Consider the following 144,179-nt stretch of genomic DNA (forward strand, 5'->3'; position numbering starts at 1 on the left):
TACATCTTAACCATACTGGCGCTTCTCACCCCTGGTTCTGATAACGTCACATCCACATCTGAGGTGAGCAAGGAGTGTTGTAGTTCACTGTCCCTATTCAAAGCCAAGCCAATTACAAGATAGATTTCCAAAGAAAAGGTTACATATCCTGACATAATGAATAACATAGGTCTGGTGTCGGTACATCTGCTAATTGGAAGGAGGAGGAGACACCAACTCTGCTGTCAAATGGGCCATCAAAGTTTGCCGTTCTCTCTGCAGCTCTACCGTAGGGGAAATGCAGATGTCTCCTCTGTACTTGTTCCACTTCCCCCATTTATGGTCCCACTTCCTGGGGCAACCTTGTCCCTTGAACACCGTCTTCTCGGCAATCATAGCTGTGTCCATGTCTTTTGCCCACTCACCCACAAGCGGGACCATGTCCACCCCCCATTTCTGCGCTATGTAGCGCTTCGCGATGATAAAGCCCATCGAGTCCCAGTTCTGTTCTGCCTGGGAGAGGTCAGTCGCTCCCAAATATTAAGAAGACAGAGCTGGGGAGACAACTTTAGGGGCTTGTCACACATCCTCTCAAGTTGGCGGGTAATCTTTTCCCAATAATACTGGATTTGTGGATACTCCCATATTATGTGTACGAAGGTACCCACTTGGTTACAATGCCGGAGACAGAGCGGGTCAGGGCGTCTACCCAGTCTAAATAGGAGCTTAGCGTCAAAGTAGACCCGAGGGAGAACTTTCAGCTAAATGACCCGTAGGCTCATGGGAATGGCCACTTCCCTGGGGGAGGCCTGTGCGTCTCGCCAGTCGTCATCTTCTATGCTTCCCAGGTCTGTCTCCCAGCTAACCCTCACTTTCAGCATCAGATCTGCACGGTTATTTACCAGTTTCTTATAAGTGAGTGATATGGCCTTGTGATTTATGGGGTCCCCTTCTGAGTATTCTTAATCAAGCTCCTATTGATCAGAAAGAAATCTATTCTGGAGGCATGGCCATGTTTCTTATTTTGGAAAGTGTATCGGAGGGCCCTATCTCCCTTTTTCTTCCAGATATCAGTTAGCCCCAAGTCTTTAATATACAGTCTGATGCATTCCCTCATTCTAGGTAGATTAGAAGTCTTTCTAGTTGGAAGTCGATCCTCTCTAGGGTTTATCATTATGTTGAAATCCCCCCCCCCATGATTATGGGGGCCAAGACATCCAGTAGCTGTGAGTAGACCTTCTGTGTTGGTACAGGGTCATCTGTATTGGGGCCATAGTATCCCACTATTGTATACAGTTTATTACGTATTTGTGCTTTTGTGTTGTCCTTCTCCCTTTCGTGACCATGTCTACTGCTCTTACCCTTGCTTTGATCGATTTTTTAATGGAGATCTCCACCCCCTTGATGCAGCAGTCTTGATTCGTGCACAAATAAGCATCCACCCATCTCTGGTTTTTGATAATGTCAACCCATTCATCCTTTAAGAGATGAGTTTCCTGCAATATTATTATTTCGCTGTCTATTGTTTTTAGGTATTCCATATTTTTCTGCCAACGGCTTTTGATTCTGAGGCTGTTGACATTCCATGAAAGGATGTTAACTGGCATTGAGTTTAAAAAAACATGTTTTTGGTGTGGACCTCAACATTTCCTGCCACTCCCAGGTTTTCCACCTCCTCAATTTTGCACCGCCAGGACTCTTTTTTGTAGTTTTGTCCCCTCTTATGCTCCACCACCCAGTGTACATATTTTATCGATTTTATTTGCGAACTACATCTTCCTCTTACTCTCCTCTCCCACCCTTGAGAAGCCTCCCTTTTACCTTCTCTGGGCAGCACATTCCGCCCTTTTGAGCTCCTTGCTCCCCAGACTTCACCTATGCTCACTCTGTTGTGCTTTCATTTGCTCAATGAAGCACTCCACTTCTTTGGGTTCTCTTATGTTGTACATTTTCTTCTTTCACATGAAGCACATCTGGACATTTGCTCCTAGGGACCTTAGGTGTTGCATCTGCTGACCTAGCTCCCACTGCCTATCTTGTGTTGCCTTAGAGATGTCTGATCGGATTCTGAATATCCAATCATCCCTAGTGTGAGTTCCAGCCTTGAGTGCTTCATTCAGGATTTTTTCCTTGAGAACATACGTTTTAAAGTTTATCAGGATTTGCCTCGGATTCTTTCTCAGTTTCCCTTTTTTGAATGGATCTCAATGTATCTTTTGTATATCCTCGGAGAAGGCAACTGAGTTTAGCTAGGGGAAACTTTCATCTAGTAACGTGATCATAAACTTTTTAATATCGTCCCCCTCCAAGCCTTCGGGAACATTCAGGACTCTTAGGTTATTCCTTCTAGCTTGGTTTTCAAGGGATTCTATTTTATCCCTGAGGTCTCCTTTGCTTGACTTAGCAATTTAATTTCTTTTTGATTTGCCTCTACTTTCTTACTTAGGACTTCTAATGAGGTTTATACTGTGGTTATTCGTTCCACCAGTGTGTTTATTTTGGTGTATAGCACCTCACAGGTCCCTTGTATTTTTAGTTGGTTCTTTTCAGAGGTAGCAAAGTTTGCCCTCATTTCCGATATCATGCTTCCAATAATTTTTCCGTGCTGTTTTGTACACCCTGGGGGATTTGCCCTTCTCGCTGCGAGCTGCATAGGTTAGGGGTTTGGTTCCCACCACTTACCTCCGCCGTAGTCGCTTTCTTCATCAGGACCTGAAACCTGTTGCTGCCCATGTTTCCAGGGATTTCCTCCCCTTTTCCTGTACTTTTTGAGCTTTCTTTCTGTTCTGAGCCCACAGGGTTAAGGGTGCTCTGTTTCTCCTTTACTTTGAAAAAGGACCTCAGGGAGGGGGTAATTTTTATTTTGAATCCTGCTCCTCCAGCTTTCTTTGTCATATCCTGGACAGGGGGGCTAGCGATTGTACTGAAGTACGTACTTTCCCCTTTTCCTGTTGCTTACCGGGCTATGTTGTTTTCCTTTTTTGAAAGATCCTGCAGAGCGTTAATCACCAGATGCCTATTCCTTAGGCAGTAGCTATTTCCTTTATTGAGAGCCCGGACCAGCTCACTTATTTTAATGGGGCAGGTTGAATTTGATTCCACCCTTTCTCTCCCTTCACTATCTTTGCTGATTTCCAATGCGCCTGTGAACGTGCCAGTGCCCTGGGGAGATTGTACTGGTGCTGTGCCCCCTGCAACAACACTTACCCTCTTCATTCGGCCATTCCGTTTTACCGTTGCTGCTATGCCGACCTCCACGCTACCTCTCTGTGTTTCGGGGGAAGTTGGTGATTCTCTACCCAGCGCAGTTGCAGCCGATGCCTGCCCCAGAAGGGGATCCTGGCAGCGGTCCTCAGGTTGCTGCGACAAGCTGCTGCCGCTTCTGCCCACACGCCGGGCAAGCCGACCGATCGGTGCCGAGTCTCGCAGACACCTTGTCCTGCCTGCTCGTAGCTGCTGCTCTGTTCGCTGCGTCCTGCTCCCAGTAAGCACCTCTGCCTCATTTAATTTTTTCCTTACTATTTAGGTGGTGTGCTTCTTTTTAAGTTTGGCTCATGGTATTCTCAATGATTTTGTGAAGGTCGTTTGTCTGGAGAGCTCAGAGCTACCGACCAGGCTCTTCAGCTGGCAGCCATCTTCTCACCTTCTGCACAGTTCATTTAACAAATCTATTGGAAGATTGCACACTAACCGTTTTTATTTCCTGGAAAATTTTAAGAATGGACAAAGATTCCAGGAAATCAGAACGGCACAATCAGTTAGCCTGAACCCTTGTGAGCCAAAAAAAAAAAAAAAAAGTAATATCTGAGAGACTATTGGCAAAAATCAATCAATTTCTGTTGGAAATGGCCCTTTTTGCAGGGTTATCCCCAAACGTTTTGCTTCTTCCTCCTTTATTTTTCCTGACCTGTGTTTGTTGGCTATAGGACTCTGGGCACTTTACCACTGCTGATCAGTGCTAAAGTGCATATGCTCTCTGTGTAAATTGTTATTGTAATTGGTTATCCATGATTGGCATATTTGTTTTACCAGTAGGTCCCTAGTAAAGTGCACAGAGTGTGCCAGGGCTGGTGATTCAAATGCTACTAGTGGGCCTGCAGCACTGATTGTGCCACCCACAGGAGTAGCCCTAAGATGGTGTCTCAGGCCTGCCACCGCAGTTCCTGTGCGCAGTTTGTTAACTGCCATGTTGACCTGACCAGTGTCCACACTTGCCAGGCCTTACCCTTCCCTTTTCTTACACATAGGACACCTCTATGGTAGGCCCAAGGTACCCCCCGGGCAGGGTGGAGTGTATGTGAAAGGTAGGACATGTACTAGTGTGGGTAACATGTCCTGATAGTGAAATACTGCCAATTTCTTTTTTCACTATTGAAAGGCTATCTTGCCCATAGGACAGAATGGGGAATGCTGTGTAACATGCTCACCTGCATATCTTCCCACTGCAGCAAGATAGAAATTTGGAATGTGGTATCCCTGAACTCAGCATTTAATATCACATCTTTTAGGGAGGATGGTTTTTAAATTCAGTGTTTGGAAATAGCACCTTTAGAAAGTGGCTATTTTCTTGTTCAACCTTTCTGTGTGCCTCTGCCTGTTTGTGAATTGACTCTCTGGTTTGTGAGTGACAGGGGCTGGGGTGGCTCCAGGAGGTTGTGTGAGTTAGCACTAGGCTGAATAGACCTATCTGCATTTGGAGTGGTGGGAGGAGTAGCACCTGGGTCTGAATAGGGCTGTGCCTGCCTTCCACAATGCTGGCTCCACCTCCTGCGGTGCGTCTGATGGCCCGGGCCCACACTCACAAAGGAAGAAGATGTGCACTGGCAGAGTGCACTCAGAACTGGTTTAGACTGGGTCCAGGACCCCTCACACATGAAGATCAAATAATTTTTGGGTATAAATATCAGAGCTGAAACCCCTAAACTTCAGGCTAGGAAACTTCGTGATCAAGAAGGAATCCCTGCCAAAGAGAACAGCTGAAGAAGACTGAGGAAAAGTGCTGCAATTGCTGTGTGTCTGGGGGCTGACCTGCAGTTGCTGTATCTGCTGAGGAAGAGGACTAAAGGACTTTCTGCTGTGTGCTGTGTCTCCCCTACTTGAAGAGGAACTGTGCTGTGTGCTTTGTCCCTCTGAAGTGAAAAGGTCTCCAAGGGCCTGAGGAGAGCTGGCCTCCTGTTACTGGAACACAGGGCTATGAAATTTCCCGAAGTGTATGGGACTCGCACTTGCTGAATAGTGCTTCGTTTTATACTACTTCCTAAAGATCGCTACGAGTGGCTGGGCACCCTTCCTAAGGCTTGCCGTGCTGAAGAATCCCTTTCACCTCCTAAACAGAACCCCTCCACACCGTGGTGTGCATGTGCTCGTGCCTGGGGAGCTGCTCATACGCAACTGCGAGGCCATCACTGCCGCTGGCCCGAGCCATCCGCGAGATCGTGATCAGCAGGGAAAGCCGTGCAGTAATCGTTGGTTGCAGGACGTTGCCTGGCAACCAGGAAGCATTCACGGGGCAGCGTTGCTGTAGAGGGAGCCGCCCAGCAGGGCGTCATCACTGCGCTGAGAACAGGAAGTGCGAGGAGTCACCGAGCAACCCGACTCTGCCATGAGAGAACATCTGTTGGTGATGAAGCCAGCCCGTGAGACGCCCAGCGGGAGGAGCAGAGATGACGAGGCAACCCACCCAGGTAACCACTCGGACTCCGGTCCAGCACCGCTGTGTGCCATTACCTGGGCGGGGTGGGAGAGAGGCAGTGTCCTTGTCAGGCCTCGCCAAGTAGAGCCTCCACGCCAGGTACCTTCCGACGGCCCGTACCAGCACAGCTGACGTGCTGTGGTTCTGGGGCCCACCCTAAGGAGCTGGTCGCTTCTCCACCATTCCGGGGGCAGCATTTCGGCTTTCAGACCAGCAGAGGCATATTGTTGTTAGACGCCAATCTTTGAGGCAGCATTTTGGCTACAAGTTTAGCGGGGGCATATTGTTGTTAAACGCCAATCTTTGAGGCAGCATTTTGGCTACAAGTGCAGCGGAGGCATATTGTTGTTAGATGCCAATCTAGTTTGGCTGTGAACGCCGTAATTGACCTAAACCCGATCGAAGGGTGAGAGGGGCCCCGCGCACAAGGGACAAATGCCCAATATTGATAGGAGCACATTTTTAAAGTGACTTTCCACATGTTGGAAACAGAGTTTACACCCATACTGACTCTACAAGTTCATTTACGTTTACAAGAGCATTCCAAAGAACACGTCTAAAGGAAGGATTAATTATGTATTTCAGATTTATGTCGTTTTGATCTTACCTAATCAGATAAAGATATTTATATTTTTATAAATAACCTGTGTGGTGTCCTTTTGTGGTATTTCACTGTGTTACTGTGGGTGTTGGTGCAAATACTTTACACATTGCCTTGGGGATAAGCCTGTCTGCTTGTGCCAAGCTACCAAGAGGGTGAGCAGGGGTTATCAACAGTGTGTTTCCCCCTTACCCTCACTAGAAGCAAGGGTCCCTACTTTGTCAAAGGTACCTACCTCTGTCAACTAGAGACCCCCATTTCTAACAATTTCCTTTAACCCCTTCAGTGCCCATGACGAGATAGTCTCGTCATGGAGCGCGGTTGCGCTGTGCCCATGACAAGACTATCTCGTCATGAACCCCGCCCGCTAATTCAACGCCGGCACAGGGCGGGGAAAGGGCGGGGCACACAAGGGGTTAATGGAAGCTTCAGACTACCTAGATGATATTGCATGCATCTTATACTTCTAACATAAACTAACAACCTGTAGAATAAATTGCCTGTTTTATCAACAATTACAAATTCGATTTCCATTTTTGAACTTTTTTTAACAAAATTAAACAAACGTTTGTGTTCCTATCTGTAGTTGTCTTCTTTCTTCGACTCTTGTTGATATTTCTACCACCTGTCACCAAGAGTCTTGAGTAGTCTAATATTTCAAAGAGCGAAATTAACATCCACTGAATTTTTTTTAAAATAATCTTCTGCACTCCAATAATTGGCAATTCACAAAAAGTAAAAGCAATCCCAAAAATAATTTCCCGATGAAAAAAGCAATTATTTAAAACTTGCAAAAACAACATCCAATATCGAAAACAAAATTCCTAGAAAATACCAAATAGTAATCTATTCACAAATCCAATGTTTCCCCATCAACAACGTGGTCTTTGTCTTGACCAGTAAGGAATTGTTAAAAAACCACAATGCAAAACATTGTAATGTTGCTTTCATTCCATATAGATTAAAAAAAATTGTAACATTTTTTTCCCCAACAATTTTTAAACCTAATTTTGAAAAAAACAACTGTTCTGATGTACTATACAACAGCCATCTACCTCCCCCTTCTCTCCTTACAATAAACTTAGCCACCTATATGTTTAAAAAAGTAAAGGAAATTATTCTTACCTGCCAACAGCTCTTACTTGCATCCGATCTTGACTGTGACACTCCACTGACTCTCGAAATAAACTCAAAAATGCGTACGTCAAGCCTAAAAGTAAAAAGAAAAATGGACCATTTTCCCCATTAAAGCCAATGGAAAAAATGTGGGAAAATACTTACAAAATTATAAAAATATATTATACTGTGCGTAAAAAATATGTTATATTTTTGTATATTAACTATTGTTTTTTACCATTTATTAAATGTTTTGTAGATTACAAAATAATTCTATATGTTAATAATGCTTTTAAAATAAATATGTTGTGGTTATTTACCTTTGAAAATAAAATTAATGAAAATGTTTCACTGTTTGTCAATTTTATGTTAAATGTTGTTTTATTGTTTAAAACTATTTTACATATTTTACAAATTAACTCTACTCATATTATCATTAGCTATTGCAGCAAATAGATAGGAAATTAATGGTGAAACATTATAACGCGGGTATTAAAATTAATACCTGAGTATTAATACACTTCCCCGCAGAAAACCCTGAAATCCCTTGCATCCCATCCCTAAAGAATTATATTTTAGTCTTTTTTTATTTCAAACGTATTTTTATTGACGTCATATCCAAAACATTGCATAACATTACAGAGAATGAGTACAGAACTGGCAAGAAAAATAGCAGTATGTCAGCGCTTACTTAGGGCTATTTTGTAGCACAGCGGCAATCTTCTAAGCCTTCATCACAGTGGCACCTAGGAGTAGGGTACAGTTGTCCGTAGTGTGAAAGCCCGGAGTATTGCAATTGAATAGTATGTGCATTTAGCCCGTCGTTCTTTTGTGACGAGTTTTAAGCTTGGCGCTCTCCAACAAGGATGGCGCTAAACAGAAAAACTATGAAACCCAGGACAAAACCAAATGAGTCCCCAGAATAAAATTAGGAAAAAGAAAAACCCACCCACAAACCCTCCCACGCTAAGGGGTGGCGGTAACCGATTGTCAAAGTAGCACAGGAACTAGTTAGTTATGTACTACGCTAGAACTGAAAGAGATGCATGCTTCTGAGGGAGGGAGGGCACACAGCCTGCGGCAGACCCCGTGTCAGGAATGCGACTAAGGGGTCCCACTTGTACTCAAAGTTTTTGTAGTTGTCTCGAAAGATATCTGAGATCCTCTCTAGACTCAAAAGTCTCCAGAGCCAAGAGTGCCACAGCGAGATCGCAGGTGCCTCCCTCCTCTTCCAGGCGGCCGCTATCACAGTTTTCGCCCACCGAGACATGTCCACATAATGGCCTTGTCAGCTTTTGTCTGGTGTGGGTGGGGTCATGGAGGCCCAGTAGAATCTCTGCCATAGTGGTCAGAATGGGGTAGACCAGGATATCCTTAATGTGAGCGAGGATTTCTTCCCAGAAGGGTCGGATAGAGGGACAGTCTCACCAAATGTGGCGGAAGTCACTCACCAGGCCACATCCCCTCCTGCATAGGTCGGACATGTCAGGAAATATGCGCTTAAGCTTAGAGGGGTACAGGTACCAGTCCATCATTGTTTTAAGGTGTGCCTACCACAATTCTATTGAATGGTTGAATTTAGTAATGTCGGCCCACAGTCTTCCCCACTCCTTATCAGAAATTGCTCACTGGAGGAGTTCCTCCCACATGTGTGTGTAACATGGTCGCGAGGAGTGCAGGGTACTGAGTAGGTGCTTGTAGAGGAAGGAGATCACCCCTTTCATGGAACTGGCAGTCTGGACATATATTTAGAAATTTGTGAGGGGTCGGGTGGCTGCATCTCGGATGTGAGGTGTGGTGACCCAGTGTTTAAGCTGAAGGTAGTGGAAGTGTTCTGTCGCTTCCAGGCCATAATCCTGTCTACAATTCTCAAAAGTAAGTATATCATAGTTATGGAAAAGATGCGTTAATGCTCGACATCTGCCTTCTTTCCAGGCCTCGAAGGGGCCTTCCCGAAGGGCTGGTGGGAAGTCCGAATTAAAGTGGATAGGGGTATAAGGCGACGGAAAGGTGGTCCACCGGTCGTTTTTAGAAATGGTGTCCCAAACTTTCAAAGTGGTGTGGGTGGGGGTACTTATGTAGGCGTTTTCAGGTCTGTCTTTCCAGGGGCACCATATGAGATCCCAAATATATCGTCCGATGACGGAGCGGTCCATATGAGGCCAGTGTTTTTCAGACTCGCGTTTAGACCATTCAGTTACCACTCGTAGCTGTGCCGCCTTGTAATAAAGGGCAAAGTCAGGTAGGGCTATCCCACCTTCTGTTCGTAAGCCCCGTAGTATCGGGTAGGAGAAGCGTGCTCGACCTCTCTGCCAAACAAATTTTAGAACCATAGATTTAACTTTGGATAGGAAATCTTTATTGAGTTCTATGGGCAGGGCCTGGAACAGATAAAGGAGTTTAGGAAGTACGGTCATTTTAGCCACATGGACGCGTCCGAGCCAGGAGATAAAAAGCGGTTTCAATCTATCGAGATCAGTTTGGAGTTTGCAGAGGGCGGGCGGGAAATTGGCTTTAAAGAGCACTTCAACGCGCGGTGTCAGTTGTACCCCCAAGTATTGCAGGGACCGGGAAGTCCATTGTAGCGAAGTATGATGTCGGAGCTCTCTCACTTCATTCTCCAAGATGGTTAGGTTAAGTATAAGTGATTTGTCTAGATTGATTTTGAAACCTGCCTCAAAGCACGCTGACTCTGTCTGAAGCGAGGGGAGAGAGCAGGTTGGCTCACTGAGGGACAAGAGTATGCCATCCGCAAAAAGCGAGATTTTGTGGCTCTCCCCGCTGAAGGGAATTCCCTTGATCCCCGGTGATTCCTATATGGCCATCGCCAGTGGCTCAATGCTGAGGGCAAATAATAGCGGGGAAAGTGGGCATCCCTGGCGCGTTCCTCTAGTATGGGAGAAGGGGGCTGAGGTGATCCCGTTCACCTGAACTCTAGAGCACGGCTGACCATAATTAGCTCGAAGCATGGTAAGAAAGCCATCTGTGAAGCCAAAGTGGGTAACCGTTTTAGAAAGAAAGGGCCAATCCACCCTGTCGAACGCCTTCTCGGCGTCCAGACCCACGAGCACCGCCGGTATTTTCCGTTTGGAGGCCTTTTCTATCAAATGCTCTATACGTCTGGTATTATCATGGGTCTGGCGGCCTTTAATGAATCCGGACTGATCAAGGTGGATAAGGTCTGGCATAAGATCGTTTAACAGAGCAGCTAGAATGGCCAAGTATATCTTCGCATCTAAATTTAAAAGGGCTATGGGGCGGTATGAGGAGAAGAGTTGCGGGTCCTTCCCAGGCTTGTGGATAACAGAGATAAGTGCTTCGATGGGAGGGCCACAACTTCTGTCACCATTTTGTTAAAAAGCCGCATGAGATGGGGGACAATATCTGGAGCAAATGTTTTATAAAAGTGGGCCGTAAGCCCGTCGGGCCCGGGAGCCATATGTATTTTGAGGGGAGTTTTATGACTGAAGTCACTTCGTCGGAAGTTATGGGTGCTGTTAAGTTGTCGTTCTGTACCTGTGAGACCTGGGGAAGTTGTATTGTTTGGAGATAGCCCTCCTGTGTTTCTACGTCTCTTGATTCTCCCTGTTATAATGTCTTATAAAAGGATCCAAAGGTTTCTGCTTTTTCCGTGTCCTTATGTGTCAGAGCGCCTTTCTCAGTTAATATCCCTCCTATATATTCCCGCTCGCGCTTTTCCTTTAATTGATATTTTAGTCTTTTAACTAATTAAAAAAATAATATTGTTACTAAATATCCCCTATTATAATGTTTAAACATTATTACTCAAGTAATAGAAGCAATACCTGAGTATTAATACACTTTAACACTCAATACCCCTATATCCCTTTCATTCCGTCCCTAAAGAATTGTGTTCCAATGTTTTAAATAATTAAAAATATATGTTATTGCTAAATATCACACATTATAATGTTCAAACACTAATATTCAGGTATTAAAATGAATACCTGAGTATTAATGCACTTTCCCACCCAATAACCCTATATCTTTTGTCACCCTTGCCAAAAATTTATAATTAAAAAATTATTATTCTATAAATAAATATACCATATACTTACCTTTACACTTACCTATTTACTTACCCAATAATGCATATACCAAAAATGTGTGGTAATGACATGCATGGTAATGGTATATGCACGGTAATGATGTGTGGTAAAGACATATGCATGGTAATGACTTTGTAGTAAATGTATTACGTGGTAAAGACTGCGATGCAATGGATGTTCCCTCATGGACATTTATGGCCTCATTACGATAGCCCATCACTGCGGGATGGAGACCGACTCGCATGTACTTGGAGGTTCCACCCGCCATATTATGATACGACCGCCGTGTAGGTGGTCGGAAACATGCAGTTTTCCATTGTGGCTTGTGCTGCGGCCTGGGAAAGGGCCGCAGCACAAGCCGCATTATAAAAATCTGTGCCTGCAAACATCCATGCACCGTGTGCATGCCACCATGTGGTGCCTGGCACACAATGCATGGATGTTTGGGGCCACTTGTGCCCCATTTGCCACTTAGTGGTGGCGCACAGACCAAAGTCCCTTTCCGACAACCTTTGTTTGCATTGCGACAGGACCACCATGAAAAGGCTGTTGGAAATGGACATCCTACTCCCTATGGTGGTGCCTGCACAGGCACCCCCTTAACTGTAGGGATTACTGTCTGACCGACGCCTGGCCGTGCTCCTTTAGCGATCTTTCCCCCTGCCAGCTGTGCTCCAACCACCGGTATCTTAATCCGGTGATCGGACCATTGCCCTGGATGTTGAGCGGACCCCCAGCGACTGTCTGTTGGTGAAGGTCCGCCCGACATCATAATGAGGGCCTTACTGTGCTAAAAAATAATCCCAGTTCTGAGTTTTGCAGATCCAGATGAGGGAAAACATGCAAATCTACAAATAACCATGTGATCACTTCTTCAGACTCGACATTAGGAGGTAAAAGGGCAAAAAGGTAAACCTGGACCACGAATCAACACCACTTTTCTGAGTTGTTTATCTTCGTGAAATGCCAGGCCATTCAGAGTGAGGTTCCCACAGCTGCTTTCATGAACCCTGATCCTGGGGTCTCAAGGGTAAGTCAGGGGTCATCACTGCTACCTCGGGATACCCATAAGTCAAGTCCATGAGTATCAAAAATGAAGAACACACGAAATTCAATGAATTACAGTGCCTATCAAGTTTCTTTCATTTAAAAAGAAACTACGAAATTATTTTCCCTGCAAAACCTTTACTCCGAGGGTCAATCACAGACACATCAACACTGATGCCAAAATGTCACTAACATAGCAGCACCAGGCTGACCGGACACGTATAGAAACCAGAGTGATAGAAAAAGAATGAAATGGCCTAGAAGACAAAGGTTCTGTATGTTTCAGTAAAGCAGCGCTAGTGAGATGGTGCTGTAAAGCTGACAGAGGCTTAGTAATTGTCCCTGTGGGAAAATGCTACTTTACTCTCTAATCTACCAAGAGGGACACATTGGCAGGCAAGATGTTGCTGTGTCCTCAGTTTTTTTCCTGTTTGTTTGAGGTTTAATTTAACGTTACACTATGATCAGATTTCGAAAATTGAGCTAAGGCAGTGGGGCGCAGAAATCCCATCACACTACTCCTCATGCAGGTTATACATGCGCTGCCTACGCGGGCAATTTACCACCAGACAGTAAACCCTTTCATTTGATTAGTATCTGCAGGGGATTGTCGGTTGCCCTCTTGCTTCCTTAACAGTCATTGATAAAGGTTATTTTCTCGCTAGGTTGCTGTGCATCAGAGGCAACACACAAGTGGCAAAACTGAAGCAAAACCAGTTATTTCAAAAGAAAATCTAGTATATGTTCATCATAGTTGTGAATTTAGTATTCAAGCTACATAGTTTGCAGTGTTTAGACATTTAACAAGCATTGTCAAAGATAATAGATATGGCTTTTGAATTGTGCACATAGGATCACATGCATCAAGCCATTTTACGTGCGCAAACGTGCTGATTCGCTTAATCGGACCGTTTGCGAACAGAAGAAGGCCATTTCTAATGCATTAAAGGCTTGACATTTGCAATTCAGAAAATCACAATTATTTGCGATTACCTAAATTGCAAATGAATTTTGGGAATCGCAATTCCCTAATGCCGATGCATGTAGCCTTTTCCTAAATGCGAACTGTGCATTTAGGAAACTCTAATTACCATCAACTTCAAGTTGCTGGTAATAAGAGCATGCTTTGCAAAATGCACAAAAATGCATTATACAAAGTGCTATGTAGCCCACACATGCCTTTAGGTCATGTGTTTGTTTTACATGTGCACACTTACCTGTTTTTGTGGGGTGCTTCGGGGGGGCTCCCTTGGATTTGTATTCACTATTTACGATTACCAATTTGGTAATCGCAATTAGCGAATGCAATGCCATTCATTCCTAGGGGACTGTTGGCCCATAGGAATGAATGGAGTCACATTAGCTAATAGTGATTCACAATTTTTGAATCGCTATTAGCTAATGTTAAGGAATCACAATTTTGTTTGTGATTGCTACATGTATAGGCATTTGCGATGACCAAATCACGATTTCTTAAAAATCGATATTTGGTAATCGCAACATGTAACTTTGATGCATGTGCCCCATAGAGTGGCACTCAGCACACGTACACAGACACGTATACTTATAGAACATAATCACACCGAAATCAGCACAAGTACAAATGTCCATTCACAACGACCGACAGACATACCTGAATTTATAAATAAAGATCAGCAACCAGGCAACCATGCACGCAGATAAACAGTCATAACTTGTGCAGCACGGGCCACAGGTGAGTATTGATATTCATGCAAAAAGCAACCAAAGGTCATGACCGTCAGAGAAGCAAAGAGTAATTGCACCAGGAAACACGTGTTCATACACACATTGGGGTATTTATTTTTCAGGGGAGCAGTGGGTGCTGTGTCTCAGGAGAACAATGTGGGCTGTGTGGTCCATCAGAGGGACACCCTCGTTTTTGAACATCAGATGGGTATTGTCTGATGTACCGTCATGAGGCACAAGGACGTGTACATTTGGTGGCCCTCGGCGATGAACTCTAGTGAGCATTTGATGTAATACAAAGGATTCATAGGTAGAGGTTAGTACATGTCACAGTATGATGCTCACTAGGACACAGAGGTTATTGAGAAGAAAGCGAACTCTGAGTGATATGAGAGTGAGCTCTTCATCTAGTTCTCATTTTCTGTGCTTTCTAGTAACTGGAGTACTTTTTCATTATTAAATTAGGGAAAGCAGGATTTATAGTATCAATAAGACAAAGAAAAAAAAATCAAATCACATAGGCTTCTCTCTATGGGGGAACTTGATTCGAATTTAGAAAATAAAGAAGGGCAAGTGTGGCCTTTGTTCCTAATTCTTTTGAGTGACTCTGAAGAGCTATAGTCAGTAATTTACGGATAATCGCATATTTAACATTAGGGTTTTTTAACAGCCACAAATGTACACAGACTAGATGGCATACAGACACCTTTGCAGAAAGACCTGTAGATCTATAAACATCCATGCTTACGGAGTATCCGACTTGTAATCTACCATTCACAAAGCACAAGGAGCAATAAACATACATGGACGACATAGACCAATGCACACAGACTTAGAGCCTTAGTTAGATCTTGGCTGTCTTACTGCTGTCCCACCGCGGCGGCGCTCCCATGTACACCATCGAGTTGACCTCAGTCCGCCTGCTGTTTTTAGATGTTGCGGCAATAGGCAAAACACCACCCGGGCCGCACTCTTTGCTTCTGGCTGACAGTGCTCTGTCACTGCCACGCCGGCGGGATTGCGCCAAGCTAAGTAAGATGTTCCCGTTTTGGTGGCGGTCTGTGAGTGGCGGTTTCTCTGCAGAGTGAGGTCCCCGGGCAGTGAAGACAGGTAAGTACAACTTATTTATGGGTCTAACAACATATGTGTCATGTTAGCATGCAATGCATACGTAGATAATGTGTATTATCCCTTTGTGTCACTTTTTGTATGTCGTTTGTGCAAAATGTATTCACCATTGATTGACCTCCCGTTTGATACATAGGAGTAATGTAAGAGTGGCTTACCTTCTGCACCAGTGACAACAGACTCGTTTGGCATCATGGTGGTGTCTGTTCAGCAAAGGGGGGACATGGACGAAGGCGTAGCAGAAGGAAATTTAAACAGGATGCAGGAAATAGGTAAGTTATTGCCTCATTTCATTCCATTCCGCCACCTCAAAGTAGAAGGTCTTCCCACCACAGTTCGGCTGGTGGGAAGGCACATCGTTATCAGCACACTGGAAATCTTGCCTAGAGTTCTGCCACCAGCTGTTTCAGCCTCTGATGCTGTTGACGCAGTCCAGAAATACTGGCAGAGTCGGTGGGACTGCAGCGGTCTTTTGTCTATGGAATAGCCAACATCCAAATAAGGTGGACAGACCACCAAGCCGGCAGGGGGAAGACCACCAAACAAGCAACGGCAGGCCAAGTCCTGTCAAGATCAAAATCAGGTCCATAGACACAAAGGTACACAACCACACATGCAAATGGACTGCACACAGGCACCAATAAAGCCTTGCACATCATACATGGTATCTGAAGCCCAAAAATCCATCATCAACGTAGTAATTTTACCCTGAGCTATCTTAGTGCCTGATTCCGAGTGATAGAGGTCAGATAAAGGGATGCATGTAGAATGTCAGTTAGCACTGACAACTGATTTCCATATATTTTCCCTCTTCTTGACCTATTGTGCCAAGTATTACCTAATGAAATATGCACAGCAAAACATTGCCTCAGTTTGCTAAAGGTATTGAAGATTTGCTGTGCAGGCACAATATTGGAACACCCACTGGTCAAAGTTTTTTGTTTTTCAAAACCAAACTCCCAAAATGAGTGATTTTATTGAAAATCTTAATTAAAAGTACACAAACGGCCTTGATGCCTGAGATATGTCTTTGGTTTCTTGTTCCAACTGCCAAGCTTTCCCTGGCAGTGCCAAACAGGAAAAATGTGCATTAGATGGCCTGTCCTCAATGAAAGGTACATTGACCGACGGCCAAATCACAAAAGGACCATCAGTCAAAGGTCTTTGCCATTGGAGCCAGGAGTGGCTCTGCCCAAGGAATTATGCCTCTCCCCTTACTCTAAATAGAGCGGGAGAACCATACGCTTTTACGGGCAGGCTATCCGTTGCCTTTTGATAGATATCTCATATCCGTGAAGCCCCACCTCAGGGCCGGAAGCTCCGCCTCCGGGCCAGAATTTCCGGCCCGAGTGCGGACGTAAAGTTAGTAGTCGTAAATCCATTCTGTGAATACCAAAAGTAGTAAGTGCATTCTGTGAATTCCAAAAGTAGTAAGTGTATTCTGTGAATACCAAATGTAGTAAGTTTAGGATTTTGTCTTAAGTTAATTCTGTGAATCGGGCCCTAAATGAAAACCTAAAGTTTATCCAGCTATGCATGCGGCCTACATGTGTCATTTGTTGTTCATGCCACTCTTACATTTCTTATGCTAACTTCTCGTAGCCTTACCTATATGTGAAATACACCCATTAGGCTTTGCCAATTTTACCTTATGTTTAGGGGTCAATTGAATACATGCACGAGAGGACTGGATGGCATTTTCAAAGTGTAATAATTACAATATGAGTGTGTTAAGGATGTTGTCAAAGGACTATATGTCCTAAAAATACCATCATATACTTTGGATATCACTATGCAGTGCCTATGGCTGATTTCATTCTGCACAAATAAGAAGGATGTTACTTTTTTGACTCCTTTCTTTTAATTTTTCTTTTATATTTTCAGCAGTCCTGCCTGTAATGCAAGTACGGGGCAAATAAGAATAGAGCAACGTTGCATATTCTCTTAACACCCTTGTAGAAAGCAGGTTCTACCTGGGAAAACCCTCAGTTTATTCACTTTTGGAGCTCTGCTCTGGCATGGAACTCCCAATTAAGTCTCACCCATTGTAATGCTTTTAGTAAACGGCTTGGAACTGTAACCTCCTATGCTCATGCTTTAAATTAAGGTAAATTATTGTGGAAAGCAGAGTAAGGGGCTCTGAGTGTGTTGCACCTGACACATGCACACATTTTCAGGTCAGAAAGGAAGAATTGTCTTACTCAGCATGGCTTCTGCACACAGGTAGCAATGGAAATGATGGTGCGTACACTGAGAGCCTGATTTCGAGTTTGGTGGACAGAGTATTTGATTGCAAATGTAACAGAGTACGCTGTCTGCAAAACGCTTGGTTACCCCGCCTCATGCAGAGTTGGGGAGGACATAAGCTTTCCTTTGGTGGAGCACCTTTGATTCTATGGACAGAAAGATTCCTCCAATGGCCTGATGGAGGAGGAGCCATTCAATAAAGGACAGTACACCACCCAGAAGGGCACAGCCTCCTTTTTTCTGTCCCTCACCACCAGGTTTAAAAAAACAAATAATGACCAGCACACAGTGGGAGAAAACTCCCAGAGTGCTATGGACATTATTTTTTTCCAGAAAGAAACTTCCACTTTGGGTGTGTGTTTCTGAAAATCAAAAACTTTGTAAAAGTTTGGTAGACTGCGAACAAAACTAGTGGCAGCCAGTCACAAAACATTTTGCACCTTGAAGGCGACTGCAATTGCTGCCATCCCTTTCGAGGTACCAAGATTACCTGTGGGAGGCGGTCATCTCTAAATTTGGTAGACAGTAGGTTGTTACTGTGGCAGAGGTACTGTCCTCTGCCGCCCTGACGGACAGCCTGCCATCAGCCATACTCTGATATGGGCACAAATTGTTATGATTTAATTGGCAATTGGAATAATTTGCACCATTCCTTCTGAGGAAGGTGTTTCATGTGCAATGTTTTTACTGTAAATGTGATAGATTATGATGAAAGTGTAACTTCAGATTGGAACATGATGTAAGGGTCAGTGAGGCTGCCTTGTGTCTAAATTGTTGGGGCTGTAATTCATATATCAGATCAATTTTGACATGCCTGGATACCCCAACATCCTTGATAATTTGATATATTTTTCTAAGACAGTCTTTTAATTAGACATGTCCTTTTAGCTGCCTGGCTATGTGAGTTAATTACTCTGCTGCGCCTGCTGCCAGGAAATAATACGCCATCCCAGAAGGTTTAAGCTACTCCTGTTGGAAGAAGGAGGTGTCATTGGAATCTCAGTAGCCGTCACCCTGCACTTGCTTGCTTACCCAGGGAGGGATTTTACTATGGCTTTACAATAGAAAGACCCAGACATATGCCTCTGCGTTCCATCAGTGGGCCACTCTGAAGGGAGCAGACATACCGGGATAAGCGGAGACTGGCTAAAAAGGAAAGGTGCCTCAGATTTGGTTTAATCTCCCCTACCCAGAATGAAAAATTAGGTATGGAAAAGGCTGTGACCTGATTTTTCTTTGAAACAAGAAAGGGTACAGAGATGATATACCACTATTAGTTTGAGTGGGAGCCCCACAAATCATAGGGAACTCCACCAAGTCTCTGCACTGGCTCATCAAGCTCATAAGGAGTCAGCAAGAAAATAGGAAGAATCAGTTTCACTGATGACCCTCTGTCAATAGTCTGGGGGCTCCTAGCTGGGAATTTATGGACTCTTCAAGAGCTGGTCACTCCACCTCCTTCACTCCCCCCCAGTTCCAGTGGTGTGTGGACTTGTTGGGGACCCTCAAAGAAGGGGTACCCTATACTTCTATCGAAATGGCTCTGTTATAAGTACCCTATGAGTGGGCACTGCAAACGTTTATTGATGCATACAGTAATCCTGTAGTGGCATAATGCCTGGAAGACTGAGGAGAGTCATCTTCCCTGGAAGACATTGGGGCTTCTGCCAGGAACACCCGAGGCCCGGTGGCACCCAGGACTGGACATAAGGAAAAGTCCCTTGTCAGAGCCACCTACTGTATGCACAGTATGCCAGCAGTTCAGTTTATCTATCACACGAATGAACAGGTGAAGCCCGATGTTTAAGAGCAACATGTATAGTTACAGAGTTTGTTTGGCAACCATACAATACAAAAAACAAAGAATACATTTGCCCCATAATCACATGCAGACAGGAAGTAAATAAATGTGAATATTTAAAGGTGGGTGCCCTGAGGGTCAAGGGCATCCTCACGTAAACAATGCTTTTTAGGGCACTTGCCTTTACTTAGCAGTGTACTTTGTTTGGGGATCTCAGTGTTGGGGGAACATTAGCAGTCTAAGGCCCCAATTATAATAAGCTCAGTTAATTCCCATAAGTGTGATAACTCCTGTTACAAAACATAGTGAAATTACCGTTTTGCGGCAAGCAATGCACTCTCACAATTTTCCTGAGGTCAAAGCTGCCAATATTGACTGTGGGTAAAATTCCCAGTATGTATGTAACATGTATATTTTTGGGTTAAAATGGACTAAAATCTGCATGTTCTGCCTCTTTTTCTAGGTAAAACTGGTAAATTGTGCCATTTATTGAAAAAAAGATGCATCCTTTGTTTGATTTTGTTGGTTGTAATACGTTTCACTCCCTGCTTGGGCCAATCCAAATCAGGGTCGAAGTCTTTGAGGAGGGAAAGGTGGGTGACCAGGATGAACAAGGCACCCATAACAAGCAAGGCACTTGAAAGGCTCTGAGACTGCAAATTGCTTGTGTTCTTGGCTCTGGATTGTTGTTATGCAAACTGGAAACAAAAGTGACACACACAAACACACTCACATACACACGCACACACACATACACTTCTATGTACATATACTCACTGAAAAACAATAGTGAAAATTAGGTTTGAGTTAGCTGTTGGAATGAGACACGAGCTAGCATTAAACTCAAAGAACACTGAAATGCACCAGTCAAAAAGTACTCAGATACCCCAGTTGTAGTGTAATGAACTAACTATAACTTTTGTACCCATCATGAATCGCCTATAACCTCACATTCTACTTCAGTCATGATAGGTTAAATGACATAGATTTTTCTCCTTTGTGACAGAACAGTACCACACTTTTGAATGGAGTAGGAAGGCATGGAAGACAAGGCAAAAGAAAGCAAATATATTCCTTCTTCATGTTAAACTAAAGAAATTAAAGATTCTTCTTTTTAGAAAGATAAGAATATTTGAAATAGTCATACCATCCAAAGGGCAACAACTAATCTCTCAAGAAATAGATATCTTCAATTTGTAAATTATTAAATAATGCATACCTTGTTGAAGAGTTACCCTTTTTCACATGCCTCCTCTGTCTTTCTTTCTATCCAACAGGAAAACCCTGGTTTAAAAAAATCCTGGCTGTTTATGTGTACCTTCCCTCTTCCCAACAGTTCTCCTAACTATTGTTCAACAAACAGACTTTGTTCTTGGAAAAATATAATCGGAGGTGGAAATGTATTTTGAAATAGGGTGGGGGACAAACACTCTATATGAAACTGATGTATAGCCATCATAAATAACAACCACCCTCTAGATTGTATCTTGTGCCGCTTGACTAAACAAGAGAAATTAACAAAGAATACTTGTTATCAGACCAGGAAGAACTCCTGTCCTTTTCCTAGATTTGCACTTTCACTTCCTCATCTAGCTCTTGAAGGGTAAAATAGCTGCTGCTGAGCTGAAGATTGTATGAAGGTATTGCATGAATGTATGGTAAACAGTGACATATAGCACAAGGTGTGGAAGGCACTTTTCCTTCATACCTAGCTTTTTGCAGCTTTTCCAGGCAACCCTTTAGGCTCAGGAAAAGACAGGCATGTAGATTTAGGAAGAAGAAATGACTGTAGAGGGTAATTTATTTTTAACATGTGGGGTAGACTTCCAGAACATGAAGGAAAGTGGCATTACATTTTTTTTGCTTGCACAGAAACTCAGGTAGCTGGCAACATCCCTTCTTATTTTGGCTTTTTAGCTACTGTTAATTGCAGCCTTTCCATACCTTCATATTTGTTGTGTTTTGTCCATTTTTGGACCCCACCCTTTACCATTAATCTTACCTGTTTTGACCACCGTTGGAGTGGTCTGCTAATGTACTTCTTACTTTCTACTCCATTGTGGTTCCTAGAAAAAATATTTCTTTTTCCTGCCTTCTACTTGGTATTCTGAGTCTCCATTTGTGATTCCAGTGCAGATCTGAAGCTTACCAGATTCTCCCCGTGCCAGCATAAGCATATGCTCATTACTGATATTAAATACATACTACATTTGTTATAGTCATGTTCTGTATATTCAATATGTTTATTGTTTTCTCTTGCTACCAGTCCCGAGTGATGGTTCTGTAAAGGTCTTGAATAGAAATCCAGTGCCTATCCTTATCTGATGTCTTTTAGATATCCTTCCCCCTGGATCTTGATACACATATCTTGGCGGTAATGGGAGGATGAGTGGAATTATTTGCATGCCTATTTGTGGCATTATTTGAGCTTTTGACCCAAACCTGACAGCAGCTTCCTAATCTAGAAATTCAGCTCCTTACTCACTCCACATATTAGTAAGAAAAACACGCCTTCTCCCAGCCCTTATAAACTCTTGAGAATCAGAAATTGCTCTCACTGCAGCGTGAGCTTTCTGCAAAGATGTGAATTTGCTCACAAAATTATTCATTCTTTCATACACCATCAGGCTCTGTCAGTAACTTATTGACCATTATAGTATCTTTGTTAAGGTATGGACCTATTTGCACATCTAAAAATGCAGAAATTGCATTTCCAAGCAGGCAAAAGTTCTTTTGCATCCATTCGTGTGAAGGAAAGCTATCAATGGGAATCACCTTCGAGGCTGCCACTGTTGCATATCACAAAATATCAGCTAGATTTCCTGCTACTGGAACATCTTCTAAACCCCACCAGAGACCTTCTGCTGGTCATTTTTCACGCTAAAAAAGAATTACATTAACTCAGGATCAATATCTCTGGTTTAAGAGTATTATGTTCTTCAAATAGTTCTGTTCCTTTTCTCAAAGGTCTTGCATTTCCATTCCCTCAAATACATAGAAACATAATCCATAGGCCATCAGTGTTTCAAATGTGGAAATGATTGCTTGTAGATAAAACATCCCACTGTGAAGTGATTTGATATCGTTATTTAGATAGGAGGGGCATTAGCTTGACGATATCTTGATCTCCCACTAATCTTCCTCAGCAACATAGTAATTCTCGTTATGTATGTTATGAGTGTCATTGTACTTGGGTCAATCTATTCTAGTAGTGCATCATCCATAACACTTTCACCAGGAGGAGATGGTCTGTGCTGAGAACACTTTTGTACAAATGGAGACCTTTGTTTGCTTTTAAGGAGAAATCATGCTTTTCAACTCTTATAAAAATGCACCTCATATGTTCTTTTTTATGATTTCATATTTGTATTACATTGTTATTGTTTGGTTTGCCTTATTGCTAGAATAATTTAGTTCTCATAATGCTTCCTCACCATCTTTCTTCACATTGTGGAAGTTGGCGGAGCTCAGTGTTCTCACTCTCTCTTTGTCTCTTTCACTTTTATCCACTCTTTTGTCATCCATTTGTACTGTAATATTGTTGTTTCCCCATTTTTAGTGTGGTTTCACCCTTACAGTTTGATGTCTTTTTACAAGATTTTCCTTGAACAAAACCAGCTACTTTATCCTCCATTTATCTACAACATTTCAGTTTATAATATAATCTTCTGTACCTAACAATTTGCTCATCTGTACTAAACAGAGTCTTAGAAAAAAGAAGTGGACTCCAAGGGTCAATTGGTTGACCTCCTGTTTAAGCTACAGGGCCACGAAAATCTGCAGGATTCCTTTTCCCTGAAGAGCCCAGCTGATATGGTACCAACTGGATATGACCTGAACCCTACTCGTGGCCTCTGGTGGATCAAGTCTTGACCCGTGAGTGCTGTTCTTGAGGTGCTGGCACCCTTAGCTGTGTCAGTGTTCTTCTTCTAACATCCCTGAAAAACATGGGCTCTAAAATGATTTGGCCTAAAGACCTCTGGAGGGCCAGGAAGATCTGACCATGGTGTGTTGCTAATGGGCTGAAGATTCAGTTTTACTCTGCTTGGAGCTATCTGCCCTTATGGAGGCCTCTGCAGCTTTGCCCCACTGGTGGAATCTGAGCTCTGAAAAGGAGACAACAGCAATGGAGTACCTTTCCCACAAACACAATGGTCTCCCCACCACATTTAAAAGTGGGAGGACCATAGTTTGGCTACGATTAATGCTACTTTGTCTCTGCCTTGACCAAATTTCTCCAACGGCCCGACGGAGTAAGGGCTGTTGTAAAATGGACTATATGTCCACCTGCTCAATTTAGAAGGACTGACATATAGCCATTTTTACTGCCATCACCGACAGGAAAACACTGGTGATAGAGGACAGTAAAAACATAAACATGTCCCCTCGCCATGAGAGATGACTCCCATGACGAGAGGCATATTTTCTTTATTTTTCAAAAACAAAAATCCAGATTGGGGTTTAGTTTAAAACAAATAAAAATAAAATGTTCTAAATTGTCATGTTTACAATGTATTTACATGAACTCCATTGACGGTGGTTCCTCTGAATTCTAGAAATATTTGTCAGTTGGGACCCCGATGATCAAGCATGCCACCAACTAGGTTGGTGGGTGAGGGGTCTTTTTATAAACCTGATGGGTTTCTGGCACTCATATAACTACTATTGAGCCGACTTTACTTGTGGGTTCGTCCACTATGTTTTCTGTAGTATATCCCAGGGATAGGGACGTGCCCCATCATAATCCTCGCTCTCTCCATTGTTTACGTACATTCCACAAGTGCCAGTACAGTGTCATAGTACCACTTCCAAAATGGCTGAAGCCTATATTAACTTGATTGTGAAGTCCAGTATAGCTGCCGCTATATCAGTGGAACAAATAATTGCAGGCATGAGCACAGACAGTAATATGATCATACTCAAAGACATTATTGCACATCAATCCTGGAAACAGCACACTCGACCTCTTGCAAATTACAGTGAATATCAGAAATTCATAAATTTGAAAGATTAACTTTCTGTTACCCAAGAAGGTATCATCTTATGAGATTCGAGAATTGTAATAACGGTGAGTCTGAGACAGCAAGTCATTAAAGAGGCACATGAGGAATACCATGGCATTGTAGCCACTATGCGAGCTCTCCGAGATCAAGTTTGGTTTCCTCATCTTGATGAATGAGTTGAAAGGGAATTAAAGGCCTGTCATTTGTGTAACTGTTTATCTCCCAAAACAACCCAGCATCCATTGAACATGTCTGATCTTTCAAAGCATGTGTGGGAGAGAATCACTGTTGACTTCTTTGGATCCCTTGACAATGGACATATCTAATGGTAGTCATTAATGAGTATTCTTGTTTTCTGTTGGTAGAAGACCTCTCGTCGATCACTCAGGAAAAAGTAATCACAAGGCTAGATGATATTTTTGCATGGAACATTCGTTCAATTCTGAAGTCTGACAATGGTCCACCTTTCAACAGTCGAGAATTCAAAGACATTCTTACTCATCTGAATATAAAGCATCAGAAAAGCACACCTTTTAGCCACAGGCAAGCAGCACTGTTGAGCTTTTTATGAGCACCATAAAAGACCATTCAGCATGCTGCGCTGGAAAAGCTTGAGCTCAAATCAGCTTTTCATACTACTCTTCGTGCATACTGTTCAACTCCGCATTCAACTACAGGTGAAAGTCTTGCAACCCTAATGTTTGGGAGAGCCATGAAGACCAAGTTGCCACAATGGACCGCTGAAAGAGTGATTGATGATGATGAGCTTCGTCAAACAGATTCATGTCAAAATGAAGACCTATGCAGACAAACTCCGATGTGCAAGGAAAACTGTCTTTACAGAAGGAGACCAAGTTTTTGTCAGACTAAAACGCAAGCCTGATGCTCCTTTTGATGCTGACCCACTGAGGCCTGTGACTAGTAAAGAAGATATGGTGACTGCTCATTGTCCTGGCAAGTTCATTACGCAAGATTCTTCTCATTGCAGGCACCTACCTCGATATACACCAACTCCAGATGTCGGAATTGAGACTTCTCCACCTGAGAATCCTGAGATCCCAGTTGACTGCACCTGTATCTCTGTCACCAGTGCCAGTCATGATCTCCGTAGTCTCACGTGACAAGATCTGGGAGATTGATTTGAGCACCAAGATGACTTTTTGAAGAGTTATGATCTATATATGTATTATTTGTACTTTTTATTTAACAAAGGTGGAGATGTAGTGTCCTGTTTGTTCAAGATGACGGGACCCTTTTGGTTTCTGACGGACTCCGTAGACCAGTGACGTACATGCTTGGATGAGGTTGATAGAATTCATGCTGTAGAATGTTCAGTTAATGGTAACATGCTGCGGAATAAAGCTGTGTAAAACCAAGCTCCGTGAGTCGCTTAATCATTTTCATAATCCGAGGCTGGGGAGGATGCTACAGGCCTGATTTATAGTTCAGCGGAGGTGGTACTCCAGCCCAACGGCAATGGAGGGCCCTCACCAACAAACTGAAGGTCTGCCCGCCTCATTTAGAGTTGGCTGTACCTTCAGAAAAGAAATCTAGTTTTAGGATTTAAAAATTAAAAAAAACATTGAAAATTTGCTGTTCAACTCCATCTTGTCGATGGAGCCATCCATCAAACTTTCAATGCATCTACAGGAACCACCGGACTACTCAAAATATGGAGAGCGGGTTTGTCCTCAGAGCGATGTAGTGTTTTACTCTGTCACCCAGATGGAGTAAATACCTGTCCGCCAAACTCTACATCTAGCCCTATGAACCAAAGTAAAACTTCTGGCGGGGATGAACCTAGCTAGTTTATCCATCATGGTTAGCCTGAAATCACACCTGGGTCATGGTCTACGGAGACCATTGACTCTATTAACGCTTTGTGCTTTTTGGTACTAGTTTTACTTAATACGTAAAATACTAATACCTCCAGTTCTCCTAATACATTTTTGTCATTTTGACATCATTTAGTTTATTGAATAATTTATTATTTTGCTTAATTGAAGTAGGATTTTTATGGTACTGTGTATTTGACTTTTTGACTTTTTAACTGTTCTAGTACTTCTAAATGGTTTACACAATTTCTTAAGTTGAGTCTGTCTGCTATGTGCCATAGAAACCAAGGGGTTAGCTCAGGTGTAAACTACTGAAACATTTACCAAGACCTAACAAGGTAGTGATCCTATTACTTGTGGCGGACTATCATTCATCCCAATATGAATTCACTTTCTCATAAATACTTTAACCTATTTAAATGCACGCTTGGAAGTAATGATGAAAATGTCCCCAGGGCAGAGTTAAAAAATCAAAACTTTTTTGATAAACATAATCTGCAATCTTGATGTGCAATAAATATAATTAGCGACAATACGTTTTTTATAAATACTACTTGGCTAGTTTTGAATAAGCTTGTTTTTTATGCACAAGCCTTACAATTGCAATGTCTAGAAATAACACTTCTTTGTCTTGTTAGCTTGAAACAGCTCTTCAATGATATGTCAATCTCTGATAGAATAATGAATTTGAATCTGACTACCGATGGCCTTTGGCAGAACCACGATTTAGCAATGCTTTTAATAAATGTGCGCAGATTCTAAATATGGATGGCACCATGTTCGTGCATTGTGTCACAAAGTATTAGCACGAGTGACCTATGCACAGTCATACAAAGTGAGCTTAGTAAAAGTAGCTCAAATATGAAAAGAAAGGTTCTTACAAGACAACTTGATATTCGCTTCTTGTATTTGTATAAAATGTTAATGTTACACAACTGCAATTTAACAATAATCGTATATTCCATTACAGTTAATACAATGATTTAAGGCCTTATTTAGATCCTGAAGGACAGAGATCTATTCGTCAGGATGGTGGAAGACTTAACATCTGCCACCCTGACAAAAGGTAGTCTGTCCTATTTAGAGATGACCCCATGCCCAGCCATCATTTCTGAATGTTGAAAACAACCGCCACCACGCTTGTTGTCTTCAAGGTACAAAATGTTTGGCAGGTGCCACCATTAGTTTTCATGGCCTTCTACCAAACTTTTAACATTTCCTTTTTTTTTCAAAAACTCCCAAAGTTGGAGTTTGTTTTTAAAAAACAAACAAAAAAGCTATTGACTCCCAAGGAGTTTTTTCCCTAGGGGTAGCAGTGAGTATATGCTTTTTATTTGGCCCTCAACAACAGGTTTTACCTGGTGGTGACAGAGATTAAAAAAAGGACATCACACCGTCCACCATAAATAGGGCAAGCAGTGTTATGCCCTTTCTCCTCTGGCAACTACCCCATCAAACATGAGAAGAAGCTTTCTGTTGACAGAAAGCTGGCAGTCTCCCAACTCTAAATAGGGCTGGAAGATGATCAGTTTGGTAGACATGGTACTCCATCATGTTTGCGATCGTGTAACCTGCCTGCCAAACTCTAGATCACCCTCTTGGCTTTAGAGAAGGCTCCTGGGTTAAGTTGTGATAAGGAAACCATATCTTTTAAGTGTGTGTTTCAGGCTTATGTTTAGCTCAGTGTTTATTAGGGGAACATTACTCTCTACAAATACAAAGCACTGCCCTCTACATAGGGTCAGCGGTTGACATGCCCAATCAGTAAGTGCAGTAATCTCATGCAATATACAGAATGTGAGTTGGATCACTGGTAGTCAGTGCAATGTTCTCTATCCACATTCCCTGAGCGTAGTGCCATTGAGTACACTGCCAGTCAGAGCTATGTTTTTTTCATTCAGCTACTAGTGAGTGGTGATCAGTTCAATGTGCAAGTGGATTCTATTAGAGATCAAATCCATTCAGCAAGATCGGGCAGTAGACCTAAGGAAAGTGACAATCAATAATTTTCCCATGATCCCATTGCAGTGCACGTTAGTGTTCCTAGAGAGGTCACAAGAGATTGGCAATAATGAGGCTTTCAACAAAATTTTGCAATCTGCCCGTTCTGAGACATCTCAGTAAAGTGTAGTGCACAGAAGGATTGATGATACAATTTGTTCCAAGACATCTCTCAAAAGTGGTCAATGACTTGAACTTAGCACCTCATCTGAGGAAAACTAAAAATTAACCCGGAGAATATACAAATATGCATATCTAAAACATACTGAAACCTTAAAATACAAAGTCTAATTTACACTTCGGCCAGAAGAAATGCTATATCCAAATGTGGTGAAATTTACACCTTCCCCATGCCGGTGAAAGGAAATTTTCCATATTTATATATGTTTGCCAGAGTCGATCAGTATAAATTTCAGGTGAGATTCCTGGCAAGAGGGACAATTTTGCCAGAATTCCATTGATATGTGCAAGCACTGCAAATACATCTCTAAAGAAGTGAGCACATCCCAAATTTTCCATCCAGTGGAACTAACAAAAGAGTTTCTCTGAACGGAAATAAATGTTTCTAAATGTTATGTTGAATATCAGCCATATTTTGATAGTATAGAATGGCCCAGCAAGCACATTTGTTAGGCGATTTGAGACAGAGCTCAGTGAACTTTCTTAGCTGGCCTTAAGAGTTAAAGCAGAAACTGAGCCATCAATGTTATTCTCAATATGGGATACATGAAGAAAGTTGTCCTGATGCCTATGATTGTTTGTTTATGTCCTAATATTATCCCCTGTACCTTCAGACGTATTACTGTTTTGCATTTATAATAAAAAATATAGTTGCATTGTGAACATTGTTCATCATTCTCTTTAAGCCAATAACATCATATGAGTATGCAGTATTATGCCTACTTTTCAATTACCCTTGTGGTTTCTGCCCATTTACAATTTGTTTCTGTCAGTCATATCTGAGATCAAAGTAGGGGCAAGGAAATAAAAAATATCCTTCAGATCTGTATGTCACACTGCAAGAGACCCTTAGTGAAACTGAAGCCTGGACTTTCCTTCTGAAACCCACAATGTGGAAGAAAACAACTCTGAGAGTGTAGCAACCCTTAGAATCATCTAAGAGGCAACTATGATCACATGACTACATTTCATTTTCACCTTCAACATATCACTTTTCATTTTCACCTCTCATTACCTTAATCTTTTCCCAGACACTTCGCAGGTGCTCTCCTGTGTACACTGGAGCCTCATTAGTGTACTGATCATATATTGAAGCATGAGGTTGGACGCACAATCGCATCACTTATCTATGCTCTTAAATTTACATTGAACCTGATATGTGTCTTTTTCACTCTAGATATTTGCACCTTAGTGTAACATTTCACATCCTTCAATAGACTGATTCCCTCATAGTCATATTCAGAAAAATTCATAATAAAATGGACTCCTTTAACTGTGTTTGGCAAAACCAAAATATTATTTACTCAGTAGAGTACTAATAAATTTGTCATTTAATTGAAACAAATTTTAATTTGAAAATCGAGGAATAAACATTGATGTTTCCTTCATTCCACAATCAATTGTTCTGCAGTGTCTGTAAACATAGAAATGGCAATGTTTTCATTGTCATGAATGAGCAGGGATTTCACACAGAGTGGGTGCCAACAGACACCCCCAATCAGGTACCATGCTCTTGATAGTGGTCATTTCAGGCTGAAAAGCACTTAGCCAGCTATAGTTATTTTATGACATAGGTTCTTGGATAGACAATATTGTTTTAGTGTATCTTTCTCCATTGACATTTCTTACCAATATGACCGGAAAATGAACTGAAATACAACAATGTCCTATACAGCGGTGTTTGGTTCTGTGAGCTATGTTTTTCCAGTATGTGGAGCAATATGACAATGTGATCAATAGTCGCCAGGGCCAGGCTCACCTCAGCTTCCCACACTGCACTCACATCACACCACACCTCAAAGAGCTCCACTGTCTCCCAATCCACAAATGAGCAGTCTTTAAACTCCTCACACAAATCCTTACACAACATTGGCCCCACGTACCTCAACAACCGTATAAACTTCCACAACCCTCCCAGACACCTCCACTCAGCCAGAATGCTACTTGCACACACACTCTGCCTTCTCCTACCTTGCTCCAAACATCAGAACGACCTGCCCCTGCATATCAGAGTCCTCAGTTCCTTAATTCCACATGAAGCTGAATAACTGACCCTTCACCCAGCCATGACCTTAACTTGGCACACACAGCACTTGCTTCAAGGGCAGGATACCCTCCCGGGTGAGTTATGCGCTACACAAATACACATATTGCATAACATAAGTCATCCTGCACTGGATAAAAAGAATTCCCTTGCAATTTTAAGAATGTTTTTTATAATTATATTGGTTTCTACATGATTGAAGTTGAGGGGCCTGCATTTTGCCTGTCCATTTGTTTTTCACTTTCCCTTTGTTTTAGTGGGTGGTGACACTTATTTCTATGAAGAACTTTGATGTAACACTCTGTAGAACCTATCTTGTGCATGGGACCATCACACTTTGGAGGACTTTAATAGCCCTGCTGTAAAAATTGTCTCCTATTTGATCAAAGATTATTTTTAAGGTAATGGTAAATTTTCTGAAAGTAATCTATACCAGAACACCAGCTTTCCTAGTACAAACATTCACCCTGTCTCTTATGGCTTGTACTCTTAGATCTGCTAGTCATGCACTTCTAGAAATTCCAGGAATGTGCTCTGTTATTCTTGGTCAAAGCGCCTTTTCAGTTGTAGTCACTATAGAGTGGAATAGACTGCATCAAGCACGTCACATGGTCAAAATTCCTGTAATTTCAGATGATTACTAAAAACATGTCTTATGTAATCTGTAATTCTCTTGCTAGGTCTCGCCGAGTCTTCACCTTTTACCGATTCAATGTTTTTTCTTAGGTTTCAGTGTACATTTTTATAACGTAACATGACAGAAAAGGTTGTCTTTTTCCGGCTAATCTTGGCCTGATCCACATACTTAGCTGCAGATCCTCACTCTATCACCTCCTTCAATTGTAGAAAATATGACACTTCCTTTGCTGTGTGTCGATACCATCTTTCTGCAATACAGCCAAAGTTGCCTGTATTTGGCTACAGCAACAATCCAAGAAGAAAATGAAATGTTTTAATGAAAGAATTAATTAATAAGAAATCTCTTTTTAATAAGAAAAAGATTCTGGAAGTCTGTGCATTTTGCTGTGAAATTACTGCTGTTATTAACTAAGTTGTTATTAACTAGAAAATTGTTGGGATGTGGGTGCTAAGTCACATTTTCCTTGAATTTGATGGAGATTTTTCTCCTGGTTTTGAAGACTGAGATGGTTGATCCCTAAGACTTGAGCACCACATTGCTTTGAATAATAGCAACCATTGTATGTATCGTTTGCGGTATCCTTGTGCCTCAGCCTCTTCTTTGTTAATCGCTTGTTGGATTAGATACATTGTATAGTTATTCAGGTCAAGAAGAGAGGCTTGCCTAGACTAGGCTAAGAAGGATAAAAGTATTGCCAATCAGATAGTTCGAGCAGCCCTCCCAAAATCTCAAAATATGACGATGAGAAGTTTTCTAAATCTGCCACCTATACAAGGTCACCACAAATGTGGTTTATGCGTGTGCTGTGAATCAACTATGGAAGGAGCACTCTTCACACACAAAGAAATCCATTGGAAACACGACAAATTTACAAACTGTAAATCCAAGTATGTTGTGTATGGAATAGTCTGCCCATGCGACAAGCTATATATTGGCAAAACCAATCAAGAAATCAGATTAAGAATCCAACAGCACAAATCGAGAGTACGTAAAAAAGTCCAGAATGCACCATTGGTCAACCATTGGCTGGCCCATAATCATACGGATAAAGACATCAGATGGACCGTGATTTCAAAAGTCGAACAAGACATGAGAGGAGGCGACTTAGATTCCAAACTACTAAGACGTGAGGCGATGCTCATTGTCAAATTTAACACATCCATTGAAGGGCTGAATGAATTATCTGAAATCTACAACCTGTAACGATCTTTCTTATATATAATTGGAAGAGTTGAAGACTGCGTCACAGTCATATTCAGCACCAAATGGTACATAACCTGCACCCTCCTCCTATATCTTGAGTTTTTGCCACTATGCTGGCTACTATGTCTGTCCGAACATTACCAGCGTATACATGAATATACATCTAATCAGTGTATTGTGTTGTCTTAAGAAGCAGCGTACAGATCTCAACCCATCGAACCAATGAGGGCTAAAGTGCAATACCACAAAGATCCTTTCTATGGAGGGGGCCACCTTTTTAATACCAGATATATGGCTTCCATAACAAGGACCGATATCTATTCAATCACCATAACTGAGTCAATTCAGCTTACTCATACGCGTATCCGCGCGTCATCGAACCGCAGTCTCCAGAGGCAGTTGAAGACCGCTATAATTAGACGATATAGACAAAGTCTAACATCAGGCTTAATGTCAAAGGCTCCAAGGGTATGAGCAGGACATCATTTCATCAATACAATATAATACAATAAGAGATCAGCACTCGGTCAACTCCCATCTCATTAAGGCATCTATGTAGCAATTAGGCATCCACACAAAGAAGATAGTGTTGTTCATTAAAGCACCAGTATCGAATAAAGTTTGTTTACATATACGCGAACATAGCACGATTCTGAACTACATTTCCCAGAGGCAGTAAAAAGATCGCGAGATCTGAACGGCACATAGGAAGTTCAACACCAGGAAGACGCCAATGCGTTGAAGGCAGCGAGTAATACAACACGCCGGAAACCGTTGCAATTGAAGGTAAGATCTGCGCGAGTAAAGAAAAGAAGGCTTTCACCTTAGACGTGAGTTGATTAGACTTACGTAGTCAGCCGTGCGACGGTACCCTAATCGGTCCGCTTCTGTTCCTCACAGAGAGAAGTAAATGCCAAGGACTTAGAAATACCGATCGTCCTCTGTTTGCTCGACCAAACGCTACGATTCAAGGTATGTTTTCAATAAAAGGAGTTCCAGAGTTTCTGAATAAGACTATGTTAACCCTTGTACTCACAGTAACACGCCCATTTTTTCATATAACAGAATCCTCAACCTCCCGCCCACAGTTGGGTCCACATACTGCCAAGACATCACAAGTAAGAAACTATGATTAAACACTGACTACAATGTACGGTTTAGGAGGCTGTCAATGACTTTTAATCAAGTACGGTAGCACTAAGAGACCTTGTTGTTACCCCCCCTTTCAGGTCCATATCAGAATCAATTCCGTGTAGGATTTTTACTGCAGCAGTACAGGTATGAGTTAAACTTAGCGGCTTGGAAGCTTAGACATGCAATGCATTGGGTCATTTAGTAAACGCAGTTTTTTGTTTCAGTTTGTTTCAGTCGCACATTGGTCCTGATGAGGATCTCTCCAAGAAAAGGGATCTGAAACGTGTCGACCTTTAGTCTGAGGCTAATCCTCGAGCTAAATCAAAATAGAGTTCTTTGTGAATGACATATAATTTGTGCTGATGGCCTCTATAATTCATTATGAAATATTTTGGTGTGTTTAGATATGATTGGTATGAATGAGTATGAGTGACGTATTTAATGTGGGTTCTGTATAGAAAAAAGTTTTTTGTTGTGTCTTTTCAAAAAAGTCAAATATGTATACAAAAAATTATGTCCATCACTTTAAGATGAGTCTTTTGGTTTGGGGTACAATGTAGTGTTATGTGTCTTTTATAATTCAAGTCATTCAAGATTAAATCTGACAGAAAAAGAAGTCATCAGTGTTAATTTTTCAATGATTACACTTTGAATGTGAATATGTGTCAAATAATTGGCAGCATTGGCAGCTCTTCTGTTTTTTGATATTACCAGGCTAAGCCTTGCTGCTGTTATAGCCTAGACCCTAGATTGTTTTTTCAGGTTTGCTAGCGGGCACCGGTCCGCGAGGTCACTAGGTGTTTTAAGTGATCACCTTGTAAAGCAAAGTTCTACGAGTTGTTTCGGCAGGAAACAGGTTCGGCATCCTGCCGCCACCAACCCAGTAGATATCTCAATCGAATTTGGTTTATTTGTTGTTAGTCATTTTTTGTTGACTTTGTTGTGTAGTTGGACGCGACCATGACTGACCGAGACACATTTGCATTTGCATACACTGAGGAACACATAACTAAATTGATCAATGACCCTCCATTGTTTGCCTCAGTTTCTTTAAGCGCAACAGCGAAAATCACGAATGAATCCGACAAATTGATTCGACTTAAGAAAAAACAAATTAGAACTGATCTTCATGGCCAGTTTTTTAGTAGAACATCTCAGAGCCGGAACTATCCCAGGCGGACTACAGATACGCAATGTACCTGTGATTTTCACAGAAGACCCTACTTACAAAAAAGGTTATAGTCAGATTGAAACCAAATGCAGCAGAGACCTCATGGTTCTCACTGTTCTGACGGCGCAGCGTCTGTCCAAACAACAACTGGATGAGATTGCCGCTTTGGAAATGGACATCAAAACAAATCAATTAATCACAGACGCCAAGTCACTTCTGGAAAAAGTGGATAAGGAAATCCTAGAATTTAAAGATTTTTCAATCAATCAGAAGGGCAATAAATTCGAAAAGGATAAGAAAAACTTTTCTCTAGAAAAAGTATATCCATATCTCCAGACTGATTTTTACTCCAGACCAGAAGCACGCAAGTTTCTACCGGAATATCAAGGTAGATCCAGAAACAAATTTATAACTTTTTCTGAAACATCATCGTCAAGCGGCAGCAATATAGATACCTCGGATGGCCGCCCAGAGTTTAATAGACGTGGCAACTACCAACAAAACTATCAACAACAACCGTCTTTTTTAGGAAGAGGCCAACAGAAACCACGAGGCAGAGTGAGATTCAACAACCAGCCATGGGAAATATCAACAAGACGGCACAACTACAAGAACTAAATGTATCACCAATTTACAGTCTTTCAGACAAAATATTGACTGACGCGCAAACAAGTGTACTTGAAAAAGGTTTGTCATTTGTTCCCGCAAGAGACACCAACTTCATTCAAATAAAAACAGAAGTGATAGAATTCTGCAGAAAAGTTTGTTTGATTACATTTTTTAAAGACAACCTAGCAACGATCCAGTCAGAAACAACAGGACTGAGAAAGAAATCTTTTTTCTGCCCACCATCAAGCAAAGTTCCTAAGGAAGTCATCTTGTTCGAAAAAGTAATTCTATCAGCTATTTCGGAAGTTGAAAAAAAGCAAAAAAGATGTAGGAAAGTCAACTTCACAAAAGTTCAAAAAGAAGCACTTCAAGAGCTAAAAAATGATCAATCCATAACAATAAAGCAAGCCGATAAAGGCGGATCAATTGTTATTTGGGGGTACAGATCGGTATATAGCAGAAGCAAACAAGCAACTTAGCAATGACCGTTGCTACAGAAAAATAACATGTGACCCTACAATAGAACTTAAGGGCAAATTGTTTAACATCTTACAAATAGGTTTTGATCAAGGCTTTTTGGGCAAAAAAGAGTATGACTACTTAAGAAACAAACATCCTCGTATCCCCATTTTTTATGTACTTCCAAAAGTTCATAAAGACCAATCGTGCCCCCCGGGAAGACCAATAGTCTCGGGCTGTGAATCTCTGTTGAAACCAATTTCCAAGTTCGTTGACTTCTTCTTAAAACCATTCATTCAGGAGGTCAAATCTTTTCTACAAGATACAACAGATTTCCTCAATAAATTAGAGCAAATGGAGTTTGAAGAAGGTAACAACCTCCTAGTGACACTAGACGTAATGTCATTATATACAGAGATCCCACAGGATGAAGGCCTAGCTGTTCTGGAAAGCCTACTCAATAAAAGACCCAAACCGGAAAAAGTGCCCACACAATTCATCATGGAACTACCCACCTTTGCCTTAAAAAATAACTACTTCAGCTTCAACAACGAATTCTTTCTCCAAATAAAGGGCGTGGCAATGGGTTGTCCCTTTGCCCCTGAATTGGCAGTGCTCTTTATGTCAAAATATGAAGAGTCCTTTATTTTCAACAACAATCCTTTTGCAGACAGTATCAAGACTTGGGTCCGTTATATTGACGACGTTTTTATGATCTGGCGTGGTGAAGAAGACCAACTACAGTCCTTCGTCAATTGGCTCAACAACAGAACAGCGGACATTAAATTTTGTATGAACCATTCAAGAACAAAAATGCAATTTTTGGACGTGGAAGTCTATGCCACAGATGGAAAGCTGGCCACAACACTCTTCAAGAAGAAGATAGACAGGAACAAAGCCTTACACTTCTCAAGCAGTCACCCAAGAAGTCTCAAAGAGAACCTGCCCTACGGGCAATTCTTGCGTATAAGAAAAAACTGCACATTCAAAGATGAATATTTTGCTCATGCAGAGGTGCTTAAGAACAACCTCCTAGCCCGAGGATACCCTAAAAAACTTCTCAAAAGAGCAATTAAGCGAGCATGGTGGACCCCACGTGATTCACTACTCCAAAGAAAAGATAAAACTGAAACAGACAGAATTGTCTGTGTATCAACCTTTTGCCCGTCTTCTAACTGGCTCAAAATAACTATAAACCAAAACTGGCACTTAGTAAAAAATCTGGATCCAACACTCAAAGAGGTTCCCCTCTTTGCGTTTCAGAAGGATAAGTATTGCCAATCAGATAGTTCGAGCAGCCCTCCCAAAATCTCAAAATATGACGATGAGAAGTTTTCTAAATCTGCCACCTATACAAGGTCACCACAAATATGGTTTATGCATGTGCTGTGAATCAACTATGGAAGGAGCACTCGTCACACACAAAGAAATCCATTGGAAACACGACAAATTTACAAACTGTAAATCCAAGTATGTTGTGTATGGAATAGTCTGCCCATGCGACAAGCTATATATTGGCAAAACCAATCAAGAAATCAGATTAAGAATCCAACAGCACAAATCGAGAGTACGTAAAAAAGTCCAGAATGCACCATTGGTCAACCATTGGCTGGCCCATAATCATACGGATAAAGACATCAGAAGGACCGTGATTTCAAAAGTCGAACAAGACATGAGAGGAGGCGACTTAGATTCCGAACTACTAAGACGCGAGGCGATGCTCATTGTCAAATTTAACACATCCATTGAAGGGCTGAATGAATTATCTGAAATCTACAACCTGTAACGATCTTTCTTATATATAATTGGAAGAGTTGAAGACTGCGTCACAGTCATATTCAGCACCAAATGGTACATAACCTGCACCCTCCTCCTATATCTTGAGTTTTTGCCACTATGCTGGCTACTATGTCTGTCCGAACATTACCAGCGTATACATGAATATACATCTAATCAGTGTATTGTGCTGTCTTAAGAAGCAGCGTACAGATATTACCCATCGAACCAATGAGGGCTAAAGTGCAATACCACAAAGATCCTTTCTATGGAGGGGGCCACCTTTTTAATACCAGCTATATGGCTTCCATAACAAGGACCGATATCTATTCAATCACCATAACTGAGTCAATTCAGCTTACTCATACGCGTATCCGCTCGTCATCGAACCGCAGTCTCCAGAGGCAGTTGAAGACCGCTATAATTAGACGATATAGACAAAGTCTAACATCAGGCTTAATGCCAAATGCTCCAAGGGTATGAGCAGGACATCATTTCATCAATACAATATAATACAATAAGAGATCAGCACTCGGTCAACTCCCATCTCATTAAGGCATCTATGTAGCAATTAGGCATCCACACAAAGAAGATAGTGTTGTTCATTAAAGCACCAGTATCGAATAAAGTTTGTTTACATATACGCGAACATAGCACGATTCCGAACTACATTTCCCAGAGGCAGTAAAAAGATCGCGAGATCTGAACGGCACATAGGAAGTTCAACACCAGGAAGACGCCAATGCGTTGAAGGCAGCGAGTAATACAACACGCCGGAAACCATTGCAATTGAAGGTAAGATCTGCGCGAGTAAAGAAAAGAAGGCTTTCACCTTGGACGTGAGTTGATTAGACTTGCGTAGTCAGCCGTGTGACGGTACCCTAATCGGTCCGCTTCTGTTCCTCACAGAGAGAAGTAAATGCCAAGGACTTAGAAATACCGATCGTCCTCTGTTTGCTCGACCAAACGCTACGATTCAAGGTATGTTTTCAATAAAAGGAGTTCCAGAGTTTCTGAATAAGACTATGTTAACCCTTGTACTCACAGTAACACGCCCATTTTTTCATATAACAGAATCCTCAACCTCCCACCCACAGTTGGGTCCACATACTGCCAAGACATCACAAGTAAGAAACTATGATTAAACACTGACTACAATGTACGGTTTAGGAGGCTGTCAATGACTTTTAATCAAGTACGGTAGCACTAAGAGACCTTGTTGTTACCCCCCCTTTCAGGTCCATATCGGAATCAATTCCGTTTAGGATTTTTACTGCAGCAGTGCAGGTAAGAGTTAAACTTAGCGGCTTGGAAGCTTAGACATGCAATGCATTGGGTCATTTAGTAAACGCAGTTTTTTGTTTCTGTTTGTTTCAGTCGCACATTGGTCCTGATGAGGATCTCTCCAAGAAAAGGGATCTGAAACGCGTCGACCTTTAGTCTGAGGCTAATCCTCGAGCTAAATCAAAATAGAGTTCTTTGTGAATGACATATAATTTGTGCTGATGGCCTCTATAATTCATTATGAAATATTTTGGTGTGTTTAGATATGATTGGTATGAATGGGTATGAGTGACGTATTTAATGTGGGTTCTGTATAGAAAAAAGTTTTTTGTTGTGTCTGTTCCAAAAAGTCAAATATGTATACAAAAAATTATGTACATCACTTTAAGATGAGTCTTTTGGTTTGGGGTACAATGTAGTGTTATGTGTCTTTTATAATTCAAGTCATTCAAGATTAAATCTGACAGAAAAATAAGTCATCAGTGTTAATTTTTCAATGATTACACTTTGAATGTGAATATGTGTCAAATAATGGGCAGCATTGGCAGCTCTTCTGTTTTTTGATATTACCAGGCTAAGCCTTGCTGCTGTTATAGCCTAGACCCTAGATCGTTTTTTCAGGTAGACTAGGCTAGTACACTGGACTGAAGTATATGGGCAGCACCCATGTCCCACCACACACAAAGGGGTATATATACTCTAAATACAGTCATCAAATTGTATTGCTACACAATTGGGTAGATTCTGAAAACATTAGCCTTCAAGGCTGATTTTATATCTCTATTTCTATTTCTATTTGTCTATTTATAAGAAAGGAACAATTATGATCCATAATTTAGATATTACATTATTTTATCTGAACTTTCATACCTGTCTATCTAACATAGCTTCACCTCATGCTGATGATGCTGCTAACCCTTCTAATTCAGACTACTTGACCTCATCTCTTCTCTCATGGCTTATCTTTTACCCTCTAGTCACTTCACCGCGAAGAATGTGGTGAAGTAAATAGAGGGTAGAAACTACACAGTGAGAGAAGAGATAGAATCCAGTAGTCTGAATTAGATTCCCACCCACTCACATCCTATATCCCTACTTCTTGCCAAACTCAGAGACTGTGCTTCACTCAGTTCATTTACTCAGTTCCTTTGATGAGTGCTTATGAGCCTCATCATGACTCTCCTGTCCAAGAGACATTGGTTCTCCATTGTATAATGTTTCTAACCAAACAATCTCTATCCCTTGCCTTACCCATATTTTATACCACTGACCTCTTTTGATTCCCCGCACAAACAACTCATGCTCATAATGATCAGGAGAGTTCCAAAAGACAGAGATTTCATACAAACTGGATTGTCTATGTTTTCTCTAACGACCTTCTTCCAAACTCAAAAACGTATGGCCTCATTTACAAGAGGCCTGCACCAACGGATTGTCAATTGTTATGACACTCCAGTGGCGCAGGCCTCTCAATAATATCTATGAGGCAATGCAAAGCCACCCTGATTGCCTTTGCATGGCCTCATAGATATGGAGTAAAGCGAAGCATTGCCATACTCTACATCAAGTTTGTGTTTCATGGACACTGCTGTGTGTTTTCCCACGCAACACCCATGGGGTTTGACACATTCACAGATGTACCAGAGTCGGTAAACCTGGGCATGTGTCAAAACTGTGCCCCCCCATCCCCGGAGGTATAACGAGGAGAAATAACTTTATTTCTCCTCTTTTTTTCCTCTTTATATGTGTGCTGCATTATAGAGCACACATAGAAAGAGGAAAATGCCTCCATTGATTGAATTTGTGCAGGCAGGTGTCCCAGAGAGGACAGGAATGTGACATATTTCATTAATATAGTGCATTCCTGCCCTTTCCTTTTGTAACGCAGAGGACCACCGCAAGGAGATTTGCGACACTGCCCAATGCCAAACAGTTGTAAATGAGGCCCCAATTGTCTCCACAAGTTCTTCTCCCTGTTGCCATTGTCAAACTATTTTCTGAAATAATAAATACCTGTTCATATTGAGAAATTCTCTGGAAATTTTAAATCTTTGACTTGCTGAATTACTTGGGTCTCAACAGGCCACTTTACTCTCCGTTTTGTAGCACGCTTCAGACACCTCACACCACTATGCTGCAGAATGTTTCAGAACTCTAACAATCTCAATCTTTTTCCACAGCAGTGTCTTCTGTCAAATGTGCTCATATCTCACTCCTGTGAAATGAATAACATAGTGAGGATAAAGGTACATAGAGAAGTAGAGATAAAGAGAGAGGTTAAGAGAGAGGCTTCAGGTAGAAGAGGTGAGGTGAAGTAAAGACAGACGAATGACACAGAAATATTATTTTTCAGTTTAATTGCCACCAAATGCCTTCAAATGGGAGGGTTAAGGCTAGGCAGGCAAGGCATTTACCAATAAAGGGGCAGATTATTATGTTTTAGCCCAATGCAGCTCATCAACCAAAGCTACTCTAGTGCATTCTGTAAGGATGAGAAAGCAGCACAGCACTGGCTCTGCTCATTACCCCAGCACTTTTACACAAACAGGCTGCCTAGGACCACGCACAACCTTTACACCATGGTATGCATTCTGTCTATCATAGGATTTGTACTGGAAGCATACTCTTGCAGTGCAAACTCTTATTGTCTAGATTATTCTTAAACATTCCACAGTGTACAGTGCAGCACACATGCAATGTGTAAAATGATTGGAGAAATTAAAATGTTTCTTTAAGTTAAAATCTGCTTCCGGGAGGAGTTATTGTTTGTTATGCAATGCCCAGCTTGGCTATCATAGTAGATTGGGCTTTGTGCCACAAACTATGGCTGGATGAGTTAATCTGTCAAAGAGACACCAAAGTAACATCCCTTTATGTATCCAAATGTGAGATTTACTATTTACAAAGCAAGAGGTTGTTCTGATTGCGTCATTTCATGAACTTTCGCCCCACAGCAAACTCTTAGTAACTCTGGCCCTAAATTTCTATTAACCCCTTCGCTGCCAGGCCTTTTCCCCTCCTGTGCCACGCCCTTTTTTTGGCTATTTAGGGTAGTGCGCGCTGAGGCCCCTGTAACTTTTTGACCACATAAGGTATCCACGCCAAATTTGCGTCCTTTTCTTCCAACATCATGGGGATTTTGAGGGTACTCAGGGTTCGTGGATTCCCCTGGAGGGGTCACAGAAATGAGGCAAAATACAGCTAAATTTAGTTTTTTGGGGGGGAAATGGGAAAAACAGGCTGAAAATGAAAGCATCTGGGTTTTTCCCTGCAAGTGTTATCAAAAAAGGGTTTGTGGGGCTGAAATCACCATTTTCCCAGCTTTTAGGGGATACCAGACTTTTGTCAGAAACCCAACATTTTTTACACAGTTTTTGCATTTTTCTGGGACATAGCCTGTTTTTGCTAATTTTTGTGCTTTTGACCTCCTTCCAGTTAATGGTAGAAATGGGTACAAAAGCAATAAGGGATCCTGGAAAGCTATACATTTTAGAGAAGTAGACAAAATTCTGAATTCAGCAAGGGGTCATTTGTGTAGATCCATCAAGGTTTCTTCATAGAAACTAACAGTTAAATATAGGATAAATTGAAAATTTGTTGAAAAAAGCGCCTTTTATATCGTTACATCCGCTGGACATTACTGGTTGTGGGGATATATAGGACTTGTAGGTTCACCAAGAACCCGACGAACCCAGAGCCAAAAACTGAGCATCAACTTGCAATGGTTTTTTATTATGTACCGGGTATATAGCAATTATTGTGTAAAAATGTGTACATGGAAAAATCGGTATGAAAGACACCTATGTATTTCTGAAATGGGAACAAAATATAGAGTTTAGAAACAGTAGATATTTGCACCTTTCCGAATTTGGGAATACTCATACTAGCATGAGAATTATCAGTCATTTTTTAGAATGACTTCTTTTTTACACAATGTCTTTCATTTGGAAGGCAGAAATGCATCGAAAGTCAATAGGTAATAACAGTTCCTTTACAAATCTGAATTACCATAAGTCTCCCGATAAAAATGGTACCTCACTTGTAGGGGTAGGCATAGTGCCCACGACAGGAAATGGCTCAAAACCCAACGTGAACACACCACATTTTCACAATGCAAAACTACCCTTTTTTAGCAAAGTGCCTAGCTGTAGTTTTTTAACCCTAGCTCTGCCGGCACCTAGGGAAACCTAGCAAACCTATACATTTTTTAAAACTAGACACCCAGGGGAATCCAGGATGGGGTGACTGGACTGACTCCCACCAGGTTCTGTTACCCAGAATCCCATTGCCCAAAAAAACACTTTTCCCCCACATTTCTCTGGTGGAAAGTTCTGAAATCTGCATGGATCCACAAATTTCCACCCACCCCGTGTTCCCCAAATTCTTCCGATAAAAATGGTACCTCACTTGTGTGGGTCGGCCTAGTGCCCGCGACAGGAAACGGCGCAAAACGCATCATGGACACACCTCAATTTCGCAGTGAAAAATGAACCTTTTTTGGCAAAGTGCCTAGCTGTAGTTTTTGAACCCAAGCTCTGCCGGCACCTAGGGAAACCTACCAAACCCACACATTTCTGAAAACTAGACACCCGGGGGATTCCAGGGAGGCATGGCTTGCTTGGATCCCCCAAAATTTCCTTACCCAGAATGCCCTGCAAACCTCAAATTTAGCTGAAAAAATCACCTTTTTCACACATTTTTGTGTGGAAAAGTTGTGGCATCACCGGGCTGACACAAATTTCCTACCACCCAGCGTTCCCCCGGGTCTCCCAATAAAAACGGTGCCTCACTCGTGTGGGAGGCCCAAGTACCCGCGACAGGCAAGGGCCCAAAACGTATTGAGGCGACATGAAAATTGCCTACCTCAAAATGACCTGGTTTTGCAAGGGGGGTCACCTAGGTTTTTGGCCCGGTGCTCGGCGGCCACCTAGGGGAACCTACCAAACCCACACATTTCTGAAAACTAGACACCCGGGGGATTCCAGGGAGGTATGGCTTGCGTGGATCCCCCAACGTTTCCTTACCCAGAATGCCCTGCAAACCTCAAATTTAGCTGAAAAATTCACCTTTTTCACACATTTTTGTGTGGGAAAGTTGTGGCATCACCGGGCTGACACAAATTTCCTACCACCCAGCATTCCCCCGGGTCTCCTGATAAAAACTGTGCCTCACTCGTGTGGGAGGCCCAAGTACCCGCGACAGGCAAGGGCCCAAAACGTATTGAGGCGACATGAAAATTGTCTACCTCAAAATGACCTGGTTTTGCAAGGGGAGTCACCTGGGTTTTTGGCCCGGTGCTCGGTGGCCACCTAGGGGAACCTACCAAACCCACACATTTCTGAAAACTAGACATCCGGGGGATTCCAGGGAGGTATGGCTTGCATAGATCCCCCAACGTTTCTTTACCCAGAATGCCCTGCAAACCTCAAATTTAGCTGATAAATTCACCTTTTTCACACATATTTGTGTGGGAAAGTTGTGGCATCACCGGGCTGACACAAATTTCCTACCACCCAGCATTCACCCGGGTCTCCCGATAAAAACTGTGCCTCACTCGTGTGGGAGGCCCAAGTACCCGCAACAGGCAAGGGCCCACAACGTAGTGAGGCGACATGAAAATTGCCGACCTCAAAACGACCTGATTTTGCAAGGGGGTCACCTAGGTTTTTGGCCCGGTGCTTGGTGGCCACCTAGGGGCACCTACCAAACCCACACATTTCTGAAAACTAGACATCCGGGGGATTCCAGGGAGGTATGGCTTGCATGGATCCCCCAACGTTTCCTTACCCAGAATTCCCTGCAAACCTCAAATTTAGCTGAAAAAATCACCTTTTTCCCACATTTTTGTCTGGGAAATTTGTGTCATCACCGGGCTGACACAAATTTCCTACCACCCAGCGTTCCCCCGGGTCTCCCGATAAAAACGGTGCCTCACTCGTGTGGGAGGCCCAAGTACCCGCGACAGGCAAGGGCCCAAAACGTATTGAGGCGACATGAAAATTGCCTACCTCAAAACGACATGGTTTTGCAAGGGGGGTCACCTGGGTTTTTGGCCCGGTGCTCGGCAGCCACCTAGGGTAACCTACCAAACCCACACATTTCTGAAAACTAGACACCCGGGGGATTCCAGGGAGGTATGGCTTGCATGGATCCCCCAACGTTTCCTTACCCAGAATGCCCTGCAAACCTCAAATTTAGCTGATAAATTCACCTTTTTCACACATTTTTGCGTGGGAAAGTTGTGGCATCACCGGGCTGACACAAATTTCCTACCACCCAGCATTCCCCCGGGTCTCCTGATAAAAACTGTGCCTCACTCGTGTGGAAGGCCCAAGTACAATTCCCTGGTGTCTAGTGGTCTTTTTGCCCCCCGGGGGGGCAGATTGGGGGCCAATGCTGTAATGGTGTAGAAAGGCTGTAATGGTGGTGAACTGAAAAGAAATCCCTAGTGTATAGTGGGCTTTCTGCCCCCCCGGGGGGGCAGATTGGGGTCTATTGCCCCCATCTGCCCCCCAGGGGGGCAAAAAGACTAAATAATGCCCAAATTATTTGGGGGAGCAAAGGTTCTTGCCCAAGGGGCCGCTCCCCCCTCCCTGGTGTCTAGTGGGTGGATCTCTGCTTGGGGATCGCCCTCCTATGGCGATCCCCAAGCAGGGATCCATTGGAAAGGGGAGATTCTCCCCTTTCCAACGATACCTCTCCCGTCTTTCTACGTGCTCATGGGGCTGAGATAGCCCCCTGAGCACGTAGAAAGTGAAACTGAAATGAGCCATTACATTACAGTGAAAGGGGGGGGGTGGCCTCGGGAGCTGGGGAAGCTCTTCCCCAGCTCCCAAGGCTATTTTGGCAGAAAGGGAATCCCTCTGGTGCCCGCACCAGAGGGATTCCCCAGGGAATGCCTCATGACGTGCTGGACACGTCATGGGCACAGCGCAACTGTGCTCCATGACGTGTCCAGCACGTCATGGGCACACAAGGGGTTAAGCATGCTTGGCTGTCAAATAAGAAAAAATAAGTTGTTTTTTAAGAGCGATGTGATTACAGAAGGAATTTCAACTGTCCATTAACTTTACTGGGGGCCCCTTGGTAAGTGAGGATCGCGAGCAATAACCCACTTTGTCCATGCCTTAAAACTTCTCTGAGGAGAGTAAGTAGTGTCCAGGGGCCCATTGATCAATCTAATTGATGTTTTTCCAAAACGGAAAATGTTTTTTTAACCCATCCCATGTTTGGGCAAAAGAGCAAGTATATCTGAGTGAAGTATCAATCCATCCATGATGAGTAGAAGCCACAAAGGAACAAATAACAAACAACATAGCTCCAGGTCACTCTTCACTTGGAACCAAGTAGCAATTGACCTATGACTAAGTAGCAGGTCGCCATGGACATAGCAGCAAGGCAATTAGAACCTCGCAGCAAGTCACATGGTACCAGGCAGTCAGCTATTTACGGCCAAGTAGCAATCTACCCCGAACAAAGCAGCTACACACATGTGGTATTTAGCTACTGAAAACATATCAGAAAATATGCTTAGATTAGGCAGCAAGTTATCCACTTCCAATCAACAGGCTGCCTATGACCAAGAAGCAATCTCCTCTGGTAGCAAACAGCTACCAACCTCAAATGAAGCATCAATGCACTTAGGTGTAAGCAGTAAGCTGCTTGGGACCACCTATCACATTACTAAGGCCACAAATAAGCTGCAGAACTATGGAATCTCTCTTAGGACCATCAAGTAAGCCAATTTGAACAAAGTAGGAAGCCACCTAATGCCAGGTAGAAAGCTATGCAAGATAAAAAGGAAAACACATATGGTCAAGAAAAGCTCTACCCAGAACCATGCAGCAAGTCACCTGGGGCCAAATAGTTATACACAGAGAACCAAACAGCCAACTGACAAGGCCTAATAGCCAGCTACTTAGAGCTGAGCTGCAAGTCAGCTAGGGCAAGCAACAATTGTCTCACACCAAGCCCCTTTTCACCCACCACCAAATAGCTAGCCATCTATGATCAAGCACCTTGCTCCTCACAGTCATGCTGCAACACACATGGGACCCAAGAGTTTACTACATAGTACCAAAAAGAAAGCCAACTAGGACAGTGCAGCAAACCAAGCAGAAAACCACATAAGACTTGGAAGCAGACCACCTACATCTAAGCAGCAAACCCCCTCCTATGAAACATCAAGCCATTTATTGTGAGAGCATCAAGCTACATAGAACATAGCAAAACCAAAGGGGATGATGGACGGAGTGTTGAACATTGCAAGCACTCACCCCCAGTCAACTGATCTGGGTTTAATCCATCATCAATCTTTAGCTCACTCCACCACCCCAGTTCAGACATGGCCATATGCAAATCAGTCTGACCCTGTGCCTCATGGGAACAGTCCCACCCGAACTACCAAGCCATGTCTACCCCAGACCGGAAACAAGCATCCTGGGACCGGTTTCAAGTTCATAACCCTCATCAGCCAGTCTATCTTGAATCCAGTGGCAAAGTGAGCAAGGGACCCACGTCTGGGCATACCCTGCCAACTTAGGGCGAACAAAGCAAAACCAAAGGGGATGATGGACGGAGTGTTGAACATTACAAGCACTCACCCCCAGTCAACTGACCTGGGTTTATTCCATCATAATTCTTTAGCTCACTCCGCCACCCCAGTTCAGACATGGCCATATGCAAATCAGTCTGACAATGTACCTCATGGGAACACTCCAGCCCGAACTGCCAAGGCATGTCTTCTCCAGACCGGAAACAAGCATCCTGGGACCAGTTTCGGGATCATAACCCTCAGCACCCAGGCTATCTTAAATCTTGACTGGGGGTGAAGGTTTGATTTGTTCTGCATTCCGTCCATCAATTGTGTGTCTTTTGCTTTCTCGCCCTAAGTGCGCCGTGTATGCCCAGACATGGGTCCTGGGCTCACTGTGCCACTGGAATCAAGCTATCCTGGCTGAAGAGGGGTGACCCCGAAACCGGTCCTAGGATGCTTCTTTCCGGTCCAGGGAGGACCTGGCTTGGCAGTTCGGGCTGGACTGTTCCCATGAGGCACAGGGTCAAGACTGTTTTGCATATGGCCTGGTCTAAACTGGGGTGGCATGGTGAGCAAAAGAAAGATGCATTTAACCCAGATTTCTTGACTGTGGGTGAATGTTTTGATTTGATCTGCATTCTGTCCATCAATTGTGTGTCTTTTGCTTTCAAGCCCTAAGTGTGCTGGGTATGCCCAGACGTGGGTCCTGGGCCCACTGTGCCACTGGAATCAAGCTATCCTGGCTGAAGAGGGGTGAAACCCAGACACCGGTCTTAGGATGCTTGTTTCCAGTCCAGGAAGGACCTGGCTTGGCAGTTCGGGCTGGACTGTTCCCATGAGGCACAGGGTCAAGACTGGTTTGCATATGGCCAGGTCTAAACTGGGGAGGCATGGTGAGCAAAAGAAAGATGGATTTAACCCAGATCTCTTGACTGGGGGTGAATGTTTTGATTTGTTCTGCATCCGTCCGTCAATTGTGTGTCTTTTACATAGAACATAGCAGCAAGCCACAAGTATCAGCAGAACTCCATCTTGCACTAAACAGCAAATCCCTTAAGGTCAAGCTGGCAATCACCTTGAACCAAACACAAGGCCAGCGAAAACCAAGCAGGAAGCCTCTAAAGATCAAACATCAATCCACCAAGGAAAAAGCAGGAAGACATGCAGAACCAATGAGCAAAACATCTACAAGGAAGAATACATCCAAGGACTAAGCAGCTGTCAGGCTAGGAAAAAGCAGTTAGAAGTTTTGAAACAAGGGCCAAAAACAAGTCACACATGACCAGGCACAAATCTACGCAGCACCTATAAAAACTTCTTAGAGTAAGTTGCGCTAAGCAATAAGGAACACAGGAACTTGCTGCCGGCTGTCCTGGGTGAAGGTGCAAACCACTGATGATCAATAAGAAAGCAACCCAGATGAATTCAATGATCAACTTCATAGGACAAAACCGTAAATAATATAGTCCTAAGCTGCGGTCTATGAAGGGTGAAGCAGCTACCTATCTAGGAATAAACAGCCAAAAGAAAAACCTGCACATTTTCACCACCACGCAAGTTCTAAATTCAAGTTTTCTATGTGTTTGATTTGCACTTTGAAACATTTACAGAAGTATATCCAATACATCTTGCTCAAGAATTACAATTAATATTTAAATGGGCACACAACTCTAAACAAAGGGAAAAGGTTGGGATAGGGATTTATCCTTTTTGACTTCTGAATCCTGTTACTTATCAAACAAAATATGACACTGTTCAAACAAGTAGCTGCAAAAGAACTGCATATATCGTTACGATAAGGCATTGTATCAGACTGTTCCACTAATACGTGACTTCCCAGTATTTATGCAGAAGGGAAGATGTCTGTGCGAGAAAGTGGATTATAGTTGGGGTGGATAGTGGACCCCACAAGTAATACTCTCACTATTGTTGTTAGGTCCAGTAAAGGTTTCAGTAATATAAACCTGAGCTCAATTCTTTGTAGCTATGGCACAGAGCAACCAGACCTAACTTAAGAAACTGTGTTAAGCATTTAGATGTGCCAAAGCAGTTTAACAGTCAAAAGCATAATACAAAAAGATCACACGCCAAATAATAAAAATAGAGAATGTTTTAAGGAACAAAATAACTAAAATCCAAAAAGGCGGACCAGACATACACATTTTTAAAGTTTTCGATAAGAATAGCATCAAAAAGCGTCAGCCACGTACAACTGGTCATGCAAGTTGAGATCTAACACTGTTGTTTGCCGGTGAGATGCAGGGACCAGGTAACATCACAGTCACAGAATTGCCTTCTTCTCTTAGAAAAAGTTCTAGACATTGAAAGTCTTTGTCTGTGTTGAAGGCAGCAGGCTGAAGTCAAAGAAGGGATCTATGGCAACAGGTTGAGGACAGGGTCTTGAGCCAATCATTTATTACGGTGGGAAAAATTTGATTGTTTGCACTTAGCAGTCTTCAGTGTTTTTTCAGGTCCCCTTCTGCAGCAGCATTGAGGGAGCAGCGGGATTGAGAAGAAGCAGCTTTGGCGCCGATGGATTCCGAATTGAGCCGAGAACGTAGCGGAAGCTACAGTGCAGTCAAGCCCACTGGTGTTGCTTCCTCAGCGGATTGGCTGGCAGATTGGTTCTGGTCCCTTGATGATTCTCCAGACAAAAAGTTTGTGGAAAGTTTCTAAGATCCCCGTTTTAGGGTAATGCAAGAAGCGTACACTTCAACACCAACAGAGGGTTCCAGGACCTCAGGAACAGCACTTGGGCATCAGAACTCACTCCACAGAATCGTCCAGGGTAGGTCCATTTGGAACTGGTCAGCTGGGCTCTTCAAGAAGGATGGCCTTTTTGCACCTTTTGTGTCCTTGACGCTTAACAGAATTTCAGTCAGCTGACCATCTGAGTCCACTTCTTCATCCTGGTTACAAGTGGTAGCAGATCCAGTCCTTAGGGTTCTCCTCACAGGACTCAGCAGCAGGTGCAGCCCTTCTTCTTTCTTCCACAGGGCATATAGTGTTCTGAAGATGGTGCCCAGAGTTGCCACATTAATGCCTGGCAGTATCCTATGGATGGGGATGGCCCCTTCCTGACCAATAAAGCAAACATTCCCAGTCGTAACCCTACCCACTTTTGCAGACGTTCCTGTGTGCCCTATTGCAAACAATCCCACACTGCCCTTCTGTACGGAAAACCAAGATGGCAGAACCTTTCCTCCCTTTTGAAGAGCTCCTGTGCCCACCCAAGGGGTGTGCCAGGGAAATGAGCCACTCCTCCTCTATGGTCACTCAAAAACAGATCTAGGAGCAGCTGGCTGGCAAGGATGACAAAAGGGAGGAATCACTGTGAGTGACAGGATAGGTATCATTTGAGGATATGCAAGGGACTGAGCACAGACCCACAAGCCTTCCTGTCAAGGAAAGATCATCCTCTACCCAAACTTAAGGCCTATTATCTCAGCTCTAGGAGCCAATTGACATAAAAGAGCTATTCAGATTTTGGGGGATAGTTGGAAGATCAGGCAAATGGGCTTCTAGAGGCTTTAGGCAGGTTAATGGTGACTTTAAAAAAATATACTTTGTAAAACATTTGTTCCAAATCCAACTTTATGAATCAATTGAATTTGTAACAAATATTTTAAAAAGTGAGAATACATTTTTTTATCTGGTTCCTAGATGGAGATAGCATTACTGGCTTTATTAATGCAGCCCTATGCTTTTCTGTGGAACAGCTAGCCCTGATACAGTGAAATAGCTTTTTGGGAATTCTCACAGTGAGGACATGTTTAACATTGCATTTTACATGTCCTACTTTTAAATTCCATGAACCCTGCCTTATGGGCATTTAAGGCCTACTGAAGGGTGACTCATTGGTATGTAAAAGGAGGGGTTAGACCTGTCAAAATGGGTAATGTTGACAGGTCGAATTTGCAGTTTAAACCTGCACAGTCACATTACTGGTGGCAGGCCTGTTTTCATGTTTTGCATTGCCACTTTAGTGGTGGCACAATATGTGTAGCATTCCACTGGTGACATTTAACTTACAGGTCCAGGGTACATTTTACATGACATACTAGGAAGTTGTGTCTAAGCAAAATATATGTCAATCATGAGTACGACCAATTTTGACACATTTAGGGGTCAGAGCACATGCACTCTCAATGTGAAGAGTGAAAATACTAGCAGCGTCAGTCAAAAAATAAATGTCGGTGATCATGCAAAATGAGGCATTTTCTTCCATTCTGTTAATCTGGTAACACACCACTTTTAACCCTTAGTAACATTAAATACATTTCTGTAAATTAAGTGTAATGTGTCAGTATCACCACACACCCTTTGTCTTTGCTGGCTATGTCCCTAAACTCCTTGACAAGTTTAATATATATGTATATGAACTGGCTGCCAGTAGTGCTATTAATGGATTACCTACTTAAAACATAGTTTATGCAAAGTCCTAAACCAGAGCCTATGAATTTAAGGTTGAGTAATTTACAACTCAGTTCATAATCTGCTTTTCTGATGGCAAAGCAGCAGGTTCTCTTTTACCCCAGGAGAAAGTCGTCCATCCTCATCTTCCATAGAGTTTCACAGCAGCAGCACCAGCAGCTCCTGAGAAACTTTCAGCCAAGGGGGGAAATGATGTGCATGGCTCATTATGCCTATTTTATTTACTTGAGTTACAGTTACAATCTGATATAATTATGTTTTAAATGTAAACTGCTCATGTTTACACTTTCCCTTGTCTATTCCTATTTACTAGAATTTTCAATATTTCGATTGGATCATGTATGCAATTATATCAGTATGTGTAGGAAAAGAAAATATGTGAATGTGATTGTTTATTAAGTTGCTGTAGGTAGCATTTAAGAATTAATTTGCATGTAAGAAATAATCAAAATTCCATAATAAATGGAATCCTCTTCCTTGTTGGTTGTGATACTTAATTAATTGCTACATTGAAATAATTGATTGAAAGTCACATATTCCAATTTATTACTCTTCTCTGATGTGCCCTAATGTAGGTTAACAGAAGCATCCAAATCATTGTGCTTGCTGTGCATTGTTTTCAAAAGAACATCCAGCATGCTTGTGTAATGACAGGGGGATATACGTGTGAACCTATAATTGAAGGTCTGCTGATAAAAAATATTTTACATATGGGGAAATTAAAACATTGTGCATACATTTTAGATTTGACTGACAGCATGTCATGTGCTGTTTGTGGTACTGTGTGAGAAAAACATTTTGGGCCAGTATTGCTTACTTCTCCCAGAACGCAGCACAGCCTCCACGTTTTCTGTGCTGTGTTGCGAAAGGGAGGAAGCACAGCACAGAGCCTCTGAGCCATATCTATTAGGATTGGCTTGCTGCGGCAGACATCTTCTGCAATGTTACTCTACAAGGCTGCCTTGCCTGGCGCACAGCCTTTCAAAGATCATTGTGCACTGTCTAGCGCACGATTAGTACTGAAATCACAACGTTCAGTACACATTCCTATGTGTACTGGAAGGATCCAACAGTCTTGATGTCTGCTGTTGACACCTATACTGCGAGTGATATTTGGGAAATGAACATATTTCTCCTCGTTAGCACATTCCTCAAAGGGGTGTTATTTTTTTTATGAAAAGTCTGATCTGGCTGTCTTAGTAGATCGAGTATTGTGTCAAAATCTGTGTGTACTTGCACTGATTCACACAAGAAAAGCTCCACCGGGTGCAGGGATCAACAGGGGGGCACCTATGGCCACCATCCGGAGCCCCCAAAGTCATATTCCCACAGCCTTTCTGAGATGGAAAGGCTGGCACAGAAAGGCTGTGGGAATCTGCCATCGTAAACCCTCAGGTGGAGAGAGCCGCCCTTGGGATTAGAGGACCCTTTCTGAATTGTTGACGGGAAAGCCCGTTCGGATTCCTTTTCGACTGACCACATTATAATTGGTCAGTCGGAAAGGAATCCAAACTTGACATTTCGATATGGTCGGAACGGCATCGAAATCGGCCCCTATATGTTCTCTGTCTATCTGTGTGTGAATTAAGAATTCCTGTCACCAAAAAAGTTTTAGAAAAGGCACTCAGGTCAAATTAACAGATATTTAGTGCCCCTGTCTTTGGAACTAAATTATAACTTTACAAAATTCTAAACAAAAATGGCTTCGTTAAAAAGAAAATTATGCCAGGCTCATCAATCTCTTCCAGGTTATGAAATGATGCAGCATTTGGGTGGGAGAGAACTGTCCATATCATGGTTACAGAAAAGAACTGACTCCATGGTCTGTAGAGTACTGTGGAAAAATTAACCCATGCATTTCTGAGTGCGATGGTTCACCCAGTCATGTGGCGTAATCGATAGCCATGCTAAGTACAGCGAGATGTATATTGAATGGAATGGGCACGAAAGAAAGTCTGCTCACAAAGAAGCTCATCTCACTGCAGATCCTGGTGCAAGGTTGTAGGGGCAGGCAATGTGTGCCTGAGGACATTCAACACAGATTCTCCTAATAGGCAATCACTGCAGAGATTCAAATGAACAACTACAGTCAGGATCAAAAGCAACCAACATACAACAAAGATTACGAGGGGTATGCATAAAAATACCTGTACAGCTTGAGGAATTCACAATGAAGTATACTTCTTTTGGAAATAGACATGGTGTGCATGTGCCAGTGAAATTAGCGCTTGAGGGACCTTCAGTGTCTCTATCAAACACCTCTGCAACTAGGAACTACATTAAAAGTGGACACTGAGCTCCCCCTATCATCATGGCCCCAGCCGGCAGGGATGTATCGTGAGTTCCTCAGTTGCTCCTCAGTGAGACAACATACCACTAACAAGACCGATCTTAAGAGCAGGTGGTACTCTAGTACAAACAATGAAAAGCGCTTTTTACTATGCAAATCAACCTCTTCAGTGACCATAGTACTGAATAACATACCAAGAGTGAAAAATAAATGACAAAATATTTGGACATTTGTACTTTTCATTTCCACACACCAACATGAGAAAAATAAATATATGTGTTTTACGATTTTTTTCCATTGTTGTCACAGTATTTATAGAATCTGATTTTTTTTTTCTGTAACAAATTCAATTGATGCGGCAATGAAATGTATTTATCACTATTATCAATAATGGAAATGTATTAATTGTAAGTTTAATATTTTATCAAATTAAACTGAAGCTGCCTTTATTGAACTGAGGATAATTATTTTTTTTACCATACTGGAGCAGTGCTTAATTTGAAAAAAACATAAGTGACAGTGTCCTGGTCAGGAGGCTAGGGCGGCAAATATTAGTAATTTTAAATGTATGTTGAATTAATAAACAACTGTTGCTGCGCTCATCTCCAAAGAAAACAAACAGTGCCTCCATGTGGCAGCTGCCATAAGTGCTGGTGTTGGCAATTAAGTGCTGGTGACTACTTGCACAAATTAAGCCCTGTACTGGAGTAGGAGTATAGATGAAAAGTATTTTCTAACATAATTTTCAGCATTTGAGATTGTGTCACTTGACTTGACTTGTTTTTCTATTTAGTCCAAGGATTGCTTGTAAGTTATTTGTTTGTAAGTTTGTGTTTGCACTGTTTAATTGTTGTGCATTTCTTTCAGTCTATCTGATAACATTTTCTTTGTTTTGAACTGTTCTTAAGATTATGTTTAGATTATTTTGTTTTTATTGACAGCTCTGAAAAAGGCTGTTTTTGTGTGAAATACTTGTTTGGTGACCTTAATTGTGCTAGTAGAGAATTAGGCATTTAAAAGGGTGAGTACATTTGTATTTTTACAAATGTCGTTGTCTCTATCCCCACCTTAATGGGCCAGTACTTTTAGTAAGGACATTGTCAATTAATAAAAGGAAGCACTGAAATAATGCAGCCATATACAGAAGTAAATACAATTTCCTATTTACCTATTGTCAGTGCTTGGTGTCTCCTAATACAAACATTGATTCTTGACCTAATTAGAAGACATAAACATAAACCCTGGCTGTCCAACATCTGATCATGACAGTGCTGAAGCAAACTTTATGTCACAATACGCTTATTGATAATGTGCTCCAGTTTATGTTTAAATAAAACATATGCTAAATGCAAACATTTATAGTAGGTAACCATACTTAAATGTTGAAGGCCTGCACATGATAAAGTGCTGAATTAAATTAGGGAACTGTTGATGACATTAAATGAAAAATAATGCATTAACACTGAAAGGCTTGTATTTCACATTGGATAGTTGTTTGTGCAAGATGTGTCTCTTTACTGCATATGTTGCTACTTCAGAAGCCTACTGTTAGCCAGTGAAAAGGTGTCTGTTATGGATTAGACAACTGATAGTGAGTTCTCACAAGTGCAGAGCAGTTGTGTGGAAGAATGATTTGTGGGAAGACTACTATACAGTAAGACATCAACAGGGTAACTTTTCAAGCTTTAATGTCTGAAAGCTTATTGTACCAGCCTGAGAAAATGGGAGTCCTTTATGTAACATACTTGCTGTATTATTACTATATTTACTGAGATTCTGACGAAAATATTGTTCTATTTTATAATCATATATCAAATAAATGTATTATATTAACTTTTAATACTGAATTTTAAAGACTGAAGCCTAATGAATAACAAGATAAAGACTAAACAAATTGGAAAATAAAACCCTTTTAAATCATACTAATTCTCTTTATTGACTAAAACTGAAAGACTTCAATGATTTATTGTTATGTAGATGTTTGCTCCTCGTTTCTCTTTGTCGGCCATTTCCATGTAAATATGCCCCAAAGTTTAGGTAAGGGTGTAATTTGTGCCACGCAGAATTCTGAAATGCTGTAATGTAAGGGAGCCCTTTTTCAAAATTTGTTTTCGAGAATACTCACTAACAATTTTATACAGAAAGTGTAAGTAAATCAAATTATAATAGCAAATAACCTCCCATTCCATATTCACACTCTTCATCCGAAAAGATGTTGCTGACATGTTCGGGCCTAAGGTCCAAGACAGGAAATGCTAAACCCTTCTCCTTTCCTAGTATAATTTGATGAATCTAAAGTGCCATTAGGGAAAAACTCTCATACCCATTCCTGATTTCCCATATCATATTTGGAAGCTAGCTCTTAAGGCTAGTTAACTAGAGAAAGGCAGGGGTGTGTAGCTCTTGTGGGTCTCATCACGTAACCTTAGCCACAATGTCCAGCAAATGTTTACCTATGGTTATAAAAATCACAACTTTCTCATAAGTATGTATCAGAAAGCAGCAGCATTTTTGGCTAGGGGTAAAAAGATCTACTGTTGGATCTGACTCTATTTGCAGGGTCACCCTCGAATGTTTTACCTTCCTCCTCCTACTTTTTTCTGAATTCGTTTTTTTGGCTTAAGGACTCTGTACACTCCACCACTGCTAACCAGTGGTAAAGTGCTTGTGCTCTCTCCTTGAAACATTGTAAAATTGGCCTATACCCAATTATCATATTTATTTTACTTGGTAGTCCCTAGTAAAGTGTCACCACATGTGCCAGGGCCTGTAAATTAAATGTTACTAGTGGGCATGCAGCACCGATTGTGCCACCCACTTAAGTATCCACTTCAACATGTCTCACGCCTGCCATTGCAGAACCTTTGTGTGCAGTTTTAAACTGCCTTTATGTCCTGGCAAAGTAAACATATTGCCAGGCCCAAAACTTCAATTTTAATAGATATGTCACCCCTAGGGTTGGCCCTGGACAGCCCAAAATGCAGGGTGAAGTGTATTTAAAAAGTTGGACATGTACTTTTAAGTTTTACATGTACGAGTTGCGAAAAACTCCTACATTAGTTTTTCAGTACTGCAAGACCTATCTCTCCCTTAGGATAACATTGGTGTTGCCTTACTACATTGTATAAGTGTAATTTCCAAATGGGAAGAGATAATCGGTTCATTTTGGTGTCTTTGGAATCATAATTTAACATCATAACTTTCGGAGTTGGATTTTAAATTACAATTGTGAAAATGCCACTTTAGGAAAGTTGAGTGAGAAAATATACGACAAAAGACAATGTTTAGCAAGGGGTCGTACAATAGTCAAAACAGTGAATGTGTATTGGAAAAAGTGAACTTAGCGACAAGGTGCACGTCTGCAACTTTTGTATTGAAGATCAATTTACAAACATAAATGTCAGTTGCATTCCCCAGACTCTTCTGGGTGAATAGATATATAGCTTTTGAAGTTTGTACAAAAAACAATGTTACACACAACCGATACCTGATGCATGAACTGCAGTGATTTTTCATTGTGAGCTAACTATTAATCACTTGATAATGAAATATAAAATTAATTGAAATTGCATTTCAAGGAAAGCTATGCAGTTCTTAACTGTAGCTAAGAATCTAAGCATGTTTACAAGGGGATTGCCCCACTGGAATGTCACTTTTATCAACGTTCCGCTTGTGCAATGCCTTGCACCATATTTACAAAGTAGAGTTAAGCCACTTTATGTGTCTTAACACCGCTTTTAAATATGGTACTCTTTCAGGCAGGTATCTGCATGAAAGGGGGGTGCAATGGGTGTTGCTTTGGGCATTCCACCGCAACACCCATTGCTTTTTGACACTGCCCAGATTTACAAGGATCTGTAAATCTGAGGCTGCGCCAAAAACATCAAGCAATAGCAGGCTTTGGAATTGCACAAAAAGAAGAAATACTTTTATTTCTACTCGTTTTTGCTTTTTCTATGTGTGCTGCATTCTGCAGTACACATAGAAAGATCAAAACGCCATTAATAATTATTTATCTGCAGGAAGGTTTCCCTTCCTGCACATAAACAATCATTAAATAATGACGATTTGCTACTTCTATGTGTTTTGCAGGATGCGGCATACATAGAAGTAACAAATCACCATTATTGATTGTTTATGTGTAGGAAGGAACACCTTCCTGCACATAAACAATCACTCCCTGCAAACACAGGAACCCTTGCACTATGACAAAGGGTGTCTGTGTTGGCGCTAGGCAGCTATTTCTAGCGCCAGTACTAGGGAAAATTCAGGAGCGCGCTCTATTCTTTTATATACGGCGCATCCCTTCATTTTGGAAATGGTAGAGTGCGGTGCTGGAAAATTTGCTGCCTTGCTGTGCTCTGCCATTTCCTTGTAAATATGCCCCAAAGTTTAGGTAAGGGTGTAATTTGTGCCACGCAGAATTCTGAAATGCTGTAATGTAAGGGAGCCCTTTTTCAAAACTCGTTTTTGAGAATACTTACTAACAATTTTATACAGAAAGTGTAAGTAAATCAAATTATAATAGCAAATAACCTCCCATTCCATATTCACACTCTTCATCGGAAAAGATGTTGCTGACATGTTTGGGCCTAAGGTCCAAGGCAGGAAATGCTAAACCCTTCTCCTTCCCTAGTATAATTTGATGAATCTAAAGTGCCATTAGGGAAAAACTCTCAGACCCATTCCTGATTTCCCATATCATATCTGGAAGCTAGTTCTTAAGGCTAGTTAACTAGAGAAAGGCAGGAGTGTGTAGCCTTTGTAGGTCCCATCACGTAACCTTACCCACAATGTCCAGCAAATGTTTACCTATGGTTATAAAAATCACAGCTTCCTCATAAGTATGTATCAGAAAGCAGCAGAATTTTTGACTAGGGGCAAAAAGATCTACTGTTGGATCTGACTCTATTTGCAGGGTCACCCTCGAATGTTTTACCTTCCTCCTACTTTTTTCTGAATTCGTTTTTTTGGCTTAAGGACTCTGTACACTCCACCACTGCTAACCAGTGGTAAAGTGCTTGTGCTCTCTCCTTGAAACATTGTAAAATTGGCCTATACCCAATTATCATATTTATTTTACTTGGTAGTCCCTAGTAAAGTGTCACCACATGTGCCAGGGCCTGTAAATTAAATGTTACTAGTGGGCACGCAGCACCGATTGTGCCACCCACTTAAGTATCCACTTCAACATGTCTCACGCCTGCCATTGCAGAACCTTTGTGTGCAGTTTTAAACTGCCTTTATGTCCTGGCAAAGTAAACATATTGCCAGGCCCAAAACTTCAATTTTAATAAATATATCACCCCTAGGGTTGGCCCTGGACAGCCCAAAATGCAGGGTGAAGTGTATTTAAAAAGTTGGACATGTACTTTTAAGTTTTACATGTACTAGTTGCGAAAAACTCCTACAATAGTTTTTCAGTACTGCAAGACCTATCTCTCCCTTAGGAAAACATTGGTGTTGCCTTACTACATTGTATAAGTCGGATTTTAAATTACAATTGTGAAAATGCCACTTTAGGAAAGTTGAGTGAGAAAATAAAGGGGTTGGGCCTCTTAATCAGCTAGGTTGAGCCACTTAAAAGTGAAATAGGAAACTCCAGCAATTTCCAACTAAAAGACTGGTATGTTGCGAATTAACTTTTGTTTCATGTAATTAATTTTTGTTTCACATATTTAGTTTGTCCTGCCTTCATGTAGTCTGTAATTTTCGTTTTTTCATACAAACAGATGGGCTGTAAATACTGTGAATGTCTTGAAAATGTTGCCTACAAGTTATCTAGAGTATGTATTTTTAATGGCTCAAAATACCCAAAAAGTCTAAGTCAGAAATACAGTTAAGATAATTAAATTGCTTGATCTTTACGAAAAACTTGAGGTCGCTAAATAATTATCAGCTAAGGTAGTTTTTTGATATTTCACTGTTAGAAAGTTGGCATGCTCTTGCCTTAGCCATTTGGTGCCTGCAGGATGTCTCTGGGTCACATGACTGGACATGCGTGACAGTGGGGCTTTGCGTATTCCTCCTAGACATCCACACCCGGAAGCTTAGGTGTGACTGACCGGGCCATCACTGGCAGGATGCAAGGGAGAAGCTGGGCCCAGCCTCACTTACAAGTGAATATGCTGTGTCCTGTCTCCCTGTAGTGAGTCTGGAGTTAGGACCAGGAAAGCATGGCAGCTGTGCACTTCAAAGGCATACCTTTAGAAGCTTCCCCCGCTTCAAAGGCCCAACTGTGTATACAAGAAGGGCCTCAGACACCAACTCTTCTGGTCCTGTGTAGACTCTTCAAAGAGAAAAGACTGCTGTGCTGCTACAAGGGCTGCCACTCTGCTGGACTACTGCTCTAAAGGAATTGCTGCCCTGCTCTGCTGACCTGCTGCCCTGTTGACTTGGGAAGAAGAACTGGACCTGCAAATTCATCTTGAACCCAGGACCCCAGACTGACTCAAAACGCTAGTCTGTTGGCCTCTTGATATGAGCATCAGGGACATAAAAGGTTGCCCAACAGCTCTTGGAACCATCCTCAGTGAGTTCCTGACTCTGAAGTGTTGCCTCTCAGGTCCTGGACCCTTAGTGTGGCTCACAAGCTCCTAAAATCAAGCTTTTGGGCTCTTTACGATTGAAAGCGGGCCTGTTTGCTCTTGAACCGCACACCAAAATCCAGGAAGAGTCGGCGTCAGCTCGTTTCTTTGCATAGAGCACCGAGAGCCCGTGGGGGACCGCCAAGCTCCAGCCCAACCATCTGCGACGTCCAGCCTGCTGTTCGCACCATGCTGACTGCTGCCCGTGATGCTCTTCTTGCTCCTCACGACCCTCTCCAAAGCAAACAGGACTCTTGGCGCAAAGTTTGAAAAGCTAAAAATTCAGTGGGACTAATCTGGGACCTTATAATGTGCACACTCCATTGCTGTTGGCCTGAACTGTTGACTTTGAGCCAGTTAAGCCGTGGTTTAAGCTTTATGCTTTTAGGCGCTATATTGCAAGGTACTCTTTCAAAATTAATAACTTGTTATTTTGGTCATCTTTTATTTATTTAATTTGTCGCTATTTACCTAACTTGCTGGGGGATCTTTTTGTGTGGTGTTTTTACTGTTTTACTGTTTGAAGTGTTGCACACATACTTTACACATTGCTTATAAGTCAAGCCTGACTACTCTATGCCAAGTTATTAGGGGGATGAGTATAGTTTAATTTGTGGGGTGCTTGTGCCTTACTCTGACTAGGATTGTGGCTGCTGCTTGACCTGGGCTCACAAACCAGGCAACCAGTTACCCAATTTATAACACATACTATTTTGCATATTCCCACATTTCCAAGAAGGCCGGCAAAACAATTCAAGGTCACACCACTCCTCCCCTGCTCTGGACAGCCCCGCCCCACCACTGAGAATAAAATGATAATAACTATAAGTTATCATTTTATTTTTCCTTTTGAGCAGGGGGGTGACGCTCCTCCACATTAGCGGAGGAGCCTCCAATGGCCTTCCATCAATCAGCAAAAGGGTATGTTCTAAAAATGTTGTTCCGATTCCATAGCTTAAAATGTCATGATCATTCAGCTTGCAAGAACATATATTTTCTGGAATAGTGAGGCATGCCCAGATCACAAGTGACTGTCAATCAGGCATAGGTTATTGTGAGAGTTTTACAGATCCTTTCAATTCAAGTGACTCACACTAGTCCAGCACATCATAGATAGAGTTCACTAATAAACTAGATTAAAGTTATTGATCCCAAAATGAATGGATTAGTCACTAATCAACTGGATTAAAACCAGCGATCTATAAATAAATGGTTGTATTAATAGTTAAACAAAATTAAAGGTTTTGCACTGCCTCGAGCATGCGCTGTAAATGGAATTATTAGCATACAGGCATCTGGAGCTTGAAAGCAATTCATCTACAAATCAAAATCAATGAGATGGGAAATGTACTTGAAATGGCTTCATAGTTAATTTTAGCTATAATCTGCAGTTGACATAATTTAAAAATCATTTTCTGCCTCATATCCCATTGAATGTTTTAACTGTAAGTGTAATAGTTTCAGCTTTTATTACTTTCGTAAAGAAAATGACCTAATGTACTGCTAGAAAAAGTGTATTGTAAGATAACATGAATTGAAAAACAATGCTTTATTTTACTAGTTTCCCAAAGTGCATTTATACTCTCTTAGACCTTTTTGTCTGTGCAGGCCAAACATCTCCCCTTGATTCAGGTTGGATGTATCTATGTAGCATAGCTAGTAGTAGTACATTTTTATTGGTTTAATATAGGAAAAAGCATATTGATTTACGACTTAATGCAAATACTCCGCTGCTCGAAAATTCTGAGGGTGTACAAGAGCTCAGACCCTGCTTACATCTTGGCCAGTAAAGATAACGGAGAGGATTGAAGAGATAGATAATACCCTTATCTGCAGCACCTTTTGCTTTATTTTAGCCAATAATCCAGGTTATTAGCAGGCAGAAACATGTTTCCTCAATCTCTTTCCTGGAGAAAAACTATGGTGGAGCCATCTTAAATATTGGCATTAACATTTAATTTTCTTTTATTACTAAAGCGTCCTAAGAAAATACTTAAGATTTTTGTTAACAGTGAATAGCAGACAAAAATGGCCAGTAACTCCTTTTCCCCACTTACCACTCACATTGTAATGAGGTGGGTATTAGGAAAATGGTATCATCAAATCAGCAATTGAAAAATTGCAAAACAATTGCATAATCAAATTATTTCATACTGACCAAATTAGGCAAAATTGATGGAGGAGAGGGTGAGGTAGAATTAGCCATAACTAACATGGGGTTAACCCCATCGACTAATGTCAGCTTTGTCTGAATATGCTAATATGTCATAACTAACATGGGGCTGTGAGGGAATTATATTGATACATAAATACAGAAGATCTATAAAAATCACCGAATTACTGAAGTCTTTTATAAAAAAGGAGAGACATACTTAATACTGAGAGCCTGGCAAATATTAAAATTACTCGTTTTCGAGACCCAGAAAAAATCTCGCAGAAGACAATCTCAACCCAAATTTATTTTTGAAAAAAATAGTTCTTGCAGACCACACTTGGACATGATTCAGCTAAATACACGCTAAATCTACACCTCTAAAGTTATCAATAATTAACATATCAACTACCAGGACTTTCTCTCCCACTGTTAATATATAGTCTCATGTATAAAATGAATAGAAGATTAAAATCAATCTCAATAAAACATGCCACCGAAAAAGAACACAGGGGATACATGTGTCCTCAACAGCAAAGAAGAACTCTCAACGGTCATGAAGCACATCAAACTCACTAAAACCTACCTCGAAATTCTACCAGCCAATGTCATGATGTTCTGCTTCCATCTAGTTGACAAACATGATCTGATCAATGTTATGCTCATTTAAGGAACTTTCATGGATTTGTTAACATTTGAAGAATAACACACATTCCCAATAAATAATCAAAATGATGTCTGAAATTGCATAATTGTTTGGTGAAATTAAATGAAAATCTATGAAAAGTTCATGACATGACAATTTCAGAGCACAATGTGGTTTGTCAGCACTTATAATTACTTTTTTCAGCAAGTGTGCACCTCGAGTAAAAATGTAAGCAAGACATTTTCTGTGCAGACCAATCTCCCAGTCATATCTAATGTCTTTTAATATGAGGAAAGCTTGCTCAACAAAAGTATCCGAAAGCTGTGTAGTGCCAAATTTTGAGAAATTTCACAATTTACACTTAATGCAAAAATTGTGAATTTTGCTGGCATAATTAGACTTTCATCCAAGCCTAGTTTTAATTAGGCCTGGGCTAAATTTCCGTTCCGCTCGCGGAAATTGCGATAATTTGACATTTTCGCGTTCCGCGGAGAGCGCGAAAATGTCAAAATTTCCGCATTCCGCAGCTTAGCGATAATTTGTTTCTTGCTCGCGCTGTAAAATAATACATTCTCGTGAGCGCGCGATCGCCTTACCTGAATCCCCGCGTTCGCCGACAAGTTTTCCCGATCCGGTCGCGTTCTCCACGAGATGTTGGATTGTTGGTAGCCATTTGCGCTGTCTCGTGACAGTTCGCGCCCGCAGTAACGTCATGCGTTGCGCGATCACGTCTTTCTTCTCGCGATCATGCACCGCGAGAAGAGTGAAAACAAGATGGCTGTGCCGGCGAGCAACCGCATGGGTAAGTTGGCGAGCCGCGACCACGCAGAAAATACCGCGAACGGGCGGGAAAAAAACTTCCGCATCTTCGCGATATTTCCGCGTGTTTGCGGAGATTTTTAACATTTTCGCGATAATTTGGGAAAGTCGCTTTCGCAAATTCCGCCCACCCCTAGTTTTAATCCTGTAATATGTGGACAACACTCTAATTAAATTCCTCCTCCACCAATAAATATTCATTCTACATTTTAGTTTGTCCACCTTTCAAATCTGGATGTTGAACAACTTCCTGATGCTAAATCCATAACAGAATTATATTCCTACTCATAACTCCTAGACCCAGAAGCAAATCTAAACTGTCACTCAACAATAAACAAAATGTAGGTTTCTTACCTTTGATTTCTTCCTCAATAACTTCTTTGCCTTTTAGCATCTTCACTGTTATGATTGGCAATGCATATATCTATCCCACGCCTGAATCAGGAGAAACAAGGACACAGATGTGTGGAAAATACCATGTTCCTCAAGGAAGGCTGGGGTGGTACTGTGAAGAAGGATCCTGTTCTAAGTTGGCTGCCACTATTAGTAGGAAGCAGGAAGCGAAGTGTGCATGTGGAAACATACTTATTGGCTCAGTATTCAAATGACCCAACAATTCGGGGTGAGCGTCTATTCGGGACTCAAGAAGTTTTTGACGGTGCTGCGTTGTGGCTTTCATGTGACTCTGCTCCAAGGTTATCAGCTTGGTCCAACTCCTGAACCAGAGGGTTAGGTGTTTCACTCGGTGGCAGGCGTTTTGTTTTTGGCGGTCGGGCGATGAAGCGGCTCAGGTGCGCGGGTGCTCCCACTCAGTCCGTCTAAAGAGCGCTGTACCTTCGAGTGCAGGCAGGGGTTTCTGGTTACAACTTATCGCATCTCTCCACTCCTTCATTTCAGAATAATTACTGTTGTTGAATTTAGCATGGTGCTGCTGAACTGCTTAATTAATCCAGCACCGACTTCAGACCTCAATTCAGATATGTAATTTGCAAATTGTTCACTCTAATGTACTCATGCTATGTGGTAAATTTGTGGGTGTGATAATTATTTTCAAGTACACAACCATCTGTCCTAAATACATAAGGATACATTTCATTACATGTTATGAGATGTTGTATGTCTAGGTAAACTATTTGTATTGTGTTTGCCGCATGCTCCTAAGTTAAGGGGTCACATCTACCCTGAATTCTTTGCCATCGCATGAAGGTTGAATGTGTGGTGAACTCTAAGGGCAGGAACTTTATTTTGGCAACCGAAAAGTTTAGTACTCCACCAATTGTCATTAGTCACCTCCTCTGCAGTCATAAGAAACATATGGTGTGTGATTGCTTGATCTGTCATTGATCAATGTTAAATTGATTATTTTATGTTGCCATTTCCTCCACAGGTTTTTCTCCCTGGTGTACCTACCCTATAATCCCTTTCCCTGTTTGGCCACTCTGTTACTGTTGCTATAGGGTATGCAGAGCCGGTGCTGGGCCTCTGGGGGGGCACTGTTCCTAAAGTTCCTAGGCCCTGACAGAATAATAGACCTAAGAACTAACAATCCTCCTGGACAGTACCAAATATTATGGCCTCATTTGACGGGTCGTGCACTCATGTTGGCAGAACTAAAAGGGGAAGTGTCGGCAGCTAGGGCAGAAACGGCTACACTAACCTCAACATATGTCCTAAAAATGCATTACAAAACCATTGCTATGCATAAGGTGCTGTACATATTAAAAGCAATATTTCATTCTAAGCATATGTGTGCATTGGATATGCTAAAAAGAATGAACCAGAAATATATACACATGATGAAATAGCTCGTTAATACAGAAAGAAAGGGCTGAAACCATTTCATAGCAGGTTAACACAAATCAATTGTTGATGTGAGAAGGTGGCATAATGTCCCTGGAAGATTTTCAAAGAATTCTGTTCTCTATGAATAGTTCTACTATAAGCAGATTACTGTGCCAAAAAATGAAAAAAATACAAATTTGGAGAAAAAAAATTAATCATAGGAAAAAGTTCCAAAGTTAGTCCCTTGTCTGAATAGAAGAAGGCCAAATTCAGAGTCTCATCGGAACACTGTGTGCCTGAATCAAAACTCAGTGTGTGGGCCTGGAGAAAACATGAAATCTTCTAATCCTGTAGACAAAAAGTCATCTACCATTGTAGGTGAAAGTTGGAATACCTTGTTTAGAAGATTAATTACACATAGATGTGAACTATCGCCTTCAGCATTGGTTGCATCAGCAATGTTCGAATCGGATGTTACCTGTGTGCCTGATGTTTCCTCTCGTACCTCAGCAGTAGCAATTTGCATCTGTGAGATCTCAATGAATGTCGTCATCAGAATTGGTAGCCGCTGGGGACAACACAGAGCATGGGCCGTGACCGGGTCCAGCAGAGTATCGATATCCGTAGGCATGACTGATGAGAGTGTCAGACAGATGTCTAGCACGCATTCTTCACCGCAGAGCAGACAGCATAGAACAGGTAAGATGCAATCGTGCCAGATTGGTCTGAATGACAGAAACCATGTGGCATTTAATTCTCATAGACGAGGTAAACCCAAAATTTGGACGATGCGCTCACGACACTTCATCTCCAATAGAGCTCTCTCTATGGTGCCTGGAGTGATGCTGGTGATGTGTCTTGCCATATCGTAGCAGTAGGAGCAAAAATAGGATCCCTGCAATGAGTGCTAAAAGGAGCGGCAGTCCGCCAAACACAGAGTGCACAAAGTTTGGAAATATGCTGAGGACTGCTTTAAAAGGTGCTAACAGTCATGCACATACAGTCTTAAATACATGTATAATATCGCTCGTATCAGACATGTTTAAGATAGGACCTAACATTTCTGAGAAATGTACAGAGCAGTTTGTATACAAAAGGGTATGTATCTCGGCAGATGTCCTTGCGACTTGGAGAGGATAGGTTTCTCTGGTCGAGGTCAGTGGCACTGTTTTTTGTAAAAGAATGGCTTTCATTCTGCTTAGAGTATCAATTCGTATAGAAGAGATGTTCAGTGAAGGCCATAAAAGTGACTCCCTGACTGTGTCTATTTGTGGAAACAAGACTTGCATACAGCAAGTGACCCTGGATGTAACAGTAACTAGATATGGAATACCTGACAACATACCACAGCAGCTGTGATCATTCAACATAATGTAACTCCCATTAGAAAGTTGGCTAAAAATTGAATTAATCACTGCAGCCGGTGAACCTTGCACGTGACAGGATAAGTTTGTAGTGGACCCATCACAGGCCCCATGTAAGTTAATACCCTGACAGAGGAGAGAACCGCTCAGTGCTCACCGTTAAGAAACACTTCACATTCCCCACTCCAACATCTATGTGTGTATGGTAAATCCCAGGATGTCTTGATGTATTCTTTACCCAACCTTTCATATTTGCCTAATGGTATATGTTTTAGGCAATACTGAAAATGGAAAGTTGTAACAGGCAGAGTAATTTTACCATGTATGATCCACTCAGTAGCTGGTTTTTCTGCCACTGTGAATGGTAATTTGTCCAGTTTTTAAATGCTCAGCATAGTGTAGTCTGCTCCCCTTTGTGCCAGTCTGATCTGTTTATCAGTGAGATTGAATTCTGAAAACAGTGACGTAGTGTTGATTAAACGCCAAGGCACATAGCCTGCACGCAAGTTTGGTAGCGTCCTGCCCAATAGCATGATAGAACGTAGCTGAGACTAACCATGTTGCAACATGACCAAGTCTTGTTCCATGATGTCTATGACAGAAGACACAATGCTGTCCAATGACTATATTCTGGACGACAGAGTCGTTAACCCATTGTCTACTACAGAGAGAGTTTTCTCTAAATTAATACGATCAATTTCTCGTTTTCGTTCTGTACTCTCTGTTTGGGTAACCTTCCATGCTTTATTATAAGCAGCGTAGATACCGGCATATATGAAACGTTTTTGACGTGGTTTTCTTGGTCCTAGCAAGAATTCCCTAAGGTCTGCACCTTCTTGAAGTAAAGTTAACTGTTGTTTTACATCCTTCAGTGTAGCTTTTTGTAGCCAATCAAGGCAACGTTTCCCTGCACTGTATGTTGTTACTACCCCTGGATGCTGTCTTCGAACATAGCGTGGGTCTGGCCTATTGATAGTGAAACTCTGTGTTTTGTTCAGGAATCGATCTTGGCAGTTGTTTATGTCTGTGGCCAGAGCAACAATTTTTTCCATTCTGGATCTGATCTGTTGTGATTCGAAATATTATGTACGTCAACCTTCCCCCCGTCTAGTGCTATTACTTGCAGGTATAGATATGGTCGGTGTGTTCATGTCTTTAATCCTGGCTAATCCAAGGCAAGACGTTTGTTGGACAGTGTCATTCAAAAACATATTTGCTCAGGGATGATACAGGCTCTAAACAAAGCTTCTACCCCCTGTACTTGCCAATCTTTTGTACTCCAGACAAATTTTGTCTCAATGTTGTCTTTCCAAAAGACGAAACTCTGTTTAGACACTTGGGCAATAAAGGCTGCAGAATAAATTTGTTTCGTATTGGTTAACATATTTTTCGTTCCTGCCTTGTTCACGTTTTTAAAGTAAAACGTTTCTGGATTGGACAAATTGTAGTGTTCCCATTGGTTATACATAAATACATTTCTAGGTGTTGCAGATTTATGCAAGAAATCATGACCATAGTGGTTATAACAATACATTTGTTCATAGTCTGATGAACCCTCTAAATATTCATGATTTGTGAATACTGCAGACATCTCTAGATCAGACATCATGTTATTAACTGTCTCGAAGTCTCAATCATTAGAAAAGGTACTAGAGGTAATAAATTCACTTAATAACATTTTAAATAAATGTGGAATCTTCAAAAGCTCCCACGGGCCAAAAATGTCATATTCAGTTCTGTCCCAAACTTTATCCTCTGGTATAGGAACGGCTGTGATGTTCACTGTTGACAAGTCTCTTGCTTCACGATGGGATGATTTGTGTGGCTGGAGAAGTAAGTTCACTCTTTTACTTGCTGTGTCCATTTGAATATATCTTCAATTTATCAGCATACCCAGAGTTATTATCAGAGCTAACCAAAGTAGATAGAAGAATTTTCCCAAAACAATCCATAGTTCAAGCCATGGTGAAACCAGATAAGTCTTTTTCAGGAGATGAAAAAAGTCTGTTGCTTGTTCTTTGAAAGTTCTTTGTGCTGGCGTCGTTTCAGGTTCGCTGGGATCCTCAGAAAACGTATCAAAGTTCATGAAATACCCAGAGGTAGTATGGTTGGAATTGCATCAGGATTTGTTGAATTCGCTGGAACCAGTTGATCACTTGTTACTTCGTTGTAGACATGTGTATCAGGACGAACTGTTATTTGGGTTTCAAGAGGGACAAGTTCCATAGCTTTCTTGCTTAGTCCTTTATTTCTCACTGTAGAATCTCCAAAGGTGATGAGTCTTTCAGTTTGAACCTCTTGGATTGTAGCTAGAGGAGTGTGTCTGCTACATTGGAGGAGTCCACTTGGCCTACTGCTTAGTATCGGCCACATGGTGTGGTTTGATCAGGTCGATGGACACAAATCTTTTCTCCTTTTTACCAGCAAGGGGCAGCAAAAGTACTGTTCTTGAACCGTGGATTGCTAGGACAGGTACTGGTTGTCTGTAAGAAGGCCCAAATTCCTTCTTGTCCGCAATCTTTTCTCTGACAAGATCACCAAGCTTTGGGATCCAGACAGGCCTTGCTGGGACAGCCGGTATTTCCCCAGTGATGGTTAGCTTCAGGAGCACGTTGCTTTGGTTCGTTCTTAGTTCATTTAAGTCCTGTAAAACAGCCAAACGATCTTTGATATCAAATTTCTTATTTTCCATCACTCTGCCTTGCATATCAAGGTCCGGTACCAACATTCTAGTTCCAAATAGAACTTCATATGGAGTGACTCCCCCTAGAGAACTTCTTGGCAAGTTGTTAAGTGTGCGCTGGACCCCATAAAGGTGTTTGACCCACCCATCACCCGAACCTAATACCCTAGCTGTTATAGACTGCTTTATGTCCCGGCTTTTTCTTTCCACAACAGAATTTCCCTCAGGATGGAATGGAGAAGAATACTGCAATACTACGCCCAAACTGGCCATGGCTTCTTTGTAAGCTCGAGAGCTAAACGCAGGACCCTGGTCAGAATGTAGTGTGCCAATTGTGTATGTGCCGATAAAGACTCGCAAATCTTTTATAACAGTTCGAGCGTCAGCCGAGCGCTGAGGCCACATTCACAGGAACCTAGATCACGAATACATTGCGACCATGATATATTTATAGTTACCATCCCTTTTGCAGCGGTCCAGGTAAACAAAAGCGGATGGTTTATCTGAAATTAACAGGGGCGTCTGCGCAGGACGTTTCACAGTTGAGACTTTCATCTTCTGGCATATTTCACATTCCAAAAGATAATGCCTTGTCTGTTACCTAATGCCTGGCCACCAGTATCTCTGTTTTAATAATGATACTGTGGCAGAAACACCTGCATGGGCAGAGGCGATCTCTTCATGTGCTGCTAGGATTAGTCCTAATCTATGTTCCATGTTTGGTATTACCCTATCCCCCACTCCAGGGATTCGAGCGAACGGAACATTGTTCGCATCAATTATATATGAGTATTTGAGTGGAAATTCTTTAGGTAATGCTGCACCGCCGCCTTTGCTTGAAGCATTGACAGCCAGCATTATTTCACTGTCTATTTTAGTTTTTGAACGAGTGATTGCTGTTACGGAAGCCGTTTGCACAGCCCCTTTTGCCGCTTCATCAGCCAATGAATTCCCTTCAACGTGAACGCCATCACGTTGATCACTCAGCGTGTATATCACATGAGTGTTTTGTAGTCCGTTTCACAACTGAACTACTTGTTCCCAAAGCGTTTTATGCTTGATTGTTCCACCTTTTGCATCTTTAAAACCGTTTTGAAGCCAATTCCGAAAATATTCATTGTAAGATTGAACGCAGTAAAAAGAATCGCACACTATGAGTGTGGGGAATTCGCGATCTGTGTTTTCAAGTGCCATCTTGAATGCTTGTAGTTCAGCTCACTGAGCTGTACAATCTCCAAGAGATTGCGTTTTTGTGACCATTGGTCTGAATTTGCCATTGCACATCCGTCAGTATAAATTAAAAATTCGTACTGATCAAGAGGGATAATTTTAGTAGGCAGAGGACATTCGTGTTCGTATTGCAGGAATGCTTGTTTTTTCAAATAAGGATCAAAAACATATTCAGCATTAGTTGCAGTAAGAGAATTAACCCATTGTATCCATCTCGGATGTAAAGCTTTTGCATTCGGTATGCTAGCTTTAGTAACTGCCTCTAAGGCTGGTACAGGAGTTACGACCATAATGCGTTTCCCCTGTGCTAGGGCTCTTTCTTTTGCTACAGCGGTTTGAACTGCTGTCAGAATCTTTTCTGTAGAAGTGAATTTAATTTCTGCTTGTGTATACAAGTGTGATTTGTATGCAATTGGTACTTTTTCACCTTTGGTAAAAGTTAAGTAGGTGAATCCGCATAGACCCGGAATTATTCGGATCACTAAGTTGCGTACATTTACGCGTGTTTGCAAGTGTTTAGTTGCTAACATGTCTGTTTGAAGTGAACGCAGAATTTCTGTATGTTCTTGTGTCCAAGATGTGGCTTTGAAATCAGGTTTGATTAATTCGTAGAGAGGTTTAACCCTCTCTGCGTAATTTAGAATGTATGTTCTTCAAATGTTCAGGAAACCTAGAATCGACTGTAAGTTCTTCAGCGTTTTTGGAGGTTGGAGCAGCGCACACTTTTCTAAAAAGTTGGGTGCCAGGCTTTTGCCTTCACTTGAAAGTTCATATTCAAGGAAAAGGACGTTGAGATGGGCAATTCTGGACTTTTTAAAGTTGAATTTGTAACCCTCATAGGCGAAGCCCAATATAATGGTGTTCACCCTGTTCAAGTGTCTGTCCAGGTCATCGTCTGTCAGATATATATCATCGACATATGACAATGCCTCGTCATTATAAATTTGTAGTAACTCTGTTACTCTTGCTGAGAATAACCCCGGGCTGTTCTTGAACCCCTGTGGGAGTCGACAGAATTGACCCTGGGTCCCCATTATTGAGAAAGCGGTCAAATATCTACTTTCGGGTGCAATATTTTGAGAAAAGAAACCATTTGAAATGTCTAATGTGGTTTTATATTTTTTACGCACAATGTTATTCATTAATGCTGTACTGTGTGCATTTTGCACGGCAAATGTTTTACAACATGAGTTTAGGCGTCTGTAATCCAAAACTAGACAATATGTATTGTCTGGTTTGGAAACAGGAAACAAAGGATTGTTCATTGATGAGGTGCATGTTTCAATCACCCCCTGGTATTCAAGTTGATCTAAGGTCTCTCTAACTTGTTTTTTAGCTTCTTGCTTAACTGGGTACTGCCTTTGTGCAGTTCGTTGATTTTTTAACTGGATTTTGTGGTGAGGTGAGTCTTCATCCCAACCTACATAATTTTTGTATAATTCTGGGGCCTGGGCCACTGGCCATTTCCTGGCATAAGTATATTTTAAATGTACTGTAACATGGTTAGAGAAGGCTGGCATAATGATGTCTTTGCCATGTGGGCACTCCCTGACAAATTCTGGTGGCCTGTCTTGTTCTGCTAGAAGTATATCATAACCCTTTGAAAGTCGCTCCCAAAAGAGTGCTTTAACTTTTCTTGGTATGTCTCCCTCCATCCGGAGTGTTATTTCATATAACCTATGCGGAGAACTAACCCTGGTATCTGCAGTTTGAACTTGAATGTCCTCATTCAAGTCCACTGTCTCCAGAAGGCCCTTCAGGTTCTGGCGAGCCACTGTAACTTCTGCTGCGCTGTCCAACATTGTCTGAGCCCATTCGCCATTCTTTAGTTGTGTTCTCAGAATCCTCGGCATGTCTGATCTTCAGACCTGCTACTTTCTTTTTGGAGAATTGAGGTTTTGGTTTGTTTTTCTGAACGTGTTGATCGTCATTGGACTTCACGCGTTCTTCTCTGTTCTCTGACCATCCTCTTCTTTCGGATGTCTGTGATGATATCTGAAAGGTACGAGAGGAACGTGTAGCAGTATCTTGATATCTGTCAGGTTTTCTCAAATTATCCCTATTCCTGAGGTTATACCTCCTTTCAGAGGGCTCCTTTCGAGGAGACCTACCTCGGGATTGAGAATCTTTCTCTTTTGAATTATTATTTTCCCACTTCTTTTTAGAAGAGGTAGGATTGTTTTTAGTAAAGGTTTTTTCAGGACTTTCAGACAGTTGTGGTTTAACTGTGTAAATCTATGAAATGTTGTATCTGATTAAGTAATTCGACATCTGACATTGCTTCAATGTCCGGATGAGGTGTGTAGCCGGTTAAAATCGGCCACGTTGCTCCTGGCCTACCTAGTGGACTGAGCCTGGTAATGTGATTGTAAAGTGTTAGGGTGCCTTTAAACCAGAGATCATGCTCCTGGTATGTGAGTGTAATTTCAATATCCTTGAAAGGAATATATTCCTCAGGTGGTTCATCTTCTTTGTAGAAGTGAAACGTTTTAGTTACAGCATTTGATTTTGGGAATACTATCCATGAATAGAATACCTCTGTCTGGTGAGATTCATGTGCCTCTATCACAAAAACTGCCCTACCACCTCTTGGTGTTAGGCCATGGTTTATAAGTTTTAGAGTGATGGCTCTCCTTAAATTTGGAGGGATGATTATAGCATCCTCGTCGGTTTCTTGAAAACCTGTATGATTAAAAGCAGCTGCGACTTGGTCGGCTACAGCCCCACCGGTCACAGTGTTTGTGTCGCTATCGGACATGTTGAAATGAAAAATGCAGAGCAAGTTTCAAGGGAACAAAGATAAGGTGCACAATATTTTGGAACACTGTATCCTTCAACGTTGAACAAACCAAACAGCTAATACATAGGATTTTTGTACCACTCAGCTATGGCGGATATTATCCCTACCCACTCCAGAAGTCTTATGGAGTATTATGAGCAGGGGTCTCTGAGAAAGGCATGACTGAGTTACTTCAGTATCTAGTGTTAAATTAGTGCCTTACCAAACCGTTTGGCACCATGTAGTGTAGTTCTTATATCCCTGATAGGCTCTGCGCATTGGAATAATATACACTATAGTTTTGACATAGGACTGAGGTCAGTATGTCTCTATCGAGGACATTGAACTTAATTACTTTTTGTGCCAGCTAACTCAGAGGTCACTAGAGACTTCTCGAATAAACAAGAAGGGATTAGTTTCTGACAACTGCATAAACATGACAACTTTGTTTCCCTTAGAGTCAGAACAATCTCAGAACCGTGGAAACAATAGATAACAGTTTCACTCAGTCAATCGTGCATGCTTCGTTTCTACAGAGTTGCACAGAAATAGAGAGATGGGCATTTCAATAAAAAGGTTTATTGAACAGTCTTATTTCTCATGCAAGAGATATGAACTGCTACAATCATAAGACAGGATGCAAAGTACAATACGTACAGAGTTAGCAGTAAGATAAAATAATACTGCAATAGCATGGTTTGTAGCTATGACATATATTCATAAAATACATACATAAATAACACAGACTAAAATGTGGACACTCATCTGATGCTTCTAAATAGTTCTACCCCAGTGTACCTAACCTAAGTGTAGTACAAGGTAAGAAGTAGGTGCTGTTTTCTAAAGCATAACTAGCTATAGTTTTAGTTTTGCCAAGAGTTGCCAAAAGTTTCTCTAAGTTCTAGTCGGCTCCATACCTTAGAATGTGTGAGGTTGGAATCACTTTCCGGGACTCGATGTCTAACACCCCGCAAGGGGAGTCAGAAACACTGGAGATGAATTCTCTGCAAGGAGGATGACAGCGTTTGGTCAGTGCATCAGGCGGGAACTCAATCTCCTTTCGAACTTGCTGTGACGAACCGCAAGTATGCAGTTGAACTGGACCGTACCGGAACCGTGGTTTTCCAGGGCAAGTGCAGGTATATTTATACCTTGAAGGTGTTTAGGAATGCCTGTATTGACGTAAATGTCGGGCATCGGAACGTCATGAATGAACCCCTAAGGAATAGATGTTCATACATAATAAATGAGTTCTTGGAGAAATCAATATCCAAGCAAGGGAAATTCCTAAAGGCTTAAGAGTCTGGTTTTTCAAGAACTCGTTGTGACGTGGATTGACGGATGTAGGAGACCATGCCTGTATTTGGATAGCATGGACAATGCCTAAAAAAGGGCTGGATTTTCTATGCCTAAATAAGGGCAATATGAATTGTACCTATATAAGGGCATAAATCGGGAAACCTATATACGTAATCTAAATCTACACACAACTCCTCCCCACCTGGCTTTACAAAATATCTCCACCTTCCTGAGTGAGGTGGATTTTAGCTGTCTATGAGGAGTGTACCAATTGAAAGCTGTTTGCAGGTTCATCAGGCCCTGATGGAAGACAGCAGTATGGACTAGACATAGAGCTGTGAAAATCACAGGCTTACAGACCGGCAGCCAGTGCATGGAGCGAATGCCCTCTCTGACTGACAAACATTTGGGAATATCCAGGGCAAGTTGAGCAGCCACATTCTTTATAGTCTGAAGTCTTTAAAATGTAGATATGTTAATATTTAAGTACAGAGAATTGCAGTAGTCAATGTGCGAAGTAATAAGCGTGATGACCACTGCAATTCTGTACTCGGTTGGAATAAAAAGAAAGACCTTTCTTAGAGTTTTGAAGATGTAAAAACCAGAACTCACAGTTCGTTTCATCTGAATGTCTAAGGAAAGAGAGGTGTCAGAGAACACCCCTAAATTTTTTGCCTCCATAACAGGAAAAGGTAAAGGGTCGCAAGTCCCTGGCCACCACAATTCAGACCATACCAACATTTGATCTCCAAAAATCGAGATTTCTGTCCTATCGACATTCAATTTAAGTCAATTTTCTTTTATACAGTTATTCATGTTGATCATACAGTGTTTAAACCTCTCAGACATCTCTGGAATATCGTCAGATATAGATATAATAATTTGTATTTTGTTTGCATACAAAAGCACACTGAAACCGAAAGACCTGCTCAACTTGGCCAAAGGGGCCACATACAAGTTGAGCAGTGTTGGGCTAAGAAAGGATGCTTGGGCCACCCCACAGGGTAGCTGGAAAAGGCTTGCCCTAAACTGACCACAGCTCACAATGTGAGATCTGTTAGTGAGAAAGGACACCAACAGGGTCAGAGCAGTGTCCCTCAACCCTGCCTAGCGAAGTCTGTAAACCGGACAGGAGGGGGGCACCATGTCAATCGCCGCTGACAGGTCTAGAAGCACCAAGATGGCAGCCCCTCCTTGAGCAACTCGGCAATAAATGAGATCCATTGCTGCTAACAGCGCAGATTCCATGCTATGGCCACCACGAAACCCATTCTGTGAAGGATCCAAGAGATCCTGGAATGCCAATAATGCTATCAGTTAATGATTGAGATATTTTTCCAATATCTTGGCTGGTGCAGGTAGAATAGCGGTAGGTCATAGATTACTAAGATCTTCAGGATCACAGTGGGGCTTCTTTTAAAGGGGGACCACTATAGCATCTTTCCAGGACTGAGGAAAAAGGCCTGTTAAAAGAATTTAATTGTGGACTTTTTTCAGAAAGAAGGCAATCTGATCCGGAGCTAACTGCAAAATTCTGGGAGGATATGGATCACCTGGAGAGCCAGATCTTAATTGTAAAAGAAGCTGCTTAACTTTCCTAAATGAAATAGGTGAGAAAACGGATAAAGTTGCAGCCTGGGCTATATTAAATACTTCCTCATCTTCCTCCTATGGGGGCAGTACTGGATGGAATTAAAACAAGCAGAGATCCCCAAAATCTTGGCCTTAAAATGGGCTGCCACACCATTACGGAATCCCTTGTTGACCTGGCAGGGTGGAGAGATTTTTAATCACATTAAAGAATTCTTCAGGAGTATTAGTGGCTGACATTATTTGTGTAGTGAAATATGACGACTTGGACACAGAATAGCCATTTTGTAACTATGCATGAGTTCTTTGTGCTTAACTCTTTCTTCGATGGAGTGAGTAAGCCTCTTACTCCATTATTGCCTCCTACATACATGTCTAAGCTCTTTTTGATCCTTTGAGAACAAGGGAGTATGTGCTCTGGTTCTCATGCCAGTCTTAGGAGCAAGGGGAACAATTTGATCACTGGATTCCCCAACCACGAGTGAAATTCATCAGCGGTATATGCCAATTGTTTATCACTCCTCCCTAAGGATTCACACAATGCCACCTCTAGGTTTCCAGCTGAGATTTTATTCCACTTCCTAATTGAAGTGGTATAACTTTGCAACTGACCTCTAGCCTACAGAATTGTAATTTTGAAGAGTGCGGCATGATGGTCTGACTGGCAGAGAGAGAGAAGATCTCACAACCCCAGGGCCCCATGATTTATGAAAATGCCATCTACAGAATGACCTGCCATGTGGGTGGGTGAGTTAATCAGTTGTCTGAACCCAAAATCCTTCATAAACTCTATTAGCATGCTAGAATCAATACAATTAGGATCCACCAGAATGGACATATTGGGGCAAGCAATATAAGGTTCCATAGCAAGACTCCAAGCCTCGATTAACTTACTGCGAGAGCCTGGTGGGCGATAAACAAAGAGCCCTCGGAGCGTGAAATTGTTATTTGGTTGAATTCTAAAGCTTACCATTTCATAAATATTTGATGCAACCGAACCTGTGGGCTCAAGAGTGCAGTTAGGAGAATCGTTAAAAATCATGGCCAGCCCTCCTCCTCTGCGCAAAGGTCTATCTACTCTCACAATAGCATAACCTGGAGGCATGGCGGTTACCAAATCAGGCCAAGAGTCCTCCCTTGCCAGGTCTCTATAATAAACACACAATCCAGGGCCTCAGAAACAATCAGCTCTTGGATTTCAATACTGTGCTTACCCATGTACCGAGCATTGAGCGAGGCACATGAGATCACCTTAGAACCAGCAATTTCCTGGGACAAGCTCCTATCTTCAATGTTATGTGTGGAGGAATCAACATCCATATTTAACACAAGGTGCCAGTTACAGTGCACACAATGCTTCACAGGCATGTAGAGAGGATTACAAATATCACAATCCCCCCACCCCCAGTTTATAAAATTCTGTCACATGAGCTCAGCACGAGAATATTGAAGTTTCTTACCCTCAAGACTGAAATGAACAGCATCCCTGGCCCTAGCACCATCTAGGCACTGACAGGCGCAGACGGGTTTGCCTTTGATGCGCACGTCCACTGCACATTCTCGCATTGGCGTGTTTTTTATCCCCCCTCAAACACATAACAAAAGGAAGCTAGAACTCTCCCTCACTTCTCACAGTGGCACCGAAAAATGTCCGACAGACAGAGGTAAGGAGAGTCACTGCAGACTCTAACAGGCACTACAGGACAGAAGGAAAGGCAAAACAAGCCTCACGTAAATTAAAAAGAATAAACACAGACACAAAATAGTACTGTTTAAAATCAGGCTTTCCAAAAAGTAATCAGCAGTCAAATTGAATAAAAAATGCCCCACCATCAAATTAGTGCACTTAAAACACAACACATTAGCAGCACTCAAGTGTCATTTAAAAGCACCAAGAATTCAGAAATAAGGTTTAAGAAAATACTTTTCCCACTGGAAGTAGCTCTATGTCAAACCTTACAATTATACAGGGACCTTTCCACATTATAAATACCGAGAAATCACCCCAACCAAGCCTGGAAAGTATGGGAATCTTCACTTTTCCGCATTGTCACTTTTTATTAGCAATCGGGCAACTGCCATGAATATTAAGATAAAACACATCTGGGTCAGGTCATTTTCACACCCATTATCACATTCAAAGAGCATCATAAGTTGACCAATACTTATCTCCTTCCCCAATAGCTTTAGTAAACATCCCTCAATCCCCTGTACTAAGGGCTTCAACTTCTCACACCTATAAAAAATATGGATTGAATCCGCGGGGCCCTCTCTATATCTACAGCATTTATCGTCATCCCTTTTACCCCAACCAAACAACTTTGCTGGGGTATAATACAAATTGAAGATCGTTTTGTAGTGCTGAGCTCTATGATTGGAGGAGAGAAAAACCTTTATGCCTAGCCCAATAGACATACAAATCCACATCCCATTCTACTAGTTTCCTCGCCCAATATGATTCGATCTTCTCTAGATCATTTGGGACTGTATCCTTTAAGAGTTTGAAGATCTGACCTATCCTACAGTCTTTCAGGCTTATTACCTCCGCAAAAACTCTCTGATTCTAACATTTTTGAAAAAGGACCCATTCGCCTCTCCAAAATCTAATTGCAAATCACCAAATGTACATACTTTATTTTGAAGCAAATAAATCCCCTATCCTAGTCAAGCCAGATTGTTCCCATTGTCTACCCATTATATCATAAAAGCCAGCCGTAAATAGAGGGGAGCACCACAAAGGAGTATTCCTATTTGGTAGACCTGGCACCATTGGCGTGATTTTCTTGTCAGACCCTAGTACAGTGCACCATGTGTGCCCAGGGCCTGTAAATCAAATGCTGCTGGTGTGCTTGCAGCACTGATTGTGCCACCCACAGAAGCAGCCTGTAACATGTGACTCAGGCCTGCCATTGCAGAGCCTGTGGGTAGTCTGGGACTGCCATGTCGACTTGGCAAGTGTACATACTTGCCAGTCCCTAAATCTTCTCTTTTCTACATGTTAGTCACCCCTAAGGTAGGCCCAAGGTACCCCTGTGGGCAAGGTGCATTGTGTGTGAAAGGTAGGACATGCCCTTATGTGTGTGGCATGTCCTGATAGTGAAATACTGGCAATTTCGTTTTTGACTATTGCAAGACTATCTGTTCCCATAGGCCAGAATGGGCAGTTAGTTTATAAAATCTTATAAACATAACCAGCCCTAGGAACAAAATAGGAAAATAAAGTTTAGTATGCCTGAACTCAGAATGTTAAAGTGCATCTTTTAGTGAGGGTGATTTTTACATTCTGTATTTAAAAATACCACTTTTAGAAAGTGGGTATTTTCTTGCCAAACCATCCAGTGGGCCTCTTCTAGGTTTGTGTATTGCATGTCTGGCTTGTGAGGGACAGCAGCTGGGGAGAGGGCTGCAGCTCCGGCAGCCTTATGAGTCAGGGCTGGGCTGAATGGGACCTGGGTTGAATTTAGAGTAGGGGGAGAGGATTTCCTTTCACCTGCCTGGGCCAGGTCTGCTTTCAACAATGCTGTCCCCACCTCCTTCCAGGAAGCTGCACCAGTGAGGACATAACTGGTTTTGGCTGGGTACAGACACTCTCTGCCTTCAGAGAACAAAGGATGTGTGTGTATAAAAAAGGGGACCCAGACCCCAGAACTTTAGATCACTTCTGGGAATCAAGAGGAACCTTTGACAAAGAGAAGAGCCGGAGAAGCTGAGGAGGAATACTGTCCCTGTGCTGTTTGCTGTCTGGGGTTGGCCTGCAGTAACTGCTTGCTGCCAAGGAAAGGAGAAGAAGGACTTTGCTGTTTGCTTTGTCACCGGCTTGAAGAAAAGATCTCCAAGGGCTTGAAACTGAGCTTGCTTCCTGTTCTGAAGTCTCAGGGACACAAAGACTTCACCACCAGCTATCCTGAATTTCCTTGCTGGGAATTCTAACTTGCAAAGAGGTGCCTGCTGCTGATTAGGACCTCTAGAGACTGTTTGTCGCTGGGAGCTGCAAGATCGACGCAACGAGAAGAAGCATGTCGTATCTGCACCGATTCCCGACGCATCGCCGAGCCACGGGGAAGAGGCGTGCCGCATCCGCACTTGAGAAGACCGTCACAGCACCTGCCGTGCGGCTGCAAACGTGCACGCATCGTACCGGACTGTTGCATCGCATCGAGGCACCATCTTGTCGCATCGTAACCGCAACGCAGTAAAAAAAATTACGCATCCCCTCCTCTCCGGTAATAAACGACATCACCTTCCCTGCACTGCAGTAAGGAACCGACACATCACCTCCCCCGAAGCATGGAACTGACGCAACACCTTCCCTGCGACCCTTTTGTTTGTTTTGTGTGACGCATCTAAGGTACTTTGTTGGAAAAGTGTGGCATTTACAACTTGCATTGAACTGAACTATCTCTACTATTTGAAAGTCTTATTTTTAATATTGTATTGTGGATGTTTGTCATTTGGTCTTGTTTAGATAAAGAATAATTATTTTTCTAAACTGGTGTGGTGTCCATTTGTTGTGTTTTCACTGTTCTACTGTATGTGTTCACAAATGCTTTACACACTGCCTCTGAGATAAGCCAGTCTGCTCATGCCAAGCTGCCAAGGGGGTGAACAGGGGTTATTTTAGGAGTGTATCCCCCTTTCCCTGACTAGAATGCAAGGGTCCCTATTTGGACAAAGGTGCAAACCATTGCCAACTAGAGACTCCTATTTCTAACACTATTATATTGTTTACTCTTCATCAATGTTTAGACTTATTCCAAACTCTCCAAACCGTGTGCACACTCTTAAACCATACTTTTAAAAAGTAAAGCAGTTCTATTTGCCCAAGAACACAACCCCTAGCTACTTCACCAAGCTCCAATTCATATATGGATGGAAGGATGTCCCGGGATCCTTGGTCCTCCATTTTGCCACTGCCGGCCATTAACAATCCACCCATCTGTTGTAGGAGGGCTGCCCAATTGTAGAGCATGTAACTGGGAGCAGCCCACCCTCCTCTCTCTCCTGGGAGGATTAAAATTTAAGGGATATCCTGGGCTTATATTGCCAAATAAAATGTGTGCTAATAGCATCCAACTTCCTCATTAAGGCCAAATTTATTTTATTTATTTTAAGGTTTTTGTAGAGCGCGTAGTAACCCTTGAGCATCCCAGCATCCCCTTGAGCATCCCCTTGAGTATCCCAAATCAATCTCTAGCAAAGTAGAACGAAACAGGTAAAGCACTTTCGGCAAGACTAACATTTTGAAAACATTGCATCTAACAATATTAGAAAGGTGCAGGCCATTAATACGTCTTAAGTCTGTGCTAACTTTATTAATCAATAGGTCAAGATTAATTTAATGAATCGTAGATACCTTGGGGCTTATTTTGATCCCTAAATATATTGCAGACATCTGCAAATACAAAATTGTCCATACAGTCAACCTGTGTGTTTTCCCTATTGAACAGATAACCTGATTTCTTCCCATATTCCCTGGATAATCGTTAGATCTCCACTATTGCATTCTCGGGGTCTGGAGTTATCACTGCCCATTCGTCTGTTTAAGCTAACACCTGTGTGTCATATCCATTAAAACTCATAGGCTTTATCCTCTGACTTTGGTCAATTTGGACTAAAAACAGGTCTATATATAAAGCAAATAAAATTGGAGAGCAGGGACAACCCTGTCTTGTCCCCCTAGTTATATCAATTTTGCCTGACTCCTGGCCCATGATTTGAAGTTTAGCATACAGGGTCATATACATTGCTTTTATGTCCTTGATACATTTTGGACCTCTCCCTTTTCGTTCATAGTATGCCATAAATATCCCCATGACACTCTATCGAACGCTTCCACCACGTCAAGAAGGATCATAGCCATCCGGTTATCATGTATTTCTGCAATATCAAATAAAGTTATGGCACGTGTAACATGATCTGTTGTCATCCTGCCTGGAATAAAACTGTGTTGCCATGGTATGACCAAACTGGCTAAGATCCTCCCCAGGTGAACTGCTAACATTTTAGAATACAGCTTAACATACAAATGTATCAATGAGATGGGCTGACATGATTCTGGACTGTTCATGACAATGATAACAATGTCTGTTTCCTGCCAGGACGGTGGAGATAACCCATTCTGCAGAATTCAAAACAAACAATTCAAGTTGCACCGGAGCTAACTCCACCTGCAAGATCTTGTAAATCTCAAGGGGGATTCTGTCAGGGCCAGCACCCTCCGCTACAGCCAGTAATTGCAGTGCGGATATAACTTCCTCCAAATAAATATCTGCCTGTAACTCTCTCCCTAAATCTGGGGCAAAAATTCTTCTACATTTTTCCAACCCTTCGTCTTAACCCCCGAAGCTGGTATAAGGGTTGTCTTCATGATACAGTGCTTGATAAAAGCCCTTGAATACAGAAATAATATCAGTAGTTTCCCTGACATATATACCATCACCCCGTTTAATTTTCTCAATGTTCATCCTGCCTTCTCTGTCTAGCACGCAATGGCAAAATGTTACCAGCCCTCTCACTATATTCATAACTCTAATTTCTGTGTACCTGAAACCTCTCCACTACCCTCTTAGTATAATGACTATTCATCTTAGCTTTAACTACCATGATTTCCAGTAATATATCCCCATCCTCTTGTCCACACAAGATTGTCTCAGAATGATGTGCTTCCAACTGAGCCAGTTTGCTATATAGCCCTTTAATCTTACTTGCTTCCTGCTTCCACAAATCAGCTTCCTACAAATCAGCAAAGGTAATAATCTCCTTTCTCAATCCTGCTTTGAAATAATCCAAAACCATCTCCCTTGAGGCACTATACCTATTTAAATCAAAATATTCAATAAGCCATTTCCTAATATATTCTATAAACAAATTGTTCAACAGCAATTTATTATCAAAATCCATTTTGATCGACTCCTTGGACTACCCTGCCCTGAGACTTCCAATATTAACGGATTGTTATCTGAGAACATATTTGGCAGTTTCCTAATTTCAGCTTTACCTACCAACCTAGATGAAATTTAAAAAAATATCTAAACAAACAAATTTCCTGTGTGGAGCGGAATAATATGTAAAACCCAAATCCGGGGTCTTGTTAGCCTCCTAGATATCTAGCAGTCCATGGCTATCTATAATTGAAAGGACTATCACAGAGGCCTGGGGTTTGCCTAAGATCACAGGACACTATCCCTGCTCTGATTGCAGCATCTGCCATCTGACCTCGCATACAACAACCTTAAACTTGGAACCAGGCAAGACCTGGACGCAAAGAGGACACACTAATTGTAACACATCTAATGTGATTTATTTAATCACATGCCCGTGTGGACTACGCTACGTAGGAATGACTACCAGAAAAGTTAAACTCAGAATATGCTAGCACCGGAGTAACATCAGGTGCAAACGCATTACAACTAAAATGAGTGAACATTTCCTGTCTTCCAACCATACCACCAATGACTTAACATGGACCATCATTGAGGAGATCACCGCACGGCGGAACATCCAAAAAATCCTTTTCGAAAAGGAACAGAGATGGGTCCACCTGTCTGGGGACAAATCATTGTGGGCTCAATGACAATATACCTTGGACCACAGTATTATAAGTCCCTAACACTCCCTGTTCATTACCAACCTAATACCTCCACGTTGAGTCGAGTTGCTGGCACCCTCAGTGTTCCCTCTTTTCTTTTCTTGTCTCATACAGTTACATGTAAGAACGTGTACATTTGTGAACCTCAACCCTGTGTTTCTCCTTTGCCAACTACCCCGTGCATTGAGTGGATGCTGATTAATACTACTTATTTCCGAACAATTTCCTGTTGACTAACAATTTCTGTTGCCAAATGATTTCACCCCTTCTTGTGAGCAACCCGATACTATATTTAATGGTAGACTTTGTTAGTTTATCTCTCATATATAGTTCCAACTATATATATGGGATCTTCCATTCATCATATGATACTCTATACAAACCATCCACTATGGGCGAGTGTCAGACTCTCACTCCTAATAAAGTTTCGTTTTAACAAAAAACCTGCTTCCTTCGCGATCAGGTTCCCTTTACTACACGGTTTCTCCGTCCCTTAACTACGACATGATTGGCTCCCCAGCCTCCAGGATACCCAATCACGTAACAGCGTGGGTAGGGCTGGTCCAATCAGTGTGGTTGTCTCTTTGTTCCGTCGCTTTACGCGACGCACGTCTTCCTCGCTACCACATATACGAGCCCCTCACCCCAGGCCCTGACATCCTGGACCCGGGTGCGAGAGCCTCTCTTTAGGTACTGAACGGGTGCCGAGCAACGAGGGCGTGAGTAGAACCCTGTTCCCCCTCCCCCCTCTCCTTCTAATTTGACGGTAAGCGTTTCCTAAGAGACACCACTCTCTTGGTTTTTCAACCACCTTTCCTCCTTTCTCTTCAATTCCAGGGTGTGCCATATGCTCCCACCCTTCTCCCGGGATCCCTGAGGCTTCACACGGATATGCCTCCGAGTAAGATTGGGTTGTTTTAGTTTTTATTTTTACCTTACTGTTAAGTCGCTACCTATGACTTACACAGGGGTACGTTTCTCCGTCCCCCTTGCCCATATGCAATATAAGTGTTGACACATTGTACAGCTATCACGTGTGTCACGATATACCTAACTAGACACGCTATTCAGGACAAGTTTCAACGCACTTGCCTGACACCTGAGCCCTGGTACTTTTAGGTGCACAGATCTCACAATGAGTGCACCTGTGGTACAACCTAATGGCACATCACCGATGGAGCACATTGTTGTCTGCTTGGCTTACCTGGCAGCGATTGATTACGAGTTTGAACATCAATACTTACAATTCTTTTATGTTTTGTCTTTTGTTGTGTGTCTGTCAACCACTAGAATAAACTCGTTCCTCTCCACCACCTTAATAGCTGGCGGATTATTCACTATATATATTTTTCACACTTACAGTCCTCAGCAGGGTGAGCCTTAGTGCGCTCATACCGCCGGGACTCTGCACCCCCACTCTGGTCCTGACGAAAGCCTGTATACCATACATTAAGGCAGAAACATGTTGACCGCCACAGAGTGAATCCGGTCTTCTAATTTTTGACCCTCACTCTTCCTTTTTAATATTTCCAATTAGCAAAACAAATAAAACTGCTTTTTTGACTCAATTGGAAGTTTTTAAATTCACTGTCACCTCACACGAACTCCGCTCCGCAGTAACCTGGCGTTGTAGCACACTGGGTTGGCATTCGGCCATACCCAGTGGAGCCCGATGATGAAGCATGTCACCAACCAGGTTGGCGAGTGAGGGCTTTATATAAAACCTAAAAAATCTATGTAGGTTTCTTTCCCCTAAACAACATAAAGTGTTGTTTTGAGTCAGCAGACTCGTGCTCCTTTGACCCAAAGAGGTTGTGTTTAAATCACACGGACTTTGTTGTTTTTTGATATCTATAATTGATGACAAAGCCAAATTAACTCTTGGTTTTCTCCCATGATACCAATTAATTTCTACCTTGTGATGTATATTCAGGTCTAAGCAGAGTATTAATGGAGCAGGCTACTTCAACCTCCAAAACCTCAAATATTTTTGGGTCAGCCTGGTTAGAACCATAGATTAAACAAACTGTCCTCCAGTTTCTGCTTTACATGCCCCATATTATTTTTGCAAAGATAGCTACACCTCTTATCATTGAACTCTGAGTTGTGTATGCAAATAAGTAATAACCCCCTGATTGTCATCAATTCCCTCTTCCTGAAGGTATATGTGTTTCCTTCTGACATATCACCTCAGTTCCCAGGGACATGAGTATCTCAGCAACTTTCTGCTAGCCATTTACCTTTATCATTTAGTCCCACTACATTAACAGAGCAAATAGAGAGCTTACCCATTGGGTATTTGATATTTTAACCCTGTGCAAGCTAGCCACTGTTTTAATACAATCATTTTCATCCTGCCCCCACCTTGCCTTCCTCTTATTTGTTCGCTCTTTAGATTTTATTTTCACTTTTTCTGATCCCCCTACCCGCTCTCCCACACCATACAACCTAGTGCCCTAAATCCCCTTCAACACCCGTTACCACCCCCACACTTCCTCCCCATAGAAGCACCCGGACCATCCTTGGTCTGTGGAGATGGGAGCATACTTTCACCCACCATAAACCAATCACCAAAAACAGAAAAGTCCTTCTCCATAAAATCAAAATAAACCGTACTTATACATTGTAACCATGAAGAGTAGAAAAAAGAGAAAGAGAGAGAAAACAAACCATAAGAATGGAAACAGAGGTGAAAAGTTTTGATTAACTGTTGCAGGTGCCATTTCCTTTCAACAGTTACATGGCAGTAGTCAGGCCTAAAGAAAAAGGAGGAATCCCCTACTGTTCGTTTAGCTTCTGGCCTGGCGTTTTCAAATTTTGCCTGTCTCAAAAGAAAGTTCCCTATATACACGAGAGTGGCCAATGGCTTCACATCTTCTCTAGTTGGCTGTTTCTGTACAAAGGAAACCCAATGAGCTCTTTGAACCTCTAGGGCCCAATGCCATTCGTCTAATTCTGGGAACACGTGGCAAAACATGCCCACCATAAATGCGCAGGCATCTGATCCTTCCTTCCCTTCCGGGAAATCAAGCACCCGCAGGTTATTGCATCTTTGTCAATTTCCCTGATCCTCCAATTTCCACAGAATATCCATTAGCCCATTAGCTGAGATTCATAGGCTTTTACTTGTACACATACACCAACCACATCCATCTCAAGAGTCGTAGCTCTAGTTTCCATGTACTTCAAATACCCCACCTCAGCATTACATGATTTAGTCGCTTTTCTAACTGCCCCTGCAGTTTACATATTGCAGCCTGAGATCTGCGACCGTCCTAATGTCCTTTGTGGGACATAATACACTTATATATCAAGTCTAACGTGGGGTGGGTGGAAGAGATAGACACAAATTGCTCGAAAATTGCTCAGTTAATGAATGGTCCCATTTGAGTCCCTTTCCAGCTCTTCTCTCCTGGCTGCCTGCTCCAACTCCCACTGTCTTTGGACCCATACTGAGTCTCAATCCACGCCAGCTGCAGGGGCTGTAATTGACTTGACTCGCCGCTCCCATCAGTAGACGCTGACAGGTGGGAAGGAACCTCTTCTGCAACAATGTTGCACCTCGGCGCCTGCTGGCTTTCTTCAATATCAATGTGGCAGCTTCACAGACTTCTCGCAATCTCTCTGGTAGCATGCTGCAAACAATTTCCTTACTCCTCCTCTGACTCTACATCTTGGCCGGCGGCTGGTCAGGAAGCTGCCTTACGGCCACATCAAGTGGCCTCCATCTTGCTTCTCAATATCAATCTAAGGGTACCCCCAATGAATAAATATTAGGTCTGGGATAAAGGGGGAGGCACAGATTTTTTTTTTACTGCACAAGAAACTCCCTCTCGACTCATATTACTTTTATGTAGGCTGACTACAGCTCTTTGGGGCTATCTGTAATGACAACATAACAAGCTCACAATTTCTATGTCTTTTGTTTTTTTTATTATTTTGTTTTTTTAAAAATATTTCAATATACAAAAGAGTAAAAAAACACTTTTTTTATAGGAACTTTTTCCATCCACATTTTTTGTATATAAATATTGAACAATTTTATCTGTTATACAAAGTCAAACATGTGTATTATCCTTTTTCATGGACAATGCTATCTAAAAATCATTTCATTGCAATTATACAACACCTAATGATTGACCACACTTGCATACTAGCCTGTCATACCAACATTCATACCCATTCTTTCATCAAACCATACCATATCCTCCCAAGATAACATACACTACAAAATTCACAGAGAACACAGATGCACAATAATCTCCGTAACAGTGTTGACGGTTGGGTATCAAACATCCAGGTCAACGGATGTTTCGGTGGTTAATATATTTTTTTAGGACCACCTTCTACAGGACCACTAATACAAGAAATGATGGCGAGTGGTAGGGGAATAGCATAAAGATATGAAATTGGTTTCATTGCATATCAGGAGAACACCTGTCAGCAGTACCAATTTTCTATGCGTCTGTGCTATTCTAATGGGGAAGATATTCACGCGTATTCAGTCCGTTCTAGCAATATATTTGTCTGCTGAATTCTAGCTGTATCTTAAGTGTTGTCAAACTAATACAAACTAATAAAAAGTCCTTTGTTACACCTAACCAAGATTGTTCGGTGCATTTCTTAGGCTCTGCATGAGGCCTCAATTAAACAAAACGAAACACACACTGAGGGCGAGGCTTCAGTGAGATCCTTCAACTGTGGCTGTGCATTCCTTTAAAATGTCATTTCTGACTCGATTCCCAACAGGAGAAGAATTCCTCTCTAATAGTGCTCCATCTTGCTTCTTCCATGTAGTCTCTCTATACTAATTCAATGTCTCTAGAAAAGGGCTAGCTTTACTTGTGCCTTAGCATCACATGCCTTAAATGAGCATGCACAGCCACCACTCTATCTTCCCTGAAGGCCATCAGCATTACTAGAAAGCAGGCCAATTAAGAAGAGTAAAGGGAGAGGACTCCCCACCTCAGAATAAATATGAATTTGTGAAAAACTGCCACCTGTGGTGGGTAAACCATCTCTGAAAACATAACATAACAACATAACATAACATGACATAACATGGCTCTATGGCCCCATGCAACATGATGAACTAAGAATAGTGCAGAGAGGACTACTACATGCAAATAATAAAATGAAACCGGGCACATTTATAACATGAAATATAACAGGTATTGCTGCTGGCAGTAGGTCTGGCTTATAACTGAAAGTGCCTCTTCATTCAATTGAGATTTAGATACTCAGTAACCCTTCATACATTTCCTTTATCTCTCATCCTTGCATAAGTGCACCCATTGCCCTCTCCATTTTTCAATTATTGTAGTCATCCACTCACTTCCACTTATGCATTTATCACACGCACAGGCTCAATAAGCATATGCATGATAAAATAAAATACTCATAAAAAAGAAAGAATGACACCACCTTATCATTGTGGGCATGGACTTGCAACAAAAAATAAGTAAAAACGTAATCATAGCACCAGGAGGCCATCATGGAATGGTAGTGTGAATAGTGTATGTAGTGTAAAAGCAATCATAAATAAATAAATAAATCACAGATTTGAACATACTTTGACAATGGATGGACTTTGACTTACTCAAATAACAAGCCATGCTCCTGCAAGGCACAGGTGAGAGTCAAGTATGTCCATGGAATGCAGAGAGACTAAATCCAGGTATTATTTCTCCTCCACACTATGCCCATGAACAGACAACTCCAAACGCTAGACAGCACATCACATCATTGTCGTATCTATTGAGGCAATGCACAGTCTGACATTCACCACAACACCAGTTCACCATTGACCTAAAAGTGACAAACAGCACAGGTGTGCATCCCTAACTCCTGCGGATAAGGAGACAACTTCCAGAAGATGTGTGGCCAAGTTCTCTCTCAGATTGATGCCCACTCGCAGTAAACATGTTCTACTCGGAAGTTTCCACATGGATGCAACAGATGTTGGAGGCTGGAGATAAACAATAAACCAATCCACCATCTTCAGAATCTTGGAGACTACTATTGTACTACATATGACCACCTTTGAGTGGACTCTCTTTTGTGCAGCTTACGTGCAATCATTAAACTGCGCAGAAGCCTCTCAAACCGTCTATCCATGATAGCATCAGCCCTTGGACAGAACCCAAGTGGGATACTACTCGAAAGTGCTGTCAGACATTTGGGAAGGTTTTTATAATCAGATGACACTGTGTCTCTTGTACAGGAGTACTCGTGCTTTTTTGCTGTGAGGGGCTTGCTCAGGTGTCAAATGTCCCTGCCTGTCTTGTCCTGTGTTTTTTGTCCTGTGAACTCTGCAATCTGGAAGCCTGCAGAAGGTGCATTATGATTTTAGCACTGTTTAGATTATAAGGCTTTGCTAGGCAGCGCTGTGGACCCATGGTGGACACATAACTCAGAGTTCAAGGTGCCAATTGCTACCTTATACCCAAACTGTGTGTAGACTGATGGTATGTGGATGCTAATTATAATGCAGGGGCACAGACTTTTATACTCACCCGTAGAGGAGAGAAAGCCTACCAGTTCTCGTAATTGAGGTGAGTTCCTCTTCCAATGCGTGCTGTAGAATGCAGCATGCATTGAAAGCGGAAAAAAACAAGGAGAAATGAAAAAACTTTGCCTCGATGCGCCTCACTACGCCAACCCTAGAGTGACGTAGAATTCCTGGTTTATGATTTCTCGTAAATCTGGAAATGCATCAGTAGACATGGGTGTGGCGTGGGAACACCCACACGCAAAGTGTTGAGTGAAAAGGGGCGATATTTACAAGCACACATAAAGCCAAGCAGGGTGGCTTTATCTTTGCTTGTAAATATCAAGTAGCAGGTTGAGTCGCCGGTGTGTCATGCAATGTGATGCACCAGTGGCGCAAGGGGCCTGTAAATAAGCCTCTGACTTGGTAACTTTATAATTGGAGAGTAATAGTCTGCAGACCCTAGGATCCAAGTGGTAAATTACGCTATCCACCATGGATGCTGATCGGTAACCCCTGGTGGTCCCAGGATCCTGAAAGAGGGCCTTGCATGTGTTATACACCACGTGTAAATATGTCAATGATTTTAAAACAATAGTTGTAATCAGAACAGATGCTGGGTATTCTGTGACGCAGACGTCATTGAAATGTTTTCATGATTCATAACAGTGAACAAAAAAGGCACGACTGTTAGTGAATAATGTAGACAATGAATCTAAAAGTCTTCATGAAGTTTTTCAAGAAATCTGTATAAAAGGAAAATAAAGTGCGGCATTTTTATAGAAAGGTGTTTCAGTATATTTGCCTATTTCTAAAATGTTCATCTATGATTAGTCAGATTCTAGGCTCGGTGGCCTAGAGAATGCTGTTGGAAGTGAAGTATCAATGTACACATGAGATGCTTAGTATGGAAAAGACGAATAATTAATTCACAGATGGTAGACACACTAAAGGACCGTGCAAGCTCAACTTGGTTGGTTCAGGAGAAGAATTTCAGAGACAGTCTTGGACGATTGCCTCAAGTACAAACAGCAACAAATACAAAAATGCCCTCCGAATGTTCTTTAGCAAGCTTGTGTCGTAAACGCACTGTGGGAATTAGTGTCAAAAGAAGTAGAACCTGCCAGCAGCGAGGACACATTAATGCCTGTGGCATCGCAGCTCGTCCCTCTGTCAGTGGTGGCTAATTTCAGTAGCTATTTTAGTCAGCCTTAAAAGTGCATCATTACGTGCTAGAATTAGGCGATAGAAATGTGGACGTACAGCCTACAGGGTGCCATATTAATTCGCATAAGTCAGTGCAAGGATTTAATATTTAAAAAATCTAATAACTTTAATGATGTGGTCACAACCAATCTACTTGCAAATATGTTTTGCTGCTGAACACGCAAGATTGGTAATGGGAATGGGAAATTAAATTCATTTTTCAGAAATGATACATAGTCTCCTAAAACATGTCTGTGCACAAGTCGTATAACAGAAATGTTTTAAACTCTACTTTGCTCTTTGGTACTCTTAAGCACTGATTAAGAATCATTAGCATTATTTCACGAGGAGTTTTGAGTGACATCAAAATACAACGAGAGCGGCGCTGGTGTTGCTTATGATCCCACCCAGGACCTGAGGTAGAAATTATCCCTGTTATTCCCCTTTTCCCCCATATATAACTTTATGTTATATATGGACCCCAAAATCTGCTGTCTGTTGTTATCTTGCTCCTTTTAATCACAATCTGTGTGCCTTGTATTCCAAACATGTATTTACATCTCAGCGTGGATGTTAGCTACGCATTGGTTCTGTTGTCATGGACCTTCTTGTAATTTCCAGGCAGAGGCAGGTACCGCTGGTTGGTAGTGGGAGTACCACGCATGGAGAACTGCATCGTCAATAAAGAAGTTAACTACAGCTTTGAGAGTGAGGACCCTGGGCCAGATGTACGACCATGACAATTTGCGACTCGCAAATTGCGCTCGATTGCGAGTTGCAAATTGCCATGTACAATAGTGTCTGAGACACTGAGATTCCCAATGAGGTGGCAAATTGCATGCCTCATCAATATTCATGAGGCACTCGCAATTTGCGACCCCATTTGGAATGGCTGGCCCTCCCAGGGGTGGTGGCCTACTGGGCTCAGCACACTTCCATGTCTGGGACTGCTTTTAAATAAAGCTGTTTTTTTATTTTAATGCAGCCCGTTTTCCTCCAAGGAAAACGGGATGCATTTATAAATAAAAAACAAAACATTTTCGTTTCATTTTCTAAGGGTAGGTAGTGGGACCACTGGCTGACCCTAAAAAATATTTTCCCCTGCATTCACAAAGGGGAAGATGTCCCCTGGGGACCCCTTCCCTTTTGCGAGTGCTGTATCACCCTCTTGAAGAGGGTGGTAAACTGCGAGTGTTTTGCGACCGCAAATGCGGTCACAAAATATTCTTACATGGCTTGTGGGGTCGCTATTAGGAAGGGAACACCCCTTCCTAATAGCGAGTTGCAAAACACTATTTTGAGAGTCACAAATTATTTGCGACTCACAAAATAGTGTTAGTACATGGCCCACATGATTTTTGCAATCGCAAATGGGCCGCAAACCCGTTTGCGCATACAAAAATGAATCGTACATCTGACCGCCTGTCATTACAACTCTGTCCCTGCTTTCAAGTCCTACGTAGGGGTGAAGCAGTGATGAGGGAGCCATACCAAACATGCCCTCCCCTCCCTGTTCCAAATGTAAAAATTAAAAACCCTGGCTTCCTGCCCCTATCTTCACCATTCTCTGTACCTTCTTTCACTCCAGCCAGACGCTGTCTCTCTGCTGTCCATTGGAGCAGAGAACCACTGCTGCAACAACAGTTTCCTAGGAAAGCCCTGTCAGAATAGACTGGAGTTCCTTTAGGATGTAAAAACTATATGGAGCAACTTTTGTTTTTCACAGTTGCTATGTTAAAGATCCAAACTCAAATAATAATGATAGTGGTGATCAGTGAGAGCCAAGTGTTAGACACTCGGAAATATTTTGAAGCCCCTCACGCCACCGGAGCGTCACTTTTTGTGACTCCGGTGGGGTTGCTCGCTACCACATATTTACAAGGTGACGTTAAGCCACTTAACGTGGCTTAATGCCGCCTTGTAAATATGTCCCTTATCACAGCAGTCCACTAAGGGGTGGGCAATAGATGTCGCTGTGGGCATCCCAACGCTACACTTATTGCTTTTTGATGCTGCCCCATATTTACAAGGATGGGGCAGCAACTTTAAAATAAAATTGACATACATCTACATTGAAGATAATACATCAATAACTAATACATCAAAATATGTTTAGAATTATTTTAACACTACACCCACCACACAACATAAGCCCTTTCCGACCCTATATTTAGCTAACAATATATTTAATTTGTATTGAATATTTCATTATTGTTCATTGAAATTAATATTTTGGAGGGTAATTGTACTTGTAGTCTACTTTATCTCAATTAAAAGTGGTTTTATTAAACTATATATATTTTTTTTAATTGTATTTATTGGGTTTTAGTCATAAAGAACACAAGACAACAGACAGTCTAAACAACACATCTGTAAATGGTACGGTATGCAGTAATATACAGTCGCAACATATTACACAGAGCACATGCGTCATGTTCACATATTAGTAGGGTCGACAGCCATCAGACATAGCTATAAGCCCGCGACACGAACATCTCCCACATATAGACACAAGTTAGCGTTGTTCAAAAAAGGGAAGTTCAGTACATGATCCATAACCTCAGTCCCACATACTAGATTCATCTCATATAATGCCACAAGTTTCCTCCACCCAACGGAGAGTGAGCATAACAGTTATAGTGTTCTTCCCACATGAGTAGCCGCCACATCACCTTTGAGTTCAACTCCCAGCGGATAACCCAGCAGGAGCTATACGTTGCCTCCTGTAGCGTTTTCAGTAGTGCGTTGTAGGAGGTATTGTTTAAGGGGTCCCCATATGTCCTTGGGTCGAGAAGTGCATGGTAACAATTCCACATAAATGGCCTCTTGGTCTTGACTATAGATCAAGTCATCTACCCAGTCTTTGAACTTGGGGGCAAGTCCCCTACCCCATCTGCATGCCACACGACGTTTCGCTAACAATAGTGCAAGTATGACAAAGCGGCGACAGGATCGTGAAAGACGTTCAGTAGACCTCCATCCAGTATTGCGACAATCGCGGGTATTCCCACGCTAGGTGCAGAAAGCCGGCCCCTGGGCTACCACAACGATCACAATTGTCGGTGTCTCTCAAATGGAGTCTATATAGCTTTGCGGGTGTGCAATATATACGTTGTATATAACGAAAATGAATAATACGTAGTCTACAACTGGCGGAAATGCGTGCAACCTGCATACAGCAGTACCTCCATTGCTCAAGCGTTAAATCAGTACCCAAGTCTGTGGACCAGTGTTGCATTGCGGCATGTGTAGGCTCTGGCTGCTGGAGACGGATATTATGATATAAGGCAGACACCATGTGCCCAGGGCCATCAGCACCCAGCATGCGATGCAATGGTGTCAAGTGCTCTGGTTCCCGAGGAAACCCCGGGATAATGGTCCGTAGTCCTTGTTGTAAGTGTAAATAAAAGAATGTGTCTAGCGGAGTGTGAGGCGTCTGTCGGAAGAATTGCTCAGCAGAGCAAAACTTCCCATGTATGAAGAGATCCCCCATGTAGTAATATTCAGTCGGGCACAGAGTTTATGAAACCCTGTTTCTTGCAGTAAAGGCATCTGGGGATGATAGGAGAGAGGCAGTAGCTGTGAGTAGATGAGGGCGGCGTTAAGACGACGGCCGATTTTATGCCATGCGGTTATTGTACTTGTGAGAGTGGTGGGTGGCACATTTCTGGCAGGGGTGGGTTCATGTATCTTCCCACTGAGCGGTATCGGATCCGCCAGCCAATGCTCGGCCGCAATTTGGGGCATGCAGGGTGGGGGATAGATCCAAAAATAAGCATAGTGCGCCTGTGCACATTCAAAATATAATTCAAAATCCGGTAAATCGAACCCACCTCGTGCATATGGCCTCGTGAGAACTGCCCATTGCAAGCAGGGTTGCTTACCCCCCCAAAACAGTCTCAGCAACTCCGTTCTCAAAGAGGCGAAGAAATGGCACCTGGGGTGGTAAGGAATGTTCAAAAACAAATATAAGAATTGCGGGAGTATCACCATTTTTATCAGGGATGCACGTCCCGCCATCGATAAAGGCAGAGCTATCCACCATGTGATATTGCGTGCGAGGCGTTCCATGGCCGTTCCATAATTAAGACAGAGAATCTCATCTCGGGTCGCTCCAATTTGGAACCCTAAATAACGGAGATCAGTATCGCACCATTCCAGGGGAAAATCAGGTGTGAATTTTGCTACAGCAGGCGTAAGGGGAAAAAACTGCGATTTTGCCCAGTTAATGTGGATTCCAGAAAGGTGCCCAAACACAACAAATTCCCGTGGTAGGGGATTAAGTTTGTTTTGCGGGTCCCTGACATATAATGTCATATCGTCTGCATAAAGCGATATTAGGATTTGTCGTAGGTTACAGCGTAACGCCCGATCTTGATGATGCTGCCGCAACCTACAGGCCAAGGGTTCTATCGCAAGGGCAAAAAGCAGGGGAGATAGGGGGCACCCCTGCCTAGTGCCTCGTGAAATGGGGAGTTCAGCAGACATATGTCCATTTATAAGAACTCGGGCTGTGGGGCACGTGTATAACAGCTGTATTCAGGAGATAAACGTCGCCGGAAAACCAATCCGGCTCAGTATAGCATTAAGATAATCCCATTCTAGGGAATCAAATGCCTCGTGGCATCTAAGAAGACCGCCGCCCTGGGTAATTTCGTTGCTTTATTCTCGAGGATAGCAAATAATGTACGAAGATTATGCGTGGTGGCTCGCCTAGGTATAAAGCCTGACTGATCAGGCAATACTAGTTTATCGATTAATAAAATGAATCTATTGGCAATGGCCTTCGCTAGTATCTTCGTTTCGCAATTCAACAGGGACAGGGGCCTATAGGAATCACATGAGGTAGGGACCTTTCCAGGCTTAAGTAAGGATGTTATCAAAGCCTCCCTCATGGATGGGGGAAGCCTACCACTCTCCAACGACTCAGCGTACACATCCTTCAACACTGGGACCATGATATCAATGTATGTCTTATGAAAATCGGCCGGGAGACCATCAAGCCCCGGGGCCTTGCTAGATTTTTGTTGCATTATGGCCTCTCGAATTTGGTCGAGTTCAAATAGAGCACTGAGAAATTCCCAGTGTTGGTCCTCAAGCCACCCCAGTGCCACTTCGCCCAAAAAGCTATCAAGGTCTATGCCGCCCTGTCACTGTGAGGTGTATAAAGTGGAGTAGTGCGCCGTAAAACAAGATAATATGTTCGCAGTGTCTGTATACGCCTCCCCGTCAAGTCCATGTATTTCCAGAATATGTTGTGTGCCTCTGGGCCTTCTTATCATGTCAGCTAACGCCTTCCCGGGACGTTCCCCCTCTCCGTATCTCCTCGCCTTCCAATATTTCCCCTTGAAGTTGGATTCTCGAGCTGCAGTATCCACATATTCAGCTAGTTTCTCCCGTAAGGCCAGCTGCGTTTGAGCGCCACCCCCCCTAGCCATCTCGTGTTCTAAAGCTTTAAGCTCCCTTTCCAATTTATGTAACGTTCCCTGCAAATCCTTAAGAACCCCAAAACTGTTAGAAATACAGAAACCTCGAATAGTGACCTTAAAGGCCTCCCATAGAATTTCTATGGAGTCAACCGAGTTTCTATTTCTTTAAAAAAAATCACGTATCTCCTCACCCAACTCCGCATGGAAGACTGCGTCTAACAGGGCCGTAGGTTGTAGCTTCCAGCTCCGTCGGGGTGTATTGTAGCCAGGCATTGCGAGCTCAAGTTTAACAGGTGAATGATCGGAAAATGTCTTAGCAAAATGAGTAACATCAGTGATAGTGGGGCCAAGTGCTCTCGACAATAGGTAATATTCTAAACGTGCCCATGTACCTGTGTGCGTGTTACTATGTGTTCCCTCCCGAGTCCTCGGGTGACGAAGACGCCATGCTTCCACCAAGTTGCCTTCCTGAAGAATCTCACATATGGCAGCTAGTGCTTTGGTATAAGGATGCGGGCCGTGTTCGATCTATCTAATAATGGGTTAATAGCTATATTAAAGTCCCCTCCCCAGATTAGCTGCGTGGAGCCTATCTCCATGATCTTCCCCCATAAAACTGTGAAGAATTCAGGCTCGTCTGTATTGGGGCCATAACAACATACCATGGTTACCGTTGTCGTTCCGAAGCGTCCCCATACCAAAACATATCTCCCCTGTGGGTTCGTGTATTCGCCATCAAGCGTGAATGGTGTGTGCTTTTTTATGAGGATAGCAGTGCCTCTTGCATACGTAGAATATGTAGCGAACAATCTGTGATCGGCCCATTTGCTGGCAAAGAGCGGGGATACCTGAGTGCCCATATGTGTCTCCTGCAGCATAGCCACTTGTATGCGGTGACGATACAAATACGAAATGATGTGTCTACGTTTACGCGGGTCACCCAACCCCCTAACGTTCCAAGATAAAAACCTTAGTCGTGCATCATGTATCGTATTTCCGGTAGGGTGTACAAAGTGCGTGGCCATCATTCCCCTATCATATGTCGATCAAAGATGAAATATGCATGTGTTGCTGCGTCTGCCAATGCTATTGATACATCACATGAACAGTGAATATACCATTCACCTCCCCTCCCCTCCCCCACCCACAGTGGCATCCCAATCATGCCAGATAATTCTATCCCTCCCCCCTCCCTGATTCGCATCACAAACAGTGCTAATGCAAACGGAACCCAATCAAATAAACTATACATTATTTTGACTTGTACCCGGGGTTCTCCCTTGCGGGGGTCATGTCTAGGTGGCCAACCTTGTCCCCCCCAACCCTGAGGCAACGAGCTGGGAATATCTGCCTCTTACAGAGTTAGTGGGGTGTCCGGCGTTCATTAGGTCATGAGCAGTTGCCATAGGGCGATTAAACCATAGTGTCAAACCACAAACCCCATAAAGTGTGCTTAAACAATATGCATAAAGTGCCCCCCCTCAGCCCTCCAAGGAGCATCATAGCCACAACTGAGACAATAGGTTGTCATAACGGGTGTTCATAGCATGGTTAATCAGTCTCATTCAGGCTATCCGAATTAGGCGCATTTTCTTTAGGCTTTTTAAGGCATTTAATGAACTCTTCAGCTTGCTGAGGCCTAGTGAATAGCAACTGTTTTCCTTGATAGTTAATGCGTATTCATGCGGGGTATAGCAGTGCTTGGCGCAATTTCTGCTTCACGGGGAGTAAGCGATGTCTATCCTCCAGAACAGTGGCAGTGAAGTCCGGATAGATTGTGAATGGCACACCATCATAGTGTAGCTTTTTCTTCTCCCGAGCGACGCGGAGAACCGTATCTCGGTCCCTATAGTTTAAAAGCCTGGCTATGATGGGCCGCAGTGTACCCCCCAGAGGGGGCCAGGGACCTAGCGCCCTGTGTGCCAGTTCCACTATGAACTGTGGAGATAGTGCCTCAGCCCCAACGGCGTCTAACAGAAGTTTCTCTATATAAGTTTCCATTTTGCCGGTGTTGGTGCTCTCTGGTATTCCCAGCACGCAAATGTTATTCCTTCGACTCCTCGCTTCTATCTCCTCGTTTTTAGCTGCTATTATTTTTAGGAGTTTGTTCATTTGGTTGACTGTACTTTGGAGTTGCGTCGTGACATCCTCAGCATCGGAGATTCTACTCTCCGTTTCAGTAATACGCTCGCCGTGCTGGTCCAACTTGTGCACTATATTGTCCATACGAGAGTTCATGGAGTCCATTTTGTCCGCAAGAGTGGTTAAACCCTGCCGGACCTCCTGCATCAGCGCTTTCATCTCCCCACCAGCACCAGCGTCCTCCCCAGCGGGCATGGACTCAGCACCCATATCCATTTCAGACTGCTGAGAATGTGTAGTTTTTTGGTCTCGAAAGTGATCCAAGGTTGCCTGGCGTCCGGCTTCCCGATTGCACGTGTGTTCTTCAGTGCTCCCAACTACCAAACCACTCAGTAAGATGAGCTTTGAACCGAGTATGGAACCAGTGTAGTCAGTAGGCCCTCTGAGTTAATCGGGGAAAAAGGGAGTCATCCGTCTCCCGCCAGCATGAACCGGCATGTCCTGAAGCACCAGTAGGTATTACCGGGCAGCAGGTGTCCCCCTATATCAGGGCTGCAGAGGCCGCCTCAGAGAGCCCCAACACTCACAGCAGCCGCTCCTCCAACAGGTCCCACAAGCTGCATAGGCATAGCACGCCCCACTCCACTTGCCGGAGGAACAGAAGTCGAGTCACCCCCGGCCATCAGGTTAAGGGACTCACCACCCCCCACACAGTAGCAGAATCAAGTCCACGCTGACAATGGCCGACTGATCCACCTAGGCAGCACGTCCAGTATGGCCGACAGGGAGAGTCAACACTGCAGGCTCATGCAGATGACCCCCCCTACAGCCGTCTCAGGGGGCCCGGACCCCCGCAGTGCCCACCACGGACCTCAATGCCCCCAGAGACACCAACGGGGAGCACACTGAAGGGCCATTCCACGCATACATTGAATGCATTTGGCGTGGCACACAGCAAGTGCTGGGGATATGATCCGTATACGTCTGGCGCTACCTAGTAATGGCATCACCGATGACCGACCTGTCATCCGGGCATCTGTCCCTGCAGGCTTGGTAGCCGCTCAGCCGGCACCCTCCACTCACCAAAACAAGCCCACTCATGCTGGATAGTATAAGAGCTGTCTCAGCGCTGCCCGCATACCTTTGACCATCAATCCAGCAGCACGCCCCCGAGTGAGGCCCTCATTCGTCCTGGTGTCCTCCTGGTGTCCTCCCTCGCACATTCCCAATATACAAACTTGGCGCCTAGGGGTGCCAGGCAGAATCCACGGACATCTCAAGTCTTTCCTTATGCCACAAATCGGCCCCGCACCCCAGTAGTAGGCACAGCGCAGGGCCGGGGGCAGCAGTCAGGAAAGCGGTAGCGATAGTAGTGGCCTGGGGAGTACAAGCAATGGCGTCGTCGCCTATGGCCGAACTGCCACCCGTGCGACGCATCCCTCTCACCCACGCCCAAGCTCAGGCAGGTTTGCAGCAGATATTTGCCTCGCAGGAGGTGCGCCAGTATTATGCCGAGCATATTAGGCTCCGAGGCTCAGGCCCCACTCACCCGGAGAGCCGCAATGCGGGATGGCAGTTGTGGCCTAGCCATCACGAGGGAAGCCCTGCTCTCTTATAGCTGCCACCGCCGCAGGCCTCACGGTCCGCCCTCTGGTCTCTGCACGGAAGCCTCTCCAAGCCCGCCTTCTGTCACAGTCGGATCAAATTAGCCTCTTAGAGTACATCCATGGAATCCTGGTGATGACTTCGGGCGATGCAGCAGGATTACACCACACTTTGGCCCTAATTGGGGAGGATTAATGAAGGATATTTCTGCCGGACAGCGGAAGCCTCACACAAGGACGGCCATTCCGCTTGTGCGCCACCTAGCGCCCCCTTTATTTAACTAGTTTCCTTTTCATTTTTAACTGCATTTAATTAATCTTTGTAATTGCCAATCTCCTGAATTTAATCCTGACCCTTAAACTCTTAAACTTACATTAAATCAATTGTAATAATATTATCTTTAATTTATCATCTATCCTCACACATAAAACTTTAATTTGAACCTTTTTTAAATTATTAATGAGCCTTAACCTAACCCTTACCCTAACCCTAACCTTAGTTCTAATGTAATTTATAATGACTAATAGTTTAGAAAAACTTTGTAAGTGTAATTAGCGTATAAAGAGGTGTGGGAAATTCTCTACACCCATCTGTGTATTTAATTTTGATAAATTAACTTTTTATTAACCCTTAATTTAATTGCATTTCTAACCATAGTCAAGATAATGTTCATCAATGTAGTTGCTACATCAATGTAGTGACATCAATGTAGTGTCCTATGAATGTTGTTCCATTGATGAAGTAGGGGTATGCACTGTGTTCACTGACTAATGTGCATTTTCCTGAGGTAATGGAACACTCAACATTTTCACATATGTCTCTCTGATGATGGATTTTTAGAGGATAGGAGCATCATCCCCTCCTTTGAATAATGTAACAGGGCGAGGAAAAAGACTATGGGCCCCATTCACAAAGGTAAAATGAGATGAAAGTCTAACTTTACGACTTTTGGTATTTCCAAAGGGCATTTTAGTAGTAAACTTAGTAGTAGTAACTTACTTTTGTGTAAACGAAAAGTAGTAAAGTTAGACTTGTGGTCGAAGTTATACTTTGGGTCTAAACTTAGACTTCAGGTCTAAACTTAGACTTCAGGTGTAAAGTGTAAAGTTAGACTTTAGGTCTAAACTTAGACTTCAGGTCTAAACTTCAACTTTTGGTCTAACTTTACCTTTGTGTATCGGCACTGAGTTGTAAAGGCATAGAGGTAATGTGATTGACTTATTTCAATGTGTAGGTGATAAGAGAAAAGCAAGATGGACCCAGACAGTTGTGATAAACAAAACACAAGAGGAGGGATATAACATTTAGAGTGCCGGGGTAGAATTATGTTGCTATGTACCGCACAGTGACTGTCGGCAGTACCTGTGTATTTGTGCACCCAAGGTAGAAGGGTACACTTTTACCCTTAGTGACACCTTAACAATTTTTTTCAATGATCTGATTTACTAGGAGAGTTAACTATACTTGTGATTGCCCAGTCTAATTGTACATTTTTCTGAGGTCCGACCCCTTAGACACTACTATCGCCTCTTGTATTGTAACAAGACACAAGAGGTACCGAGAGAATGTCTGAAAAGAAGAGGATGCATTTGGAATGGAACAGGTAAAGACTTTAATTATATACATCTGCACCGGGAGGGAGTCCGCCTGCAACTGCTACAAACCCTTGTTCAATTCCAGAATGGAATCCGTCACACCACACACTAAGACTATTACTCTCCCTCCTCCAATTACACAACCATAAAACAAATACAAAACATACATGGTAAACTAAAGTACTTCAAGAAACAAATAAAATATATATAATGCACAACAGTACAAACAGTATGAAAATGTGGAAATCTGTACACTAGGAAATTATTGTACCTTTTAGGACAATGTAGTCCTTTACAATTCCAGAGTTCCTCACTCCCCTTCAAATCTTCCAACTTCTCATCACCTTTTCCTCCCAAACCAATTTCAATCCTTCTTCCTTGCACCTTGCAAAGTGGGACCTTCACCACCGTCTTGCGATTCCACACATTACCATCACTGAGCCTAAGAGTAAACTTATTTACTGTTCTGACCAGAAGAGGAGCAGAAAACTTGGACGTTCCCTTACTCACTCTTCGCTTTCTTAAAACACAAACTCAATCACTATTTCCTCTCCAAATGCCACAAACATAATCAAATGTTTTCCAAAAGACTAGTGTGTGGTACAGTGTGCTACAGTAGAGCGGCATATAGTGTTATAGAGTGTAGTGGCTTTTGATGCTTTTGAGTGGAGCGGCGTACAGTGTAGTTGCATACAGCAGAATAGTGTAGATTGGAGTGTTATAGAGTGGAGTGCTGTCTACTGGAATAACATACAGTGGAGTGGAGTGGAGTGGCATGCACTGGAGTGGCTTAGAGTGGAGTAGTGTACAGTTGGGTTCCTTATAATAGAGGAGTGTCTTTAACTGAAGTGGAGTACAGTGAAGTGGAGCCCAGTGGAATAGTATACAGTGGAGTGGGTACAGCAAACTAGTGTACTGTGGTGTGCCATAATGTGGAATAGTGCATAGTGGACTGGCATAGAGTGGAATGGCATACAGATGAATAGCATAAATTGAAGTAGCATACAGTGCACTGCTGTAGAGAGGAATAGCGTAGAGTGGAGTAGCGAACGGTTGAGGGGCATACACTGCAGTGGCATACACTGGAGTGGCGTACGGTGGAGTAGGGTAGCGCGAAATAGCATAGAGTGGTGTGGCATAGAGTGGAGTTGCATATAGTGGGATAGCATAAAGTAGATTGCCATAGAGTGGAGTACTGTACAGTGGAGTGTCATAGGCGGAAGGGGGTACAGTGGATTAGTGTAGAGTGGAGTGGTGTACAGTGGAACGGCATAAAGTGGATTGACATACAGGTGAGGAGCTTAGAGTGGAGTGGCATAAAGTGGAATAGCGTAGAGTGTAGTGGGTAGAGAGGGTGGCGTAGAGTGAAGTGGCATATAGTACAGTAGCGTAGAGTGGAGTGGTGTAGAGTGTAATAATGTTGAGTTTACTAGCACACCATGTAGTGATGTGGAGTGGAGTGGCATATAGTGAAGTGGCGTTGAGTGGAGTGACGTAGTATGGAGTGGTGTACGGTGTAATAGCTTACAGTGGGTTGCTGTACAGTGGATGGCATACAGTAGAGTGGCTTAGAGTGTAGTGGCGTACACTTAAATAGCTTACAGTGCAGTGGTGTACACATACGTGTCATAGAGTGGAGTGGCATAGAGTAGAATAACGTAAAGTGTAGTGTCGTAAAGTGGAGTTGCATACAGTGGAGTGGCATAGAGTGGAGTGTTGTAGAGCGGAATGCCGTCGAGTGGAGTGGTGAAGAGTGGAGTGGGACAGAGTGCAGTGGGGTAGACTATAGTAGCGTACAGCATAATAGTGTACTGTGGAGTGGCGTGGTGTGGAGTGTTGCAGATTGGAGTGATATACAATGGAATATCTTAGAGTGTAGTGGTGGAGAGAGGAATGGCATACAGTGGAGTGGCATATCATATAGCAGCGTACAGTATAGTGACATGGAATGGAGTGGCATATAGTGGAATGGAGTAGATAGAAAGTGGTGTAGAATGGAGTGGTGTACAGTGTAATAGCATACAGTGGATTGTTGTATAGTGGAGTGGGGGAACAACCTTTACAACGCAACTTTTACAACACACTACACTTACAACGCATTTTTTACAACGCACAATCCATTACAACGCATGACATTACAACGCATGACACTACAACGCATTTTTAAAAACTACCTTTACAACGCATTCCATTACAACGCATACTACCATTACAACGCATACCATTACAACGCATAATATTAAACTACACTATCCAACACTTTCCCTACTGTTGCACCCCCTGGAGTTAGAATAGTAATTTTTACCCCTATACTATCCAACACTTACCCTACTGTTGCACCCCCTGGAGTTAGAATAGTAATTTTTACCCCTATACTATCCAACACTTACCCTACTGTTGCACCCCCTGGAGTTAGAATAGTAATTTTTACCCCTATACTATCTAACACTTACCCTACTGTTGCACCCCCTGGAGTTAGAATAGTAATTTTTACCCCTATACTATCCAACACTTACCCTACTGTTGCACCCCCTGGAGTTAGAATAGTAATTTTTACCCCTATACTATCCAACACTTACCCTACTGTTGCACCCCCTGGAGTTAGAATAGTAATTTTTACCCCTATACTATCCAACACTTACCCTACTGTTGCACCCCCTGGAGTTAGAATAGTAATTTTAACCCCTATACTATCCAACACTTTCCCTACTGTTGCACCCCCTGGAGTTAGAATAGTAATTTTTACCCCTATACTATCCAACACTTACGCTACTGTTGCACCCCCTGGAGTTAGAAAAGTAATTTTTACCCCTATACTATCTAATACTTACCTTAAATGCAATTTAATATTATGCGTTGTAATGGTATGCGTTGTAATGGTAGTATGCGTTGTAATGGAATGCGTTGTAAAGGTAGTTTTTAAAAATGCGTTGTAGTGTCATGCGTTGTAATGTCATGCGTTGTAATGGATTGTGCGTTGTAAAAAATGCGTTGTAAGTGCATGCGTTGTAAAAGTGTGCGTTGTAACGACATACATCCAGTGGAGTGTTGCTGTATAGTGGAGTGGCTTACAGTGGAGTGGTGTAGAGTGGAGTGGCATACACTAGAATAGCCTACAGTGCAGTTGTGTACACTGAGGTGGCATAGAGTGGAGTGGCCTAGAGTAAATTATCGTAAAGTGAAATGTCCTAAAGTGGAGTTGTGTGCAGTGGAGTGCCATGGAGTGGAGTGTTGTAAAGTGAAATTCAGTAGAGTGGAGTGTTGTCGAGTGGAGCGGGGTAGAGTGCAGTGGGGTATACTGTAGTGGCGTAGAGTAGAGTGTTGACGATTGGAGTGGCGTACTGTGGAAAAGCGTAGAATGTAGTGGCGTACAGTGGAGTGGCATACCATAGATTACCGTACAGTGGAATGGTGTAGAGTGGAATAACAATAAGTTTACTGACATACAGTGTAGTGACATAGACTGAATGGCATATAGTGGAGTAGCACAGAGTGGAGTGGCATAGAGAGGAGTGCCATAGAGTGGAGTGATGTACAGTGTATTAGCACACAGTGGATTATTGTAGAGTGGAGGGGAGTATAGTGGAGCGCCTTACAGTGAATTGGCGTAGAGTGGAGTAGCATACACTGGAATCATGGATAGTGCAGTGGTGTACACTACTTAGGAGTGGCATAGAGGAGAATAGCATAGAGTGTGGTGTCGTAGAATGGAGTTGCCTACAGTGGAATAGCATAGAGTGAAGTACTGTAGAGTGGTTAGACTTACAGTGGATTGGTAGAGACCGGAGTGTCATAGAATGGAGTGATGTAGAGTGTAATAGCTTACAGTGGTGTGTTGTAGAGTGAAGGGGCATAGAGTGAAGTGGAGTAGAGTAGAGTGGTGTGCAATGGAGTGACGTAGAGTGGAGTGGCATTGAGTGTTATAGCGTAGAATGTAGTGGCATAGAATTCAGGGGCATAGAGTGGAGGGGCATAGAGTGGAGTGGAAAAGAGTGGAGTGTGGTAATTGGAACAGACATCATGTGAAACTGTTTGAATAGTATAAGTAGTGTTAAGGTTAGAAGTTTAAAAAACTTGTGTTATATATTGTGCCGTGATATACTGCAGTATGTTTTCTGTATACCACGGCACAGGTGTATAAGAAGTCAGATGTGATCAGCTAATGGCTGTCTTTATCAAAGGCAGCCATGTAGTTTTTTAACACAGTTTTGCCGCATTCTGCATTTTGCTGCATTCTGGGTTATGGTCCTAGATATAGGTAAGTAGTAGGTTCTATTGTTTACTTTTATTATTCATTTTAATACGAATACTGCGGTACGCCATACATTTTACAGACAATATATAGAAAAGTATAAATATTTTTCCCTATCTATTACCACTTTTGTAAAGTGGTAATAGGTAGGGACAACCATCAAATCTAATAGTTACCCATATCTAAAGGCATAACGCAGAGCCAAAGTGTACCTAAAAACACCATGGCTGCCTTAAACTTTTGTAAAGGCAGTCATTAGCCTATCACATATTGACTTTTCATTGCTATGTACCGTGATACTTCCTAAAAATATTGCACAATTTTGTGAAAGTCCTGTAACAACAGATATAATTAAGTTAAAATGCCTTATAATTTTCAGAAACACTTACCAAACTTACCTTTAGTTCATAAAAGATAATTTGCACACCATAATGTGTAATCATGCCAAATGTTATTCAAATCCGTCCAGCCATTTTTGCACTATGTGTGAGTACAAAATATATGGGAAATGCTGGTGTTTTGGGACCCTCTTTTTTCTTTGCACCTGCTTGACAAATCTCCCCAAAACTTTGCATACTCTGTCAATATAGAAAGAGGAATAGGTGTGGAAAGTTTCTTGGAGATTCGCAAATGGACACAAAGTTATTAGCAAACATAATTCCAAGGAATTCCTATACCTGGGAATCCACATTATAACTACACCTCAGAGTGGCTACTGTCACTCTGTCATATTATATTATATAATTATTTATATCATATTTATTATGTTATCTTTACACATTTAACCATTGGCTAGAAGCATACTCATTTTAACCAAGAGGTCCTCAGGAATATTTTTACTTGGGTTCTTGGTTGTTCGAGGCTGCTTCCTCTCTGCTCTGACTTTGTTTTTGCAGTTGGGAATCACTCCAAATTGCTGGGAATATTAAAGAAAAAGGCAGGATTTAAATCTTATTGTTCTGCTTACAGCTCTAATGTATTGGGGATTGAAGACAGCCTAGAACTAAGATTTATCAGGGCTGCAATAAACCATAATTGATATTATTATTGGACTTTTGTAAGGTTGTGTGTGTTTATTATTGGTGCGATTCATTATAAATAGGAGTAATATCCATTCCAATAGTAAATGTACCAAGCAATGCAGAGAAGCATTACTGTTCACAGGATGTATGTTGTTACAACGCATACTTTTACAACGCATGCACTTACAACGCATTTTTTACAACGCAACATCCACTACAACGCATTCCATTACATCGCATGACACTACAACGCATTTTTAAAAACTACCTTTACAACGCATTCCATTACATCGCATACTACCTTTACAATGCATACCATTACAACGCATAATATTACATTGCATTTAAGGTAAGTATTGGATAGTATAGGGGTAAAAATTACTATTCTTACTCCAGGGGGTGCAACAGTAGGGTAAGTGTTGGATAGTATAGGGGTAAAAATTACTATTCTAACTCCAGGGAGTGCAACAGTAGGGTAAGTGTTGGATAGTATAGGGGTAAAAATTACTATTCTAACTCCAGGGGGTGCCACAGTAGAATAAGTGTTGGATAGTATGGGGGTAAAAATTACTATTCTAACTCCAGGGGGTGCAACAGTAGGGTAAGTGTTGGATAGTATAGGGGTAAAAATTACTATTCTAACTCCAGGGGGTGCAACAGTAGGGTAAGTGTTGGATAGTATGGGGGTAAAAATTACTATTCTAACTCCAGGGGGTGCAACATTAGGGTAAGTGTTGGATAGTGTAGGGGTTTTAATGTAATATTATGCGTTGTAATGGTATGCGTTGTAAAGGTAGTATGCGATGTAATGGAATGCTTTGTAAAGGTAGTTTTTAAAAATGCGTTGTAGTGTCATGCGATGTAATGGAATGCGTTGTAGTGGATGTTGCGTTGTAAAAATTGCGTTGTAAGTGTGGTGCGTTGTAATAGTTGCGTTGTAAAGGTTGTTCCCCCTGTTCACATTATAGACAAAGTGTGCGTGTAAACGTCACTCTTTTCCTCAATATTTAGCTTTTAAAACCCCAGTAAAATTGAAATTACAAATGATATTAGAAATAGTATCAAGGCTAGCATTAAACTGTATTTGCTTTGAAATTTGCTGATTTCAAGTATAAGCGCCTGGAACACCATAACATATTTATTCTAAATTGACATTCATTGACTCACTAAAAAGAAAACATAATTCTCATGCTAATTGGTGGCACTGCTGCCCACGGGAAAATTCATCACATGCAGGGAATGGTTGTATATGTTGGGGAAAATATTTAATAGATACAAAACAACCAGTGGTCATATTATAGAACGTGTCACAGGGGTGCAGCAGACATGTGCGCCCGCTTTGTGCGCTCCCGGGGCACGTTAGTATTACAGACGGGGATGCAGATGATTGTGCGTCCCTTTCTGTAATACAGATAGCACTGGCGCATATATTGTGCCAGCGCCATCACCAGAGGGTGTTCCCTCATTTGCATGGGGTATGGCACCATGCAAATCAGAGAATCCCTTTGCCTCTGCACCTATGCCGTATTAGAGAGACAGGCACCGAGGCACATAACATGTCAGGAGGCCCACTGACAATGCGCCACCTAAAAGGTAGCGCACTATTAGTGAGCCCCTGATGGCAGCCCTCTAGAGAGGGAAAGTGGGGTCACATTGATCCCTAGACATCCCCCTGCAGGTGGGTGCAGTTACTCACTGCATCCACCTGCAAGGGGAAGTGCAGGCGGGTTGCGGCCTACAGAGTGAAACACAGAGTGGCTGATTCAAAACCGCTCCATATTTCGCTTGATTGTGCTGCCTCCAGGGCAGCACATCTTCCCCGATGTCCTGGGGGCAGCACATTCAACATAATTGAGTGCACTTTCCCTGTTTGAACCCAGCACACCTGATTCAAGGTGCGCAGTGGCGCAAACAGGCAAATTGTGCCTTATCTTTAATAGGTATTTTAGAGAAACAAGAGCGACCCATATGTCCATGAGAACTGAGTATTAGCTATTACCTAGCCACAATTGTTCACATGGAACTCATTTTTAAGTGAAATTCTTTTTTCCACAAGCTATTACTTTACGCTGGTTTAGTCATAGACAAGAAAGGGTATTGAATTAACAATAAGGTAGAGTCCATCTACCCTTAATCAATTGCAGCAACACATTTTGATTATTTATTTTGAGAAGAAAATAGTCCATGGGATGTGATAATTTTGTACTCAATTCAGCCAAAATGGGTAATACATTTATTCATTAGTTTCAGACATGTCATATCACACAAGTTTATTATAAATACAATGAAAAAAAATCAGTAGTTCGTAGGTTTATAATTTATTAAAGGGAGAAAAACAGTGACAATTGCGACCCCAGTGAACTGACCATAACCAAACCTATATTTAAAGGGACATATAGGGATTAAGATCCAACAACAGGTTTTTGGAGTGTCTTAGGATGTCTGTGTGTTTCTGCTTCAATAATCAAGACCAAGAACCAGAAGCTTCTCTGGTGCTTTATTTAGACTATCCTTAGGAGTTGCAGATGACATTTCGTCCCTACTTGAAATGGGAGGGTCTCTTCAGGACAGGAGTATCCTGGGAAGTGCAAAGGCATTTATTAAATATTTCAATTAAATTAATAATAGTAGTGTCTGAGGTGCGATATGTGAGGGCTACTCTTATTGAAATTAAATACGTTTACCTATGGAGCACCTAAGCTCCAGGTGGTAAGCGCAGATTCAGGATGCTGGATTATTTCTTCTTATATCCTAAATGCCGGATACCTGGGAAAGGGAAGGAGGAGGGAGTTTTAATAGACCAGACCATGAACTAATGGATTGTGCATGGTGGCTTGATAGTAATGGAAACACACCATGTGGTGCAAATATTCATCACTTTCATATTCATGGAAAGAACGTCCGTGGGTGTATAGTAACACCTTCTTAGTTGGGCAACCCCTGTTGATCGTGATGCCTAAAGATAAAGATAACAGGAGATCAAGAATGACATAATACCTATAGCCGCTAGGTGCGCGGGTATGATACCATCTAACTCACCGTTTGCAGATGTTTTCAAAAGAGGTTCGTCAAGAGGTGTCGGACAAGGTAGATGAAGTCTGGGGAAGGATAAGTATCAGAGTTACTTGAAAGGTAGGGGGTAGGGGACCAGTAGCTAATGTTTAGATCATGTACTCATTTGGATGTGGTATCAACTCACATGACCTTCGATAGCACTTTTGTGTAAGGTTGCTGAATCATTCCAGCAATCTGGATATACACAATAATTATGGTTTATCAATACCCATGACCGATTACTACAATAAGGTGATCACCACATAGGCCACCTACAATACAGCAAAAGTTATGATCATGTACTCACTTGGATTAGAGGCTGTCAGTTTGTATTCTGATCGACAAGCCTGGGGTGTAGCGTTGTGCACAGTTGCCCCTTCCGCACTTGTGCCCTTGTCTTCCGGGTTTGTGATTAAGGAAGACGTGTTGACGCTAGACGACGTGTCCTCCTCTACGATCACATGGTCGTAAGTGACCGTGGTTGAGTAATGCCAGAGAGTCAACTCGCCTATGTCTCATAGCCATATTAAAGGTGAAAATTGTAAGATAGAAGCGCCTGACGGATGGGAATCCGATTCTGAACTAACTGTTAGGTTTCGGAAAGTTGTGTGTAAGATCAATATGGTGGGTTCTTAATACATTGTTGTATGTCAAGGGGCCATAATTTATATATATGTGATGGCTATTCTTCATGTCGTAATCTGGGTTACTCACGGGAATCTTGTAGGGAGGTCAATCCTGGTACATGTATTTGGGGCTCCAATAGCATGGCAATGTAAGTATGTAATAAATCGTGATTACCTTATAGGTCAGTCTATATTCATACTACAGGAATCCTTTTAGGATTAATACATCACGGAGGCTGTATTGTAGGTGGTCTATGTGGTGATCACCTTATTGTAGTAATCAGTCATAGGGATTGATAAACCATAATGATTGTGTATGTCCAGATTGCTGGAATGATTCAGCAACCTTACAAGAGAGTGCTATCGAAGGTCATGTGAGTTGATACCGCATTAAAAGGCATTAAGATCAGCCATGATCTACATTACTAATAGTAATTACAGTTAAAATGCAAGATGGACTATACTAACATTATAAACCCTGCACATCTCACAGAGATAATTAAAGCATGGTCCAAGAGTGACCCATAATCGGTGGTATACATCTACGTTTTCATCAATTCATTTTGCACATACACAATTTTAAACTTATCATTGTACAGGTATTCAGAACATCATTAACACATGCAGGAGAATATTTAAGACAGGAATAAAACCACAATTCATGTAGTTACTCCACTACAGAAACGTACAGGGAGGTACAGAGAGGTAGAGTTTCTTTAAGAGGCATATTACTGGATTGATGGCTGGCCCCCAGAAATAATGTCAGTCAACAATTGTAGGCCCACCTATTGTCATACAGCCGTGGGCATGGGATGAGAAGGGACAGGCTGTGATGGACAATGTTCTAGCTGTATAACTACACTGACTACACTGAACTGAAACACAAACAGTAAGTACAGAGGAATGAGGTAATACATACACAGCATCACATTATACCTATCAACAGAGCCAAACAATCCTGTCTGAAATGTAATAATAATAATAATCATCTTTATTCAGAAGTAATCACAACCATAAAAGATAACGGTAAGATGTAAAACACAACAAATGAAATGTCATTAGTAGTGCTATACATTGAAGGAAAGGAGATGAGGAGGGACTTTAGGAAGATCCATAGGTGGACCTGATAGACAACCTTGGCACAGTGATGTAGAACTGCAAGGAGCTTCAAGAGCAGTATGCCCAGATCTGTATTTAGTTATAGTTCCTCCTCTATGAGACCTAGCGGGGGCATGAGGCTGTCTTTGCCAGGGAAGTTTATCAGGATGTGTTGGTTGATCCTTGTGTGGTACAAATGCATGGTACTTTTCCTCCTCATGCAAAGTTGGCATTAATCAGTTGTTATTTCTCTTCGTATTACTGCTCCCTTGTATGGACAATAAATAGGAGTATTTCCTGCAGGCAAATGATAAATGCTTCACAGCACCCACAGTGAACAGATATCTAATACAAATTTTTCTCTCATTCCACAGCTGGAAGGAAGGATGTTATCATCTTTTTGAGGGGTTCTCAATGAATGTTCTAATTGCCTCCATTTTGTGGTAAACTTCAGCAAATTTTCAATGCAATAATTCAGTAAAACAACCCTTAGTATGGTGTAGCCTCAGCATGCAGTAATTTCATGTTTTGATCATACTGTATTAATCATATCTAGTTGATGCTACGGTTCATGGCCAGCTGTGCTGAACATTTTATCAGTCACAAATGCTACGATTTAGTCTTTCCAACCATTAAAAAGCTTTTTCCTATGTGCTAATCTTATTTTAAGAATTGAAAAGCTTTTTTTGACTCCTAAAATGGGACACAGAATGGATACTAATTCGATATCTGGAAGAGATATGATGTTGGTGCCCCTTGCAAATATTGATTCGCCATGGTACGTACCAATGTTTTGAAACAGAAATCCAGTCACAAACATTAAAAATTTACCTACATCTCAAAAATAGTGGTACCCTATTAGCAAAAAGGAAAGGGTACTATTGGGCTCCCACTTTGTGACTGTCAAAAAGAAAATCATTTTTTGAAAGAAAGGTGGTAGGCCAGTAGATCACTGCCATCCCCTAAACAATGTTTTTTTAATTTCTAAACCCAGCCCTATTTACTTAAAAGAAAACAGGCTACATTTAAAAGAATAGCTCACTTTATTGATGATTAATCACGGGCATGGTGGCCTGCTGACACTTGCAGGCCACAATCCCTGTGATGGTGGCCATATTAGTAAGGTAGTTCGGACTAAAACTGTATTCTATTTTTACAAGCTGCCCTCATGGTAGATAGGTTGTTTCGTAAAAATATTTTCTATTAAAAAAATATACTGGTCACAAATTGTGACCAGTAAATAGTACATCTGTCCCTAAATGTGGTACAATTGTTGTTGTGGTTCCTGTCATACTGATAACTTACCTTTATCATATGCTCATAATTTGTGATGATTTCAATGTTAATACCATTTGTGATACGCCTCACTTGTTTAAATGTGAGTACCTCTGAATGAGGGCCTGAGGTGAAACTCCATGGTTAGCCTCTGATCTATATTTTCTTTAAGCTTCTGATTTCATGACCTGTGTCAGTAGTCATTGAAAACATAAAAGCCATGAGTGTATTTTTCACCCAACAGTTGATTGTATTATTTCTTCACCAGAGTTAAAAATGCTATTAAACATATTAAGATAGTCTGCTTCTTCACTTGTATAAACCATTGAGGAGCAGATATACAAAGATTTTGTGACAGGTGTACATCCCATTTTTGGCAAAGACCTAACGCAAAATTCTTTTGGGCACCTACTAAGCCATGCAAAGCCACTTTGCATGGCTATGCGTAGTTCAGTAAATACAAAGTAATGCAAGACAGAGCATTCCACTGCATTGCGTTACTGTGCATTGGGGAAACGCTTCATGGGTGGAGCATGGGCGGTTGTCCAATGCAAGATAAAAGAATAGGCAATAAGCAGACCAGAGACTGAAAAGAAGCATCAGGTTTATTCCATAAAGCCACAGCATTCCAACTGCCCGTTCAGGAGCACTCAGGCTCTTTACTCGACATTTTAGAATTTCACGACCACAAGGTTCTACAGTTCTAGTCTTTTCTACAATGTTCTGGTATCTTCTAAAGTGCAATTGACATAGGTGACGGACAGATACCACAGCATTCCCATGCATCCACCCATGGATTTTAGCACATTCCCAGATTTACTGAAGCTAGTAAATCTGGACATGCGTCAAAAAGCTATGCATCCCTGAAGCTGGTGTACGAGGAGAAATATATTTATTTCCCCTTGGTACTTCCTCTTTCTGCATTCTGCAGTATGCATAGAATGAGGAATATGCCTTTAAGGATTGTTTTTGTGCAGGAAAGTATCCCTTCTTCCGGTAACGGAAACACCCTTGCATCATGGTTCACGCAGTACACCCCTGCTAGGACACAGAAGAAATGCACCATATCTTAGTAGATATGGTGCATTTCTACTGTCTTCCTTTCACGCAATACAGCACAGCCACTTTGCTTGCTGCCATGTGTTACAGCAAATGTAAGTAAATATGCCCCTCTGTATATTGATGCTGATGTAGCGTAAAAGTTAAATAGCGGTTGCCTCTAACAATTCTCACCATTAAAAGAGATTCAGGATAAAATGTACTTGATGTAATCGTGTAACATGGCTGAAATGAAAAACGTGAGATTTCATACTGCATTGTAAAAGCATGCAGAAGTGTTTAAAACATGGGCAGTGACAACGTAAACAAAGAGAGAGAGACTGTTATTATTTACCAATGCATGTAATCACGTAGGTTGAGAATGTAAACAAGTTAACATAGAAAATGTGGTGATGATAACCTTAAAATATGTGTCAAAAAATGAGTCAATGTCTATATATTGAAGCAATGAAGGGATTAAAATGTCCTATTCAGAAATAATCATTAGTAAGACAAAATTACAGCTTATTCTAATGTCGAGAAATAAGATATGTAATTCAAATGACACGTAGACATTTTCTTTGAAAATGATAAACATGCAAATAGTTTTTAGAAGTGTCTAATACTGATATGTAACTTTTAAGAAAAGAATAATGATTGAACTAATTAAGAGAAATTAACATACTTATATTAATGTGTTTTATACTAATTATAGCGTGGTAATGATTTAGCAAATTTTCATGTAGGCCTCAAATGCTTTTCTTTCCTTGCCCTAAAGACAGAATCTAGATGAAGCAGTCATTTTAGATGCTGGGAGAACTTTTCGTGAAGTTTCTTTTCTATGCTCAAAGACAAAAGACTCTCTCTTGATCCAGTAACACCTTTAACAGAAATGTATCAATATAATTGCAAACCCAGAGAGAGCGTCTGGAAATGGACAAACAGTGAACAAAATGAATTTTCTTACTTCCAAGGAAAGGATGGAAATATAAAATAATTAAATTTGATGAATTTGCAAAAGGATTACTTAATGGTTCTGGATTTTTCTGTGAGGTATTGATCACCTCATTAATAGCCCACTGAGGATGACCAATGGACATCATATGAAGTGACCAAAACGGCTACTTTATGGGTGTAACTAAAACTTTTGGAAGTATAATTGCCCCTTGAAGGAGCAGTCGGGCTGTCTGTCATTTTCTATTTTCCTGTCTGGCATGCTATCGGACTGAACTTTGATTTTCCCTTTAAATGCCAAACCCATTTGGAACTTAACTTTTCTGAACTGTTTCAAACCTGTACTTTTCCGGCTGGTAAAGTGTGCAGGAGATAACCTTTCAGCTGAAGGGTTGAATGACTCCTTTCTGAGGCACGCTGTGCTTCAACTCTGAATCTTGATTTTTTTCCTTGCTTCTCTCTCATTCTTTCCATAGGCAATCATCAAATGTTTGCTTTATTTTAATCTGTATGACATTGTGTGGCAAATTTTACTAATAGATTGTTTTTAAATCTGATTATGGAATATGATTTCATGTTTCCTGACCATTCAAATTGAGACTTTAGATGAATGTAAATGAGCAAACTTTATCATATTTAAGTCATTCTTGCTGTGAACTTTATTGTCCTAAGTCTTATGGATGATGTTAATGATTATGATTTGGTAGTGATTATTTGCATGTAATTGGCATTACTTATTCCAGGGCCTCCTAAGGAATAGCCTCTAATTATCCAAGTCCCTGTTAGCTCACACAAAGATGCATTGGAGGACCAGTGATTGAAGGAGGTTATGTTACGGGTCCAGTGGATGAAAATGATTAGGGTTGTAAATTAGTAGTGTGATAAGAAATAATTTTTGCCTAGCTTTCTGCTGTAACAATGCTAACATGATCCCATATACCTATACTGTGTTATTTATATTCTTTACAATACAACATTCTTCTCATGCGTGATGGAAAAGACCACTGTTCTTTTGCTTGAAACTTCACTCTGACTGCCTGACAAAACCACTGATTTACCAATAGTTGACCATGTTTTAATGTTGACCATACATGCAGATAGGGTTGTAGCGTTATCTGTTTCCTGTCTTGATGCCCTTTTAACAAACAGGCCTGTTGAGTACCTTGCAACCCTCCTTAACCCCTTTAACCTGGCTTCATGATGTTTAGCTGGCTGATGAATGTTAAGACAAAGTGCTATTTTGCCTGAATCTCTGTGAAAATGAATAATGCTACAAAAAATTTAAACGACCAGGTGCAAAATGCACACTGAATTTATAGTACTCAACTCTTGTTTTTTTAATAGTTTGAGAAGAATGAAGAAGCATACCAAAGAATGCTATAATGATGAAGTTATCAACTCTAGTATAAACCCTAGCTTTAATCCTTACTCTTACACTTATACCAACCATAGCCCTAATGCAATCTGTTCAACCTCTACTTCCGAAGTAGCCTCTATACCTGACACGAACTCTACAACTCTCTCTACCTCTACACCTACTGTTACCACTGTGCTTATCTTTACACCCACCTCTAAACTAAATATACCTTCTCCAATACACTTGGGGGCATATTCTCAAGGAGCTATCACCGAGTTAAGGGCACTTTATCACAGCCAAAGTTGCGATAAATATATCGCCCCATTCACAAGCTGGTGTTAACAGCCCATAACACCAGTTTACCCACAATAGCAGCTTCAAAAAACATCGCCACAGATGACCCCGGCAACTATCACTATCGCTAATTAGACGCAGAGTGGGCGTTCCTGTGCAAAAAGCCATGTCAACACCACACCCCAACATTCTCAACGACCAGCCAGATCGGCGATAAGTCCACAAAACATGTGATATGGCGCGTTAGCAGCAGGAAACTAACACCTGCTCTGCCCTGGTGTAAAGTTGGACGGCAGCCAGCACCAGAAAAGGGAGCCCAGTCCACAGCCACACCTGAAGGACTACAGATGCCATGGAGCTACTGATCATGCAGCTTGGAGCGCCAACAGGGCCACAACACCCACCGCCACCACCCCCAGGCCCGCCACCACCCCCAGGACCCCCCGCACCACCCCCCGGACCACCACAGAGGCAGCGCAGACACAGACCGCGGTCCTTCAGAAAATGCACCAGCCTCACAGACATGACACCAGAGTATGTCATTGCCCACTACAGGCTCAAAAGGACAACCATCCTCTGCATCCTGAACATCATTGCCCAAAGGCTGACTGTGCCAACACAGCAGACAACCAACATCCCTCCGCAGACAAAGCAGCTGGCTGTGCTGCACCTGTTGGCCTCTGGTACCTTCCAACCAACAACCGCCAGAATCGGAGGAGTCTCACAGCCAACCCTATCAAAGTTCCTCACACCTGTCTTGGATACCATCATCAGCCTAGTACCCAAGTACCCATACTTCCCCCACACTACTCAGGAACAGCTGGAGCCCAAGTACGGCTTCTATGCCATACCTGGATTCCCGCACATGTCGGGGGAAATCGACTGCACACATGTTCTACTTGTGCCCCCTGCCGACACTACACAATATTACCGCAACAGAAAGCACATGCATTCCATCAATGTGCAGGCAATAGTGGACCACCGGGGACTCTTCACTAATGTCGTCGCCAACTACCCAGGCAGTGTGCATGATTCATACATCTTCCGACAGTCCATCATCAACCGGCGCTTCCAGGATGGCACCAATAGAATGCACTGCTCGTTGGTAAGTACCAAATGAACACATCACACACCTCAACTCCACACTCATACAACTCACAACTCTGGGAATGCACACGTTACAAACCCACATACAACATGCCATACAACATGCCCACCCACCAGACATGACAGCACAACTTACCGTGGGAACCTGGCCTAGCCATGTACATGAGCCATCAACGGCATGGTGTGGTACTGTAAAATTCGGAACCATGTTGGAAGCATGGCCCTACCATGCCGATCTTAGTGTCAGCGAACCGCAAATGACTAATGCGGTATTCATGAGTGTTTTCGTCATGTTTCACTGATGAATTCACCGTGTATACGATACTATATATCGTACCCTTGGGTTCCACTTTAGAACAGTAGCCATTTTGTGGTTGCCCTCCCATAGGCCATGCTTAGGCCTAAAGGACACGTACACCTTCTGGTGACTTCTCTCTGACCTGTGCAAACTGACTCCACTGCCCGAGGTCAATCCTGTCCGGCCAGTTCCTTTTCTCGCGGCCTAATGTGATTAGCATCAGGGCTCGACCCATCATAAAGTCCTTGTTCGCACACGATCCCTGACTAAGCTATTTCACACCTGACTCTGTTTCCTACTTTATGGCTTGTTTTACGAGCAGGATGTGCCCGTTTTATTGGGGTCCGCTGTTATCTGATGAGGGTTCTGAGCCTTGCTGGGTAAAATGACTGTATGCTTAATGAACTGAAATGTGGGATCGTCATTATGACTCTGCTGTTTCTTTGAAGCGAAAATATGTGAATGACCACTTGTAAAATAGGGGCGGTGTTGCCCCAAGCGTAATTTTGTGTATATAAGCAAAGACTGGTTTTTGGTTCGGGAGCAGTCTCTTGAGAACATACATCGTGTTGTACTTCTCGGATACCTGTGATTGGTCTGCAGCCAATAAATACGATCTTTGATTTCACCTAGAAGACTCTGGGTTTCTGTGGGTCTGAAACAGGAAGAACCCGAAGTCTTAGGGTGTGTTCCCCTGCACCGCTGGGTTCTAAAAACCCGGTACTTCAGTTGGCGCCCAACGTGGGGCGATTTCAGCGGTACCGGTCCAAGCCAGAGGTTCGTGAGGAGCTTCGTGTGGAAATTCTGGAGGAAGGCCGCCACTTCATCGACCCCTGCATGTCGACGTGGTCCGAAGGTCTTTTCTGCGAGGTTCTCCGCGTCCCGACGGCTACGAAGGACTGCTGCCCTGACTATCGCCCTGTTTTGGACCCTTGACGATTTGGGAGAGCGAAACAATTGAGAGAGTCTTCTGGTGAAGTCATCGATACCTCAGTTAAGTATAAGTAGAGCGTCTCCCAGTTTGTTTGGTATCCTTCGGGATTTTGCTATCCTTCGGGATCGCTTTGATTTGGACCTTGCAAGTGTCAAAGCCAGAGGACTCGTGTATTCACGAGACTATCGTATTCGATAATCCTTTGAAGTTTGAAACTAGACTAGTGAGCGAAGATGCCTGGTTCTAGTATATTTGGAAATTTGTTTTGTTTTGGTTGTAAAAGGGATTCCCGATTAGAGGATTCGTGTCCGGTTCCTCCAATTGGAACTCCAACTTATGAGCTTTATGTGAAACATGGCGTGGGCCCCATTACGTATAATGAAGTATGGATCCGATACACCAGGAAGGATGGTGTTTTAAAATGGCCCCAAAATGGTAGTTTCGACACAGAAATCCTAGATAACCTAGAAGTTAAATTATTTAAGAAGAAAGCCCGGCCGGCGATGTTTGATTCTTTCCGCCTATGGCGAAAGGAAGCCAAACAGAAAGAAATTAAATTTAGCAAAGAAAAATAAAAGAGAGAGAGGTATGTCGATGATGCAAGCAGCTTTGCAGTTTGAAGATAATGAAGAGGACCAAATGAATGAGCAGTTGCACAGGCAACGCAAACTAGTCATTGATAAATGTTACCCAGTTTTGCCGCCCCTTCAGCAAGATGTGTCAAAAGAAAAAGAGAAAGATCCCCTAATGTCACATTTGCTAAGTTCGCCGCCCCGTATGCGCAAAATGCTACAGCACCTCCGCAGCCTTTAAATGCACAGCCTCTAGTTAATTTGCCACAAGCTTTTCCACAACCGCCAGCTCCTCCTCAGCCGGCTCCTATCCCTGCAGCGCAGCCTCCTCAAGGGCCGCCGATTTTGCTACCTACCTCTTCTGCGCTCCCTGCGACTTTACCTAGCACATCAGCTGCCTCCCTTGGTGCCCTACCTGCTACTACTCCTGTATCTGTATCTGCACCCGTTTTTCTTCCCACTGTTTTTCCCCCGGTTCTTGCCTCAACTTCTCCTAGTACACGACAACGAATAGCTAGTGCAGTCACTAGTCTTATATCACCTCTCTTTGGGTCATCTAATACGACCACTGGTTCACAACGTAAGCAGTTGCGTTGTCAAATGCCTGATTCTGGAGAGAAAGAAGTACTAGACCACATGGCGCGTAGATGGATTGTTTTTCCTTCGAGCTATGATGAAGAGTCAGTTGTAAATGTTTTTCACCAATGGGAAGCACCGAAACAGAGGTATGTTTTTGAGAAAATGTGTGAATTTCTCTGTGAGGAATTGGAAGACCATGGTGTAGATTCAAGCCCGCAGGAGTTGTGTCATGTGCGATTCAATTTTGAACAAGGCATGATTGTGGGCCCCGTTGTTGCTAAAGCGGTTGCGACTTTATTGTCCTTCAGGAATAATGATTGTCATCAGTCGTTGTTCGAACAGGAGTTCCCTGTAGGGAAGAAGGTAAAAGCGCGCCAATATCCGATGCGGGAGGTTCCTCCAGTTTGGAGACCTGGTGATGCTGCTGCTAATCCACCTGTTTTGCCAAATTTTCAGCGTGTTTGGGTACATGTTCCTTGGAAGCGATCTGAAGTTTTAGCCCTTAAGCAGACATTGCCTGATCACCGTAAAAACCCTGCAGGATATTATAAGGAGTTATCACAGACTGCAGAATCGTGTGTCATGAATCTAGCTGACATAGATATGTTGTTCGGGAATGTTGTTCCACAGCCTTTGTGGGGATTGATTCGTAATACAGATCATGCTGCGGAGCTAGGTGACACATGGGCTAATATCATTAATGCAGATAATAGACAAGTTGGTGGTGCCAAACCTGAGCCCGCGGTAGCAGAACTCCCTGGTAGAATAATTAATTATATGAAAACTTTAATGCCCGCAATGCATGTAAATTGGGATAAATTATCCGCATGCAAACAGAAGAAAGATGAAACAGTGTCTGATTTCTTCACCAGGTTTGAAGAAACATTTATCGACCACAGTGGTCAAGACATGAGTACAGAAGGTGGGCAACGGTTATTTGTTGATAAATTTGTGCATAATTTGCTTCCAGAGTTGTCTAAAAAATTAAAAGATTCAGAAAGTTCTTGGGCCGTTTCCTCTTCAGCGCAAATACTGGCTACTGCACAGTATTATGAAAATAGGGATAAAGATGAGAAGGATAGAACAGACAAGAAAACGAAAGAATTGAAAACGAAGGTTCTTTTACAGCAGGCTTATCCGCCACGTGGAGGTCAGAATAATTATAGGCAAACCCAGGGTATCTATCAGCAACCCCAACAGTTTCAGAATAATCAGCAAATGTATGGGTATTATCAACCACGTGTCCCTGTAGGTCCCAATCAGTGTTCATATTGCAAGGAGCAAGGTCATTTTAAGAATAATTGTCTTAGATTGTTGCAGCGTACGAATAATGCTTATGGCGCAAGAGGTAGAGGTGGCCAGCAAGCTCCAAGAGGTAGAGGGCGTGGAAATGTTCCCCAGAACGCACGTCCTCTTCCGCCTCAAAATACGATGAATAGTTTTGATCAGCAAGCCAATGCAACTGGCAAGACAGCGCAGTACTATAATAATGACTATTATGCAGAAGATGATAATACGGAAGGTAATGATTACTAGGACAGCCATAGACAGAGAGAGGGAGTTGTTTCAGTGCCAGTGGATCAGAGCGGACCGTATGTTAAAGTGACTACAGCGGGTGTAACAGAGCCCTTTCTGCTGGATACTGGTGCTGCAAAGAGTTCTATTATGCGCTCAAAACTCCCTGGCGCGCCTTTGTCTGGCGAAATGAACGTTTCAGTAGGTTTTTCTGGCGCCCCGGTTAGGAACCCGATCTCTAGTCCTATGCCCCTTTCAGTTGGACCTTGCGAGCTAAAAGCACCCCTTATCCTAACGACAGGTTGTGGTGAAAATCTGTTAGGATTAGATTTGTTAAAAAGATTACATGCAACACTATATTGTTCCCCCTCAGGAGTACAACTTACACTGGGTAGGGAAGTAATTTCTCCAATGTATTTGTCAAAGAATAAGCTCCCGATAGAGTTGTCGACTCTTCCTGATGCCCTTTGGGCCACTGGCCCTAATGATGTGGGCCTTTTGGAAATACCGCCGTATGTTGTCACTTTGAAAGCCAATGTTAAATTGGCATGCATTCCCCAGTACAAGATCTCTAATGAAGGTGAAAAAGCGTTGTTAGCGATTATCTATGATCTAATTGAAAAGGATGTAATTGAAGAGACAAGAGGCAACGTTTGCAATAGTCCGGTTTTGCCTGTTTTAAAACGTACTGACCCTTCTCAGCCACCTGTTTACAGATTTGTGATCGATCTTAGAGTGGTCAATAAGATAGTTGTGCCACAGTTTCCAGTCGTCCCTGATATAACTGCCTTGTTAACTATGATCCCAGCTTCCGCTGCTTGGTTCTCAGTGATCGATTTAAAGAATGCTTTCTTTAGTATCCCGATTGCAGAGGAGAGCAGGGATATTTTTGGCTTTAGTTTAGGAGGTCGAAGCTTCCGTTTTAAACGCGCTCCACAGGGCTACTGTGAAAGTCCATCAATATACAGTCAGGCTTTAAAAGCGCAGCTTGATGCACTTGTTTTACCTAGTTGTGCTACCCTTATTCAGTATGTTGACGACTTATTAATAGCCGCGGATACTGAGGAGATTTGTAAAGAGGCTACATTGTCATTGTTGCGTCATTTGTCTACCTTTCATCACAAAGTGTCTCTCTCTAAACTGCAATATTGTCGACAAGAAGTGACCTACTTAGGTCATCTCTTATCGAAGGAGGGAAGGAAGCTGACCCCAGAAAGAATCCAGGCCATTGCACAATTGAGCGTGCCAAGAACACAGAGAGAAGTGCGTGCTTTCTTGGGCATTAATTCATACTGTAGGCACTGGATCCCGAGTTTTTCTTTGCTGGCAAAACCGTTGATAGCATTAACATGTAAAGATACACCGAATCCTGTCCCATGGTCTGAAGAGTGTCAGAAAAGTTTTTTGGAATTGCGCAAGGCATTATGTTCAGCTCCTGTGTTGGGTACCCCCGACTATAGTAAACCTTTTACATTGTATGTCCATGAAAAGGAAGGGTGCGCATTATCAGTGTTAACACAGCCTTTTGGAGACAGACCGTGTCCATGCGCGTATTTTTCGTCGACTTTGGATCCGGTAGCGAGGGCATTGCCAAGCTGTTTAAGAGCCACAGCGGCAGCAGCTGTGTCTATTCGACAGTCTGCTGGATTAGTGATGAATAACACATTGATCGTAATGGTTCCCCATGCAGTGGACACATTGTTAAACAGGACCAAGACACAGCACTTAACTAGTGCTCGATTGTCAGGGTATGAATTGACACTGTTAGCGGACCATGTGCACATAAAAAGGTGCAACACGCTGAATCCAGCTACATTATTGCCAATTTCAGCAGACACAGATGAGATTGAACAGCATGATTGTCTGTTCAGAACAGAAGAAGAAACAAAAGGGAGAGTGGATCTTAAAGATACTCCCCTGGTTGAATGGGATGGTACCTTTATGGGTGGATGGTTCGTGCTTCAAGCTTCCGAATGGTGATACGACTGCTGCATATGCTGTCACGACTTTGCACACGATTGTTGAAACTGCACGCATACCACATAATTCAGCCCAAGCAGCAGAATTAATTGCACTTACAAGAGCATGCGTGTTGTCGAAAGGAATGAAAGTGAACATGTATACTGACAGTCAGTACGCCTTTGGCGTGGCCCATAGTTTTGGGCGTTTGTGGAAAGAACGTGGGTTCCTGACCTCGCATGGAACTAAGATTCAGAATGGTCAGCTAGTAAATGATCTCCTTGAGTCACTGACCTTGCCGTTACAAGTCGCGATTGTGAAATGCAGCGCACACAAGAAGGTTACCGATGATGTTGGGCGTGGAATGCATTTGCTGACGAAGTCGCGAAAGAAACAGCAAAAGATGTGACAACTCGAATGTATGTTGCAGGCCCTGCAAGATGGGTTGGTGATGTTGGAATGTGTGAAGACACGATAGAAAGTGTGAAGTCCCTTCAAGCTGAAGCCACAGAGAAGGAATTGAGTATGTGGAAAGAAAGTAAGGGTAAATTGGATGAAAATGGTTGTTGGGTTGATTTGTCAGAACACCGGCGATGGTTGTTACCTGATGCATATGTGCTTCCAGTGGTTACGATGGCACATGGAATGGCACATATCAGTGTGAAAGGGATTTGTAAGTTGTTGGCTCCAGTATGGCAGAATGCTGGAATTCCCAAGTGTGCGGAGAATGTGGTCAAAAATTGCATGGTATGTTTGAAATACAATCCTGGTAGGGGAACCCCAACTCCAGTTGGTCATTTTGCACCACCATCATATCCATTTGAGGTTCTGCAACTAGATTTCATCCACATGGAAAGGTGCAACAATTTGAAATATGTACTGGTTGTTGTTTGCGCTTTTTCAAGATGGATAGAAGCATATCCCCCAAAAGACAATACTGCCTTATCCACAGCCAAAGATATATGTACAAATGATATGGAGGGATAGATCATATTTAATTTTTGCACAAGAGTTTATTAATTACCTTGGCAAAAAGCCTATTTCTTCTGGCGAATTTAGATAATTATAATGCAGGCACAAATATCCATCGGTGAACATCCAAACGAATGGTGCACCGCAATACACACATTCATTACATACATACAAAACAATTTTTTCTTTTACACTACAACACATATATACAAACTCATGTGTGAAATAACTCAATCCAAAATCCTTTCCCCTAAAAGCATATTTCGTAAAAATGTGCACTTCTCATTGCCTAGTGCTACATCAGAAGGTAGTCCTATCGGCAACACAAATATATTAGTACTTCATCTTAATTTGTAATGCCAATGCAACTCATGTATATATTCCACAGCAAGGTGGACTCCTCCTTTGTCAAAGTGTCGACGCGTTCGCGTTTCAGCCTCCACTTTCTTTATGGCTTCCTCAGGACGGGGGTATAATCTACAACAATAATAAAACTAAAATGAACTCCTAAAGCCTATATTTTTATTGTAATGCGCTGTGTTCTGTCCCTTATTTGCCCAGACAGTGTTGCAAGAGAAGGAGAATCCGCATGGTTGCGTGAATGAGCTGGAGGCTCTAGTTATAACCTCCAAGCTATTTATACAAACGTAACTAAAACAGCAAAGTAAAAAATAAATAATAAATAAAATGATAATGATGAATAAATAATAAATAAACGTCACTGCTACTGCTCATGGCGCGCTCTCACTAATGACATGGTTCAAGGCGCAAAAACACCCAGCCAGTGGATGTAGAAAGAACGCAGGGTACTGCACACCTCATGCACACCAACACCACTACAGTGACGAAAAGGCCAAGGATACCCAAGATTATCAAGTCCAAGCCCAGGTCAAGGCTGGAATACCTGCGGGTTCATCTGAATCAACCTGGTCTCACAATTTACATAGCCGGGCGGCTTATACTCCGGTCCCACTCATCGATATAGAGCTCCTACATGGGGAGGGAAAGAGCTTACAAACAACCCGTATATATCGTATAGGAAACTACAACAGAACTAATAGAGCTGAGAACCGAACCTCAATACTTGTATCTTCTCGGGAGCCCTGGGGTTCTTCGACTCCTTCGAGTAATCTCCGGTTGCTATGAACAACAACAAGAAGAAACAAACAACCTGTCATCTAAGTCTCCAGTGATTCTATAAGTATATAAACCCTACTCAGTATCTCATACTGGGGAAAACAAGTGATCGGGACTTACGCTTCTTCCTGGTCCTCTTCACCGACACAGTGCTCCGTCACCGTACGTCATTTCAACGAACTGGCGTTACTGATTTCTAATGGGCCTTCACTAAATACGTATGCGCGTGATTACGTAGAGCGTCTCTAAGTCACCAAACACAAAGATAGGACTACTTTTCGGATAATGTTGGAACTCATGCACTTAATGGTTATCGCAACTATTCCGTCCCCCCGACAGCCAAAGCCCTTGTCAAAGAATTTTTTCCTAGGTTCGGAATGCCAAGGATGGTATGGAGTGATAATGGGAGTGAATTTGTAGGTCGAGTGATGAAGAATGTGTGTGAGGGACTAGGCATTAATCAGAAGTTCCACGCTGCAAATCACCCCCAATCAGCTGGATTAGTAGAGTGCTACAATGGCACTTTGAAACTTAAGTTGGCCAAAATTCAGGCGAGCTCCGGTCTTAAGTGGCCTGACGCTCTGCCCTTAGCACTCCTATCAACAAGAATGACTGTGCATTCGCGAGTGGGACTTAGTCCCTACGAAATCGTATTTGGCCACCCGGCCAATGTATGGGGTGTGCCAAGACCAACAAAATTCAGTAAAATCGAACATCCAGTACTGCTTGATTATCTGTATGAATTGACGGCTATATTGCGTGTCTTACACCAACAGGTTCACGATACTCTGCCCCAGGCTTCTGAAGCTCCAGGACACCCTATTAATCCTGGCTCGTGGGTGCTGATTAAGAATTTTCAACGTACGAAAAATGATGAGCCCCGTTGGATCGGCCCCCACCTTGTCCTTCTATCGACAAGATCAGCGTTTCGAGTGAAAGGGAAAAAGAATTGGATACACGGCATACACTGCAAGAGGATCCCTTTGCCCCTACCATATGATCGGTGGGTCCAGGAGGGGATCGCTGACTCTGAGACTGAGACTGTGCCTCGTTTTGTGCCTTTTAGTGATGCACGTGTAAAGGGAACAATTTCAGAGCAAGAAAGCGATGACATTCTGTAGGAAGCTGTGCCGCCATCAATTCGATTGGACACCACAGAGCCTGAACTCTTGTTTCAAGACCAGACAGTACCTGGGAAAAACAGGTATAATTTGAGGCTAAGGACTATGGACAAATAAAAATTCTTTTCCTTTGATATTTTTGGATAGCGCAGCTCTCTCATCTGAGAAACTTTTCTATTTTTTATTTTTTGAACCACCATCCGGGTTCAGCTATAGGGTCGCGGTGCCAAGACTTTGGGGTATAAGCCGGAGACGTTAGGTCAACGGTTCTGGTTGGTCTAGGGCGTTCCCTGGACTGACAGGTGTACTCCTTAGCAGAAGATACTCATCCGCCGTGAACAGCACGATTAGAGGATGGAGTTTCTCGAGATGAAGAGACCCGCTGAGGAAATAAGTTTTAAGAGCAGAATATGTAAAATAATGAACAGCAAATGTTTTGTAATATTATGTCTGTTTGTACTATCTAGCATAATGATGTTTTCTGTAGGTTGTGTATTATTGTCTTTCCAAGTGTCATTTGTACCCACTGTACAGCCAACACCTCCTCCTACTGTTTTTCCACACTCTTTTCACCCTCTGCCTGAACACGAACAAGCTAGACATTCTGAATTTGTAAACAATTCATTTGTTCAGCTCCTGCACCAACACCAACTAGTTATGAACATAACGAATTGCTGGGTGTGTGGTTTAATGCCGCATACCATTGATAAGGGTATCCCATATCTAGTGCTGCCGTTTAGCTATAATGGTTCATCATGGGCATTCCAGACTATGTTTCTTTTTGCTCTTGAGACCTATTCCTCACGACCACCGCGTTCCACTAGACCAAGCTCAAACAATAAAGCCTTGATGAGAGGAGTTGCAGATATGAGTAGAGATATCGATGCATATACATCTATTCCCAAGGATGAGTTGCGAGCTTATGTAGGTTGGAACGCGACGGGGTATAGCATTAGTTTGGGCGAAAAACAGCGCACAAGTTCATCCCCAATTTGGGTCGTACCACACATGGGTCGCCTTTGTCTACAAGGCAATGGTCAGAATCCAAGAGCTCAACTAGGGAAGAGTGACTGTACTGAAACGTACATTTTTCCATCACAGTTTACCCCTGCGTTTTTGGCTGCCAAGGGTACATACTTTGTTTGTAATGACCGAGCATACACATGGTTGCCCCCTGATTTCTCAGGCACGTGTTATGTTGCGAATTTACTGCCGCCGACATTTACTGCTGCCTCTGATTATCACAAGACCAGAGTTGTGAGAGGCGTTGTTAGTAAGGAGGATACTGCCGGTCAGGAAGCAGGAGACTTTTTCTTGGGTTTCTTGCCGTTTTGGGGACCAATGGTCAATAGTACCTGAGACAACTGACTCGTGTAGTGGAAACCACTGTTAATGTAACGGCTGGTGCCCTTGGTAACTTGACAGCTGAACTTAAAGCGGATCGCCTTATGACGTTGCAGAACCGTATGGTTCTAGATGTAATACTCGCAGACCGTGGTGGGGTATGTAAGGTCATCCAATCAAGCTGTTGTATTTTCATACCAGACAACGCTCCGACAGTCTATCAGGCCATCTCCAAACTGCATAAAATTTCCGAATCTATCCACGTGGATAAAGGAGATTGGTCGGTAATGGGGTGGTTCTGGGAACTGATATCAGCTTGGGGATGGAAGATTCTAATAGTCATTGGGACGATCTTAGCCATTCTTTTCCTGTTCTGTCTATGTATACAGTGTGCTCCTGTAATGTGTAGCCTCTGTGTTACACCATGTGTAAGGAAACCTGTATCAAGGGACGAGCTAAGCAATAGGATGATGCTGCAGCAACATCTCCATGACTTTATGAATATAGACCTTGACTCAGATTAATATGAGTATAGTTATTGCCTATGTAAGGGGAAAAGGAGGGTCTGTGGTACTGTAAAATTCGGAACCATGTTGGAAGCATGGCCCTACCATGCCGATTTTAGTATCAGCGAACCGCAAATGACTAATGCGGTATGCATGAGTGTTTTCGTCATGTTTCACTGATGAATTCACCGTGTATACGATACTATATATCGTACCCTTGGGTTCCATTTTAGAACAGTAGCCATTTTGTGGTTGCCCTCACATAGGCTGCGCACTAAGGCCATGCTTAGGCCTAAAGGACACGTACACCTTCTGGTGACTTCTCTCTGACCTGTGCAAACTGACTCCACTGCCCGAAGTCAATCCTGTCCGGCCAGTTCCTTTTCTCGCGGCCTAATGTGATTAGCATCAGGGCTCGACCCATCATAAAGTCCTTGTTCGCACACGATCCCTGACTAAGCTATTTCACACCTGACTCTGTTTCCTACTTTATGGCTTGTTTTACGAGCAGGAGGTGCACGTTTTATTGGGGTCCGCTGTTATCTGATGAGGGTTCTGAGCCTTGCTGGGTAAAATGACTGTATGCTTAATGAACTGAAATGTGGGATCGTCATTATGACTCTGCTGTTTCTTTGAAGCGAAAATATGTGAATGACCACTTGTAAAATAGGGGCGGTGTTGCCCCCAAGCGTAATTTTGTGTATATAAGCAAAGACTGGTTTTTGGTTCGGGAGCAGTCTCCTGAGAACATACATCGTGTTGTACTTCTCGGATACCTGTGATTGGTCTGCAGCCAATAAATACGATCTTTGATTTCACCTAGAAGACTCTGTGTTTCTGTGGGTCTGAAACAGGAAGAACCCGAAGTCTTAGGGTGTGTTCCCCTGCACCGCTGGGTTCTAAAAACCCGGTACTTCAAGGGCCCCTCAGCCACACATTAACAGAATGTGGGAAGAGGAGGGAACCAGGCATGTGCGAAGGAGGTGATGTGACCGATAAATGGGACTGCACACAATGCCAAGTGTGGCGTGGATGTGTTGGACAGACTGCAGTATGCAGACCACACACATATCCATGTAGACATACACCGCTGGTGTTTGGTGTAGTGGACAGTGGACGCAACCGTGTCACCCAAGCCAGTGGGGGAGATCAAGGAAATATGGCTTGTTACTTCCCCCCCTGTAAGCGTGAGAGGAGTGGGCTGGCCCGGAGTACGCCAGGTCAACTTATGGTTGTGGATAAAAAGCACGTAGCCCTTGGCATGGTCCTCTTCCGGAATGCCCAACGTCCCTGCCAGGTCGGTGCCTCGCACTCCACCATGAGGCCTATGCCATGAGCGGTGTTGCCTGGGATTCTGTGCGCCTGCTGCACCCTGGCCCACTGGTCCCTGAAGCTGTCATGGCCGCCCCTGCGCATCCAGGCATCACTGCTCACCTGCCAACACCAGCGTGTGTCAAAGAGGGCCCACCACATGCCGGTACAATCTTCAAGCCCGAGGCCCCCAACCTTGGCAGACTCCTCGGACCATCATGGCCTCCACCACACAGGCCCGCCGAACTCCTTTCTAATTGATGTACTCCATCGGCATACACAGCGGACAAGTAGGACACACATCTGGAACTAAGTCTTGATTACACCATGGCAGAGTACATGATTTAAGGCTGAGTTCATGTCACTATACTCCCTCCGATGTGGTGCCACCAAGTCTGTGCATAGGACTCCCACCAAACATGTCTGTGGGCCCTTGCTGACTCCGGCCTTCGACCTGCACTGCAGTCCTGCAGGCCTCACACCAATCCAATGCAGTCTGTCACAGGCAGGACACGGCCTCCTCTCCGGCTGCACACCCACCCAGCTCTGGTGCCACTACCTATGTCAGCTACAAATCTAATACAAATGCCATTCCAACATCGTGTGTAAGAGATCCAGGAGGAGATGGCTGGACAGCGGTTGGCCTGCGCTGGCCGCTGCCTCCGTCCGACACTGCGGCCAACTAGGTCGCACTTTTGGAACTGAGTCTTGATTTCTTCATGGCAGTGTTCATGTCACAGTACGCATGGAGAGGAGTAAGAGGAAGACGCACTTCACTCCGGAGGAGAAAAGGCTCACCTATACGGAGGTGATGGGACACTACCAACAACTGCACTGGTGCCACTGACTCTGTGCAGTGCATGCCTACCACACGTGGCTGTGGATCCCTGCTGACCACTGCCTCCGGCAGACACTGCGGTGGAGTAGGTCACATAATTTGAACTGAGTCTTGCTCTCTACGTAGCAGAGTCCATGTCATTGTACAGGCCTCATCGCATACTGCATCCCCTTCCAGCTCTGGTGCCACTGAGTGTGTGCCCTGAAATTCATGTGCAATTTCTGTTTGGACTTCGGTGGCATCTGTGCCCATGGGCTGGAGGCTGTCTTCATCTACATTTGGCTGATACTGACAAGGTGGAAAAATGGGGTCTGTAGCATTCAACTCCGCCATCTGCCTGTTCCTGCTTGCTTCTGCCCTCTGCATCATGCCCTGGAAGGACACCTTCCACTGTCCTCCGCAACCCTCCACGAAATTTCGCTTGGACATCGACGAGTACAAGCTCAGCTCGCGTGGCACTACCTCAGTGCACCGCAAGTCACCGTCCTGTGGCGGTGTGCCTGTGCCAGCCGCTGTGCATCAGGGGCCACAAACTGTGCTGCTCAAGTCAGGAATCCATGATGTACGTACCTTGTACTACTGATTGTCTGCTCACTGTTGTGGTCTTTGCCAGCACCAACCAATCCCTGAGTGGTGGCTTACACTACCCAACACCTATCCAGCACAGGCGTCACCGGAGATGTGAGCCCGGCAATAAAAGGGGCCGGGCGCACATGCCCGTGGCCAGTTCCACAAACTCACTCAGTGTGTCCGTGTGGTTATTATGCAAGCATGAGGGAACGGGGTCATTCCACATAACATTGTGCTGTGTACAGCGTGCACATCCTTTTCACCGCAGGCAGTAGTGTAGACCTGGGACATGAAACCGTGTTGTACCTCCATGTGAGCGTAAGCGGGGTGGACAGGCATATGACAGTACTGCGTAGGGGTGTGGCTCCTCCACACGTGGATCTGGGTGTGGTGAAGTGTAGGCCTTGCCAAGGTTGTGGCTGATGCATGTGTCTCTGTTGTAGTGTCTGCGCCACCCGTCCCGCAATTGACAATGTTCCCATGTGGCATGCCCCCGGTGTGCGTGCTCTGCCGAAGAGGTACATGGGGGAGGGCATGCCCGCTCTGGGTCAGGGATTACACATGCCAACTATTGTGTGTGTCGCTATTATCACTGCATGAGGCAAAGATGTACCCTCAACTGCAGGTCGGGTTTGAGCCAGGCAGGTGCTCTACATCTGTGTCAGCCCTGTCCTTGTAATGGGCCAACACACACATGGCCAGCCACATTCTGCGCAGCATCATCACTGTGTCGTAGTCAGACTTGTGGACATGCGCGGACAGGCATGACAATGGTGTGCCGTAGGGGTGCATGTGATGCATTTGCGCTGCGCACAATAGTGAATGTGCTCGGGGGAGGTGCAGCAGTGCGGCTACGTAATACACAGTGATGCCGCTCATTAGCAACACGCAGTACATGTCATACGGGAATCACTAAGTCACACATATCACATACCAATGAACCAGTGAGCCTGCCAACACATCATGCGGAACTAACTATTGACTCATGTCTCTATGCACTGTCACAGGTGACCAAGGATATGCACTCCGTGTTTGGATGATGACACCCCTCCGAGCCCCGAACACACAGCCCCAGAGGCAGTACAATTTGGCCCACAAACGCACCAGGGGCATCGTGGAGCGCACATTTGGCGTGTTGAAGTCACGTTTTAGGTGCCTGGACGTCACAGGTGGAAAGCTCCTGTACTGCCCAGGCCTCGTGTGCAAGATGATTGCAGCATGTTGTGTGTTGCACAACATATGTGTACGCAGCAGAGCCCCATGGATACGAGTGCCAGATGCAACGGACGATGATGATGAAGAAGAGGCAGGTGGACCACACCCCACTGCAGTCACAGCATGAATTGCCCGTAGGGACTACATCATTGACAATTTCTTCTCTGGTTGACATCACATTGTGAGGGTCCTTAGCAGTAATGGCGCAGTACGTTGACTGACCACAGGCACAGCAGGTGCTAATAAATGCATTCCGAAACACATTCCCTGCGTGCACGTCACTCATCTGCACAGGCACTTCACTCAGACAAGTGTGGGTGCGACATGTTGTGCTGACAATTAAGGTATTTATTGATGGATGGTGGGTGTGTCACCTCTGTGCAGTGAGGCTGTTTAGGGTGTCACATATCTGAACTGCCAGTTCTGTGTGTCACAGTTGTTACAGTATTCCACTCTTCGGCGTTTCACATGTGTCCTAATTCATTCCATTTTGGCTGTCATTTATGGCCTACAAGTGACAACGGGACTTCTTTTGGGCTATGATATGTGCCATCTATACCCCATGAGCACCGTAGGTCTCCCTTTCGTTAACCCGACTTTTGCTTGTGGTTAACTTCCTTTACACCAAGCATCAATTAGATCCATTCTGACCCGCTATATTTACTCCCATCTCATATCTCAATAGAGATAAATATTCCGAGGCACTTCCCGCCTGGATGGCACCCATTAAGTAAATGCTATGTGCTTAGTCGAATCACCGGTTTCTATGGCACATACTACACTTCCCATGATTCTATGGGCAGCCGTGTCGACGCCGTTACGTCACGCGTCACGTGCCACGCGCCAGAGAGGACCAATCTCCTCTCTGCCGCACAACACAGAAGTACAAATCCACCGATGAACGTTCTAATGGCGCAAAACGCCGGGGATCAGGACCTACTAGGTGGACAGGCGGGGCAGGACTCTTGATAAAGTAAGTCGGGATAATTTTAAAATGGCCTCGGACACGAGCGCACCTCATCTTGAAAGAGATGCGATTTTTGATTATACCCGTGAATACTTTTCTCCTTACGCCGCATTTTCCAAACTTTTTCTTTCTCATTCCAGGGGTCCCATGATAGGGTTTGACTATAGAGCTACCCCCATTAGCCTTCCGGTCCCTTGAGAAACAGGAACTCTCCGAAGTTAAGAATGGATGCATGTGTGTACTTTTAATATACTTCTGCATATGTGTCTATAACAATCGCACATGTTCTCAGTTGCTATGTTCATTCACAGATACAGCTTGAGTGTTGTATGAGAGCGAGATACGGAGAGTTTTTACTTTGATAGTACGCACCAACTGGCATGAATCATCAGTCAGTATGCGAGCAAAATCGCCACCGCACGATATATCTGTCACGTTGATTAATCGTGTACAGATACAGATATGAGTGGCACATGTCTGTATAGAGCTGTACACCACAATGTCATAGACTCACTTGGCACATGTAGGTGTCGTTCTCTTTCCTAAGCACGATTAAGGGACACATTACTTTGGAACTACCACGGAGCAAGCTTACAAGTATAAGTTGTTTGTTTTGTCTTCTATGTTCTCTTTTACAGATGGAGCACGACGCATGACAGATTAATTAATCAGTCTCTCACACAAGGAGCAGCTACTCTGCCCTTGCCTCACAGACAGGATAGGGAATCCCCTCTTCTGCTATCCAGGGTGGCCTCCTTTGCCCTGAAGAAAGTCCTGGACCTTTACGGCCTTACACGGACTGAAACATGTTGGCACTAGGGTCTTAGGACCATAACACTCCCAAGATAACCCATACTTTTAAATTAGAAATTTTATTAACCCAGATAGACCCAAAAATAAAGGGAAACTGGGGATCTGCCTGAGGTTTTTTAATCTTTCAGCCCCCCTGGTCTCCAATATCTTCAAAGAGCTCCCAACACTGTGGTTGAGCCAACCCCGACTTGTAGGCGTTGGGGTGACCCGATGATGAAGCATGATACCACTAGGGTGTGTGAGGGTAACTAAACCAAAAGGAAGTGCTTCCTTGCTCACCCATTGGTGAAGTTTAATTTTCCCTTACCATATCCTTCACATCTTTCCATCTAAGTGCACCTACACCGACCACTGGATGGTCAGTTAGAGTAATTTTTGTGTGATTGATCTATGATATGTGCCGTCATGATGCAGGGATGCACCCTGTGAGTCAAGTCCCGTGACATGGGCGACATGTACGTGGGAGGAGTCACTGCCCCTACATTGGTCCGTGCTTTCATTATTGTATGGTCATGGACATGGCACGTCGGTGTGCAGGGGGTGTTGTTTGTCACTCTGCAATGTGAAGAGGGGATGCGGTTTCACAGTGTGTTCCATGTTTGTTTTCGCATTGGCGCAGGTTACATACTGAATGCATGTCAATGTACATTGTGGCTGTTTGTGGGGAACTGCCTTTCTGATTTGGACAATGGTCATTTGTCCTGCGTCACAGCTGTACTCATACGTTGTCATCTCACTGTTTGTTTGGTCTGCTTTTATGGTGCATTTTCCCGCCAGACACGTGTGAATTGCAGGCCTGTCGCTGGTTTTCGCTGCTTTTTGTATCGCTCTTGGCCTCATTGCAACTTTTTTTGCGTTCGTGTTTTGCATTTTTGCGGCGGGGCCTTGATTTTATCGCAGTCATTTGATGCATTATCTGGGGACTATCGCATGGTGCCTCCGTGTTGTGAATACTTGGTTATCACGGCGTAAATTTCCCGCGGTAAGATTGCGATGTTGAAGGTTGCGTTAAGTAACTTTTGCGATGCTTATCACACGTTCTTGAGAATATGCCCCTTAGATACATCTCTATCTGATGATACACATTCATCTCCCTCTACACCTGTGTTTGTTACTACCTATTTACCTTCCTCATCACCTAGTGGTATTTTTCTCTACATCTATAGATTCTTATATCTCTATACCTACCTTTAGAACCTGTGTAGCGCTACAACTACCTACCCCCATAACTCTGCACTTTCCACCTTTATATATTCCTTAACCTCTACCTCATTGACTACCTCCACAACTATATCCACCTCTACACCTTCCTAAATCTGTATACCTATCTCTACATCTACCTCTAGATCTACTCCTGCTCCTACAACAATTTCAAAACCTACCTCAATTCCAGCGCTAGCTCCACACCCTCATCTGCCTCTACACCTAACCCTATTTTTTAATTAATGCCTCTTTATTAGTTTTAAAAATATTGAAAGTTTACATTGCTTGATGTTCTTTCTTTTCTAGATATTGACCACGAAAAAGCTTTCATCTTCACAAGGCTTGTGCGAAATTCAAGGAATTTCCTTCGCAAAAAGTATGTAATACTGCCAAAAATTATATCAAATTATGTCAAATATCTATTAAGCTTCAGGTACTATTTTTTTTTGTACAATCATTTTGGATGCATGGACGCATTTAATAGTAATAAAATCGCGAGACCGCTCTTCAGATGAATAGTCACCCGTGTTCTGTTCTCTGGCTTTGCCCCCCTGCTCCTGTGCTGAGAGTCTTAGCCGCATGAAATCTACATTGCATGGCACAGTGGCGTAATCATGGGCATTTTGCTCAACCAACGTAACGTGAAATGCCGGAAACTACGCAGGATTACTCAAGCCGTAAATTAAATTTCACCCATGTCTTCCACACATCTTCATTTTGTTTTAATTTTTATGAGTTTTCTTTCATTTTTTTTTTACCAACAATTATTCAACACAACCGTATTCCTATTTCAGAATTACTTCCTTAATGGTTAATCTCTCTGCTGCTTAAGAGGTCCTTTCCTTTGGTACCTCTGGGTCAACGAGTGTGACTTTTTGATGCTTTTATTTTTGTAATTACCCCTTAAATTCAGTAAACAAGCCTATCTCGACAGAGTAATGCGCCATTATCAAATTATGGAGCAAAAACAATCCTGTTGTAACTTTTTGCACCTCATTTACGCTGCTACTTCTGTGAGAAGAAAGCCTGACTGCAGTTTTCTCCCCTTAAATATTTGACAGGTTATAGAAATTTAACGTAATTGGGCTGCCTGACCTCAACTTACTCTGTTTCATCCAGTTCCCAGTGGGTCTGTCAGACCGCCTAAACTTAACAGTTAAATATCACGACCTCTAATATTTTGTGTTGTGCTAAAACAGAAATGATGGTTATTGAAAGTGATTCCTTTTGGGAACATTTAAATAGAGCGAGGCATTATCAAGAAGAAAATCCAGGGTCCAAGAATTGTAAAACTCAGCACTAATTATCAAATTGTTCCGACATGTCCTTCAAGGTAATAATTTGTGCCAAGGATGATTAAATAGGATAACATTTGAATATAAATGAAAAGTCATTTACCAGAAAACTTGTATCTGATTCACTGCTCAGACATTGTAATGTTGATGCCAGACGGTTTCTGCCTGGGGCTTCTTCTGCGTGCCCTTGGAGGAGCGTTTGAGTGAGGTTGGAGTCGGGACCCTCAAAGCAGAGGTCACATCGACCTCAGATGATTGCTGCTTTGTCATTGGACAACTGTGTTAGCAGTCATCCAATCGTTCGCGATCTGAGCACCCCCATTCAAGCCAGTCAGACCACTCCAGCCTTCTTACTGACTGGCAGACATCTGGCACCTCCTCACAACTGATCTTGTATGTTTCGGTTCACGGTCAAAATCTTGGTAGCGAGCCCTGGAGCAGATCCGGCAGTGCTATAGAAAATGCTACCTCCACTTTTGGAAAATATATGTACTTACCAATATGTCTTCAATTAAGAGTGCAATGGGGAGAGATGAATACAGGCCAAATATATACTCGGATAATATCCGCTTTTTTGTCATAAGGCACTCTTTCTCAAGCATGGATTAGATGCGCTACTTGTGCGAGTAGTATTACTTGAGAGATCTGAGAGGGGAGTTCTGAGGCACCTCTGTACCTTCTTTGAAAGAGGGTCTTGATAGTTAAGGGTAGGAGCAGTCAATCATCCTGCTACTGTCATATGTCCCGTGCGGTGCCATTGTCGTTTTCCCTGTGTTAGCATGCACACGTTGCAGACTGCCATCTGCTTTGTGCACGTTACTATTCAAATGTATTTTGCACTGTACTTTCACACAGAACCTGCTGTTGTTTTCACGTTCTGGTCTTTCCTGGGATTTAGTCTCAACGCTGTAGAGAAGGTCAAAGAACAATGCCCCTTGTTATTTTGTTCTGGTCAGGCCCTAGCACCAAGACATGACATGTAAATGCAGCTGTTGTTTGGGGACACGTACATTTGTCATATAGGTATGCACAGATATGCAACAACACACTTGGAGAGGGATCTTTCCATGGAAGAGATTGTGACAGCACCTGAGATGTAGAACTTTTATCTGTACATGCTATGGTACAGGGTCTGCGGCCAACATCCAGAGATCTTCTGATATATAATAATTTTGATTCTGTAGAACGGAAGGGGACTTAGGCTACCCTATCTTATATAATGACAGCGCCTTTCATGATCTATGGACTACTTACTATGCTGACTGTATTTGTGTTAGGCATTTTCTTATTTATTGTAGCACGTATACTGCATACAAGAGCACAATAGTTCTTTTTCACACACTTTTTATCAAATTTAAGAAACTTTTTTACTGTTCCCTATACTTTACTATTGGGAGACTCTATGTTTGGGGTGGATATCTCCATATGGTGAAGCGTAGGGAAAAGCTTTCTATATTTTACCATAGGGAGATATCCACCATCCCACTGCATGTTGTGGATGTTTACATCGTGCAATTAACAGAGATGCTTGGCAAAGAAAGGAGTCTGTGCCTGGTACTCCAACCAGCGATCAACAGTTGCAACTCTGCCTGACCTATCCAAAAACTGTCTCATAGATAAGATCTTCCATACTTCTTGCTTGCTACGACTTATGGGAAAATATATCCAAAGACTGATTTCTTAAAGTTTGCAGAGTCTTAGTGCTTGAGATACTGTTCTTAGGGGCATATTCACAAGGAACTATCGCCAAGTTAATGGCGCATTATCGCAGCCAAAGTTGCGATAAATTTATCACCCCATTCACAAGCTGGTGTTAAAAGCCCACAGCACCAGTTTACCTGCGATAGCAGCCGCAAAAAACATAACCACGGATGACCCCCGCAACTATCGCTAATGGGATGCAGAGTAGGCGTTCCCGTGCCAATATCCGCGACAACACCACTCCACAACATTCACAATGACCAGACAGAACTGCGATGAGAACACGAAACAAGCGATAAGGCGCGTTAGCAGCAGAAAAATAACATCTGCTCTGACCTGGTGCTAAGTCGGACCATAGCCTGCACCACAAAAGGGAGCACAGCCCACAGCCACGCATGAAGAACAGATGCACCCGGGCAACTGAACATGCAGCCCAGAGGGCTGGAAGGGAAACAACACCCGCCGTAACCACCCCCAGGACCCCCCCTTCGCGGCCCCCGACCAAAGACATATCACATCAGCTACACCCAATCACGTACGAAATTATCCGCTTGATGTCGCACAATCACAACTGGTGACATTCATGTGTCGTCACAAAAATGAGCATCACACATTCATTTCTGAAGCAACAAATCAAACTTTATTAAAATTAACACAGAAATGAAATGAAGACACATTGTGGCTCCCCTCGGGCCAATCTGTAGGTCACAGCCTGCAAGACAAAAATCATGATGAGAAGGTGTGTCCTGTGCACATCAAAGGACAGAGAGAGAGCGCGAAGGAGAGAGAGAGGACGAGAGGGAGAGAGAGAGAAGAAGAGAGTGGGAGAGAGAGAGAGAGGAAGGGGGAGAGAGAGAAAGAAGAAGAGAGGGGAGAGAGAGAGAGGAAGAGGGGAGAGAGAGAAAGAAGAAGAAGAGAGGGGGGGAGAGAGAGGGAAAGAGAGAGCGCCACCCCTGCGCACCCAGGACACACTGCTCACCTGCTGCCACCGGTGTGTTTCCAACCACTTGCCGGCATATAGTGCAATCCATTAGGTCACACATCTGAGACAGACCCGTCATCTGAAACAGAGTCCAGATAAATGTTTGGCACAGTACACACAATCGCACAAGACAACATCGCCTGCCAACCCATGCACACCCAGACAGAGGCACCCCAGACCCTCCCGCCGCCCATCGGAGCATGCCCACCCCTGAGCACCAAGGCCGCACTGCCCACCTTCTGCCACCGGCGTGCAGACAGGAGGTCCCACCACGTGCCGCTGCAGGCCACAAGCCCGGGGCCCGCGGACATGGCACACTCCACACCATTTTGCCCGGCTCCGCAGGCCACCAGGTCTCACGTTGGTGCTGGGTCTTGATTACTCCATAGCAGAGGACATACCAGGGCACCCGGCAGCTTGCGGGCACCAGGGCATCCGCAGGCTGCACACCCACTCAGCCCAATAGGTGCCACCAACTCTGTGATCCCGTAAGCGACACCACGTGGCGGTAGGCCCGCGCTGTCCGCTGGCTCTGGCCTACACTGCGGTCCAGCAAGGCACACAAAACCTGAGCTGGCCGGACCGCCGGGATGGGGCATCATCGCTGGCTACACACCCGCTCAGCAGCTTAAGGTGCCACTGACTCAGTGCACCCAAAGTCATCGTCCCGTGGCGGGGTGCCTTAGCCGGCTGCAATGCTCCAGGTGCCACTAACCCTGTGCAAGCCCAGTCAGTGCCACGTGGTGGGAGGCCCGTGACAGACGCAAGGCCTTGGGTGCCACTAACCCTGTGCAAGCCCAGTCAGCGCCATGTGGTGGCAGGTCTGTGACGGATGCAAGGCCTCGGGTGCCACTAACACTGTGCGCAACAACTCATGGGCTCTTTATGATTGAGAACCATCATCCAGTCACCACTGGCTGAGGGGAATGTGACGTCGTCGGCCCCTTATGTTGGCGGAGTCAAATGGCCAGTGACGCCTGTGCCGGATGGGTGTGGCGTACATGCAAACCTGCCCTCAGGGAGTGGCTATGACATGCTGACAACTAGACCAGTGACCTGCACACGACCAGCAAGTACGCCGGCGATGGGTAGCAATGAGGACCCCCTCGGAGCGTAAGAGGAGTGGTCTGGACTGCTGTACGCCAGACCAGCGCAGGGCTTGCAACAATGACACATGGGATCTGGGCATGGTTAAGACCATGTCCGGACATGGAATTGACTGATGCGTGTGTCCCTGTTGTAGTGTTCACGGGACCCGGTACCCAATATGCTGTGTAGCACCCTCTGAATGGCATCCCACAGGATGTGCATCATTGACGCAAGGGACATCACTGTCCCTACATTCACCCATACATTCATACATGGATGATGAACGACATAACACAGCAGTGTGTCACTGGATGTTTACTGCAGCTGGAGCGGTACAGGGCAATGCCGAGCACGCTACACAAGATGGGCCCGTGGAGGGCCAGCCAGAGTCCATCCGGGGATGACAAGACCTGCGGAAGAGGTAGGGTACAGTCCGCAGTGTGGTCGCCGTGTCATTGGTCATCAAACAGGATATGGCAGTCCAAGGTGAGTGCATCAGAGTGTATCGGGGGTCAGTGGTAGATCATGGGGCCATGTGCGGCACCAAGCTGGAACAGGCCAGGTGGCGGAAATGAATACTAGTGCCTCCTGATCACAAACCCATCCACGTCCTCATCCCAGGATGTGTGCACTGCCCCACCTGTGGGTGTTGCAACACCGGCTGGGGCACTGTGTGCCACTGACACATCAGGGGCCGGAGGAGGGTTGTTGGCCACACTGAGTGGCAGTGACACATCAGGTGCCGGAGTGGATACGCCTGCCGCACTGTGGGGCACTGCCAAACCAGGGGGTGGAGATGTGGATGGTGTGGGGTCAGCAGCATTCATCAGTGCCACGCCTTGTGGCAGCAATGCCAAGATGATCGTCTGCAGGGCATGGTAGATCCCAGCTACATTTCGCTGATGTACAGCGGTGGCTGCCATCCTTTCCGCCTCCATCCGCTCCATGTCCTCCATGAGCCTCCGCATGTGTGCCAGCTCACGGCTGCAATCGCTGGAGCCCCTCTGAGTGGATAGGTGTTCTTCTCTCTGCGTCAGGACTCAAGAGATGTCAGTCAGGGCTTGTTGGAGGCCATGGAGTGGGCCTAGACACCCATGGATGGTGTCCAGTTTGGTAGCCATGAGGTCGAACCCCACCTGCACCTGCTCTGCCGTCTCCCTCTGGGCCTCCAGCACACGGCGTTGGAAGGTCATGTGTTGTTCCTGGGGGTCTTGGGAGATTGGCGGGGCCGTGGGTGCCTCCTGCTGGGTGGTTTGGGTGGTGGGTGGGGTCTCCTCGATACAGCTGGTCAGCCCTGATCCTGGAGGTGAGTCGCGGATGATGATAATGATGTCTAGGAGGGCTTGGGTGTCGATGCTGGCGTTGTCCTCCTCGTCATCAGTGAAGAGTGGCTGGTACTGCTCTGCAGGGGGTGTTGACGGTGGCCCTGCAATGTGAAGGGGAGATGGTGTATTGCAATGTGTCCACATGTATGTAGCCACATGGTACATGTTGACATTCAGACAGCATGGCATTGTACATTGTGACAGTCTGTGGATCTGCGCGATGACCCAGAGTCATTGAGGGCGTGCACTGTGCTGTGCTTGATTGTGCATGTGTGCCATTGTGGCCATCTCCACCCGTCCCCCCAGTACCTGGTGGTCACTCACCCTTTTGCGGTTGTGTTGTGTCCTGTCGAGCAGTGTCCGGCCACAGTATCCACACTGATGACTGTCGACACCAGCTCCTCCATGTCATCCAGCTCGAGCTGTGGCGCTGGGCCCCCACCTCCAGTCTGCATTGCTGCCTTCTGGTTGGCTGCGAGTTTCTCCTTGGTCTTCTGCTTGATGTCATTCCATCGCCACTTGACCTTGTCCATTGTCCTCTTGTGCTCTCCGACGGCATTCACCTTGTCCACGATGTCCCGCCATATTCCAGTTTTGGTGCCCAGTGACACCTTGGAGGTAACGAATAGTTGTTGATGGTGTTCCATCACCTCTGTGACTATGATCCTGTTCGCCTGCAGACTGAACTTCGTCTTCCTCTTCTTGTCCTTGCCCTTCCCTGTCCCTGAGGTCCCGGGCTGGTCGTCTGGGGTGCTTGAGGGGTTGCTCTTGTCCTCTGCGCCTGCTCCGGTTGCCTCCATGGTGCTTGGGTGTTGGTCAGTTTGTGTTTGGGTGTTTTTTTCTACTTTTAGGGAGATTTTCCCACCGGCCAGGTGTGTGTTGCTGGCCTGGCGCTGCTTATCGCTGATTTCCTCATCGCGCTTTGGTCCATCACAGGTATTTT

This window comes from Triturus cristatus, chromosome 9 (assembly GCF_964204655.1).
Source record: "Triturus cristatus chromosome 9, aTriCri1.1, whole genome shotgun sequence".
NCBI classification, from domain to species: Eukaryota; Metazoa; Chordata; class Amphibia; order Caudata; family Salamandridae; genus Triturus; species Triturus cristatus.